Source organism: Nomascus leucogenys, chromosome 23, assembly GCF_006542625.1.
Source record: "Nomascus leucogenys isolate Asia chromosome 23, Asia_NLE_v1, whole genome shotgun sequence".
NCBI lineage: Eukaryota > Metazoa > Chordata > Mammalia > Primates > Hylobatidae > Nomascus > Nomascus leucogenys.
This window is the reverse complement of record NC_044403.1, coordinates 26,086,005-26,220,464: the sequence shown is the minus strand read 5'-3', so window position 1 is coordinate 26,220,464 and position 134,460 is coordinate 26,086,005. Positions and strand designations below refer to the sequence as shown.

The 134,460-nt window shown below is 49.4% G+C and overlaps 8 protein-coding genes and 1 non-coding gene across 27 annotated transcripts; 5 read left to right on the top strand and 4 right to left on the bottom strand.

The window, feature by feature from the left end:
- The first annotated feature begins 21,493 nt into the window (after positions 1-21,493).
- CD27 (CD27 molecule) lies at positions 21,494-28,732 on the top strand. The gene is made up of 6 exons (XM_003273724.4): positions 21,494-22,255; positions 22,448-22,579; positions 27,188-27,367; positions 27,556-27,645; positions 27,910-28,029; positions 28,283-28,732. The coding sequence occupies exons 1-6, from the start codon at positions 22,120-22,122 to the stop codon at positions 28,405-28,407; spliced, it is 783 nt and encodes a 260-aa protein (XP_003273772.2). The 5' UTR covers positions 21,494-22,119; the 3' UTR covers positions 28,408-28,732.
- A 172-nt stretch (positions 28,733-28,904) lies between these two features.
- On the top strand, positions 28,905-39,867 carry TAPBPL (TAP binding protein like). Of its 3 annotated transcripts, none has more exons than XM_030804455.1 (7): positions 28,905-29,325; positions 30,081-30,311; positions 30,461-30,730; positions 34,656-34,994; positions 36,176-36,478; positions 38,362-38,445; positions 38,677-39,867. In XM_030804455.1, the coding sequence occupies exons 1-7, from the start codon at positions 29,262-29,264 to the stop codon at positions 38,727-38,729; spliced, it is 1,344 nt and encodes a 447-aa protein (XP_030660315.1). In that variant the 5' UTR covers positions 28,905-29,261; the 3' UTR covers positions 38,730-39,867. The 3 variants fall into 3 exon arrangements, with proteins under 3 accessions (XP_030660315.1, XP_030660316.1, XP_030660314.1); XM_030804456.1 differs by having other exon boundaries at positions 39,588-39,862; XM_030804454.1 differs by lacking the exons at positions 38,362-38,445; positions 38,677-39,867 and having other exon boundaries at positions 36,176-37,276.
- VAMP1 (vesicle associated membrane protein 1) lies at positions 39,798-48,659 on the bottom strand. Its single transcript, XM_003273725.4, has 5 exons — positions 48,206-48,659; positions 43,887-44,013; positions 43,504-43,662; positions 42,438-42,489; positions 39,798-42,034 (listed from the first exon to the last, which is right to left on the bottom strand). Coding segments are annotated over exons 1-5 (357 nt in total). The 5' UTR covers positions 48,208-48,659; the 3' UTR covers positions 39,798-42,017.
- Positions 48,660-56,259: 7,600 nt separating this feature from the next.
- MRPL51 (mitochondrial ribosomal protein L51) lies at positions 56,260-57,431 on the bottom strand. The gene is made up of 3 exons (XM_003273729.4): positions 57,170-57,431; positions 56,974-57,084; positions 56,260-56,582 (listed from the first exon to the last, which is right to left on the bottom strand). Exons 1-3 carry the CDS (start codon positions 57,246-57,248, stop codon positions 56,386-56,388), a joined length of 387 nt encoding a protein of 128 aa, XP_003273777.1. The 5' UTR covers positions 57,249-57,431; the 3' UTR covers positions 56,260-56,385.
- A 75-nt stretch (positions 57,432-57,506) lies between these two features.
- NCAPD2 (non-SMC condensin I complex subunit D2) lies at positions 57,507-96,568 on the top strand. Of its 5 annotated transcripts, none has more exons than XR_004028344.1 (32): positions 57,507-58,295; positions 59,069-59,218; positions 74,173-74,248; positions 74,531-74,589; positions 75,081-75,262; positions 75,562-75,704; positions 78,970-79,097; positions 79,169-79,292; positions 79,478-79,625; positions 81,824-82,021; positions 82,361-82,495; positions 82,592-82,679; positions 82,775-82,955; positions 85,608-85,732; positions 86,420-86,659; positions 87,445-87,619; positions 87,879-87,963; positions 90,192-90,325; positions 90,677-90,809; positions 90,899-90,983; positions 91,060-91,227; positions 91,503-91,675; positions 92,383-92,494; positions 92,574-92,697; positions 92,776-92,931; positions 93,281-93,458; positions 93,571-93,637; positions 94,103-94,183; positions 94,366-94,549; positions 95,284-95,410; positions 95,513-95,668; positions 95,919-96,102. XR_004028344.1 is itself a non-coding variant. In XM_030804919.1 (32 exons), the coding sequence occupies exons 2-32, from the start codon at positions 59,092-59,094 to the stop codon at positions 96,002-96,004; spliced, it is 4,206 nt and encodes a 1,401-aa protein (XP_030660779.1). In that variant the 5' UTR covers positions 57,517-58,295; positions 59,069-59,091; the 3' UTR covers positions 96,005-96,562. The 5 variants fall into 5 exon arrangements, 4 of the variants coding, with proteins under 4 accessions (XP_030660782.1, XP_030660779.1, XP_030660780.1 ...); XM_030804919.1 differs by having other exon boundaries at positions 57,517-58,295; positions 93,543-93,637; positions 95,919-96,562; XM_030804920.1 differs by having other exon boundaries at positions 57,518-58,295; positions 75,101-75,262; positions 93,543-93,637; positions 95,919-96,568.
- LOC115832978 lies at positions 74,674-75,003 on the top strand. Its single transcript, XR_004028387.1, has one exon. It is a non-coding gene; the product is annotated as a small nucleolar RNA U85 (small nucleolar RNA).
- A 2,524-nt stretch (positions 96,569-99,092) lies between the features above and the next one.
- On the top strand, positions 99,093-102,968 carry GAPDH (glyceraldehyde-3-phosphate dehydrogenase). The gene is made up of 9 exons (XM_003273723.4): positions 99,093-99,188; positions 99,428-99,479; positions 101,119-101,218; positions 101,300-101,406; positions 101,535-101,625; positions 101,716-101,831; positions 101,924-102,005; positions 102,181-102,593; positions 102,698-102,968. The coding sequence occupies exons 2-9, from the start codon at positions 99,451-99,453 to the stop codon at positions 102,765-102,767; spliced, it is 1,008 nt and encodes a 335-aa protein (XP_003273771.1). The 5' UTR covers positions 99,093-99,188; positions 99,428-99,450; the 3' UTR covers positions 102,768-102,968.
- A 1,213-nt stretch (positions 102,969-104,181) lies between these two features.
- On the bottom strand, positions 104,182-121,421 carry IFFO1 (intermediate filament family orphan 1). 13 transcript variants are annotated; one of them, XM_030804918.1, is made up of 10 exons: positions 120,582-121,421; positions 116,268-116,328; positions 116,022-116,117; positions 115,085-115,225; positions 114,805-114,813; positions 113,988-114,169; positions 113,745-113,865; positions 113,385-113,480; positions 106,156-106,286; positions 104,182-105,240 (listed from the first exon to the last, which is right to left on the bottom strand). In XM_030804918.1, exons 1-10 carry the CDS (start codon positions 121,352-121,354, stop codon positions 105,135-105,137), a joined length of 1,716 nt encoding a protein of 571 aa, XP_030660778.1. In that variant the 5' UTR covers positions 121,355-121,421; the 3' UTR covers positions 104,182-105,134. The 13 variants fall into 13 exon arrangements, with proteins under 13 accessions (XP_030660778.1, XP_030660770.1, XP_030660772.1 ...); XM_030804910.1 differs by having other exon boundaries at positions 113,988-114,145; XM_030804912.1 differs by having other exon boundaries at positions 113,385-113,477; positions 113,988-114,145.
- A 774-nt stretch (positions 121,422-122,195) lies between these two features.
- On the bottom strand, positions 122,196-133,502 carry NOP2 (NOP2 nucleolar protein). Its single transcript, XM_012502356.2, has 16 exons — positions 133,358-133,502; positions 132,966-133,075; positions 131,938-131,983; positions 131,690-131,778; positions 131,263-131,486; positions 129,028-129,083; positions 128,751-128,908; positions 128,452-128,651; positions 128,219-128,308; positions 127,034-127,121; positions 126,814-126,954; positions 126,108-126,247; positions 125,875-125,964; positions 125,624-125,746; positions 125,275-125,503; positions 122,196-122,970 (listed from the first exon to the last, which is right to left on the bottom strand). Exons 2-16 carry the CDS (start codon positions 133,069-133,071, stop codon positions 122,321-122,323), a joined length of 2,430 nt encoding a protein of 809 aa, XP_012357810.1. The 5' UTR covers positions 133,072-133,075; positions 133,358-133,502; the 3' UTR covers positions 122,196-122,320.
- Between the last annotated feature and the right edge of the window lie 958 nt (positions 133,503-134,460).

Below are 134,460 nucleotides of genomic sequence, written 5' to 3'. Positions count from 1 at the left end.
GTCAGAGTGTGAGCACTTTTAAAGCCTTTGAAACCTATGAGAACATTGGCTTTGAGGCTAGACAGACCTGACCTTGAATTCCTGGCTTATGGCCTGTGGCCTTGAGCCCATCACTTCTGGGTACTGTGCGTGTGCCCAGTACTCCTCCTTGTCCCTCTATTTGGCTACTTATCACATTCTACTCTATTATCACTATTAATCCATGGGTCTTGCATATTCTAAACCCTAGTTATAAACCCCTGAGGGCCAGGCCTGTGCATATTCCTCCCCGCATCCTGCCCAGCACCCAGCACAGAGCTCAGTGTCCAGGCCAGGGCAGTTGGTGCTGCAGGAAGAGTAACGGCCAGGAAGGAAGGCATCCAGGTTCCATTCCCAACCTTCCCACTACACACGGTCATAGAAAAGCCTCTCATGACCTGGCCCCATTACCTGGGCAAACTCATCACCTCTCACTCTGTTCTTTAGCAATTCTGAACTCGTGCTTCTCAAGAACTAGTAGATCCCAGAACACACCTTACTTTTTCACATTTCCATGCCCTCACCCACTTCTCAAGACTGGTAGCCCATATTGTGCCTTTGTGGAAATTAGGAAAAGGTGCCACTTCCCCCTCACGAGGCTAGATTCCAGACCCCACTCATCCCTTGGCCTGGCACCATACTGCCCTGACCAACCTGCATACTATTTCAACATAGCCTGGAACAAACACGCTGGTCCACCCAGCAAACCCCTCCTCATCCATCAAGCCACAGCTCAGATGCTACCTCCTCCGTGAAATCATCTTCAGATACCCCCGCAGGTTTCGCTGGTTTCTCTGCTAAGCTTCCACTGCTTTTTAAACAGCCTCCATTGAAACAATTATCTTTTTTGAATCGTGGCTTTTGGCCAGGTGCCGTGGCTTATGCTTGTAATCCCAGCACTTTGGGAGGCTGGGACGGGCAGATCACTTGAGCCCAGGAGTTCAAGACCAGCCTGGGCAACATGGCAGAACCCTGTCTCTACCAAAAATACAAAAAATTAGCCAGGCGTGGTGGTGCGCTTGGTCCCAGCCACTCAGAAGGCTCAAGTGGGAGGATCGCTTGAGCCCAGGAGGCAGAGGATGCAGTGAGCCAAGATCTTGCCACTGCACTCCAGCCTGGGTGACAAAATGAGATCCCCCATCTCAAAAAAAAAAAGGAATTGTGGTTCCCCCCTATATATCTCCTTACCTCATGAGATTATCCTCAATGTATTTTCATCTTTTATTTCTTTTCCTTTTTTTTTTTTTTTTTTTTTTTTAGACAGTCTCACTCCGTTGCCCAGGCTGGAGTGCAGTGGCGTGATCTCGGCTCACTGCAACCTCTGTCTCCCGGGTTCAAGGGATTCTCCTGCCTCGGTCTCCTGAGTAGCTGGGATTACAGGCATGCACCACCACGCCTGGCTAATTTTTGTATTTTTAGTAGATACGGGGTTTCACCGTGTTGGTCAGGCTGGTCTCCAACTCCTGACCTTGTGATCCGCCTGCCTCGGCCTCCCAAAGTGCTGGGATTACAGGCATGGGCCACTGCGCCCGGCCCTCTTTTATTTCTTATACAAAGCCCAGTTCCTAACACATAGGAAGCGATTGATAAACTTGTTGAAAGAATGAGGGACAGTTTTCCTCTTGGCTCTCATGTTGCTTGTCTGAGAATAAAAAAATCAGAATAAAAGATGCCTGAAGTTCCTGCCAACTCTAAAATACTCTTTTCCAGTATGCATTAAGTAAATATTAGTTAAGTAAATAAGCAATACCCTCCAAAAGAAAATCCCTTTAAAGGTGTGTCTTGAAAGAACATGAATCAATTTGTTTGAGTTTTCTTCTAGAAGCAGTTTGGTATAATTTTTGGAACCTCTTAAATGTTTTGCCTTGCCTCTGGAAACTTTCAGAGACCATCTGAGATCCACCAAAAATAGAGTTTAAGAAGAATTGCTTTAGGAAATCCTTCCAAAGAGTGTCTTGTCTTTCATCTCATTCAGATTCTTCAAATTAGGCAATTTGGAGACAATCTCTGTCTTGAAATTATGTAAATTACCCATCTCTGTTATTTGTCTTTCTCGGATATTTTCAAAAAAGAAACGTCTGTTTCTTGACACAAGGCAACTCTTTACGCATCTTTGAGGCTAACGCTCACGTTACTTCTCTGATGAGAAGAAATTTTACCCTGTGTCCTTTCTTCCTCTCCAGAAAGGCTGTCCTTAAGTGGACGCTGTCAACCTCCTCAGAGAGCAGCAATTCTATTTGAGGGCTTCAAGCTCCTGAGAAACTAATAGGACCAGAGATCTAGAAGTGGAGCTTTTACAAACCATATGGGCTCCTGCATCCCCAAGATTCACAAACTCCTTAAAATTCTAGTCACAATATTGTATGCATGCATGTACTATTTTTTTTTTTTTTTTTTTTTTTTGAGATGGAGTCTCGCTCTGTCGCCCAGGCTGGAGTGCAGTGGTGTGATCTCTGCTCACTGCAACCTCTGCCTCCTGGGTTCAAGCGATTCACCTGCCTCAGCCTCCCCAGTATCTGGGATTACAGGTGCTTGCCACCATGCCCGGCTTATTTTTGTACTTTTAGTAGAGATGGGTTTTTGCCATGTTGGCCGGGCTGGTCTCGAACTCCTGGCCTCAAGTGATCCGCCTGCCTCAGCCTCCCAAAGTGCTGGGATTACAGGTGTGAGCCACCACACCCAGCCTGCAAGTGCATTTTCCTTCCTTCCTTCCTTCCTTCCTTCCTTCCTTCCTTCCTTCCTTCCTTCCTTCTTTTCTTCTCTCTCTCTCTTTCTTTCTTTCTTTCGAGACTGAGTCTTACTCTGTCACCCAGGCTAGAGTGCAGTGGCGCGATCTTGGCTCACTGCAACCTCTGCCTCCCAGGTTCAAGCGATTCTCCTGTCTCAGCCTCCTGAGTAGCTGGAATTACAGGTGCCCGCCACTACACCTGGCTAATTTTTTTTTTTTTTTTTTTGATACGGAGTCTCACTCTGTCGCTCAGGCTGGAGTGCAGTGGCGTGATCTCGGCTCACTGCAATCTCCGCCTCCCGGGTTCACACCATTCTCCTGCCTCAGCCTCCCAAGTAGCTGGGACTACAGGTGCCCGCCACCACGCCTGGCTAATTTTTTTGTATTTTTAGTAGAGACAAGGTTTCACCGTGTTAGCCAGGATTGTCTCGATCTCCTGACCTCGTGATCCACCCGCCTCGGCCTCCCAAAGTGCTGGGAGTAAAGGCGTGAGCCACTGAGCCTGGCCCCGCCTTTTTTTTTTTTGTATTTTTAGTAGAGACGGGGTTTCACCATAATGGCCAGGCTTGTCTCAAACTCCTGACCTCAGGTGATCCGCCTGCCTCGGCCTCCCAAACTGCTGGGATTACAAGCGTGAGCCACTGCACCTCGCCAGCATGTGCATTTTTCTAATGGAAGGTCAACATCATTCCTAAGATTCTCAAAGGAGCCCCTCAATCCCCAAAAAGCGAAATAAAAGCCACTAGTCTAGAGCCTGGGCTAAAATAGGCTAGAAAGTACTGAAGGTTTTTTGGGTTTTTTTTTCTTTTTTTTTTTTTTTGTGAGAAGGAGTTTCACCCTGTCGCCCAGGCTGAAGTGCAGTGCAGTGGCATGATCTTGGCTAACCACAACCTCTGCCTCCCGAATTCAAGCGATTCTCCTCTCAGCCTACCGAGTAGCTGGGACTACAGGCGCCCGCCACCACGCCCAGCTAATTTTTAGTAGAGACAAGTTTTCACCATGTTGGCCAGACTGGTCTTGAACTTCTGACCTCAGATAATCCACCCACCTCAGCCTCCCAAAGTGCTGGGATTACAGGCGTGAGCCACCGCGCCCAGCCACAGGAGCTTTTATGTTCAGATCATAACCAGGCATGGTGGCTCACTCATGTAACCCTAGAACTTTGGGAGGCTGAAGTGGGAAGATTGTTTAGGCCAGGGGAGTTTGAGACCAGCATGGGCAACAGAGCAAGACTCTGTCCCTATTTTAATTTTTTTATCTTATTTATTTATTTATTTTGAGACAGATTCTTGCTCTGTTGCCCAGGCTGGAGTGCAATGCCATGATCTCAGCTCACTGCAACCTCCACCTCCCAGGTTTAAGTGATTCTCCTGCCTCAGCCTCCCAAGTAGCTGGGATTACAGGCATGTGCCATCACACCCAGCTAATTTTTGTATTTTTAGTAGAGACAGGTTTCACCATGTTGGCCAGGATGGTCTCGATCTCCTGACCTCGTGATTCACATGCCTCGGCCTCCCAAAGTGCTGGGATTATAGGCGTGAGCCACTGCACCCGGCCCCTATTTTAATTTTAAAAAGAAAACAAGATCAGGTCATACTTTGGCGCATTCTTTTTTCTTTCTTTCTTTTTTTTTTTTTTTTGAGACGGAGTCTCGCTCTATCACCCAAGCTGGAGTGCAGTGCTGCAATCTCGGCTCACTGCAACCTCTGCCTCCTGGGTTCAAGCGATTCTCCTGCCTCAGCCTCCCGAGTAGCTGGGACTACAGGCGCTCACCACCATGCCCAGTTAATTTTTGTATTTTTAGTAAAGACGGGGTTTCACCATTTTGGCCAGGATGGTCTCGATCTCTTGACCTCATGATCTGCCAGCCTCAGCCTCCCAAAGTATTGGGATTACAGGCGTGAGCCACCACGCCCAGCCTTTGATATATTCTTTCAGGTTATGTTAAAGATAAATTCTTCAAGTCACAGATAGGAGTACTTGGGATCACTCCTCTGCCCCCACCAGTGGCCCTCCCTTAGGGTGTTCCTCAAATTCTTTGAACTTGCTGAAACCCAGCCTGCTGTGCAGACACAAGAGAAGCCCTGGGAGGATACCAGACGCCTGGCACCTCTGCCCTTATGTCCTTTTTTTTCTGTTAGAATCCCATTTTGTTTTATTTTTATAGATGTAGGGGGTACAGTGCAGTTTTGTTACGTGGATATATTGAGTAGTGGTGGAGTCTGGGCTTTTAGTATAACCACGATCTGAATAGTGTACATTGTACCCATTGGGTAATTTCTCATCCCTCACCCACCTCCCACCCTCCCACCTTTCCAAATCTCCAGTGTCTCCTATTGCACTCTCTGTGTCCATGCGCACACATTATTTAGCTCCCACTTATAAATGAGAATATGCAGTATTTGACTCTGTCTCTGAATTATTTCACTTAAGGTAATGGCCTCTAGTTCCATCCATATTGCTGCAAAAGATATAATTTCATTCTTTTTAATGGCTGAGTAGTATTCCATGGTATAAATATGCCACATTTTCTTTATGCAATCATCCATTGATGGGCCGCTAGGCTGATTCCATATCCCTGCTCTTGTAAACAGTGCTGCGACAAACGTATCTTCAAACTAACAGCCTTGAAGCCCGAATTGGGCTCCTGAGAGGGTGGCGTGAGACAGTGTGAAAAGCGAAATCACTATTCTGCCACAAGAGGGCACCCAAAGCCCAGACAGATGGGACGACGCGCTTCCTGCCTCCATTCGAATCAAGCACGTGACTGGATAGCAGAGGCTCCTTGGGCAGGGAGCCACAGCTTGAAGGTCCCAGTTACGCAACTGGCCCACAAGGCCCTTCTACCCCTTCCCCAGGGGGCTTCAACAGCTCCTTTTAGGACAGAGTTTGTGTATGGTTCTTGCTGGCTTCAGTCCTTCCCCTAGACGTGACCCTGAGTAGCTGGGATTACAGGTGCCTGCATGTGCACCTGTAATCCCTCCTCCCCGGGGAAGATCTCTGCCCTGGATGGGTAAGATCCTGCCCCTGCGTGAACACGGCATGCGTTTCTGTTCTGCACTCCCTGGAGTTCCTCCTGAGGCCGTGCAGGGTCCTGTCCAGTGCTCACGGGCATGAGCGTGACTTCAGGGTTGTGCGCAGAGCCCTGCAGAGGTATGCATGTGGCTATGGAGTGGTGACCCACTGGGACAGAAAGAATAAGGAAAGGATCCAGTAGCCAGGCCAAAGGGAAGAGGCACCCAGAAGGGCTGCAGCTTGAGGGTGGAGATTCCAGACTTCCAGATACTCTAGTGGGGGTACAATTTGGACCCAGGAGGCAGGCTGCAAATCTAAACCCATCAAAAGCATATGGACTCTTCTTTTGATTAGTTGTCAATTCGAAAAAAAAATTTTAATTTTTAAAAAGAGTATAGACTTAGACAAACTCAGAACTATTAAATTTATAAATGTAGTTTGAAACATTTAAGGGAACATTGTACTAAACTGAGAACTATATAGATGTACTCAGGCCCGAGTCTGGCTTCCTAGCCTCAAATCTGGCAAATAAATAAGGTTAGCCTTCCTGAGACGGTAATCACAGACCACGGTCACACACTGCCCACTTGAGTAAAACCATTCCCCTCGTGGACGAGTGTGCTTTTAACCCCAAGAAGATTTGGAATCAATCTTTATGATGGCTTTTACCCTCTCAACTTAGCTAAGATGAAACGATATTTCTTGGAAATTAATCCCTGTATGGTTCTGGGTGAGGGTTGGCCACAAGAGGAATGTGAGATTTGAGAGGTAGGAAAACAGAATGGGAGCAGCCGTCGTGCTCTGAGGCCAGCATGGGGTGCCAGTCATCTGCTGGCTCACCTTGTCTGCACGGATGGCAGCCAGACTGGCAGCTCTTCCAGCTCCTGTCAGATCGCCTCCTTCAGCTTCTCTAATTCTTGGCCACACATAAGTGGAACTCCGTGGCAAGGAGTGCTAGGTCCTTCTGCAGACACCCATACCATCGGGGCGGGTGGTGGTGAGGCACAGACACAGGTTCCAGATGGCCTTTGCCCTTCCACCACTTCACATCCTGTGCTTCTCCCAACTGACCCGTAGTGACCTCAGGCCCACCACAGATACAGAGGCCTCCAAAGACTCCTTCACCAGCTGCCATGATTGATTAAGGTCTAATCTCTAAAATAAGTTCCTTATTCCATAACACTCATAGTGGTTTTGACTCTCTGATCAAACCTTAACTGATAAAAATCAAAAGTGATGAAGCAAGTCAAACTCATGCTAAGTTTCAAACAGGTTTTAACCACTGCATGCATTTGGTACTTAAAGTTTTTGTAATGCTTAAAAGAATCTGACATATATTAATACTTAAACAGGAAATGAATGAAACTAATGAAAAAATTTTTTAAAGAATTTGACATAGAAGCATTATAGATTAGCCTCATTATTATATTAATATTTAAAATGTATTATTGCCGGGCATGGTGGCTCATGCCTGTAATCCCAGCACTTCGGGAGACTGAGGCGGGTAGATTGCTTTGAGCCCAGGAGTTCAAGACCAGCCTGGACAACCTGGTGAAACCCTGCCCCTAGTAAAAATGCAAAAACTAGCTGGGCATCATGGCATGTGCCTGTAGTTCCAGCTACTCGGGAGGCTGAGGTGGGAGGACTGCTGGAGGCGAGGAGTTCGAGGCTACAATGAGCCGTGATCACACCACTACACTCTAGCCTGGGCAACAGAGCCAGACCCTGTCTCACAAAACAAAACAAAACAAAACAAACAAAACCACACGAACCTGCAACATCCTGCTTCTTGCAGCTCTCCCCATCCGGCCCACCCCATTCCTTTGGAGCAAAAATATGATGGAGTCTCCTCAGCCCTAGAAGCACCCACACCATTCATCCTAAAGCTCCCATTGACTAGCTGAGCTCTCATAAAGGTGAGATTTGTCGCATACGCCCCCCATACACCTCTTCCTAGTAGATTTCTTCACTCTTTCCCTTCCATTCTGAGCACGGCCCCACTTAAGGAACTCTGAGCTCTCATGTTGCCCTATCCCAGTCAAGAAGGAAGTTGCTGGTGATCAAGTCATACTCCAGTGAACACTGACTGGCACCTCTTCTGCATCAAGTCCCAGCAGGGCATTCACCCGAGTTACCAAACATGGCTGCTCACACCCGCCCTACGAGGCCAGCATCGGCATCCCCATGTGACGGTGGAAACAAACCCACAGAGCTTGAGCAACTGGGCAGCTAGCAAGTGACTGAGCAGAGAGACGGCCTTGGACACAGGCCAGGCAGCACAGATTTACTCGAATCATCCTTCACTCCTTCAGATTTTCACCAGCTGATTGATCCTTGGACTCCCTCCCCAGGCTTCTCTGACATCACCAGCCACCAGGACCCTGCCTGTACCTGTTGCCTGCAACATTCCTCTATGCACATCAAAGTAGGGAGCATCAGGCCGGATGCAGTGGCTCACATCTGTAATCCTAGCACAATGAAAGGCCGAGGTGGGCAGATCACTTGAGGCCAGGAGTTCAAGACCAGCCTGGCCAACACGGTGAAACCCCATCTCTACTAAAAATGCAAAACAATTAAGCAGGGACGGTGGTGCGTGCCTGGGGTCCCAGCTACTTGAGAGGCTGAGGCATGAGAATTGCTTGAACCCGAACCCAAGGCTGAGGCAGAGGTTGCAGTGAGCTAAGATCGCACCACTGCACTCCAGCCTGGGTGACAGAACTCCAGCCTAGGTGACAGAGGGAGGCTCCATCTCCCAAAAAACAAAACAAAACAAACAAGCAAACAAAAAAAACAAGCAGACAGCATCAATTCTGGCCAACTTATGGATAAAAGAGAAGGCTGCCACAGCCCTTGCCCTTTGGGAGTGCCTGTCCCTTCAGTAGCTGCCCCAAAAACCCTGCAGAAGAGAAGGGTCAGAGGAAGCACCTGTAAGAAAGGGTGAGGCCCCACCAAACCACTCTCTTCCTCTCCTCCTCTCCTAGCCGAGGGATCCATCAGAGGCAAAGGGAGTGTGGGAAAGATTAGTCAGACATGTTTCCCTTTGTGTCACAGAGTCAAACTCTCCATCTGTGACTTCAGAAAAGTCACAAGAGAGCCCCAGCAACGGCCCACAGGGTGTCATAGCAACACGCCTACACCTCAAGGCACCACCTTCCAACTCTGGAGAAAACAACTGCCTCCTTCAAATGTCAACTGCTACATGGGCAATGAGCAACTTGAAAATGAAATTCGGGGCTGGGCGCAGTGGCTGACACCTGTAATCATTTTGAGAGTCCAAGGCGGATGGATCACTTGAGCCCAGGAGTTCCAGACCAGCCTGGGCAACATGGCAAAACCCCATGTCTTCAAAAAAATACAAGAAGTAGACAGGCATGGTGGCACGCACCTGTAGTCCCAGCTACTCGGGAGGCTGAAGTGGGAGGATCACTTGAACCTGGGAAGTGCAGGCTGCAGTGAGCCAAGATTGCACCACTGCACTCCAGTCTGGGTGACAGAGCGATACACTGCCTAAATGAAAGAAAGAAAGAAAATGAAATTGAAATTAGGGGCCGGGCACAGTGGCTCATGCTTGTAATCCTAGCACTTTAGGAGGCCAAGGCAGGCGGATCACCTGAGATCAGGAGTTTGAGATCAGCCTAACCATGATGGTAATACCCCGTCTCTACTAAAAACACGAAATTAGCCGGGCATGGTGGCGCATGCCTGTAATCCCAGCTATTCAGGAGGCTGAGGCAGGAGAATCACTTGAACCCAGGAGGTGGAGGTTGCAGTGAGCCGAGACTGCGCCATTGCACTCCAGCCTGGGCAACAAGAGTGAGACTCCATCTCAGAAAAAAAAAAAAAAAAAAAGAAATTAGGAAAAACAACTCAATTTACAATAGCATCAAAAGAATAAATACTTAGGCATACATTGGCCAGGTGCAGTGGCTCACATCTGTAATTCCAACATTTTGGGAGGCCAAGGCAGGCGGATCACCTGAGGTCAGGAGTTCGAGACCAGACTGGCCAACATGATAAAACCCTGTCTCTACTAAAAATACAAACAATTAGCCAGGCATGGTGGCGGGCACCTGTAATCCCAGCTACTCAGGAGGCTGAGGCTGGAGAATCGCTTGAACCTGGGAGGCAGAGGCTGCAGTGAGCCGAGATTGGGCCGCTGCACTCCAGCCTGGGCAACAGAGTGAGACTCTGTCTCGAGAAAAAAAAAAAAAAAAAAAAACCTTGGTATATATTTAACAAAGAAAGTGCAAGACTCATACATTGAAAACTAGAAAACATTGTTGAAAGACATTAAAGAAATCCTAAATAAATGGAAGGACATCTGTGTTCATGGACTGAAGGTAGCAATATTTCCCAATTTCATCTACAGACTCTATGCAATCCCCATCGAAATTCTAACTGTCTTCTTTTTTGCATAAGTGGACAAGCTGATCTTAAAATTCATACGCAAATGCAAGGGACACAGAATAGCCAAAACACTTTTGAAAAAGAAGAACAAAGTTGAAGTCCCAATTTCGAAACTTACTATAAAGCTACAGTAATCAAAACTGTGGTATTGACCTAAAGACAGACATATAGATCAATGGAATACAATTTAGAGTCCAGAAATCAACCCATACATCTATGGTCAATTAATTTCAACAAGGGTGCCAAGACCATTCAGTGTGAAAAGAATAGTCTTTTCAAGAAGCAGTGCTAGGACAACTGCATATCCACAAGTAAAAGAATGAAGTTGGACCCCTACCTAAAACCAGATAAAAAATTTAACTCAAAATAAATCAAAGAACTAAATTTAAGAGTTAAAACTATAAAACTCTTAGAGGGAAAGATAAGTGAAAATCTGTATGAGTTTGGATTCGGCAACAGTTTCTTAAATATGACGCCAAAGAAACAGGCAACAGAAAAAACAGTAGATAAACTGGACTTCATCAAAATGTGAAACTTTTTTTTTGTTTTTTTGAGACGGAGTCTTGCTCTGTCGCCCAGGCTGGAGTGCAGTGGCGCGATCTTGGCTCACTGCAAGCTCTGCCTCCCTGGTTCATGCCATTCTCCTGCCTCAGCCTCCCAAGTAGCTGGGACTACAGGCGCCTGCCACCACGCCTGGCTAATTTTTTGTGTTTTTAAGAGATGGGGTTTCAGCATGTTGGCCAGGCTGGTCTCGATCTCCTGACTTCGTGATCCGCCTGCCTTGGCCTCCCAAAGTGCTGGGATTACAGGCATGAGCCACCACGCCCGGCCCAAAATGTGAAACTTTTACGTATCAAAGGGCACTATTAAGAAGGTAAAAAGACAACCCACAGAATGGGATAAATTTTTTTTTTTTTTTGAGACGGAGTCTCGCTCTATCGCCCAGGCTGGAGTTCAGTTGCGCGATCTCCGCTCACTGCAAACTCTTCCTCCCGGGTTCCACGCCATGCTCCAGCCTCAGCCTCCCGAGTAGCTGGGACTACAGGCGCCCGCCACAACGCCCGGCTAATTTTTTTATTATTTTTTTATATTTTTGTATTTTTAGTAGAGACGGGGTTTCACTGTGTTAGCCAGGATGGTCTCGATCTCCTGACCTCGTGATCCGCCCACCTCGGCCTCCCAAAGTGCTGGAATTACAGGCGTGAGCCACCGCGCCCAGCCAGAGAAAATATTTTCAAATCACATATCTAGTAAGGTCTAGAATTCATAATATCAAAAAGAAAAAAAAAACACTCTTGCAACTCAGCAACAAAAGACACAAATAATTTAATTTAAACACGGGCAAAGGACTTGAATAGACATTTCTCCAAAGAAAATATACAAATGGCGATGAGCACATAAAAAGATTCTCAACATCATTAGTCTTAGTGAAATACAAATCAAAACCACAATAAGATAGCACTTCACACCAACTAGGGTAGTTATAACTTCTTCAAAAATAGAAATGTATCTGTGATATTTGCACATCTTTGCGAATATAGTAAAAGCACTGAATTGCACATTTCTAAATGATTAAAATGATCCATTTTATCGCAGTAAAAGTCTAGCCACTGAATTGTACATTTTTAAATTATTTCATCTCAGTAAAAGTCAACAGGCACCAGGGATCCCTTCAGTTTGGGCTGGAGGTCAGTGCAGTTTGGGGGGTCATCAAATGCTGAAGCAGAAGGAGTCTAGGGGTCACGCAAGTCCCAGCTGACATGTGACAAGTGAGGTAAAGGACACACCCTCTGTGGAGGTCTGAGGTCCCCTGACATTAGTAAGGAAGGCACAGCAGAGATCTCCCCTGTCACCACGAGGCTTTTCTCAGCCTCCAGGGCAGATGGCAAGCGTATACCATGTTTGGCATCCCCGTGATTGGCAGAGGCAATGCAGGTTGGATCTGGAGGACAAGATTGCTGTGCGGAAGAGCCAAGGATGGACTTCAGAACACTGGTGGTGACATAAGGGTAAAAAGACCTTGGTCACAAAAGAGGAAACACAAACGGCGTGATCATGGAAAGATGCTCAGCCTCCCTGGGAATGGGAAGAGTGCACACTGAAACAATGAGACAGCATTTTCCTCCAGTAAGATGCTCAAAAACAGTTTGCTAATATGAAAGGCTGGCAGGATGTCAGGAAATATGTGCTCTCATTCCACTGCTGGTGGGAGTGTGAATTGGTAGGGCCACTCTGGAGGGCAACTCGCCAGCATCTATTAAAGTGAAAAGTGTGCATACCCTATGACTCAGCAATTCCAATGCCCTGCACTTATTCTAGAGAGACACTCCCACATGCACAGCGAAGTATGAGATGTTTATGCAACACCACTTACGATAGTGCGTTGTTGGGAACAGCCTAAGTATTCAGGAACCAGGAGAATGGCTAAAAAGCCTCTGCACATCCATTCTCTATTTAACAAAACGAGTAGTTCTAGAAGTATAAAATGAAACTATCTCCAAGACATATAACTGGATTAAAAGCACGAAAAGCAAATCATAGGATACATACTGTATATCATTTATGGAAAGAACAAAACAAACACAAAAATACAACTGTGCTGGGGCCAATGGAGAATTGTGCCTGGCAGGCTGAGTCATGAGGCCAGTTAACAAGCCTTTCTCTAGCTGCAAAAAGAAGTACTTTAAAAAAGCAATGTAAGAAGAACATGGACCAGGGGCAGTGGTTCATGTCTGTAATCTCAGCACTTTGAGGCTGGGGTGGAAGGATTTCTTGAGGCCAGGAATTTGAGACCAGCCTGAGAAACATAAAGAGACCCAGTCTCTACATAAAATTAAAAATTAGTCAGGCGTGGTAGTGTGCACCTCTAGTCCTAGATACTCTGGAGGCTGAGGTGGGAGGATCTCTTGAGCCCAGAAATTCGAGGCTACAGTGAGCCATGATTGTGCCACTGCACTCCAGCCTGGATGAGAAAGCAAGCCTGTCTCTAAAACACAAAAAGAAGAAGAAGAACATGGAACTGCCAGACTTGGGCTATTTCATTTCCCAGAGATAATTTTTTACCGAGTGGAGAGAAAATGGATGGTTTGTTCCTCAGGCTCTATTTCTTGCTCTGTGCTAGAATTATCACAGCTTTGTGTAAGATTTCCTTTAGCAAATATAGGTAGCCCGCGATGCCCCAAATAAGAAAGGAAAAGACAAAGTCAGATGTTACTGCTGTCAGTCATCTCAGGTATGAAAAACAGAGGCAGCCCCTTGCCAGGGAGAAGGAACAACCAGATGCTGTCTGTGAGGCACTCTCCTACCTCTCTTAAGACAAGGGTCGTCCTTGCTCTGAAAAATTCAAGCAGAGAATCCTCAGGAGGAGTGGGGCCAAGAAATCAGAGTGAGAAATATTTGATTATTGCTTAATAACATTTTAAGTAGAAAATAAAATAATTTTTTAAAACAGGCTGGCTGGGCGCGGTGGCTCACGCCTGTAATCCCAGCACTTTGGGAGGCCGAGGCAGGTGGATCACGAGGTCAGGAGATCGAGACCATCCTGGCCAATGTGGCAAAATCCCATCTCTACTAAAAATACAAAAATTAGCTGGGCATGGTGGCATGCACCTGTAATTCCAGCTACTCGGGAGGTTGATGCAGGAGAATCGCTTGAACCTGGGAGGCGGAGGTTGCGGTGAGGCAAGATCATGCTATTGCACTCCAACCTGGTGACAGAGCGAGACTCTGTCTCAAAACAAAAACAAAAACAAAAAACAAACAGGCCGAGCATAGTGGCTCACACCTATAATCCCAGCACTTTAGGAGGCTGAGATGGGCAGATCACCTGAGGTCAGGAGTTCAAGACCAGCCTGACCAACATGGTGAAACCCTATGTCTACTAAAATACAAAAATTAGCCAGATGTGGTGGGGGGCGCCTATAATCCCAGCTACTCGGGAGGCTGAGACAGGAGAATTGCTTGAACCCAGGAGGTGGAGGTTGCAGTGAGCCGAGATCATGCCATTGCACTCCAGCCTGGACAACAAGAGCGAGACTCCACCTCAAAAAATAAGAAGGAAAGAAAATAATTTTTAAAAACATACACATATGCCTAGCACGGTGGCTCATGCCTGTAATCCCAACACTGTGGGAGGCTGAGACTGTTGGATCAGTTGAGGTCAGGAGTTCAAGACCAGCCTGGCCAACATGGTGAAACCCCATCTCTACTAAAAATACAAAAATTAGCTGGGTGTGCACACCTGTGGCCCCAGCTGCTTGGATGGCTGAGGCAGGAGAATCACTTGAACCCAGGAGGTGGAGACTGCAGTGAGCTGAGAATGTGCCACTGCACTCCAGCCTTGGCAACAGAGGGAGACTGTCAAAAAACAAAAACAAAAACAAAAAACAAAAAACACCCACAACAACACACATAACTTTTTTGTCAGGCCTGGCGCGGTGGCTCACGCTTGTAATCCCAGCACTTTGGGAGGCCAAGGTGGGCAGATCACGATGTCAGGAGATCGAGACCACGGTGAAACCCCGTCTCTACTAAAAATACAAAAAAAATTAGCCGGGCGTGGTGGTGGGCGCCTGTAGTCCCAGCTACTCGGAGAGGCTGAGGCAGGAGAATGGCGTGAACCCGGGAGGCGGAGCTTGCAGTGAGCCGAGATTGTGCCACTGCACTCCAGCCTGGGTGAAAGAGCGAGACTCCGTCTCAAAAAAAAAAAAAACTTTTTTTGTCTAGGAAAGTTCTGGAAGAATACTCAATAATCTGAAAACAGTGCCTACACTAAGGAGGTAGGTAGAGGACCAGGGATTGGGGGAGGAGATTGATCAAAGGGAACCTGAGTCTTATCTATAATTTTCCATTTTTTTCATTTTCACCTCCAATTTTTAAAATATAATTTGTACTTTTTATTGTGAACTAAGATATGTAAAATAGTACATAAAAATAACACATTGAAAACCCACATTAAGATCAGAAGATTGGCAGAACCTTCGAAGCGCCCTGATCACACCTTCCCTCCTCACCGGGGGAAGCAGCTCTGGCTTGTGTCTATCACTTCCTCACTTTCCTTTCTAGTTCTACCATCTGTGTGCACCCTGAACAGCAAACTGTTTCATTTTGCCTGTTTTTGAACTTTATATATGGAATCGTATGTACTTTTCTATGCCTTGCTTCTGTGTGTTTGTGCAATATCACTTAACATGCTTTTCCTATTTTTTATATTGTGGTAAAATATACATAAAATTTACCATTTAAACTATTTTTAAATGTACAATTCAGGGGGCATTAAGTACATTCACGATGTACAATATTATATTTTTGAGACTCATGCAAATTAATCTACATGGCTATATGCAGGTGGTTCATATTCATTCCTCTAAAGTATTCTATTGGGTGAATATACAACAATTTATTATTCAACTACTGTTCTCTCCTTCCTTCCTTCCTTCCTTCCTTCCTCCCTCCCTCCTTCCCTCCCTTCCTCCCTCCTTCCCTCCCTTCCTCCCTCCTTCCCTCCCTTCCTCCCTCCTTCCCTCCCTTCTTTTCCTCCTTTCTTCTCTTTCTTTCTTTTTTTTCTTTCTTTCCTTCTTTCTCTTTTTTTCTTTTTTCCTTCCTTCCTTCCTTTTCTTCCTTCTTTTCTTCCTTTCTTTTGCAGTGGTGCGATCTCGGCTCACTGCAACCTCCACCTCTCAGGTTCAAGCTATTCTTATGCCTCAGCCTCCAGAGTAGCTGGGACTACAGGCATGTGCCACCACACCCAGCTAATTTTTGTATTTTTAGTAGAGATGGGGTTTTGCCATGTAGCCCAAGCTGGTCTCAAACTCCTGGGCTCAAGCCATCTGCCCGCTTCCACCTCTCAAAGTGCTGCGATTACAGGTGTGAGACACCACACCAGCTTGCTTGCTTGCTTGCTTGCTTGCTTTTTCTTTTGGAATTACAAACAGTAGTGCTTGAATCTTTTTGCATATGTCTCTTGGGGCACAGGTACAAGCACTCTTAGTGCATTTACCTGCTGATGAAAATGATGGATTTACTGGTTTAATTTTTTATAAGGAGGTGATATGAATATTGCTTTTATAATTAAATTTCAATTTTAAAAAAGAAGAGAAAGAAGTTGGGATGGGCTCACAGAGTGAAAGGGCAGGGAACGGTCTATGAGACCAGAAGAAAATAGGCAGGAAGGGCGGCTGAGCCATGCCTGCAGGCTGAGCATGTGAGGTACTATGAGGACAGTCAGATCACCACAGGAAATGAGCACCTTTGAGGTGTCCACTCTGTAAGGGCCTCGTCAGCAGTAGACTGGGGTTCAGGAGACCTGGGTTCTCTCCCAGCTCTGCCACACAGGGAAAGTCATTTCGCCTCTGCAGCCCATGGTTCTGATAGCTGTAGAGTGAGAGGGTAAAGCCGAAGGTCGGAATCATTTTCCAGCCCTGCTGGCTTGAAATCCTAAACTGGCTGGAGCAGTAAGATGGGGGCTCCCCATAGGCCCATAGGACCTTCTACCTAGAAGCCAGGAGGAGGGGACAGGAGCCCAGATAGGAAAGAACTCTGTCTCTCCAAGACCCAAACAATGACTAAAAGTAATGACTGGGCCTCACCCCAGTAAGTCAGTAGTGGTGGTGCGGTGGTAAATGTTAACAGCCAGCTCTCGGGGTGGGAAGCCCTTAATCTATGGCATTTGCTGATGTATGTGGTTGTAAGTATTCCTAATATGGCCAACTGGCCAATTTCAAGCTACCAATGAGTAATCTCACAAAATTCCTGAAAATGTAAGGATCGGGCTTTGGCTAGGCAGTACTAGCAGGCTCCAGCACAGCCCTAGGAAGCAAGCTGCCCTAAGAGCTCAGGCTCAGACACCGCACCAGACTAGCAGGGGAAACAGAGGTCTTAGGTCCCTCTCAGGACTCACAGTCATGAGGCTCAGAAACAGCTGGGGAAAGTGGGGCATGCCTCCCTTCCCCCCACAGGGAAGATCACCAGACTGGCTTCATGAGCCATTTACCTCATCTGGTGGGCAAGGGAAGTCACTCAGAAGAGCAAGAATGGCCCAGCACAGTGGCTCACACCTGTAATCCCAGGTTTGGGAGGCAAACGTGGGCAGATCACTTGAGCTCAAGAGTTCAAGACCAGCCTGGGGAACATGGTGAAACTCCATCTCTACAAAAAATACAAAAATTAGCTGGCCTTGCCAGGCACGGTGGCTCATACCTGTAATCCCAGCACTTTGGGAGGCCAAGGCTGGCAGATCACCTGACATCGGGAGTTTGAGACCAGCCTGACCAACATGGAGAAACCCCGTCTCTACTAAAAATACAAAATTAGCCGGGCGTGGTGGCGCATGCCTGTAATCCCAGCTACTCTGGAGGCTAAGGCGAGAGAGTTGCTTGAACCCAGGAGGCAGAGGCTGCAGTGAGCAGAGATCGCGCCATTGCACTCCAGCCTAGGCAGCAAGAGCGAAAGTCTATCTCAAAAAAAAAAATTAATTAATTAGCTGGGCTTGGTGGCGCATGCCTATAGTCACAGATATTTTGGGGGGCTGAAGCAGGAGGATTGCTTGAGTTCAGAAGGTCGAGGCTACAGTGAGCCAAGATGGTGCCACTGCACTCCAGCCTGGGTGACAGAGCAAGACCCTGTTTCAAAAAAAAAAAAAAAAAGCGAGTAGAAAATGCCAGGGGCAGTTGGGCACAGTGGCTCACGCATGTAATCCTAGCACTTTGGGAGGCCAAGACAGGTGGATCACCTAAGGTCAGGGGTTCGAGACCAGCCTGGCCAACATGGCGAAACCCCGTCTCTACTAAGAATACAAAAATTAGCCAGGCGTGGTAGCGCATGCCTGTGATCCCAGCTACTTGGGAGGCTGAGACAGGAGAATTGCTTGAACTTGGGAGGTGGAGGGCAATGCAGTGAGCCCAGATCTTGCCACTGCATTCCAGCCTGGAGTGAGACTCCATCTCAAAAAAAGAAAGAAAAAAAATGCCAGGGGCCCAGGAGCCTACTGTGAGAGGAAACGTCCCCTGTCGCCCTGTGAAATCATGATTCTGCGTGATGAAGAACTGTGTATGAATAATACATACAGAGCAGACATATCGCCTATGCACAGCTTGCTCAATTTAGTGAGTCGTTCTGTCTCTCTCACACTCCTTTGGTTTAGTTCCCAGGTTAACTAGCTGTTCCCTCAACCCCATTTCTTGGGACTTGCAACCTCAAATACCGAGGAAGAGAGGGGAGGAATGAATATTTATTGAGTACCCAAACAAGACAAGGCCAGACATTTCATTCATATTGTTACCCTTAATTGTCCCAACATGTTGCAAAGTGCATCACACTATCCTCAAGCAGATGAGGACTCAGTCGAGTGGTTGTGGGACATTCTGGGCATGTTGCAGGTAGTAGCCAGCAGAGAGGCATTTGGACCACCAATCTGTCTGGTTGTGAAAGTCAAGCTCTCTCCACCTATCCCAGGATCCTCCTGTCTCAGTGGGTTTGGGCCCCGGAACCACCTTTCAGTTCCAGGTCCCTTCATAGCGACATCTTTCCCTCACTGTTTCTCCCCTTGCCTGGTATCTGAGAAATTCCTTTTATAGGTCTTGTCCTTCCCTGGCTACATAGACTGAGCATCAGAAAACCTCAGTAGTCAGCACTCAAACCTTACACCTATCAATTTACATAATATCTGATTTCAGAAATTAGCTTTACCTCAGACCAAAATTAATCCTCTAAATCACAGATCACATAAAATCACAAGCGTGACAAGTCCCAAAAAAGAAAATGTGATCAGGCTCATGCCATGTAATCCCAGCACTTCGGGAGGCAAAGGTGGGAGGATTGCTTGAGCCCAGGAATTTAAGACCAGCCTGGGCAACATAGCAAGATTTTGTCTCTACAAAAAAATAACAAATAAAAAAAATTAGCCAGGTGTTGTCCCAGCTACTGGAGAGCCTGAGGCAAGAGCATTGCTTGAGCCCAGGAGATTGAGGCTGCTTTGAACTGTGTTGCCACTGCACTCCAACCTAGGCAACAGCAGCGAGAGACCCTGTCTCAAACAAACAAACAAACAAAGAGGCCGGGCGCGGTAGCCACGCCTGTAATCCCAGCACTTTGGGAGGCCAAGGAGGGCGGATCACTTGAGGCCAGGAGTTTGAGACCAGCCTGGCCGACATAGTGAAACCCCGTCTCTACTAAAAAATTAACTGGGTATGGTGGCCGGTGCCTGTAATCCCAGCTACTTGGGAGGCTGATGTATAAGAATCACTTGAACCTGGGAGGCAAAGTTGCAGTGAGCTGAGATCATGCCACTGCACTCCAGCCTGGGCAACAGTGGGAGACCCTGTCTCAAAACAAAACAAAAAAAGTCATGAGAGCCCTCAGAGTTCTCAAGAAGGACTGCTGTGGGCCTGTTTCTGGAAAGGAAAGAAAAGCAGGGAGCTGTTGAGAAAATACCATATACTTTTATGCCCCATTCAGGCATGGGGGAGAGGCTGACCCCAAAAGAGAAAGTGGTTGTGTGAGATTTCAAGGAAGATGTCAGCGGGCTGCATCCCAGGGCCTGTAGACAAAAGGAAGGGCCCGGCCAGGCGCGGTGGCTCATGCCTGTAATCCCAGCACTTTGGGAGGCCGAGGCAGGCAGATCACCTGAGGCTAGGTGTTCCAGTCCAGCCTGGCCAACATGACAAAACCCCATCTCTACTACAAGTACAAAAAATAAGCTGGGCACAGTGCCTCTCCCCTGTAATCCCAGCCGAGGTGGGCGGATCAACTTGAGGCCAGCCTGACCAACATGGCAAAACCCCATCTCTACTAAAAATACAAAAATTAGCTGAGCGTGGAGGCGTGCACCTGTCATCCCAGTTACTTGGGAGGCTGAGGCATGAGAATTGCTTGAGCCTGGGAGACGGAGGTTGCAGTGATCTGAGATTGCATCATTGCACTCCAGCCTGGGTGACAGAGCGAGATGGAGAGAGAGGAAAAAAAAAAAAAGGAAGGTCCCGTCCAGGGAGCCAGCCTAGGATGGGGAAGGCTCACCAGAAGCGGATGCAAAGAGTGCTGGAGATGAGCTCATTCTATTTGCCTAGGAAAGAAAAAGGTCCAGAAACCTGGCTTTCCTCCTCTTGGCCGAGGCCCTCCAGGAAAGCCAAGCAGACCCTGCTCCTGCTCTGACCCCCTGGAGAAGTGATATGTAGAAGAGAGGAGACGGGCTTTGGCCCAGAGGACAGCGGCCTTAGGCTAGTGAGCAGTTCCCAGTCGGTTCAAGGTTGCTAGGCTCGGCGAACTCCAAGTCCCTGTTCGACAAGTATCTTCCTAAAGGTCCCCAGTTCCTCATCATTCTTCTGAGGGTCTCGTCCATCCTCCCAGGGCCTGCTGTCAGCTAGCCACCCCACTGCCCCATGCCTGCAGTGAAGACATTCACAACCTGGAAATGGCTGGTGACAGAAAAGTCCTCAGGGCCACAGCACTCTCTGCGGTGGGAATTCAGGTGCCCTGCCTGATGGTGAAAAGGGTGGTTTTGCATAAACAGCTCTCTGAATCACACCCAGATGTGGCTTCCGACTTGAGTGGACCCCCATGAAGAGCTGCAGAGGGGGCTGGGAAAAGACAAGAGAATGGAGAAAATGAAGAGAAAGGAAACTACAGAGTGAGATAGAGAACAGATCTGACAAGTGTGACCACAGCAGTGTGACATTTATGAACAGTGTGGAAACAACGGCAAAGCCCCTGAATTAAAAACTTCCTGGGGAAATAAGCCACTCCACATATCAGTTGCTGAGGAAAGAGTGGAGGAGGCTGTTGACCCGTGTGTGTCCCCATGACTCAAAGAGGGAAAAGTCTAGCTGTTTCCAATATCCCGAAATTAGTCTTGCTGGGAGAACTGGGAAAATAAAAAAGAGATGACCCCTGTAGGAAGCTACCTTTAATCCCAAGTGCCCAAGGCTGGGAGAGAAGATGCTCCAGGTGATCCAGGACACCAGTGACTGACACAGCCAGAGTGGGGAAGGGGAGGATAAAGATGGCACAAAGGTGAGGGGTGAGCAAGGGTCTGAGAGGGAAGGCCATGTGGGCAGTAGGTGGCACCCACATCAGAGACTGACATGAGGATTAAAGGAGAGCATAGGTGATCTGTCAGAGTGTGACAGAAGACAGGCAGCTCTACGCCCCTTGCTTGCAATTCTGAGCATTCTGTAGCAAACTTGTTTGGCCATCAAACCAGACCTCAATTGAGACAAGGCTATTTAAGCTTCCTCCCAGTTGGTGTAAATATTCAATAGTTTTGCTGCAGAAATGTTGCATTTGATTATGAGGCTACCCCAAATCCCCAAGGGTGTTTTGTGGTGCTAGTTTCTGTATAAACCTGAAAAATTCTGAATTCCAAAACTTATCTGACCCCCAAAGTTTCAGATAAGAGTTTGTGGACCTGTACTCAATTCTGGTTCTCCTTCATCCTTTCAATTGTTGTCTGTGAAAGGAGGGATGCAGGTATGGGAGACGGGAGACATGCGAATTCATTTGTAAACTGTGGACGGGGGGTGGGGGGGTGGGGGGTAACGTGGGCACCTGTGTGCACAAGTGCATGAATAGGAGGGGTGAGCAACTGTGTGTCCATCACCTTTTTGTCAAAGAAGCAGGAGTCAGTGGGCTACATCCTTCATGAGCAGGAGAGGCGGAAACTAAGGAAGGCTCACGTGTTGGAGGAGGCATGCTTGAAGAGCAGCAGCTCTGACAGGGTTTGTTCTTTAATACTCTCCCCAGCACACGGAAGGGGAAGGGGGTGGAGGTTGCTGCTATGAGAGAAAGAAAAAAAAAAACAGCCACAATAGAGTTTCTGCCTTCAAAGGTTGGCTTGCCACCTGAAGCAGCCACTGCCCAGGGGGTGCAAAGAAGAGACAGCAGCGCCCAGCTTGGAGGTGCTAACTCCAGAGGCCAGCGTCAGCAACTGGGCACAGAAAGGAGCTCCCTGGGCAGGGACCATGGCACGGCCACATCCCTGGTGGCTCTGCGTTCTGGGGACCCTGGTGGGGCTCTCAGCTACTCCAGCCCCCAAGAGCTGCCCAGAGAGGCACTACTGGGCTCAGGGAAAGCTGTGCTGCCAGATGTGTGAGCCAGGTAAGAGGGGGCCTTGGCAAGGGCCAGGTGACTGGCCAAAGAGGGAGGACTGGGATTAATACAGTAAACAGGCGCAGGGTGAGACTGAGCTCAAGCAAGGAGGGAAATCCTGCAGCTGTGGGGAGGCACCACCTTGAAGAGGGCAGACAACCAGCCCTTCTCAGGCCTTGATCCCTTACCCTCTCCTCCCAGGAACATTCCTCGTGAAGGACTGTGACCAGCACAGAAAGGCTGCCCAGTGTGAGCCTTGCATACCGGGGGTCTCCTTCTCTCCCGACCACCACAGCCGGCCCCACTGTGAGAGCTGTCGGCACTGTAACTCTGGTGAGGTGGGCAAGGGTGTGTAGGTGGGGACACTGGACAAGCATTTGGGGGAGCAAGGCTGGTGATGGGTTTGGGGGTGCAAGGAGGATGAGGGGGTCAAAGCTTTAGCCTTCTTCAAGGCTCACAGCAAGCGGAGCCAATGCTGGGAAATGGGGCACCCTAGGTGGGGCATGAGTTAATGTGGCAGACATCTAGTATTCCAGGGAAAGGGATAAATAGAATTTGAGGGATTGGTGAGAATGGGTCTATGGATAGGATCAAGACAACAAAATGAGAGAAGTGGCTCTATGACCCCAGATTTCGGGCAAGCAACCCCCAACCAATAAACTGACTGTGTTCCCAGAGTGCATATGTGTAGGTTGGCCATTGGGAATTTGGAATACATCTTTCTAAGGAAATAACAAAACAACCCAATAGGTAACAACCTTTTTTTGCACAAAAGCCAATTTGAGAAAATGAGTATGTATGTAGCCTGTGTTTTTATAGTTCCAAAAAAAAAAGTTTTTTTTAAACTAAGAAGTATAATATCTGCAGTTGTGCTTCTGAATGCTATTGTTATTTCTCCATCTTCGCTACAATTTCAGAAACTACGGCCAGTATACACTAGAATAGCAGGCTTTAAAGTGGCCCCTTTGAACAAATGTTCTCTAGCAAGACACTTTTTAGAACTAGGTATCTGTAACTATTAAACTGCCTACTTGCAAAACGTGTTTGGTGTCACTGGGTCTCTTGGTATTGGGTTTTGTTTAGTTTAGTTTAGAGACAAGGTCTAGCTCTGTCACCCAGGCTGGAGTGCAGTGGTGCAATCCTAGCTCCCCACAGCCTTGAACTCCTGGGCTCAAGCAATCTTCTTGTCTCAGCCTCTGAAAGTGCCAGGATTACAGGTGTGAGCTACAGTGCCTGGTCCCATAAAAACAAAAACAAAAACCAAGACCGGATGTGGTGGCTCATGCCTATAATCCCAGCACTTGGGAGGCCAAGGCAGAAGGGTATTTGTATATTTTGTAGAGACTTGAGCCCAGGAGTTCGAGACCAGCTGGGCAACATAGTGAGACCTTGTCTCTAAAAAAATTGGCTGGTCATGGTAGTGCACCTGTAGTCCCAGCTACTTGGGAGGCTGAGGTGGGAAGATCACTTGAGCCCAGGAGGTCCAGGCAGCTCACACCACTGCACTCCAGCCTGGGTAACAGAGCAAAACCCTTTGTCACACACACACAAAAAAAGCCGGTGCAGTGGCTCACACTTGTAATCCCAGCACTTTAGGAGGCCAAGGCAGACGGATCCCCTGAGCCCAGGAGTTCAAGAACAGCCTGGGCAACATGGCAAAACCCTGTCTCTACTAAAAATACAAAAAGTTAGCCAGGTGTGGTGGCGCGAATCTGTAGTCCCAGCTACTCAGAAGGCTGAAGTGAGAAGATCACTTGAGCCCAGGAAGTGGAGGCTGCAGTGAGCCGTGACTGTACCACTGCACTCCAGCTTGGGAGACAGAGTGAGCAGAGTGAGACCCTGTTTTCAAAAAAAAAAAGAAAAAAGAAAACAAAAGCTTTTCCATTGCAAATCAACCAAAGAGGAACATCTTTAATACACAAGAAATATTCCTCAGGCTACTTAACTTAAAAATGTAACTGTAATAGATGCTTTTCTCTTGGCAGCGGCCCCTGCAGGGTTGGAATTTTTCCTAGTCAAAACCCCCCTACTCACTCTGCAGACCCTTCCCGAAGGTCTTCGCCCCCTACTGAGCCCATCTTCAGTCCCTTCACTTGTTCCAAACTAGCCCAATCCATGACCCTTCTCTGGGAGCTCAGCCAATAGATCCCAAAGTACTGCAGCAGCACCTGGCTGCAGAAGGACCCCCGGGAGTTGCGGCCAGGGGTGAGAAGATGGGCGGGCTGAATGAGCTTGGCCCTCTCTGGGCCTTAGTGCTGGCATCTGTGAGATGAGGACATGCCTGAAGTCAGCCTGGAATTTTGAGCCCAGGTTATACCTGGTAAATAGAACTCCCAGGTCTCCTGATACTCAGCACTGAAACAATAGCACCTCATTGTTTTTTTGTTTGTTTTATTTATACTTTAAGTTGTAGGGTCCATGTGCACAACGTGCAGGTTTGTTACATATGTATACATGCGCCATGTTGGTGTGCTGCACCCATTAACTCATCATTTACATTAGGTATATCTCCTAATGCTATCCCTCCCCCTCCCCCGACCCCAGTGTGTGATGTTCCCCTTCCTGTGTCCAAGTGTTCCCATTGTTCAATTCCCACCTATAAGTGAGAACACCTCATTGTTTTTAATCGTCCCCAGCTGCTTCTTTAACCCCTCCATTTCCCTGTTAGCAGAGACCCTTGTCATCACTCCTGTCTACCACCAGTGCTCTCCCCTCCTGCACTGCCCCAGGCTTCCTCATTCTTCCCTTGCACGTCCTTATCCAACATGGCTCACAATTCCTGGGAAGGCACAAGGAAACCAAATTCTAGTAGCAACTCAGAGTCAGCATTCATTAGCAGGTCACAGGGCCATAAGAATGCCAAGAAGGAATTTGTCCCTCTCCTTGTCCTGACAAAAGGTCTAAGTAGAAGAAAATTGTTAGGTTTGGTTATGACCTTTGACATTCTCCCTTTGACATCCTCCCTTTCTGCACCCCTCTTCCACCTGTCAGGGCACCTAGGACTCCCTGGGTCCCCACAAGCATCTGCCCTAAGGCCCACCAGGCTTCCTTGCAGCCTGGCCCACATCTGGGTGCCACTGCCTTCCTCTGAATCACCCTCCTCTCAAACCAGTCGCCAGCGAGCCCAGCCCAGCCCAGCTAGTGCCCTACAACCCCCGCCCCCAGGATAATTAACATACAGCCACCCAGCATTGGACCCTTACACTTGAGCAAAATGTGTATTTTAAAGGCAAATTCTCACGCCTATAATCCCAGCACTTTGGGAGGCCAAGGTGGGCGGATCACGAGGTCAGGAGATTGAGACTATCCTGGCTAACACAGTGAAACCCCATCTCTACTAAAAATACAAAAAATTAGCCAGGCGTGGTGGCACACACCTGTAATCCCAGATACTAGGGAGGCTGAGGCAGGAGAATCACTTGAACTCAGGAGGCGGAGGTTGCAGTGAGCCGAGATCGTGCCACTGCACTCCAGCCTGGGTGACAAAGCAAGAAAGACTTCGTCAAAAAAAAAAAAAAAAAAAAAAAAAGGCTAAGTAATTGTAATCAAGTAACTATTTATTATTTATTTATTTATTTATTTATTTATTTTAGTGTATTCACAGGTTGTGCAGCCATCAAACTATCTAATTCTATAACATTTTCGTCACCCCAAAGAAACCTGTACCCCTTAGCAATGACTCCCCATTTCTTCCCTCAACTACCCCCAGCCCCAGCCCCAGCCCCTGGGAATCCCTAATGTACTTTGTTTCGTTTTTTGTTGGTGGTGTTTGAGACAGGATCTCACTCTGTCACCCAGGCTGGAGCGCAGTATCATGATCTCAGCTCACTGTAACCTCTGCCTCCTGGGCTCAAGCGATCCTCCCACCTCAGCCTCCCCAGTAGCTGGGCCTACAGATGTGCACCACCACGCCCAGCTAATTTTTGTATTTTTTTTGTAGAGATGGGGTTTCACCATGTTGGCCAGGCTGGTCTCAAACTCCTGAGCTCAAGCAATCCACCCACCTCAACCTCCCAAAGTACTGGGATTACAGGCATAAGCCACTGCACCTGGCTATTTTCTTTCTTTCTTTTCTTTCTTTTTTTTTTTTTTTTTTTTGAGACGGAGTTTCACTCTGTTGCCCAGGCTAGAGATCACTGGTGTTGATCTTGGCTCACTGCAACTTCCACCTCCCAGGTTCAAGCAATTCCCTGCCTCACCCGGCTATTTTCTATTTATTGATCTGGTGCTGGTTACGCCTGTGAGCCAAATTTGTACAAATTCTTAAGCTTTACACTCATGCTTGCCTCTCTGTACGTATATTATACTTTAATTAAAAGTTATTAAAGTATTGGGGCCTAGCACAGTGACTCACGCCTGTAATCCCAACACTTTGGGAGGCTGAGGCTGCTGCATTACCTGAGGTCAGGAGTTTAATACCAGCCTGGCCAATACGGTGAAACCCCGTTGCTACTAAAAATACAAAAAATTAGCCGGGTATGGTGATGGGCACCTGTAATCCCCAGCTACTTGGGAGGCTGAGGCAGGAGAATCGCTTGAACCCGGGAGGCAGAGGTTGCAATGAGCCAAGGTCACGCCATTGCACTCCAGCCTCGGCAACAAGAGCGAGACTCCATCTCAAAAAAATAAATAAAAATTAAAAAAAGTATCAGGGAGTACAAGAGAAAGTTATATAAGCTCTTTCTACTTTTCATGGTTTCTATGTCTGAATCCGTGAATCTTTCTTCTGAAAGGTGCAACTTTCTTCTTTAATAACAATAATAATGGCAAAGGCATTGGGGGACCGTGAGCAAAGGGCAGGCCTTTGCAGGGGTGGGAATGGAAAGGGAAGCATGTCCCTAGAGGCGGGCCTGGGATGGGGGTTGGGGGATGAAGCAAGTGGACCTTGAAGGTCTCCACAGGTCTGAGCGTCCTATGCTCCCTGGTCCTCTCTTCCCCCAGGTATTCTCGTTCGCAACTGCACCATCACTGCCAATGCTGAGTGTGCCTGTCGCAATGGCTGGCAGTGCAGGGACAAGGAGTGCACCGAGTGCGATCCTCTCCCAAACCCTTCGCTGACCACTCAGCCGTCTCAGGCCCTGAGCCCACACCCTCAGCCCACCCACTTACCTTATGTCAGTGGTAAGTTCCAGGCAACTCTCTGTGCCACCACGTGGGGTAGGGGTGATACCCCAGCCAGCACTCCCCACTCCTACCCCTAGATAAGGTCAGCCTGTTTCTGCCTTCCCATCCCATCCAGCGCCTCTCAGGCTTTCACATGTGCCCTATGGGGTTCCCTGCTGCTACTCATTCTGTCTCTGCTTTTCCAGAGATGCTGGAGGCCAGGACAGCTGGGCACATGCAGACTCTGGCTGACTTCAGGCAGCTGCCTGCCCGGACTCTCTCTACCCACTGGCCACGTGAGTTTTCTCCTTAATCCCTACCGCTAGAGAGAATGCATACAGGAGGGGCCAAGAGGGAAGCCAGACAGAAAGCTCCTAGGAGTAGGGATAAGAGGGGGGGATAAAGCAGAGTCCACCATTTAGGAGATGAGTTGGCCAACGGTGGCGGGTGGGATAGAAGAAGGTGGGGGAAAAGGGAGAGGCAAGGTGACAGGAGGGCTGGGCTGAGGGAGCCAAGGGCTAGACCCTCCCCTAACCCCTGTGTGTCCCCTCCTATCACAGCCCAAAGATCCCTGTGCAGCTCAGATCTTATTCGCATCCTTGTGATCTTCTCCGGAATGTTCCTTGTTTTCACCCTGGCCGGAGCCCTGTTCCTCCATCAACAAAGGAAATATAGATCAAGTAAGAGACAGAATACAGGTCTCCGGTCCTGCCCTTGCACCACACCCCACTGGCTCAACCCCACTGCCCACGCCTGGAATCTCACTGAAACCCACCAGCTCCACTTCACCAGCCTTGGTCCTACCCCTTCTCTCCCCTTAGCTGGTGTGCTCCTGAAACCCCTCCCCCAAGCGCACCTGCCTCTGCCCATCTCCTTCTCCCGTCTCCCCCTGCCCCCGCTGCTGGCCAAGACTCATCTGATCTCCTTCTGCAGACAAAGGAGAAAGTCCCGTGGAGCCTGCAGAGCCTTGTCGTTACAGCTGCCCCAGGGAGGAGGAGGGCAGCACCATCCCCATCCAGGAGGATTACCGAAAACCAGAGCCTGCCTTCTCCCCCTGAGCCAGCACCTGCGGGAGCTGCACTACATCCCTGGCCTCCACTCCACCCCGCCGACCATCCAAGGGAGAGTGAGACCTGGCAGCCACAACTGCAGTCCCATCCTCTTGTCAGGGCCCTTTCCTGTGTACACGTGACAGAGTGTCTTTTCGAGACTGGCAGGGACGAGAACAAATACGGATGAGGTGGAGAGTGGGAAGCAGGAGCCCAGCCAGCTGCGCCTGCGCTGCAGGAGGGCGGGGGCTCTGGTTGTAAAACACACTTCTCGCAGCGAAAGACCCACATGCTACAAGACGGGCAAAATAAAGTGACAGATGACCACCCTGCAGCTCTCCAGCTTCCTCTCTGAAATTCCAGTCCCAAAATCCAGGTTCCTGGCAGCCTCCTGGCTCAGCTCAGGATCTGGCAGAGGAGGTTTCTCAGCCGGTTATGTTGGGGCTTGCTCAAGGGCGGGGGTGAGAAAGGTCCCCAGGCTACTGTGGATCCTGTGTCTGACTTCAGATCCCCTTTTCCCAGTTATACCTCCACTTTTCTGGGACAGGTGGGGAGCAAAAGGGTGCAGAAGTCAGATCTTGAAATCACCTGGGGATTTCCGGGTGAGGCGGGTGGTGAGAAAGGAAACAGCAAGCAGGGCTCTGGCAGCTGCTGCAGATAGCTTCACACAGAGACCCGGGCTGCCATCTTGCTCTAAGTGAAAGTGAAAGAAAAGTCGGCAGCAGAGGGAACAGAGAAGAACCCAAAGGCCGCGGGCTGGCCAGGTGTGCTTGGAGAGCCCCCTTCTCCCGCCGGGCCTCGCAAGCAGCGTAGGACTGTGGAGAAGGGCGGTGGGCAAGGAGGGGACTCGAGAGCAGCCTCCAATGGGCACACAGGAGGGCTGGTGCCTGCTGCTCTGCCTGGCTCTATCTGGAGCAGGAGAAACCAGTGAGTCTGGGAGTTGGGGAGAGCTGGCTGGGAGAAGAGCTACTGAAGCCCCAGGGTGCCACCCTCCCCAAGATTCCAGAAGAGCAAAGGGGCCGGGGATGACCCAATCACCTTCTAAGCCCAACAGGGGAAAGGCTCAGCGGCTGGCAAAGGAAGGAACCAATAGTGTGTGTGGAGCGAGGGTGGGAACTCCACAGGGAAAATGCTAAAGAGGGGCTGCCTCTGTGGCTGTGGTCAGGAGCCACTGTCCTACAGAGAGGGCACAGGCCTGGGAGCTGACACTTCAGAAGAGGAAAGGACTCTCCAGGCAAGGAAATCACTTGGAAGGCGACCTTGAATGCGGGGTAGGGGAAGGCTACCCGAAATGGGAGAAAGCAGTGCAGGCTGTCAGTGCCCCAGCAACAGCAACCATCCAGTCTCCTCTCTCTGCGGTGGCAGTTGCTTGTTTCCTGAGAATTCCTTTGACTGAAAAGATAGTCTTTCATTCAACAGTTGGAAATACAAGTATAAATTCCTCTGAGCAAGGCAAATCCAGGACTTTAACTCTCGCCGAGAAGTATTTGCCTGGACTAGCAGGTGCTCTCCAGAAAGCTGGTTTGGGGGATGACGGGAGAATAGAGGGACACAGAAACAGCTAGGATCTTGGATGGCAACTTTTACCCTTTGATGACTCCACAGTTTGAGGGTGGGGGCAGGAAGCAAGTGTGGAGTAGCTTTCTGGGGAAGGGGGTGCTCACCCCAGCCTTTGTCTGCAGAGCCCCACCCAGCAGAGAGGCAGTGGCGGGCAGTGGACGTGGTCCTAGACTGCTTCCTGGCAAAGGACAGTGGGCACCATGGAGCTCTCGCCAGCAGTGAGGACAGGGCAAGGGCCTCCCTCGTGCTGAAGCAGGTGCCAGTGCTGGACGATGGCTCCCTGGAGGACTTCACCGATTTCCAAGGGGGCACGCTGGCCCAGGATGACCCACCTATTATCTTCGAGGCCTCAGGTAAAAGCCTTCCACCTGTGTCCTTGGTCCTCCCGGGCTCCCTCCACCAGGACAGCCCGGGTCCTGATTACAGCCACACATACTGCCTCCCGTTGGCCCTGGTGTTCTCACGCTAATTTGCCCTCCGTGTGTGCCCTGCTTCTCCCCAGTGGACCTGGTCCAGATTCCCCAGGCCGAGGCCTTGCTCCATGCTGACTGCAGTGGGAAGGAGGTGACCTGTGAGATCTCCCACTACCTTCTCCAGATGAGAGAGACCACTGTTGAGACAGCAGCTTGGTTCATGGCCAACGTGCAGGTCTCTGGAGGGGGACCTAGCATCTCCATGGTGATGAAGACTCCCAGGGATGCCAAGAATGAGGCTCTCTGGCACCCGACGCTGAACTTGCCCCTGAGCCCCCAGGGGACTGTGCGAACTGCAGGTAAGAAAATGAAAAGCAAGGCCAGGCATGGTGGCTCATGCCTGTAGTCCCAGAATTTTGGGATACCAAGGCCGGTGGATCACCTGAGGTCAGGAAATCAAGACCAGCCTGGCCAACATGGTGAAACCCCGTCTCTACTAATACCAAAATTAGCCAGGCATGGTGGCGGACGCCTGTAATCCCAGCTACGAGGGAGGCTGAGGCAGGAGAATCGCTTGAATCCAGAAGGCAGAGGTTGCGGTGAGCCGAGATCGCACCATGGCACTTCAGCCTGGGCAACAAGAGCGAAACTCCACCTCAAAAAAAAAAAAAGAAAAGAAAAGCAAGTCACAGAAAGTTTTGCTTTTCTAAAGTGGTAAGATATGGGGGACAGAAGAAGGAAGGGAACAAATCCACCTCCATCCACACTGGTCACCTCAGGGCACCCCTAGGCCTTGGTCCTTTCTTCCTAAAAACCCCTGAGTCAGGCCAGGTGCAGAGGCCCATGCCTGTAATCCTAGCATTTTGGGAGGCCAAGGCAGGTGGATCACCTGAGGTGATCCTGGCCAACATGGTGAAACCCCCTCTCTACTAATACAAAAATTAGCTGGGCATGATGGCGGGTGCCTGTAATCCCAGCTACTCAGGAGACTGAGACGGGAGAATCGCTTGAACCTGAGAGACGGTGGTTGCAGTGAGCCGAGATTGTGCCACTGCACTCCAGCCTGGGCAGCTGAGTGAGACTCCATCTCAAAAACAACAACAACAACAACAAAACCCTGAGTCCACAAGAGAATGCTTCGCGGCCCCTACCTGAAGGTCCAAGCACACAGACAACCTGTGTTATTTCCAAAATGGAGATCGTTCTCATCTCACTGGGCTGCCATGAGGAAATAAGACACATGGTGCTATTCTGTTCATGGGTGCTGTCCACTGTAGTCTTACTGAGCCAAAACTCGGTTTTCTCCCAGTGGAAGGCTAGGCTGGTGTGGTGCTTCAGGGGTAAAGCTCAGGGATGCATCGTTTGTTCATTGTCTTATTGGTAAACCCAGTACTTGCCCTCTCCAGCTCAGCACATCCTCGAGGGCACAAGAAATTGACAACATGATGACAGGGTTCCCCAGAGCCCATTAATCCAATACTCTGTGCCCCGCTTCTTTGAGTCTCCAAGAAGAGACAGCCAAGTCCAGAGAAAGGGGGCAACCGTCCTATCCTTGGAAAACCCCAGAACACTCTAACCTCTGTGTGGTCCAACCTAAATCTATCCTGACACATTAGAAAAAAAAGGTCCTCATGTCTGTCCAGTGTCTACCATAGTCCTGGCATGCATAGGTATTTCTCTCTTTTTATTCCAAACCTACAAAAAAAGGTGAAATAATAATATAATGAACACCTATATACCCTACACCTAGATCCACCAATTGTTACCAATTTGCCACATTCTCTCTCCCCGACTCCCTGTGTGTGTATATGTTTATGTGTGTATTTTCCTCTGAACTGAGAGTAAGTTGCAGAAGATAACACTTGAACCCCAAATGCTCCCATCCATAGCGTATATTAGTTTACAGTGAAGGACAAGGACGTAATCCTTCATAGTTACAAAACCATCATGTCAGAAACAAACCAAAGTGGGGGAGTAGTCTACCCATGGTGCAGGCAATAAGGGAGTGCAGACTGTAAAATATTTCAGAACAATAATAAAATCAGCTAAAAGTCAGATGGCTTTATAGTCTCACCACCTCCCAACATTGGCAATTCTGAATATTATCAGTGATAAAATACTCCTCCCTGCTAGGGCAGACTGTCCCTATCTCCCTACACCACTGCCTAGTATGCCATGGATCTTCATACTTGTAGATATTTTTTAATTGATACGGTAATAGTCTCAACTATAAAGTCCAGGGCATGGTGGTGCACACCTGTAGTCCAGCTACTCAGGAGGCTGAGGCAGGAGGATTGCTTGAGCCCAGGAGTTTGAGTCCTGTCTGGGCAATATAGTGAGACCCTGTCTCTTTTTTTTTTTTAACAGAGTCTCATTCTGTTTCCCAGGCTGGAGTGCAGTGGCACGATCTTGGCTCACTGCAACCTCTGCCTCCCAGGTTCAAGTGATTCTTGTGCCTCAGTCTCCCAAGTAGCTGGGATTATAGACGCCCACCACCACACCGACGAATTTTTGTATTTTTAGTAGAGATGGGGTTTCACCATATTGGCCAGGCTGGTCTTGAACTCCTGACCTCAGGTGATCCACCCATCTCGGCCTCCCAAAGTGTTGGGATTACAGGCCACCACCTGGGGATTTACATTCACGGTGGTGAGCCACCGTGCCCAGCCTACGACCCTTCTCTTTAAAAAATAATTAATTAAATGTCTCCAAATTCAAATTTCTCCACTTGTCCCAATATTTTTTTTTACTGCTTTCTTTTTCGAAGTACACAATTCAAACAAGAATCATGCAGTGCATTTAGTTGTGCTGTTCCTTGTTTTAATCTAGAACATCTTTCATAGAATTGACATTTTTTTTTTTTTTTTGAGACGGAGTCTCGCTCTGTCGCCCAGGCTGGAGTGCAGTGGCGCAATCTCGGCTCACTGCAAGCTCCGCCTCCCGGGTTCATGCCATTCTCCTGCCTCAGCCTCTCCGAGTACAGGCGCCCGCCACCACACCCGGCTAATTTTTTGTATTTTTAGTAGAGACAGGGTTTCACCATGGTCTCGATCTCCTGACCTTGTGATCCGCCCGCCTCGGCCTCCCAAAGTGCTGGGATTACAAGCATGAGCCACCGCGCCCGGCCAGAATTGACATGTTTGAAGGGTCCAGGCTAGTGGTTTTGTAGAGTAACCCACCATTTAGATTTGTCTGACCGTTTTCCTCATTTCCTCATGACTGGATTTAGGTTAAACATGTTTGGCACAGATACTACTACCACTTTTTTTTTTTTTTTATGTGGAATTTCGCTGTTATTGCCCAGGCTGGAGTGCAATGGCTCGATCTTGGCTCACGACAACCTCCGCCTCCTGGGTTCAAGTGATTCTCCGCCTGAGCCTCCCAAGTAGCTCGGATTACAGGCATGCGCCACCACGCCCAGCTAATTTTTGTATTTTTAGTAGAGACGGGGTTTCTCCATGTTCGTCAGGTTGGTCTCGAACTCCCAACCTCAGGTGATCCACTCGCCTGGGCTTCCCAATACCATGTGCTTTTTTGTTTTGTTTTTTACATTTTTTTTGAGATGGAGTTTCACTCTTGTCGCCCAGGCTGGAGTGCAATGGTAGGATCTTGGTTCATTGCAACATCCACCTCCCGGATTCAAGCAATTCTCCTGTCTCAGCCTCCCGAGTAGCTGGAATTACAGGCACCTGCCACCATGCCCAGCTAATTTTTGTTATTTTTAGTAGAGACAGGGTTTTACCATGTTGGCCAGGCTGGTCTCGAACTCCTGACCTCAGGTGATCCACCCACCTCGGCCTCCCAAAGTGCTGGGATTACAGGCATGAGCCAACGCACCCAGCCACCATGTACTTTTTAAACTCTTGTTTCTAGTCTTCACAGCATCCTTGTTTAAGCAGGTGAGCTTGGTAACACCAAGTGACTTGTCAAAGGTCACAGAGTAAGTGGAACAACCAGGGTTTCAGAGCTTTTTCTGCTACTCTAGTAGTTCTTACCTGAAGAGTGATGGTAACTCTTAGTTTTGCATGTGTATTTTTCCTGCTAGGAGATCCATAGCTTTCACTAAATTATCCTAGGGTAAGTGATCCCAAAATGGTGATGGCCATCATGTGTACCATGCTGCCTTTCCAGAGCCCCATTTCTTTGTGGTTCCATGTGACAGAAAATAAGCTCAACCGGCCTGTCAGGCAAGGAAGAAGAGGCAGGTGTATGCCCACAGCTTGGAGATCAGGTGACCTCAAGGAGGAAGTAGCCCACAAATCACCCCTCTTTTCCTCTTCACAGTGGAGTTCCAGGTGATGACACAGACCCAATCCCTGAGCTTCCTGCTGGGGTCCTCAGCCTCCTTGGACTGTGGCTTCTCCATGGCACCGGGCTTGGACCTCATCAGTGTGGAGTGGCGACTGCAGCACAAGGGCAGGGGTCAGCTGGTGTACAGCTGGACCGCAGGGCAGGGGCAGGCTGTGCGGAAGGGCGCTACCCTGGAGCCTGAGCAGCTGGGCATGGCCAGGGATGCCTCCCTCACCCTGCCCAGCCTCACTATACAGGACGAGGGGACCTACATTTGCCAGATCACCACCTCTCTGTACCGAGCTCAGCAGATCATCCAGCTCAACATCCAAGGTGAGTCCAGGACATGGTTATCCCAGGGAAGGCGATATAACATGTCTACTGGGAGCGTTTCCAGATTGGGACCCAAACGCAAGAATGGTTTCCTGAGAAGCAGGCTTCAATCCCACAACTTAAATGCCATCTTCATCATGGAAGCACAGATGGCATCAGATAAGAAGTCCCATTGGATTCCAGGATAATTCCACCAAGAGATTTCCAGCCCAGGATCCTGCTGCCCTGCTGTGGCTGGCTGTCTCCATCACCCCAGTCCTTTTGGACCACATCCTGAGGAGCAGCAGCAGCAAACCAAGGCAGAGCAGTGGAAGCGGTTCTGACCATTATCACTGCTATCCTTTAACATCTCTGGCTTAGAGGCTGGGCGCGGTGGCTCACGCCTATAATCCCAGCACTTTGGGAGGCTGAGGCAGGTGGATCACAAGGTCAGGAGTTCAAGACCATCCTGGCCAATACAGTGAAACTCCATCTCTACTAAAAATACAAAAAATAGCTAGGCGTGGTGGTGCACGCCTGTAGTCCCAGCTACTCAGGAGGCTGAGGCAGAAGAGTCGCTTGAACCCAGGAGGTGGAGGTTGTGGTGAGCCAAGATCATGCCACTGCACTCCAGCCTGGGCAACAGAGCAAGACACCATCTTAAAAAAAAAAAAAAAAAAAAAGCCGGGCGGTGGCTCACGCTGTAATCCAGCACTTGGGAGGCCGAGCGGCGGATCACGAGGTCAGGAGATCGAGACCACGGTGAAACCCGTCTCTACTAAAATACAAAAATAGCCGGCGTAGTGGGGCGCCTGTAGTCCAGCTACTCGGAGAGGCTGAGGCAGGAGAATGGCGTGACCGGGAGGCGGAGCTTGCAGTGAGCGAGATGCGCCACTGCACTCCAGCCTGGGTGACAGAGCGAGACTCCGTCTCAAAAAAAAAAAAGAACTGGCTTAGAATGACAATAAGAAGCCAGCCAATCTTTAGTTGGCTTTACTATCACTTTTCTGGAAAATGTAACCCCCGCCCCCTCACAGCCTGCATCCAAGTGGGCCCCTCACACACCCCCGCCTTGGTACACTGCCAAGGGACACTTTAGCCTCCATAATCTACTCTGATCTTGGCAGGAAGAAAAGGCTTCAGGCTCCTCCGCTGTCCCCAGTTAGATCCATGTGTAACTTTATTCTTCATTCTTTCTCCAGCTTCCCCTAAAGTACGACTGAACTTGGCAAACGAAGCTCTGCTGCCCACCCTCATCTGCGACATTGTTGGCTATTATCCTCTGGATGTGGTGGTGACGTGGACCCGAGAGGAGCTGAGTGGATCCCCAGCCCAAGTCTCTGGTGCCTCCTTCTCCAGCCTCAGGCAAAGCGTGGCAGGCACCTACAGCATCTCTTCCTCTCTCGTCGCAGAACCTGGCTCTGCAGGTGCCACTTACACCTGCCAGGTCACGCACATGTCTCTGGAGGAGCCCCTTAGGGCCAGCACCCAGGTTGTCCCACCAGGTACTGGGAGTGTCCTTTTCCCCACCTCCACACTAGGGCTCATGGCTCTCCTGCCCCAGCTCATCTATGGCCTTGTTCTGCTGCCCATCCACTTTGTTCATAGCCCTGGCTTCGTGCTCCTGCCTCTGCTCCTGGCTATCTTTCCCAAGGTGGCAGCTCCCACAGCTTCTACCACACATCCTCTGAGACTTCATTATACTGCAGCCTCCAGGGTGCCAGGCAATGTGCTTAAGGCTGGAGATCACAGATGAATAATTCCTGATCATGCCCTCCAGGAGCTTAGTCCAGTAATAGAGACAAGACTAAGTAGACAGAGAAGATGGCATTTGAGCCAAGTTAACTAGCTTAGAGGGAAGGGAACACTCATGATAGAAACAATAGCATATATGAAAGCCAAATCATAAAACAGCCTAAAGAGAATTTGGAGAATTGCAATTAATTCAGCACAGCTAGAGCCTAGGGCATATGGGAAAAAGGGAAAGTGGCTCTGAAGCTTCGGAGGTAATTCTATTTATTGAGCATTTACATGAATCAAGCACTGTAGAAAGCACTTAAATGTGTGATTTCATGGATCACGACTCCCATTTTACAGGTGAGTAAACTGGCACTTGCAGATGTCAATGAATTTGCCCAAAGTCACCTATCAATCAATGGTAAAGAGAGAATGTGAAAAACAGGCAACCGGATTCCCCTTACGGGCTTAATTAAATGTTGTAGATCTCACTGGGCCTTCAAGAGGGAACTTCCTGAGAGCCACTGCATGCTGTTGAAAGGTTTTATTTATTTATTTATTTTATTTTACTTATTTTTTTGATACAGAATCTTGCTCTGTTCCCCAGGCTGGAGTGCAGTGGTACGATCTCAGCTCACTGCAACCTCCACAACCTGGGTTCAAGCCATCCTCCTGCCTCAGCCTCCCAAGTAGCTGGGATTACAGGCACGCACCACCACACCTGGCTAATTTTGTGCTTTTAGTAGGGATGGGGTTTCGCCATGATGGCCAGGCTGGTCTCGAACTCCTGACCTCAGGTGATCTGTCCGCCTTGGCTTCCCAAAGTGCTGGGATTACAGACATAAGCCACCACACCCTGCCTGTTGAAAGGTTCTGAACAGGAAAGGGACAGGAAAGAACCCGCAACTCGAAATCGAAACATCCAGGAGCACTGGGCATTATTTGCTCGCTCATTAGAATGTGAACTTCCCCAAAACTGAAGTTTCACCTCAGCTCACATCATTCCCCAACTATTTACAAAATCCCAGTTAACTGGTGGTTTTTTGTTTTGCTTTGTTTTATTTTGTTTTGTTTTGTTTTGAGATAGGGTCTCACTCTGTCACCCAGGCTGGAGTGCAGTAGCACGATCTCAGCTCACTGCAACCTCTGCCTCCCAGGCTCAAGTGATCCTCCCACCTCAGCCTCCCAAGTAGGTGGGACCACAGGCATACACCAACATACCCAGCTAATTTTTTGTATTTTTGGTATACAGAGGGTTTCACCATGTTGCCCAGGCTGGTCTTGAACTCCTGAGCTCAAGCCATCCACCCACCTCAGCCTCCCAAAGTTCTGGGATTACAGGCATGAGCCACTCTGTCCAGGCAAGTTAAGTGTTAACAAATAAACCAACCTAAATCTCACTTGCAAAGCAATTTTTAAAACCTTGTCCTTAGGTGGAAAGAGGTAGAGAATTCTGTGTGGAGTAACCTACAAGTATCCAGCAACCTTAAATAAGTACAAATGCTGCTGGATGCCTTGTTCCAGGCTCCTCAATCAGGGACTCACACACACACTCCTTAGCTCCTCCTCCCTGGGATGGACACTGCGGGTGAGGGCTCAGCTTATGATTCCTACGCACGATGATCCCCGCTCGTGTTGCTGTCACCTACAGAGCGGAGAACAGCCTTGGGAGTCATCTTTGCCAGCAGCCTCTTCCTTCTTGCACTGTTGTTCCTGAGGCTTCAGAAACGGCAAGGTAAGAGCCAGAGTGCCCTTGGCTGTGGCCCTGGCCCACCTCACCCACTCTAACCAGAGTGCCCTTTGCTGTGGCCCTGGCCCACCTCACCCACTCTAACCACCTCCCCACCCAGACCAGGGTGGAAGCCCACATGCCCCAAGCTCCAGCCACCCACCCATCACAGCCTCCTGCTTTCGAGTTTGCCCTAAATGAAAATGACACCAGTCGTGTTCCCTCGTTTTCTCCTAGCTACCTCACTAAGGTCTGTCACTCTCCTGCCTCAGAGTAGAAAGAAAGATTAGTCACGTGCTCCCAGGAGGACTGTAAGTCAAGTTGCAGAGCTAAAAATGCATGAAGGTGGCACCAGCTCACGGGGCACTGGGCCTGGCTCTGCAGAGGCCTCTGCCTTCCTTCACTGTGCATCCTGGGCTCATGCACCAAGGCAGAGAACAGGAAGAAGTGAGGGGACAAGAAGAAGGAAGAATGTCCAGATGGAGGTTAAGACCAAAGAGCCAGGTTGGTGGTGTGGTGGTAGGAAAATAAAGCTGGAAGAAATGGAGAAGGAACAAGTGAGGGACAATGAGGCACGGGTTGGGGCTGGGCTACCCCTCCCAAACTCAGCTCTGTCAAAATAAAAGCCTCTTGTGTCTGCTGTGATCAAGTTTTTCCACTTTCCTGTCTTTCTCCACACTGGTCCCAAATGAGCCCTGTCCCCAAGCCTAGCGGCTACAACTTGCAAAGTGTTTAAGGTATGAAACAAAGGCCCTCAGAGGCACCCCCGGGGCTCCATCTCAGTTGCATCTCAGCTGCGATTAGGGTTCTGCTCCCTCAGATAACTGCTGGGAGTTTCAGGATACCTGCAAATGCCTCACTCCCTCAGCTGCAAGGGAGAGACTTCTCCTTTTATTCATTTCTAAAATGTGCCTGCTCAATACGGTGGAACTCAGCATACCAAAACTGTACGTGAGGATGATGGGGAAAAGGGGGTAAGGGGGTGTTCACTGACAGCCTTATCTGGGCACATCCCCTGGGACAGGACAAGCAGGCCAAGGACCTAGGAAGGAGCACAGGAGGCAGATGGAAGAGGCCTGAGGGAACCTGTGCTTGTTTGCCCGTGTGAGATGCCCACGCAACTTCCTGTCTTCACTTCCTCTCACTAGCACCTACAAGAGTTGGGCTGCTTTCAAGCTGAACGCCGGGAGACCACTTCCTGTGCTGACACACAGAACTCCCATCTCCATGAAGACCGCACAGCACGTGTAAGCCAGCCCAGCTGACCTAAAGCGACAGGAGACTACTAGAAAGAAACGACACCCTTCCCCCCAAGCCCCCCAGCTACTCCAACCCAAACAACAACCAAGCCAGTTTAGTGGTAGGAATTTGTATTTTTTGCCTTTGTTCAGAATACATGAAATTGGTAAATATGCCACATGCCTTTGGTGGAAGTACAACTGTTCTTATTACTCTATACAAGTATGAGATCAGGGTTAGGAAAAAAAGACAAAGAGGTGATGACAGACACACAGTGGAAACCCCACATCATCTCATGGCAAACCGAAGAAGTGGATGTGGGAAGCTCAGCTTCATTTGACTGCAAAGTCCCGCGGTTTAGTTGCACATTTGCTCATGCACATGGGTGGTGGGAGGGAAGGGGGATAGCAAAGACACACAGAAGAGGGTAGAGGGTGGGTGAGAAAGAAAGTAGAAGGGCTAATACCCCCAAAGAACAAAGCCAACTACACCTGGTGAGCCTCAGAGGGACAGAAACCCAGGAATGATTCCTGTGATAGGGCTGGGAGAGCCAAGAGGACGGATTTGCTCCAGGCTTGGGACACATCGAGGACAGTGGTGGTTCTTCTCCAGCGGTGACCCCCTGCATTAGGCAAGGAGGAGCCCAGAGGAGAGTGGAGACCTTCGAGGGGGGCCGTTGGGAGGGTACTGACTGCTTTCTTCCAGCTCTTCAGTCCCGCCCTTGGGCAGGACGAAGGGAATGCAGGAAACAAGGGCGAAGGGAAAGGAAGGATGGTTTTGCGCAATGAAATGCTGCTGCATGGAAAGTGGGCATCCAGACCCTGCCCAGCATGGCCTCAGCCTCTTCCTGTTCGTGGACCGAGGGAAGAAGGAATAAAGGGCCATGGGCATTCCCTGCTCTGTTCCCAGCCTGCCCTCCTCCCCTTGCACCTGGGCTTATCCCACATTAATAGCCCATCCTGAAGCTCAGCAATTGCCCCGAAGATAGGCTGAGCAGATCCCATCCTCAGGTTCCACTGTCTATACACACAAACCATGCAAAGAGGAGGAAGAGAAAGGAGGCCACGTAGAATTCAGACAGGTAAGGGTGGTTCGAAGGGGAATATACTACAGGAAGAACAGAGAGGTGGCTCTCAAGGAGAAGGCCCCATGACAGCACAGCAATACACAAGCACACCTGTCACAGGCTGGCACGCCTCCCCCCCAAGGTGGGGCTGGTGGGCCTACATGACTTCTCTGCATCCTGAGGATCGGCCGGGCCTCAGGAAGGACCTCTTGCCTCATCCCTGTCTTTGGCAAGTGCATGGGTGGTGTGAAGGAAAGGATTCCATGGGTGTCCAAAGATCTCACACTGCTAACACCCTCACACTCCTTCATCAACAAGAAGAGAGGAACAGGACCCTCTTTAACGAGAGCAACGAGTGGCTTCCTCTGAGCTTGCTACTTTCAAATTAGGCACTTGACTCACTGTTTCTCTGTAACAGGCAATCTCTCTCTTTATGCCAACAATTAACTGGGAGCTAGGTGAAATTATTTGGCTAGATAAAATTACCGGCTAGATGAATTTATTTGGTGCCCTCATACAGAATGCTGTAGAAAACGTAAAGAAGAGAAAGCTCCTTCCAGTTAGAAGCGCATGGGACTGCTTCTAGGATGGAAACAAGTCCTGCTATTTTCACAATCCATAAGTGTTCTCCAGGCCTCTAGAGAACAAAGTAAAGTTGTGAGATCCCCAAAGACAGAAAATCCTGGACCAACAGATTAGAAATAACTACAAAAAACAAGTTTTACTTTCGAAAAGGGTGCCACACTGAAACCAAGTTGGACTTTGATCCACCCCCAGGACCCTCTCCAGGCCTGGCCCAGGAGGGAAAGCTCCGCATGACCAGGCAGCACTGAGTGAGCTGCCATCTTCCCAGCGCCTCCCTAGCTCCTACCAGTGGCCAGGTTTTCTAGGAGACACCGTGGGCACCGATACTCTTCTCCTCCCAAGTCTGGGCAGCTTCATGGGTACTTTGCCTCAGCCACTCCCCTCCCTGCCCCTTCCCTTGGCCTCCAACTCTTTGGGGCTTTAGGGGAACTTGAGAGTACAGAAGAAGCAGGCGGAGAGGAGGCGCCAGCTGTTGCTCTTCAGGTAGTGACTTAGATTGTGCCACGAGCAGCATTTCTAGTGTTGAGGGACAGAGTGCAAATGAACGCAACGAAAAAGGAGGAATGGGTGATGGAGAAGCCTGGGCTGGAATGCAGGACGGTGGGTGGGGAAGTGTGTTGAGAGATCAAACAGGGAAGAGGACATGAATGTGGATGGCAATGGAGAACAGGGAAGGGGTGGTACATTCTCAAGTAAAAAAGTAGACTGGACACAGGAATCAGGAAGTCCCAGACGGAAAAGAGAAAGAGACAGGAGAAAACAAGAGGGCAAATTACACCAAGTTACCAGACATTCAGGTCTTTCCATTGTTAAGTGCCCCATCCCCATGGTCTCCCTCCAACCCAAGCCAGTGACACACAGCATAGCCCTACTTCCTCAGAACAGGAGGCGCCATCTCCCTGCAATGCCTTGCAGGGGGAAGGCTTGTCCATCAAACAAATCCCTTGTCTCTGCCCTTCCCCCCTCCCGAACCAGGTGACAATCCCATAGCAGCGGTCTCCATACCTCAGTCAGAGCAGCCCCACTCCCCAGGCAGGCAGGCAGGCAGGGAGAAGACTCCAGGACCTTCCCACCTCTTCACCCCATCAGCAACTTCAGCGATACTTACTTACAATAACTACCACGATGATGGCACAGATGGCTCCCAGCATGATCATCATCTGAGGAAACATGGACAAAAAATGAGCCCTTGGATTTCGGGAATGAGGAAAAGAGCCACATCTCTAGTGGGAAACAGAATTCCCTCCATCCTTGGGACAGTGGAAAAAACCATCCATCACCCAGGAGACCTGCAGGCCTCTTAGAGAGGCCCTACCCTTCTGCTTCCCAGGGGATCATAAACACAGTGTGTCTGTAGCTTTTCAGATTCATCACAGGACCTGCATTGAGCTCCTTTTTGCTTAGTTCCTGGTGTCTTGGGGCTTTAGAAGGCATTCCAACAGAGATACAGACTCTGGATATTTAACCAATTAGTTCAGTTTTCATTGTGAACTGTTCAGCTCATCCTCAAAAGTTGCAGTTATTTAAAAATATATATTTCAGTCTGAGAAAGCTGATTTAAAAGAAAAAGAAAAAAGTGTATATATATGTGTATATATATGTGCGTGTGTATATACATATAAAAGTGTATATATATGTATATATATAAAAATGTATATATATGTATATATGTGTATATATAGTGTGTGTGTATATATATGTATATATGTATATATATGTATGTATATGTATATATACACATATATATGTATACATATATATGTATGTATATGTATATATACACATATATATACATACATATATATGTATGTGTGTATATATATATATATATATATGCCTGAGCCACTGTGCTGATGTTGCGTGTGTCTGAGGATGAGACAGGTGAAAATTTTTGCAGGCAACTCCTTTAGGGAAAAGCTCCTTAACTAACTATCCCAAACTCCTCAGGGTATCACTTTTTCCCTGACAGCGGTTCTGAATACTCTAGCCTACCCTGGTGGCCAATTTTGGGTAATACAATCTCAAGAGCAGGCTTTCCAGATTTCCTCCCAAGCGTTATGCTGGTCAGAGAGATCCTGCACCATTAGAGGGAAGAAATGTAGAAGCTGAGCGTTTTCTTGCCTTCTACCAGTGGAAGCCCAGGAAAAGATGGAGGAGGGGACAAGAAAATTCACCTTGCAGTTTTTCCACCAATACTTCCTCTTTAGCTTTGCAGCACTGCTCTCAAATTGTGATGCTCCTGCCTGCAAGGCATCGGCTCGGTCATCCAGCTCTGACAGCTTCTGGTCCCTCTCCAGGACCTTGTCCACGTTCACACGCATGATGTCCACCACCTGAGGAGGGCACAGAAACAAAGTTGCTAAGCTTCCTGCCAGAGACAGAGGAAAGGACAACAACCAGAGAATCAGAAGTCTGGCCCTGTGCAACTCTAAAGGGTGCTTTGCCTCTCAGGGCCTTTGACTATTCTCCTATGAAAAAAGGAGAAAAGATAAGAAGTTCCCTTTTGTTTTCAAACTCCTAGATTTGGAAACTTTCAGAGAAACAGCTATCTACCTACCTCCTCCACTTGTGCCTGGGTTTGCTGTAGTCGTCTGTTACTGGTCATGTTAGGAGGAGGGCCAGGGGGACCCCCACCTGGGGCAGTCCCTTCTGTCCCTTCAGCAGGTGGCTGAGCTGGAGCAGACCTGTGGAAAGACATGTGCAGAGTACACAAAGTGACCAAGACAAGAAAGGAGCTGGGCGTGGTAGCACACACCTGTAGTCCCAGCTACTCAAGAGGCTGAAGTGGGAGAAGCCCTTGAGCCCAGGAGTTCGAGGCCAGCCTGGGCATTATAGCAAGACCCCCATCTCTAAAAAAACAGACAAAAAGAAAGGACTCACATGCATCCTCACCCCAAACCACTTAAACAATTATGATTAGGCTATACAAAACTAGAATGGATTCTTGCTCCTTGGCAATCTGAAGTAGGGAGACGCAGCATAGAGGCGAGAAGTAAAAGATTAAAGACTCTGCAACAACATTTGGATGGGGTTCAGGGACATCCAGGATGGTATCAAGACATCTTGTCTGGGACTATCCTTTGACCGAACTCAAACAAGTCCTCTGCCATGATGGCTACAGGGACATATGGCCTAGCCTTGTCCTAAATGGCATTTCCCCGCTGATATGGTTTGGCTGTGTCCCCACCCAAATCTCGAATTGTATCACCCAGAATTCCCACATGTTGTGGGAGGGACTCAGGGGAGGTAACTGAATCATGGGGCCCATCTTTCCGGTGCTACTCTCGTGATAGTGAAGAAGTCTCATGAGATCTGACGGGTTTATCAGTGGTTTCTGCTTTTGCCTCTTCCACATTTTCTCTTGCTGCCGCCATGTAAGAAGTGCCTTTCACCTGCCGCCATGATTCCAAGGCCTTCCCAGCCATGCAGAACTGTAAGTCCAATTAAACCTCTTTTTCTTCCCAGTCTTGGGTATGTCTTTATCAGCAGCATGAAAACAGACTAACACAGTAAACTGGTACCAGTAGAGTGGGGTGTTGCTGAAAAGATACCCAAAAATGTGGAAGCGACTTTGGAACTGGGTTAACAGGGAGAGGATGGAACAGTTTGGAAGGCTCAGAAGAAGACAGGAAAATGTGGGAAAGTTTGGAACCTCCTAGAGACTTGTTGAATGGCTTTGACAAAAATGCTGCTAGTGTTATGAACAATAAGGTCCAGGCTGAGGTGGTCTCAGATGGAGATGAGGAACTTGTTGGGAACTGAAGCAAAGGTGACTCTTTTTATGTTTTAGAAAAAAGACTGGCAGCATTTTGCCCCTGCCCTAGAAATGTGTGGAACTTTGAACTTGAGAGAGATAATTTAGGGTACCTGGCAGAAGAAAAGATGCAGTACTAAAGAAAAAAAAACATTTTTTTGAGGAGAAATTCAAGGCAGCTGCAGAAATTTGCATAAGTAGCAAGGAACCTAATGTTAGCCCCCAAGACCATGGGGAAAATGTCTCCAGGCCTTCACAGCAGGCCCTCCCATCACAGGCCTGGAGGCCCAGGAGGAAAAAGTTATTTTGTGGGCCAGGCCCAGGGTCCCCATGCTGTGTGTAACCTAGGGACTTAGTGCCCTGTGTCCCAGCCGCTCCCGCTGTGGCTGAGAGGGGCCAATGCAGGGCTCGGGCCGTGGCTTCAGAGGGTGGAAGCCCCAAGCCTTGGCAGCTTCCACATGGTGTTGAGCCTGCAGATGCACAGAAGGCAAGAATTGAGGTTTGGGAACCTCCGCCTAGACTTCAGAAGATGTATGGAAACGCCTGGATGTCCAAACAAAAGTCTGCTGCAAGGGCAGGGCCCTCATGGAGAACCTCTGCTAGGGCAGTACATAAGGGAAATGTGGGGTTGGAGCCCCCACACAGAGTCCCCACTGGAACACTGCCTAGCAGAGGTATGAGAAGAAGGTCACCATCCTCCAGACCCCAGAATGGTAGATCCACTGGCAGCTTGCACCATGCGCCTGGAAAAGCCACAGACACTCAATGCCAGTCCGTGAAGGGAGCCAGGAGGGAGGCTGTACCCTGCAAAGCAGCCAGGAGGGAGGCTGTACACTGTAATAACTGTCAGCTCACCCCTTTTTATATTCAAGTTATTGGTTATGGTTATTGGTTTATATGCCCAGTTATTGGTTATGTTTCACACCAGATGAGGAAATCAGGGCTGCCATAAGGGCAGCTTGGAAAATCACCAAAGGCAAAGTCTATGTAGGTGGAGTGAGTCAGGACTGTTTGCTTTGTTTTTGGCAGAGAAAATGGGGGTTACACTTAGATAGAATCTGGGGCCCAAAGCAATTACATTAGTTATGGAAACTGTTCCAAGAGCATAGACAGGAAGCAAAAATGCTAGAAATTGTCCTCAATGTGCATGCATTATAGACATTCTGTCCCTTCCTTTTCTGGATTTGACAGAGTCTCAGATGACTCCCTTGGTTACTTACATCCCAAAGAGAGATCTTGGTTTACTATACTATACACACAGAGAATGTTCTCTCATTCTGTACCACTCAAAGCTAGTGTGTGGTCTTCAAGAGAAACTCCTCTCCATGTCCCAGAACACAGAGGCTAAACTCAACCTCCTAAAGAATTCCCAGAAGTATAACCTAAGTCATGAGATCTTCTAGGCCAAGGAAGCACCCACAGGCAAGGGGGAGATCTCTCAAATTTGATGGAGGATAGAAATTACAGTAAGAACTCCTCAAACAGAAGCAGAATCTCACCAAACATACTTCACAGGAGCAGTCCAAGAGTAAATGCAACAAAAATGAAACCACAAAGTCACCAAAAAGGACATTATTTGACTAATTACAATAGAACTAATACCCAGAAGCTCCTTCTCCTCGATTAAGTGAACTTCTTTTAGTCTAAAAAGATAGAGAATAACTCCTCAGAGAGGCTATGGTAGCAGATTACACCTGACTCATTCCCCATTTAAAGAATCACTTTTCCATTTCCCTCTAAGGTGCAAAGGAGGTAAAGCAAAGATAGATACATAGTCATGGGAGCCGTAAGACTCTTGTCCTGCCACTGAGATAGCGAAGCAATCTAGCTCTTGACTTAAGGCAGAAAATTCAATGAGTAGGTAGCAGCCAGTGTTGGAAGCAGTCCAGGATGGTGGCACCAATGACAAGATTAAGGTCAGAGACCTCGTGATGCCCCGCTAGCCACCACGATTTCTCTGTTGCCTTCTATTCATCCCACGTAGATACTATCTGGAAGCCCCCTCCCCAAAATGAAAACAACTGGAATTCTACGGCTTGCCCAAAATGCATAGAACACTCATATCTGGTTAAAACCATAGAAATCAAAAAGAAAAAGTGAAATGGCTATGAAGTATTTGCAAGGCCAATTTCACTTACTACTTGTTGGGAGTTGGAAACACTCAGCAGTAAAATATCTACGGATAATTACAACCCTTATGTAACACAAGTAAATCTTTCCCTTTTTTGTCACTTAGAGAAGCAACATAAATACATCTAGGACCAGGCCAGGGTAGTAATCAGAAAGAAAAATCTGTATTAGACATATTGAGGTCTTGACAGAGAAGTACTTCATTTGTTTAGCCGTAGTTTTCCCTCAGGATCTTGTGAAGGGGGTGACGTTGAAGATTGCTGGAGACGCAACTGTGTGTGTTGGAGGAAAGGGGGAAAGCTCAGCTCTCCCTATTTCTCCTCCAACTATTTGATAAGACTCAGTGATAGAAAAACATCTCCTATACGAGTGGCCTTGGTATGAACAGCCGCTTGGGATGACAGGCCACTATCCCACTACCCCTTGAGTCTTTCTGAGCTGCTCACCTGGTGCCAGAGAACTGGCAGATAAGTTTCTGGAGCTTTGCTCACTGCCATGAGGGGGGCTAGACATCACACTTTGGGTGAGGGGTAAACAAATCCAGAGATTGTAGGGCAACCCAAGTTACCAACTGGCAGTTGCACCCATGACTGTCTTTCCTGAGGCGCCAAGTAGTGATTTAGTCAGATGACAGAAATGCCTTTCGAGTCCCCTGCCCAGTTGTCTCCATCCACCACCCCCAGCCCCCGCCCTCTCCGAGTCTCCACTATACCAAAACCAGAGTGAGGCGCCACTCAGACGAGAGGAGAGGGTGCAATGATTGTGGGACCCCTGCGCCCCTGCCCCGCCCGTGGGGTGCTAGCTGTGGCTGGTGCGAGAATGGGGTGCTGGCCCCCTCCCTGGGGGTGGCCCGGTCCGGAGGCGGCGCGCGGTGGTAGCTCCCCGCGTTGCTGCAGCTGCTGCAATGCGCCATTTTCCGTCCCGCAGAGTCGGGAGCTTGGGGTGAGAGTTGTCAAGGAGGTGCCGAGCCCCCCACACCAGAGTCAACTCACATTTTTCTGACAGAGAGAGGGTCTGTTCCTCTCCGCAGGCTGCGGCGAGACACCCGGCGAGGGACACTGCGGCTGAAGCGGACGGAACTGCCGAGCTCCGCCTCGCGTTAACCACCCCAAGGGCTAGCTGCGGTGGAACTTACTGCAGCTGCCGCGCCGGCCCCCGCCTTTATTAGTGCTGACCACGCCTCCCGGATAACGGTGACAACCCCGCGGCCCAATCCATGCCCAGGACGGTCGTCCAGCGCTACAGGCCTAGCCCGCCCCGCCCCTGCCAATTGCCAATCACAACTCTCCTCTCATCCGACTCCGGAAAGGAGCGGTTGCTGTGAGCATCCTTCAGTGATCAATGCAACCGTAGTTTGCGCTCCAGTCTGGCGGAGGGACGGGGCGGGGTAGAGATGAGGCCTGTCCCTTCGGAGGGTGCTTGAGCAGTTTGTTAGGCATTTGTGGTGCCTCCCAACCAATCGCTGGACAGTTACTGAAGACCGTGCCCGCCCCTGCCCCACCCCGCGCCGGGACTTGCGCATTCCGCTGGAGGCGGTGGCTCCCTGGTGCGCGCCCAGCCCTGGCGCCTTGCCCTGGCCCTCGCTCCGCCCCACCGCCCCGCCTCTGACTAACGCTCTGAGGGTGCAGGAGACTCGAGATACAGCCACAAGCTCCAGGTGCCAGACCCCGGATGCGGGGTTCTGTCCCACCAAAGCAAGCACGAAGCTTTCGTTTATCCGTTTCTTTCAACATAGCCTTCCTAAATTGAACTCCCTCCCAAACCTGCTCCAGTCGAGGTTACCCAGACTAGAAACGTGGAAACCATCCTAGATTTCCTCCCTTCACCTTTACCTCTCCCCTAGTAATCTGCCAAGTCGAGTTGATTTTTCCTTCTTGGTATTCCAGTAATTATCTCCCTCTGCTCACTATTATCCCTTTCCTGGACTCCATCGGTTGGAAAATTCACCATTATTTTATGTCCCGCTAAGAAAAAAGGTTACAAGGCCGGGCACAGTGGCTCACACCTGTAATCCCAGCACTTTGGGAGGCCAAAGCAGGAGGATCACTTGAGCCCAGGAGTTCAAGACCAGCCTGGACAACATGGTGAAATCCTGTCTCTTCAAGAAATAGATACAAAAAAATATAGCTGGGTATTGTGGCACACACCTGTAGTTCCAACTACTTGGGAGGCTGAGGTGGGAGGATTACCTGAGCCTGAGGAGGTCAAGAAAGCAGTGAGCCATGATCACACCATTGCACTCCAACCTGGGCAACAGAGTGAGACCCTGTCTCAAAAAAAACGGGGTGGGGGGGGTGGCATTTTTTAAACTTTTTAAACTAATTATAGATTCATATAAGGTGGCAAAAAATAATACAATACAGGGAGGTTCCCCTAAACCCCTTTACCCAGTTCCCCCAACAGTAACATCTTGTGTAACTACAGTTTAAAATTATTAAAATATTAAAACCAGGAAATTAACATTAGCAAAATCCAGAGTTTATTCAAATTTCACCAATTTTCCAAACACTTCTTTTTTGTTCGTGTGTGGTGTGTGTTTGAGTGGTTTTATGCAATTGTATCATGTGTAGATTTGTGTAACCACAACAACAGTTAGGATACAGAATTTTTACATTACTGCAAGGCTCCCATGTGCTACCCCTTTATATTCCAACCCACCGCCATCCCTAAACCTGAGCAACGCTAATTTGTTCTCCATCTCTGTAACTTTATTTCAAGAGCCTTATGTAAATCTAATCATACAGCACGTAACCTTTCAAGATTGGCTTTTTTCATTCATCCAAGTTATTGTGTGTATCATTACTTTTTCAACCATCCAAGTTATTGTGTGTATCATTAGTTTTCACCACTGATTAATATTCCATGGTACATTTAACCATTTACGTGCTGAAGGACATTTGGAGTGATTTCAGCACTGGGCTATTACAAATAAAGCTGCTGTGAACTTTCATACAGGTTTTATGTGAACATAAATTCTCATTTCTCTGGGATAAATGCCTGAGTGCAATGCTTGGGCAGTAAGGTAATTGCATCTCTAGTTTTATAAGAAACTGCCTTTGCCTGTGTTGCCTAGGCTGGTCTTAAACTCCTGAGCTCAAGCAATCCTCCCACTTCAGCTTCCCAAGTAGCTAGGACTACAGGCATCATGCCCAGCTGTATTTTTCTTATTTTAACCATTCTAATATGTGTTCAGTGCTATACCATTGTGGTTTTAATTCTTATTTCACTGATGGCTAATGATATCAAATATCTTTTAAAGTGTTTGCCTTCTATATATTATCCTATTTGATGAAATGTCGGTTCATGTCTTTTGGCCATTTTCTAACTTCATTGTTTGGATATTTTACTATCGAGTTTTGAGAATTCTTACATATTCTAGATAAAAGTACTTTGTCCAATTCGTGGTTTCTCCAAGTCTGTCATTTGTTTCTTAATCCTCTCACATAGTCTTGGCCGGGCACAGTGGCTCACGCCTGTAATCCCAGCACTTTGGGAGGCTGAGGCATGTGGATCACCTGAGGTCAGGAATTCAAGACCAGCCTGGCCAACATGGCGAAACCCTGTCTTTACTAAAAATACAAAAATTAGCTGAGTGTGGTAGTGGATGCCTGTAATCCCAGCTACTCAGGAGACTGAGCCAGGAGAATCACTTGATCCCAGGAGGCGGAGGTTGCATTGAGCTGAGATTGTACCACTGCACTCCAGCCTGGGTGACACAGAGAGACTCTGTCTCAAAAAAAAAAAAACAAAAAACAGGCTGGGCGCAGTGGCTCACGCGGTGGCTCCCAGCACTTTGGGGGGCCAAGCTGGGTGGATCACCTGAGGTCAGGAGTTCGAGACCAGTCTGACCAATATGGTGAAACCTGGTCTCTACTAAAAATACAAAAAATTAGCCGGGCGTGGTGGTGGGTGCCTGTAATCCCAGCCACTCAGGAGGCTGAGGCAGGAGAATTGCTTGAACCGGGGAGGCAGAGGTTGCAGTGAGCTGAGATTGTGCCATTGCATTTCAGCCTGGGAAACAAGAGTGAAACTCCATCTCAAAAAATAATAATAGTAATAATTTTAAAAAATAGTCTTTTATAGAGCAAAAGTTTTTAACTTTGGTAAGGTCCAATTTAATAAGGTCTTATGTTTATTTAGGTCGACGTTCTTTTTTTTTTCTTTTTTTTTTTTTTTGCCTATGGATATCCAACTGCTCCAGGACCATTCCTTGAGAAACCAATTCTTCCTCCATTGCATTGCTTTTGCGCCTTTGTCTTTTTGTTTGTTTGTTTGTTTTGTTTTGTTTTTTGTTTTCGTTTTGAGATGGAGTCTTGCTCTGTCTCCCAGGCTGGAGTGCGGTGGCCCGATCTCGGCTCACTGCAAGCTCCGCCTCCCAGGTTCAGGCCATTCTCCTGCCTCAGCCTCCTGAGTAGCTGGGACTACAAGCACCAGCCACCACGCCCGGCTAATTTTTTTTTTTTTTTTTTTTTTGTATTTTTAGTAGAGACGGGGTTTCACCGTGTTAGCCAGGATGGTCTCGATCTCCTGACCTCGTGATCCGCCCGTCTCAGCCTCCCAAAGTGCTGGGATTACAGGCTTGAGCCACCGCGCCCAGCCCCCTAAAGGCTAAATTTTAATATTCATTACAATCTTCAGGATCTGACTCTTGCTTCCCATCTCTTTCCCTGTCTTTTACCACAAGCAGTAGCTCCACCAGTAAATACCACTCATAGCTTTCTCATGTACACTATGCTGTTTCTTGACTCTGGGCCTTTATTTCTGCTTCAACTGCCTGGAAAGCCTGCTAGCCTCCACTCCCTTAAGACAACTCAGTGGTCACCTCTTCTCTAAAGCCCTTCTTGTCCCCATTCCTGCTTCCTCAGGAAAAGATAGGTGTCTCTTCCTCTTCACACCTATACACATAGCTATTAACAAACTTTAAATGTCATGACATACTGGATTTCATAACTATGCTTCATCTGCCTCTTGCACTGGGTGGAATTCTTTTTTCCTTTTTTTTTTTTTAAGGCAGGATCTCGCTATGTTGCCCAGGCTAGAATGTAGTGGCCTGATCTCAGCTCACTGCCACCTCCACCTGCTGGGCTGAAGCCATCCTCCCACCTCAGCCTCCTGAGTAGCTGGAATTACAGGCATGTGCCATCATGCCCAGCTAATTTGTTTTTTGTATTTTTTTAGTAGAGACGGGGTTTCACCATGTTGGCCAGGCTGGTCTTGAACTCCTGACCTCAAGTGATCTGCTCACCTCGGCCTCCCAAAGTGCTGGGATTACAAGCATGAGCCACTGCTCCTGGCCTCAAGACCTCATTCTAATGCCATCTTTTCAACAAATACCTTTTCTGACCATCCCCCTCAGCAAAAAAAAAAAAAAAAAAACTCCCATGGGACTCACTTCATTATCATATTTAAATTCACGTTTTGTTTACATACACATCTCTTTTTTTCTTTTTTCCAGTCTTGCCCCTGAATAAACTGGATGAAGCTGCTGCCAATTTAACCAAGTGGGAATTCCAGTGCTAATTGTCTGCTGGATGGGATATCTTTATTGGAGCAGATTAACATAGCCTCACATTTGTGGTTTGTGACCACTGATTTAGCAAATAAATTGTTTTTCTTTTTTTTTTTTTTATTTTTCTTTTGAGACAGGGTCTTGCTTTGTTGCCTAGGCTGAAGTGCAGTGTCGCAAGCTCAGCTCACTGCAGCCTCGACCCCCAAGGCTCAAAGCAATCCTTCTGCCCAGCCTCCACAGTAGCTGGGACTACAGGCACATGCCACCAACGCCTGGCCAAAATTTTTTTTTTGTTTTTGTGGAGACAGCATTTCACCATGTTGCCCAGGCTGATCTCGAATTCCTAGGCTCAACTGATCCTCTCGCTTCAACCTCCCAAAGTGTTGGGATTACAGGCGTGAGCCACTGCACCTGGCGAATATTCTTTTCTTTTTTGTTTTTTTCCTTTGAGACAGAGTTTCGCTCTTGTTGCCCAGGCTGGAGTACAATGGCACGATCTTGGCTCACTGCAACCTCCGCCTCCTGGATTCAAGCGATTCTCCTGCCTCAGCCTCCTGAGTAGCTGGGATTACAGGCCTGCGCCACCATGCCCGGCTAATTTTGTATTTTTAGTAGTCAGGGTTTCTCCATGTTGGTCAGGCTGGTCTCGAACTGCTGACCTCAGGTGATCCGCCCACCTTGGCCTCCCAAAGTGCTGGGATTACAGGCCTGAGCCAGCGTGCCCAACCAACGTTCTTTTCTAAAGCATGTTGGTCAGAAGCAGTCCACCACAGAGGGGATGAACAACAGTATACAGTCATGGTCTTTCATCAGGGCTATGTTAATTCTGTTCTCTGTCATGATGTAATCTAAAAAATGTGGACCATTTGCACATTCTGCAGAGTATCACATTGGTCCACCATCTTGTAACTTTACATCCTTCAGACATCCTTTTTCTTTTTATTTATTTATTTTTTTTGAGACAGAGTCTTTCTCTGTCCCCCAGGCTGGAGTGCAGCGGCGCGATCTCGGCTCACTGCAAGCTCCGCCTCCCGGGTTCACGCCATTCTCCTGCCTCAGCCTCCCGAGTAGCTGGGACTACAGGCGCCTGCCAACACGCCCGGCTAATTTTTTTGTATTTTTAGTAGAGACGGGGTTTCACCGTGTTAGCCAGGATGGTCTCGATCTCCAGACCTCGTGATCCGCCCACCTCGGCCTCCCAAAGTGCTGGGATTACAGGCTTGAGCCACCGCGCCCGGCCTCCTTTTTCTTTTTTTAAAGACAGAGTTTCCCTCTGTCGCCCAGGCTGAAGTGCATAGCGCAATCTCAGCTCACTGCAACCTGTCTCCCGGATTCAAGCGATTCTCCTGCCTCAGCCTCCCAAGCAGCTGGGATTACGGGCACACACCACCATACCTGGCTGATTTTTTTGTATTTTTAGTACAGACGGGGTTTCACCATGTTGGCCAGGATGGTCTCGATCTCCTGACCTCGTGATCTGCCCACCTAGGCCTTCCAAAGTGCTGAGATTACAGGTGTGAGCCACCGGACATCTTTTAAGTAGAATGAAGACTACTTAGAGGTAGGAACCAACCCTACCTTGGTGATTTTTGTTCCTCCAAATATCTTTGCACATAATAATTCAATATTTATTGAAAGAAAACGTTATATACTGTTTCATACCACAAACAAGATTGTTCTGTCCTTGAAAACAAGACCTTTTGTATCTTTGAACCAGGAAATATTCTATAAATGCCTATTGACCTATTAATTTCCTCTTCCCTAACAATCATATACTCTACCAGGATATGTAGATATCTTCTTCAGGGCACCTTGCACTTAGCAGAGTCCCAAATATTTTATTTTCTCCACTCTAGTACCACCAAATCATGTAAAGTATACAGCCACTCACATTTCACATCAACCTCTCCATTCTCATGCATAGCTCCTTCCAGCCACCCCTCTGAAAACTGACTCTCCTAAATATTTCCGTAAGACCCAGGATCATGTTTTCATATATACCCATCAATCCGTTTATCCAAAACCCACTTGTAATTTAACAAGTGCTTTTTATTTTTATTAAAGATGGGGTCTTGCTATGTTCCCAAGGCTGGCCTCCAACTCCTGGTTTCAAGGGATCCTCCCACCTCAGCCTGCAGAGTAGCTGGGATTGTAAGTGTGCTCCAACCACCATGCCCCACAACAAGTATTTATTAATCTAACTTCACTTTATAGAGTTTTTGTTTTTTAAAATATAGAGAAGGGGTCTTGCTACGTTGCCCAGGCTGGTCTTGAACTCCTGGCTTCAAGCAATCCTCATGCCTTGGCCTCCCAAAGTGTTGGGATTACAGGTGTGAGCCACTGCACCCAGCCCTAACTTCACTTTTTTTTTTTTTTTTTTGAGACAGTCTCACCCCAGTTGCTCAGGCTGGAATGCAGTGGCATGATCTCAGCTCACTGCAGCCTCAAACTCCTGGGTTCAGGTGATCCTCCCACCTCAGCATCTTGTGTAGCTGGGACTACAGGCACACAGAACCATGCCCAGCTAACTTTTTTTTTTTTGTTTTTGAGACAGTCTTGCTCTGTTGTTCAGGCTGGAGTGCAGTGGCAGGATCTCGGCTCACTGCAAGCTCCGCCTCCCAGGTTCAAGCGATGCTCCGCCTCCCAGGTTCAAGCGATTCTCCTGCCTCAGACACCTGAGTAGCTGGGACTACAGGCGCCCGCCACCACTCCTGGCTAATTTTTTTGTTTGTTTGTTTTTGTATTTTCAGTAGAGACAGGGCTGTGTTAGCCAGGATAGTCTCGATCTCCTGAGCTCATGGTCCGCCCCACTCCGCCTTCCAAAGTGCTGGGATTACAGGCAAGAGCCACCGCACCCGGCCACTTTTTTTTATTTTTAGTAGAGACAGGGTTTCACCATGTTGCCCAGACCAGTCTCAAATTCCTGGCTCCAAGCAATCCTCCCACCTCAGCCTCCCAAAATGCTGGGATTACACGTGGGCACCATTCTGCCCAGCTGTAATTTTTAAAAATTATTATTAAAAAAGAACAAAACACATAGATGCCCTAGACTCAACTCAGCTCTACTGATCAATCTTTAGGGGTTAGGACTAGGCTTTTGAAATGTTAAAACACCCAGAAAACTGATGACCAGTCAGGCTTAGTATTCCCCATCTCTACCACTCATATGGTACTTAATGTTTCATATTTAAATGGAAAGGACACCTCACACTTTGTTTTTCCTATAGTTCCTACTCAGAGAATATGCCTAATAAATATTTTATGAGTAATACAGAAGTATGACTCCATTTTTCTCTATTTCATTTCAGTGTGGAAGGCTCTTTAGAAACACTATTAACATAACAGCATTATGTCAAAAAGAGCCAATAACATTCTCATCAACTTTTCTTTTTAAAGGCATTAGGTACAGCTAGACTGTAAAAGGCAAGTGGTGTGAAGCCCAAACCTAAGATCCTAAGATCCAGGATGAGTCAAGACTTCATAGTCTACATGAGTGAGTAGAGGCAGCATCTAGAGGAAAACAAAAGTATGTGGCTATCAAATTCCAAAGAAGCCCCATTTTATTACCGAGAAAATACAAAGCCGTTTCTTCACAGGGAAAAGTACAGTTTCCCTTCTCCAGGGTGACAGATGAGCCTTTTCCGAAGTTCTCAGCTTTCTCTTCTATCGAAACTTCCCACGTCGGTTAAAGTGTTTGTAGAGATAGCGGATGCGTTTATTAAGGTTGTGCAGGTCATCAGCGAACATTCTACTTCCAACCATTTTCCTCTTTCGGATACAACGTTGCAATTCATTCCCTTTCCAACCTCGAAGCCATATGGGCCCCCTGATCAGTTCTTTGGGGTGCTTTTCAAAGTTTCCTGTGTAATGTGGGAGAATACATTAGATTCAAGACAAGAGAACCCATCCTACACCAGCTAAGCTTTCGACCCACGGTTGCATCTTGCTGAGCACCTATAGACAAGACACATCACAGTACAGAACAATAGCACAGACTCTGGAGCCAGACTGCTTGGGGTTAAAATTCTGATACTGCCATTTATTAACTTTGGAAAAATTGTTTATTTTTACTTATTAAGTAAAAATTATATGAGGGCACTCAGAACAGTGCCAAACACAATGTAAACAGCTACATAAGTGTTCGCTCTTACTACTGAGCACAGTACCACTCTCGACACAGGAGGAAAAGATAGTCGTTACAGCGTAATTGCCATTCTGAAATTGTGTACCACGTCGAAGGTCAAGTCTCACCCAGGATCCCGATGTTGTCATACACTCCGAACATGGCCCTTTTCTCGTTCCAACGATCAACCACTTTGGGGGGCGGGGGAGTGAGCCTTATACCGATCAATCTAGGCACACCTAGGGATGGGGAAGGGAGGGAATTAATCTGAGCCGCCTATTATACTACGAAGCAGTTATCGGGGTGTCGACATCAGCCACTTACCAAGAGAGAAGCTTCTGCACGCCAGAGGCACCCAGTCCCACAGGCGCCTACCTGCCCCGGATAAGAGGTTCCCTGCCATTTCTTTAGTCTCCCCGCTTCAACAGCACACCAAATAAGCCCAAGAGTGAGGGCCAGAAGTGGCCCTCAAGAAGATGACAACAGGAACCGTCCCCGCCAACTTCACACGAGTACTATGGCGAAGGCAGCCATCTTGGGCCTTACCCAGGCAGCTGTAGGCGCACCGCCCACCTACGCCCCATCCACAACAGCCACAAGCCCCGCCCCCCGGGTTCCGGCCGGAGGGGGCTCTACCACCCTTCCCGCCTCAGTGCTTCCGGTCCGCCTGCCGGAAGTTTTGGAGCGCTGGACGAGCTGAGGTCCGCGACTCGTCGCTAAGATTCCCCAAAACTGAGATTTCAAGAAAATTCACCCTTTCCGCTTTCTTTGGCGTCCTTCAACTGTGAAGGAAATGAAGGTTGAGAACCTGGAACCCGATTCCAAAGACCAAGCCCTTTCTCTGTGCCTTCCAACAGTCTTGCGCTGTAGCTGTTTTTATTACCCCTATTTTACTACTGGGAAGGAGATTTGAGGCCCTGAAAGTGAAGTGACTTGCTGGACGTCACTTAGCGGAGAAGATGGCGAAACCTGGATTAGAGGCGATGCCTTCTAACTCCCAGCGTGGACTTGCCTCCTTTCCTGGGGGTGACTGAATGCCCAGCCAGGGACGCGACATCTCTGGCCGGCAGAAATACGGCCTCCTCCCCGCCGACCGGGCAAAGGGTGACCTTGCGGCCAAGGAGGGATTCGCAGGCGGGCCGGGGGTGGGAGCGGGGGCCGGAGCCGGAGCCTTGGCCCGCCCCCGGGCGGCGCTGTGATTGGCCGGCCGCTCCGGCGAGCGTCGCGATTGGCCCCCCTGCAGCCGTTGAGATTTGAACTCGGTATTTGTGGCTTTGCCCGCGCGTTGCCAGACTCAGAGGCGGCGCTTTGCCTCTGCCTGCCGGGGATTGGCCGGATTCTCCGCCAACTTGAAAACTGCCTTGCTAATTGGTGCGTGTTGTGCACGCGTGTTTTTTCCTTTTCATTTCAGCCTGACTGCCGGACTCAGAGCCGCGGGTGAGATCCCCAGGTAAGATGTGGTGTTGCAGGTCGTAAAAGTGTAGGAAAGTCGAGTACATGGCAGTGTGACCCAGTATTGGGCAAAATACAATAGGCCTAGTAGGTATATCCTTGGAGCGCGATGTGGGAGAAACCGTAAGTCTGACAGATTCGCAACGGAAGATGTTAAGCAAATCGCTTAACGGATCCGCAACGGAAGATGTTAAGCAAATCGCTTAACAGATCCGCAACGGAAGATGTTAAGCAAATCGCTTAACTTTCTTACTTCAATTTCCGCTCTGTAAACTCATTTGTATTATTATGCACCTCATGGGGTTGAGGTTAGGAGACTTAGATCAGATATGATACATTGCAAAGAGCGAATGGAAATAACAATACTTTGCACATTAATATGCCACTTTATAGTTCTTTAAACACCTTCGTACTGCTTGATTTGTTTGATCATCAGAGCAACTTTGCGAAGTTAATCAGAGTTTAGTAACCCTGTTTTTACAGATAAAGCCCAGGGGTTTAAGTGACAAGACCAAGCGCCAAAGTCACTACTAGAATTAGTTTCTAGTCCAGGGTCAATCTCAGATCCCGTAAGATAATGTTACTAGCTTGCTATAAAACTAAAAGCCATTATATATGTTGGGGGTGGGGAAGTAACAGAACCAGATAATGTTACTAGCTTGCTATAAAACTAAAAGGCATTATATATGTTGGGGATGGGAAAGTAATAGAACCAGATACGAAGACAGGTCTTGAATATAGACCTTGACCTTTTCACTGTTTGCTTTCTAGCCCTGTGAGCCTGTAGGAGTAGAATGGCTCCCCAAATGTATGAGTTCCATCTGCCATTATCCCCAGAGGAGTTGTTGAAAAGTGGAGGGGTGAATCAGTATGTTGTGCAAGAGGTACTGTCCATCAAACATCTTCCACCACAGCTTAGAGGTAAGACTCCATAGTTGTCACTGTACCTAGCTCTTTCAAAGGACCATCTCAGATGGAATTGCTACATTGTCATTTCTGTTCCACTACACCAGGAAGCATCATAAGAGCAGGAAACATGTTTTTCCTATTTTGCTGTTTTATCCTAAAATTGCATGGGATGCATGACAAAGAGTACATTCATTAACTTCCTTTTCTGGATTAGTCAAAAACAGTCTTGGCGTATGTGATTACTCTTTGGGGAAAAGTTATTTTCCATCGTTACCCCTTACCGTGTGTCAAAATTAAGTCCTGGTGGATTCAAGAGTTACAGGAGGGGATCGCTTTTTCAGAATATCTGGGACTTAACCCGACCTGTTTTTGGTAATACCTTTCTAGAGTCTAGGTGTCTTCCTTCCAAGATGTGCAATCATGGGGAAAAATCCCATAATAGATCTGTGCCACTGCAACACTGAGCAATATATGTACAGTGCAGTCACCTACTGAAACCTGTAAATGATCAAAAGCACCTTTTGCATTACCAGAAAGACTTTATAATGTCCTTGTACTTGTTGGAAGCAGTCTTGTAGCAGTTAGGTTGCTTTGGAGAGGTACAGAGATTAAAGACTGGAGCCAGGCTTCCTGGATTTGAATCCTGGTTCTACCACTCTGACCTTGGACAAGTTACTTAATTCTCTCGGTGCCTTGGTTTCCTCATCTATAAATATAGAGATTATAACCAATTCATTTGTTATCACCTACAAGAAGAAGGGTTGGTTAGTGCAGCAGCTTGACAATATGGTCCCAGCTTGTCTCCTCTTGGCCTTTCTTTCATGGTTGCTAGATGGCAACTTCTTTTTCTTTTTCTTTTCTTTTTTTTTTTTTTTTTTTGAGATAGGGTCTCACTCTGTTGCCCAGACTGGAGTGCAGTGGTGCAATACTGGCTCACCACAACCTCCGCCTCCCCAGGCTCAAGCGATTCTCCTGCTTCAGCCTCCCAAGTAGCTAGGATTACAGGCTCATGCCACTACCGCCCGGCTAATTTTTGTATTTTTAGTAGAGATGGGATTTCACCATGTTGGCCAGGCTGGTCTTGAACTCCTGACCTCACATGATCCACCCACCTCGGCCTCCCACAGTGTTGGGATTATAGGCGTGAGCCACCGCACCAGGCTAGATGGCAGCTTCTTGCTCTAATGTCCAGAAGTGGAAAAAGGAATTTTCTATCTTGTACTTTTTATTCTTTATTTTATTTTGAAAGACAAGGTAAAGACTCTCTTGCCCAGGCTGGAGTCCAGTGGCATGATCACAGCTCACTGCAGCCTCAACTTCCCAGACTCAAGCAATCCTCCCACCTCAGCCTCCCAAGCAGCTAGGATCACAGACATACACCACCATACCTGGCTAATTTTTAAATTTTTTGTGGAAACGGTGTCTCCCTATGTTGCCCAGGCTGGTCTCGAACTTCTGGGCTCAAGTGGTCTTCCCGCCTCAGCCTCCCAAAGTGCTGGGATTGCAGGCTGGAGTGCAGTGGCCTGATCATAGCTCACTGCAGCCTCAACCTCCCAGGCTCAAGCAGTCCTCCCACCTCAGCCTCCCAAGTAGCCGGGACCACAGACATGTGCCAAAGTGCTGGGATTGTAGGCATGAGCCACCATGCCCGGCCAGACTTTTTTGTTAAAAACTAAAACACACACACACATTAGCCTAGGCCTACACAGGGTCAAGGTCACCAAGAAGTCACTAGGCGATGGGAATTTTTCAGCTGTATTATATTTTTGTGACACCACTGTCGCATATGTGGTCTATTGTTTACCAAAACGTTACAGGGCACAGGACTGTACAGGTAAGAGAAATAGAATTACCCAGACTGGTTAAACTGATCAAGATTATTACCTAGGAGCCTCCCTAAACTTGAGCATATCAACCATTTGGTAAGCAAGGAAGAAGGCAGAGTGTGGAGGTTGGCTAGTGGATGGCAAACCAACAGTGTCCACAGGTATACTTCTGTCCATGTCATGTGGATATATGTGTCACCAATTGAACATGCTGCATACTATGACAAATTACTCTTCAGTTATTATAATGATGCATCATTTTTTTAAAGGGTCACCTTTTTTTTTTTTAAGTTCCAGAGTACATGTACAGGATGTGCAAGTTTGTTACATAGGTAAACGTGCTGTTGTGGTTTGCTGCACCTATCAACGCATCACCTGGGTATCAAGCCCAGCATGTAGTAGCTATTTTTTCTTATGCTCCCACTCCCCCCATTCCACCCCCTAACAGGCTCCATTGTGTTGTTCCTCTCCCCGTGTCCATGTGATCTCATTGTTCAGCTCCCACTTATAAGTAAGAACATGCAGTGTTTGGTTTTCTGTTCTTGCGTTAGTTTGCTGAGGATAATGGATGGAGTACCAGCTCCATCCATGTCCCTGCAAAGGACATGATCTTGTTCCTGTCACTTTTTTTTTTTTTTTTTGGAGACTGAGTCTCCTTCTGTCACCCAGGCTGGAGTGCAGTGGCGCAATCTCAGCTCACTGCAGCCTCCGCCTCCTGGGTTCAAGTGATTCTCCTACCTCAGCCTCCTGAGTAGCTGGGATTACAGGCACATGCCACCACGCCCGGCTAATTTTTGTATTTTTAGTTGAGACAGGGTTTCACCATGTTGGTCAGGCTGGTCTCGAACTCCTGACCTCATGAACCACCCGCCTCGACCTCCCAAAGTGCTGAGATTACAGGCGTGAGCCACTGCGCCTGGCCACTTTTTTTTTTTTTTTTTTAAAGAGTCTTTTATTTTTTGGAGACAGGGTCTCATTTTGTTGCCCAGGCTGGAGTGCAGTGGCTCCATCCCGGCTCACTGCAACCTCTCGGGCTCAGCCTCCCAAGTAGCTGGCACTACAGGCATGTGCCACCATGCACTGCTAATTTTGTGTTATTTGTAGCAACGAGGTTTTGCCATGTTGCCCAGGCTGGTCTCAAACTCCTGAGCTCAAGTGATCTGCCCACCTCAGCCTCCCAAAGTGCTGAGATTACAGGTGTGAGCCACTGCCCCCAGCCAAGAGTCCTTTTTAAAACAATTGCATTGCTTTGATGATTTTGGTGTTTAGAACCCTGAATACAACTTCTCCTATAAATAAGATCAAATCATTTAATTCATTTAACAAGTATTTACTGATCATATGCTGTGTGCCAGGCACTGTTCTAAGCATTGGTAATACAATAGTAAACAAAACAGACAAAGGCTCTCAACAAGTAATAAACAAATAAATACGTAGGACCCCTTATCCCAGAAGGTATATTCCAAGACCCTTATTAGATGCCTGAAACTGGAGTAGTACCAAACCCTATATATACTATGGTTTTTTCCCTCTACCTGCGTACCTATGGTAATGTTTAATTTACAAATTAGATACAATAAGAGATTAACAACAATTTTTTTTTTTTTTTTTTTTTTTTTTTTTTGAGACAGTCTTGCTTGGTCACCAGGCTGGAGTGCAGTGGTGTGATCTCAGCTCACTGAAATCTCAGCCTCCCAGGTTCAAGAGATTCCCCTGCCTCAGCTTCCCGAGTAGCTGGAACTACAGGCGTGTGCCACCACCCCCAGCTAATTTTTTGTATTTTAGTAGAGATGGGTTTCACCATGTTGGCCAGGATGGTCTCGGTCTCCTGACCTTGTGATCTGCCCACCTCGGCCTCCTAGAGTGCTGGGATTACAGGTGTAAGCCACTGTGCCTGGCCTGTTTAACAATAATATTAATAAAATAGAGCAATTGTAACTATGCCAGCATCTCACTACCCTTGTGCTTTGGGGCCATTATTAAGTAAAATAAAATTTCCTTGAACAGAAGCCCTGTAACAGTTGATCTGATAACCAAGGTGGCTACTAATGGGTGAGTAGGGTTGCATATACAGTGTGGATATGTTGGACAAAGGGATGATTCACTTCCCAGGCAGGAGGCGGCAGGGCAGCACCAGATTTTATGCTACTCAGAATGGCACACAACCTACAATTTATGAATTGTTTATCTCTGGAATGTTTCTTTCTTTCTTCCTTTTTATTTTTTTAAGATAAGAGTCTTGCTTTGTTGCCCAGGCTGGAGTGCAGTGGCTCAATCTCAGCCCACTGCAACCTCCACCTCCTGGGCTCAAACAATTCTCCTGCCTCAGCTTCCCAAGTAGCTGGGACTACAGGTAAGTACCACCACGCCTGGCTAATTTTTTGGGGTTTTTTTGTTGTTGTTCTGGAGACGGAGTTTTGCTCTGTCGCCCAGGTTGGAGTGCAGTGGCAAGATACCGGCTCACTGCAACCTCCACCTCCTGGGTTCAAGCAATTCTCCTGCTTCAGCCTCCCAAGTGGCTGGAATTACAGGTGCCCACCACCACGTCCAGCTAATTTTTTTTTGTATTTTTTAGTAGAGCCGGGCTTTCACCATGTTGGCCAGGCTGGTCTCAAACTTCTGACCTCAGATGATCTGCCCGCCTCAGCCTCCCAAAGTTCTGGGATTACAGGCATGAGCTACTGTGCCCAGCCTATTTCTGGAATATTTCATTTAATATTTTCAGACTTGAGATTGACCACGGGTAACTGAAACCCCAGAAAGTGAGAACACAGATTGGTGAGGACCACCGTATGTCAGATGGTTGTAAGAGCCAAAGAGAAAAATAAAGAAGACAGTGTGGCCAGGCGCAGTGGCTCACACCTGTAATCCTAGCACTTTGGGAAGCTGAGGCGGTTGGATTGCTCAAGCTCAGGGATTTGAGACCAGCCTGGCCAACATGGTGAAACCCCATCTCTACCAAAATTACAAAAAAGTTAGCCAGGCGTGGTGGTGCACACCTGTAGTTCCAGCTACTTGGGAGGCTGGGGTAGGAGAATTGCTTGAGCCCAGGAGGCAGAGGCTACAGTGAGCCATGATCATGCCACTGCACTGCAGCCTGGGCCACAGAGCTAGACCCTGTTTCAAAAAAAAAAAAAAAGGAAGTGTACTGGGAATGGTGGCTTGTCCCTGTAATCCCAACCACTTGGGAGGCAGAGGCAGGAGGATTGTTAAGGCCAGGAGTTCAAGACCAGCCTGGGCAACATAGTCTCTAAAATTAATTATACAAAGCTTAAAAATAAATAATATAAAGAAGAAGATAGTAGGACCTGCCATTTCATGTTGGCTCATCAGAGAAGGCTTGCTGTTAATGTCACGTTTGAGCAGAGACCTTAAGAAAGTAAGGAAATAAACTATGCAGATTGTTAGGGAAGGGCATTCCAAGCAAACAGAAAAGCCTATGCAAAGGCCTTGAGGTGGGCAAATGCCAATAGAGTTGGAGTGCAGTAAGCTAGGAAAAAGAGATTAGGTAGGAAGTGGTACAGATTATTCTAGAATCTTGCTCCTCAAAATGTGGTCCTCAGATTAGCAGTGTTAATATCATGATCTCATGATCTGGGAGCTTATTAGAAATGCAGGATGTCAAGGCCCAGGATGTCAAAGCTGCTGAATCAGGAAGTCTGTATTTTAAGAAGATTCCCCCAGGCAATTTGGATGCAATTATAAGTTTGAGAAGCACTGATCTCTAGAGCCTCGTAGATCATGGCAAAAACTTGAACTTCAGTGTGAATGAACTTGAAAGCCATTGGGTTTTGAGCATGGGAGTGACATGGTCTGACATTTTAAAAGATTCACTGGCTACTGTGTTGAGCAGAGACTATAAGAGGCAAAGAGAGAAGCAGGGATACTAGTTCAGTGGCTAATACAGTAATACCAAGTAGATTGGACTGGAGGGATAGCAGGGGAAGTGGTTCAGGATATATTTTCAAAGTAGAGCTTTTACAGGAATGCTGATGGATTGGATTGTGGATTATAGGGTCAGTAAAGGAATCTGAGATGAGAATGATTACGAGGCTGTTTTTTTTTTTTTTTTTGACAGTCTTGCTCTGTTGGCTCTCTCACCCAGGTTGGCGTGCAGTGGCGTGATCTTGGCTCACTGCAACATCTGCCTCCCAGGTTCAAGCAATTCTCATGCCTCAGCCACCTGAGTGTCTAGGATTACAGGTGTGCACAACCACGCCTGGCAACTTTTTCTTTTCTTTTTTTTTTTTTTTTTTGAGGCAGAGTCTCGCTCTGTCGCCCAGGCTGGAGTGCAGTGGCGCGATCTCGGTTCACCGCAAGCTCCGCCTCCTGGGTTCACGCCATTCTCCTGCCTCAGCCTCTCCGAGTAGCTGGGACTACAGGCGCCCGCCACCATGCCCGGCTAATTTTTTTGTATTTTTAGTAGAGACGGGGTTTCACCGTGGTCTCGATCTCCTGACCTCGTGATCCGCCCGCCTCGGCCTCCCAAAGTGCTGGGATTACAAGCGTGAGCCACCGCGACACCTGGCTAATTTTTGTATTTTTAGTAGAGATGGGGTTTTGCCATGTTGTCCAGGCTGGTCTTGAACTTCTGGCCTCAAGTGATATGCCTGCCTCGGCCTCCCAAAATGCTGGGATTACAGGCATGGGCCACCACGCCCGGCCTTACAAGGCTTTTTGACTTGAGCAACTAGAAGAATGAAGTTGCCATTTACTGAGATGGGGCAGTATATGGGAGAGAGAGGTTTAGATTGTTGGTTATGTGAGTGTGGAGTTCAAGGGAGAGGTTGTCAGCTAAAGATACACATTTAGGATTTAATACTCAGCGTGTAGACAGCACTTAAAGCCATGAGATTGGAGTGAGTGTAGATGGAGAAGAGAAGCAGTTTGAAGACCAAGACCTGAGACAGTCCAGCATTTAGAGGCTAGGAGATTGAAGAAGAACCAGTAGAAGAAATTAAGAAGCAGTCAGTCATTGGGGCAGAAAGTGAATGAAGGAGCTAAATGGACGCTAAATAAAGAGAGTGTTTCAAAAACAAAGGAGAGCTCAACTGCAGATTAACTACTGGATTTATTGATGTCATAGTCACTGGTAACCTTGACAAAGCTGTTTCAGAAGATGCTGGGGGCAAAAGCCTGCTTGGAATAGGTTTTTAAGAAAATGGAATGACGGAGATTAGAGAAGAGGAATTTACATAATGTATTTCTTTTAAGATGGGCAGCATTACATGTGTCTATGTTGAGTAAGAATAATCAGAGGGAAAAGCTGATGATGCAGAAGGAAGAGGGAACAGTTGTTGGAGCAGTGCCTTTAGTAGGTAAGAGAGTACGTGATCTGGTACACGGGGAGGAGATGGCTTTATCAGAACGTGGACAGTTTATCCACAGTAGCAAACAAAAAAGGCAGAGTGTATGTATGGGCATAGATGCAACTAGTGCAGGTAAATATAGAGCTTGGGGCAGTTGAAAGTTCTCTTCTGTCTGCTTCTGTTTCCTCAATAGGAAGGGAAAGCCTTTAACTGAGAGTGAGTTTGGGAAGAAGGTCATGGTGTTATGAGCAGAGGATAGGTGTGAAATAACTGCCTAGAAGAAAATGAATAGACTTGGAAGTACGAAGGCCCACTTCAGGTTAGTAGCCATGAATTTAACATAAGAGTAGTCAGCATGTTTCTGTGTTTTTCTCAGGCTATTTTTATTTGTGTGGTTACATGAATGGAGTAACCAGAAAGTTGGTTTAACCTAGATTTGCCAGGGGAGTATGTGTTGTTGTTGTTGTTAATTAGTGGAATAAGTTAGAAGTATCACAATATCTAACAATAGGGGAATAGTAAATTAAGATAGATACAAGGCGGAGTGTGGTGGCACTACCTGTAGTCCCAGCTACTCAGAAGGCTGGAGCAGGAGGATCGCTTGAACTCAGAAGTTTGAGGCTGCAGTAAGCTGTGATCCTGCCACTGCACTTCAGCCTGCACAACACAGCAAAACCCTGTCTCAAAAAAAAGTTGTTTACAAAGGTTTTTTTTGTTTTGTTTTGTTTTGTTTTTGAGATGAAGTCTCACTGTCACCCAGGCTGGAATACAGTGGCACTATCTTGGCTCCCTGCAACCTCTGCCTCCTCGGTTCAAGTAATCCTCCTGCCTCAGCCTCCTGAGTAACTGGGATTACGGGCGCATGCCACCACGCCTGGCTTTTTTTTTTTTTTTTGTATTTTTAGTAGAGACGGGGTTTCACCATGTTGGTCAGGCTGATCTTGAACTCCTGACCTGATGATCCACCTGCCTCGGCCTCCAAAGTGTTGTGATTACAGGCGTGAGCCACCACGTCTGGCCTACAAAGGTTTCTGATACACTTACTGTAATGCTAAATTTTAAAAAGCAGGACAGAGAAGTGAATATGTGATATGAGCTCAACAATGGAAATACGATATATAGAAAATGGACTGAGAAAAAAATTATGCTGTTATAACTGAATGCCTGAGACTGGATATTTATAATGAATAGAAATTTATTGGCTCACATTTTTTTCTGGAGACTGGGAAGTCCCAAATCAACGCATCAGTAACTGGCAAGGGCCTTCTTGCTGCATTGTCACAGGGGCAGAAGGCAGAAGGGCAGAAGTGAACCCGCTCCCCAGAGCCCTTTTTATAATGGTATGAATATATTCGTGAGGGGTCGGGCGCGGTGGCTCACACCTGTAATCCCAGCACTTTGGGAGGCCGAGGCAGGCAGATCACAAGGTCAGGAGTTCGAGACCAGCCTGGCCAATATGGTGAAACCCCGTCTCTACTAAAAATACAAAAAATTAGCTGAGTGTGGTGACGCGTGCCTGTAATCCCAGCTACTCAGGAGGCTGAGGCGGGAGAATCACTTGAACCTGGAAGCTGGAGGTTGCAGTGAGCCGAGATCGTGCCACTGCACTCCAGCCTGGGCGACAGAGCGAGACTCCATCTCAAAAATATATATTTGTGGCCGGGCGCAGTGGCTCACGCCTGTAATCCCAGCACTTTGGGAGGCCGAGGCGGGCGGATCACGAGGTCAGGAGATCGAGACCATCCTGGCTAACACGGTGAAACCCCGTCTCTACTAAAAATACAAAAAATTAGCCGGGCGTGGTGGCAGGCACCTGTAATCCCATCTACTCGGGAGGCTGAGGCAGGAGAATGGCGTGAACCCAGAGGGCGGAGCTTGCAGTGAGCTGAGATCGCGCCACTGCACTCCAGTGTGGGTGACAGAGCAAGACTCCGTCTCAAAAAAAAAAAAAAAAAAAAAAAATATATATATATATATATATTTGTGAGGGTGGAGCCCTCATAACCTAAACACCTCCCATTAGACTCCACCTTCCAACACTGTCATGTTGGGGATTATATTTCCAACACATGAATTATGAGGGGCACATTCAAACCATATAACGTGCTAAGTGTTGTTCTGACTGGTTTGCGTGGACTGTCTCATTCGGTTTTGACATATATATACCATCGACCCTTGAACAATGTGGGGGTTAGGGATGACAACCCCTGTGCAGTCACAAATCTGCATATGTAAGTTATAGCCTACTGTTGACCAGAAGCCTTACAAGTAACATAACAGTTTGTTTTGTTTTGTTTTGTTTTTGATAGAGTCTTGCTCTGTGGCCCAGAATGGAGTGTGGTGGCACGATCTCAGCTCACTGCAACCTCCACCTGCTGGGTTCAAGTGATTTTCTGGCCTTAGCCTCCCAAGTAGCTGAGACTACAGGCACGTAATATTGCACCTGGCTAATTTTTGTATTTTTAGTAGAGATGGAGTTTCACCACGTTGGCCAGGCTGGTCTCAATCTCCTGAGCTCAAGTGATCTGTCCACCTCAGCCTCCCAAAGTGCTGGGATTACAGGTGTGAGCCACCGTGTCAAGCATTAATACATATATTTTTTATGTTATGTGTATTATTTACTGTATTTTTGCAGTCAAGCTAGAGGAAATGTTATTAAGAAAATCATAAGGAAAATACATGTTCAGAAATTAGCCGGGCGTGGTGGCGGGCGCCTGTAGTCCCAGCTACTCGGAGAGGCTGAGGCAGGAGAATGGCGTGAACCCCGGAGGCGGAGCTTGCAGTGAGCCGAGATTGCGCCACTGCACTCCAGCCTGGGTGACAGAGCGAGACTCCATCTCTTAAAAAAAAAAAAAAAAAAAGAAAATACATGTTCAGTATTGTGCTGTATTTATCGATACCGTAAGTTTACATGATGAATCGTGTAAAATGGCAGGCAACCACAGCTGCAGACCTCCGTCCATGGTGCATATGAAGCAATTTGACTTTTCTTGTAATGTCATGACTTTTTTCTGCTTCTTGGGAACACTTCCAGCATCACTAGTGGCACTTCATTATGGGTCCCATGGTGTTATGTAAGGTTTATGATACTGCTTTAGACACATGAAAAATACCTGAGGAACCACAAGAGATCACTTCTTGATGCCATATGTAATTTTTTTTTTTTTTTTTGAGACAGAGTTTCACTCTTGTTGCCCAGGCTAGAGTGCAGTGGAGTGATCTCGACTCACTGGAACCTCCGCCTCCCCCGGTTCAAGCGATTCTCCTGCCTAAGCCTCCCAAGTAGCTGGGATTGCAGGCATGCACCACCATGCCTGGCTAATTTTGTATCTTTAGTAGAGACGGGGTTTCCCCATGTTGGTCAGGCTGATCTCAAGCTCCTGACCTCAAGTGATTCACCCGCCTCGGTCTACAAAGCGCTGGGATTACAGGTGTGAGCCACCGCGCCCGGTCTGCCATATGCAATTTACTGGAGAGATGAACTGCTCACTGGAAGATGATTAACATCACAGAGTTTTTAAGCAGATACTTGCAACATTTGAGCTCACCATAGTATCGACAAGAGGTGGCTATGAAATTATTACAGTGGTACAGTATGTACTGAAGTGAATTTTATGCAGTTATGATTTAATACTGCATCTTTAGGCCAGGTGTGGTGGCTCACGCCTGTAATTCTAGCACTTTGGGAGGCCTAGGCAGGTGGATCACCTGAAATCAGGAGTTCAAGATCAGCCTGGCCAACATGGTAAAACCCCGTCTCTACTAAAAATATAAAAATTAGCCAGGTGTGGTAAATATAAAAATTAGCCAGGTGTGGTGGCATGTGTCTGTAGTCCAAGCTCCCAGGGCGACTGAGGTGGGAGGATTGCTGGAACCTGGGAGGCAGAAGTTGCAGTGAGCTGAGATTGTGTCACTACACTCTAGCCTGGGTGACAGAGCAAGAAACTGTCTCAAAAAAACAAAAACAAATAATATTGCATCTTTATATTTGTTTCCGTTTCTCTTGGGCTGTGAATGATGCCATGTACCATCTGTGTTTGTGTGTGAGGTTTTTTGTTTTTTTTTTAGACAGGGTCTCACTGTCACCCAGCCTGGAGTGCAGTAATATGATCACAGCTCACTGCAGCCTCAGCTTCCTAGGCTCAAGCAATCCTCCCACCTCAGCCTCCAGAACAGCTAGGACTACAGGTGCACCCCACAGTGCTCAGCTAATTTTTTATTTTTTGTGGAGATGGGGTCTTGCCATGTTGCCCAAGCTGGTCTCGAGCTCCTGACCTCAAGTGATCCTCCTGCCTCAGCCTCTCAAAGTGGTGGGGTTACAAGTGTGAACCATCACATCCAACCTGCATCAAGTTTTGATAAGTTTTAACTTTATAATAGACATATATATTTGGCCGGGTACGGTGGCTCAACGCCTGTAATCCTAGCACCTTAGGAGGCCGAGGCGGGCAGATCACAAGGTCAGGAGATCGAGACCATTCTGGCTAACACCATGAAACCCCGTCTCTACTAAAAAAGTACAAAAAATTAGCTGGGTGTGGTGGCGGGTGCCTGTAGTCCCAGCTACTCGGGAGGCTGAGGCAGGAGAATGGCGTGAACCCGGGAGGCGGAGCTTGCAGTGAGCTGAGATCACACCACTGCACTCCATCCTGGGCAACAGAGAGAGACTCTGTCTCAAAAAAAAAAAAAAAAAAAAAAGACATATATTTTATGGTAGTAAATGATAAAATAGACTAGGATCTACATAAATTTTATGCATTCATGACATACGTAGCTTAAAAAAAAAATTAGCCAGATATGGTAGAGCATACCTGTTCTAGCTACTCAGGAGGCTGAGGCAGCCGGATTGCTTCAGCCCAGGAATTTGAGGCTGCAGTAAGCTGTGATCGTGCCACTGTACTGCAGCCTGGGAGACAGAGTGGGACTTTGTCTCAAAAGAAAGAAGGAAAAAATTCCAGTATATTTACTGAAAAAAATTAGCATATAAGTGGACCTACACAATTCAAATTGTGTTGTTCGAAGATTAATTGTAGACATACATATGTGCCCTACTTTTCTCCAGTGAGAGGGCCTAAAGGCAGTAATACTGTAATAGAAATGAGTGCAAGTAGTGCCTAGAGTTTGGCTTCTACATACTGTTATTCCATAATAGCCAGGATTCCACCAAGAATGGTTGATTACAGGACTGGGCCAGGGAAAATACAAGATGAGCCCAGAACATCTTTTATTTTATTTATTTATTTTTGAGATGGAGCCTCAGCATGTTGCCCAGGCAGATCTTGAACTCCTGGGCCCAAGCGATCCTACTGCCTCCACCTCCCAAAGTGCTGGGATTACAGGCGTGAGCCCAGCCCATCTCATGATACAAGACAGTCAGGGAACAAAAGTGAAGGGAGGCTGGGTGCAGTGGCCCACCCCTTTAATCTGAGTACTTTGGGAGTGTTGGGAATAACACTCAAAATCCTAAGGAAAATGAACATTCAAACAACGGATTCTTAGCAAAGCAATTTTACTTCTCTGCAGAGGGGTGCCTCTCCTTGGCCAGTCACCGTGAAAGCACACCTGAACAAAGGGGCACGAGAGCCTTTATTCCTGACGCAAGTCCTGCCCCTGTACCCTTTTCCCATTGGCCAGGGTGGGGTTGCACAGTTAGCCCAATTGGCTAAACATCTGAACTTTCTTTAGATAAGGTGGGCCCATAAGGGAGAGAGGGGAAAAGGTGAAGGGGTGTCTGCAATGAGCTAGAGAGCTAGTCTTCTTTCCAAATAAGGGAAGGAATAGTAATAGTAAGAAATAGTAAGAAAGTAATAGTAAGAAATAGTAATAAAGAAAATAAAGAAATAGTAATAAAGGAAAGCTAGTCTTCTTTCCAAATAAGGAAAGGAATGTGAGCTGGTACTGATAAGCCTGGTACTGTGGCGTGTCCAGGCATGTAACAAAGGCAGAAAGGAAAAAAAGAGAAAAGAGAAAAAAGGTTGTGGGGGAGTACTATGAATTAAAGAATAAAGGATTGATTAGGCTATTTGAAGAGAAACCTCATCATATCCCACAGGAGACTGAGGCAGCAGATCGATTGAGCCAAGGAGTTCGAGACCAGCCTGGGCACCAAAGTGAGACCCTGTCACTACAAAGAATTAACAACAACAAAAAATTAGCTGGGCCGGGCACAGTGGCTCACACCTGTAATCCCAGAACTTTGGGAGGCCAAGGCAGGTGGATCATGAGGTCAGGAGATTAAGACCATCCTGGCTAACATGGTGCAACCCCATCTCTACTAAAAATGCAAAAAATCAGCTGGGCGTGGTGGCACACACCTGTAGTCCCAGCTACATGGGAGGCTGAGGCAGTAGGGAATAGGCAGTAGGATCTCCTGAGCCCAGGAGGTCAAGGCTACAGTGAGCTATGTTTGCACCACTGCACTCTGGCCTGGGCAACAAAGCAAGACCCTGTCTTGAAAAAAACAAAAAAATGGAGGCATGTTCAAAGGACACAGGCCCAGTTGAAGGAGATCGCAGAGACCAAGTATGGGACAATTTGAGCAGGAAAATAAATAGTAATAGTAATGGATTAAAGCACAGAATAAGAGAACTATCCCTAAGTCCATTCTGCTATAAATAAGTGAATAACTAAATAAAGGGAAAGGGACAGCTAATCGTTACAGTAGCATTCCCATTAGTAAATGCGGAAGGAATAATAGAGATAGAAAATCACCATTTAGTAAACACCACAGCAGTAATTGTGGCAGGCAAGAATCGTTCATGGATGCTTAAATTAGTGGGCAAAAATGTGATGTGAAACAGGATATTTACGTAGTCTGAAAGTATCTTCCCACAGAAATACTGGTTGCAAAGGGGAAAATAATAATGTTACAGTGGAGAAATGTGGCAGACACTACAAAGTGATCAAAGTTAACATCAGCAGTAATAAGACATTCACTTCACACACCTCTTGATACGATGTCTGAGGACCAACCCTCCCTTCTGCTGTAATCTTACGAAAATGCATAACCTCAATATAATCGTGAGAAAACAGGCCAACCCAAATTGAGGGACATTGCACAAAATAAGTGACAAGTATTCTTCAAAGAAGTGTCAAGATGATGAAAGATAAAGACTGGAGGAGAGGAAGGAGACCTGACAACTAAGTGCATTGTAAGATCCTGAAACAGAAAAAGGACACAAATAGGATAAACTTTTTTTTTTAAAGATCCTAAGTGTGTGTTCCCTCCTAACTACTATAAGTTGGACAAGTCATATAACTACTCTAAGGTGTAAAGTAGGCGTGGTACTGTCTGCTTTTGCTCAGGTGTGGTGAAGCTCAAACAAGGCTTTAATTGTAACACAAATATAAGATATCATCATCATTATTTTATTTATTTTTTTTTTTTTGAGATGAGACAGAGTTTTGCTCTTGTTGTCCAGGCTGGAGTGCAATGGTACGATCTTGGCTCATTGCAACCTCCACCTCCTGGGTTCAAGCAATTCTCCTGCCTCAGCCTCCCTAGTAGCTGGGATTACAGGCACCGGCTACCACGCCCAGCCAATTTTTTGTATTTTTAGTAGAGATGGGGTCTCACGATGTTGGCCAGGCTGGTCTCAACTTCTGACTGCAGGTAATCCACCTGCCTCTGCCTCCCAAAGTGCTGGGATTACAGGCGTGAGCCACCATGCCCGGCTCTCATCATCATCATAGGTTACATTGAAGTGAACTGTTTGTCTCTTCTTTGTGATTCTACCAATAAAAGCAATAAACTTAGTTTTCTGCCATGGATAGAATTTACTAAAAAGGTTTCTCTTCCCTCCAAATTGATTTTTTTTTTCCATCTTCATAGCATTTCAGGCTGCCTTTCGAGCTCAGGGGCCCCTGGCTATGCTGGAGCACTTTGATACTATCTACAGCATTTTGCAGTAAGTGAAACACCCAACTGGTACTTTAAAAAGAACTGGTGACTGTTTGTCCTAACTGTGCATGTTAGTCCTGAAATTCCAAGTTATAGGTTCACTGATAAATGCCTGTGGATATTGATGTCTCTACTGATGAGCATGTACCCAACTTGCCACCGTATTTATTCAGTTGAACAATTTCACATGTGTTTTTAAACATTAGATTCCACGGGTTAGATCTGATCTGTTAGAAAGGGCTCTGCAGGCTCCTTCCTATCTCACCCCCACACTTTCTTTCCCTCATAGTCACTTTCGAAGTATAGATCCTGGCCTCAAAGAAGATACTCTGGAATTCCTGATAAAAGGTGTTTATGGGTCAGGGGGTAGGGGATGGAAGGTGTTTGTTATCGTTTGTTTGTTTGTTTGTTTGTTTTTCCTACATTTTATCAGCCACATGATGATATCAAGGCTGTTGTGATTCAGTTGGTTTGGCTAAGCCCAGGGACCTTTGGCCTGTTAAAGGTCTGTAATCTTGGTGGGCGATACAGAGTTATGTGTGTTCACTGTAAGGGCAGACCAACAAGAACTTTTTCCTACTTTTGAGCTACCTCTTTTTAATAGGGGTGATTCTTCCAGTTGCTGGAGAGAAATTGTGGTAACTGGAGTGAGAGAGTAGGAACAGGGCATGTGCAGGGTATCAGGGCCAAGGGTCCCAAAGGACTTAGCTTGTGTTATGGCCACTGAGAGATGAAACACAGATCTTTGGTAATCTGATGGCTGCAAGTGCTGGGTGTTTTGAAGTTGGGGTATATGAAAGAAGTGAGTGAAACTGACTCTAAGATTCTGACCCTCACAGTGGTATCCCGCCACTCCCAGGAGCTTCCAGCTATCCTGGATGATACAACTTTGAGTGGACCAGATAGAAATGCCCATCTAAATGCCCTCAAAATGAACTGTTATGCTCTGATACGTCTCCTGGAATCCTTTGAGACCATGGCCAGCCAGACAAACCTCGTGGACCTGGACCTTGGTGGGAAGGTAATTTCGAGTTTTGGGCTCACGTTATATGGGGTCTGGGGAGATAGGGGAATAGGTGGGAAAGAAGGGAATCCAATGATCCACAAATCCTTTCTGTCCTCATTGAGAGTTTAGGAGAAAGAACTCAAAAGTGTTACACGTTTTCTTCCTGGACCAGTAGCGCTGTGGAACTTCTAATATTTCTTCCATATTACCTTCTATCTTGTCTTGATATTAGATTGTTTGGGCAGTGAGACTGACAGATCTTGACCCTCTTTTTTCCCTTATTTTTTCCTCAATGTATACATGATCCTTTTTAGGGTAAGAAAGCTCGGTCCAAGGCAGCCCATGGCTTTGACTGGGAAGAAGAGAGGCAACCAATTCTTCAGCTTTTAACACAGCTACTTCAATTGGACATCCGTCACCTGTGGAACCACTCAATAATTGAAGAAGAATTTGTCAGGTGGGTAGGGAGGATGGCTACAGATAATACTGAGCCGTGAGAGTGAGGCTCTGTTGATATGCCTTTTTTTTTTTTTTTTTTTTTTGTGGGGACAGAGCTTCACTCTTGTCGCCCAGGCTGGAGCGCAGTGGTTCAATCTCAGCTCACTGCAGCCTCCACCTCCTAGGTTCAAGCAATTTTCCTGCCTCAGCCTCCCGAGTAGCTGGGATTACAGGTGCCCGCCACCACAAGCTGATTTTTGTATTTTTAGTAGAGACGGGGTTTTGCCATGTTGGCCAGGCTGGTCTTGAACTCCTAACCTCAGGTGATCTCCCCGCCTTGGCCTCCCAAAGTGCTGGGATTACAGGCATGAGCCACCACGCCCAGCCAGAAGTCTATTTTTAAAATACGTAAAGTAAGTTTGATGGAAGAAGGTTGTGATTTTAAATCAGCTACTCTAGGCCAGGTGCAATGGTTCACGCCTGAGTTCAGGAGTGGATTGCCTGAGGTCAGGAGTTCAAGACCGGCCTGGCCAACATGGTGAAACCTTGTCTCTACTAAAAAAATATGAAAATTAGCTGTGCGTGGTGGTGGGTGCCTGTAATCCCAGCTACTTGGGAGGCTGAGGCAGGAGAATCACTTGAACCTGGGAGAGGGAGGTTGCAATGAGCCAAGATCGCACCATTGCACTCCATCCTGGGCGACAAGAGCAAAATCCTGTCTCAAAAAAAACAGATAGGGCCGGGCCGGTGGCTCACGCCTGTAATCCCAGCACTTTGGGAGGCCGAGGCGGGTGGATCACGAGGTCAGTAGATCGAGACCACGGTGAAACCTACTAAAAATACAAAATAAAATACAAAAAAAAATTAGCCGGGCGCGGTGGCGGGCGCCTGTAGTCCCAGCTACTCAGGAGGCTGAGGCAGGAGAATGGTGTGAACCCAGGAGGCGGAGCTTGCAGTGAGCTGAGATCGTGCCACTGCACTCCAGCCTGGGCAACAGAGCAAGACGCCGTCTCAAAAAAAAAAAAAAAAAAAGATAGATAGATAGACAGACAGACAGACAGACAAGCTACTCTAGTAAGACTTCTTTGAGATGGTGACATTTGAGCAAAGACCCAGAGGAGGTGACTGAGAGCTATGAGAATATGTGGAGGAATAGCAAGGGCAAGGAAAAGGAATAGCAAATGCGAAGACCTTGAGGAGGGAGTGTGTCCAGCATGTACGAGCAATAGCAAGGAGGCCAGAGAGCTGACAGCTGAGAGCAGGTATGAGGGCTAGGCTGTGAGGCCATGGGAGCAGTGGGGAGCCAGACCGCAGGTTCTTGTGGGCCATCATGGTGACTTTGGCATTTCGTCAGAGTGAAATGGAGCCACTGGGAAGCCACAGGCAGGGAGGTGAGGTGATCTGACTTGTACTTCAACAGGGCCATCCTAGCTGTTGTATTGAAATAGACTATGGAGGCAAAGGGGAAGCAAGAGACCAGTTAAGAGGCTGTTCCAATAACTCAAGCACGAGATGACGGTCTCTTAGACCAAGGCATGGCAGCGGAGATGGGGAGAAGTAGTTGGATTCTGTGCTTTTTCCTTAAGGTAGAGCTTACAGGATTTGCTAACAGACTGGGTGTGAGGGAGAGTTCAGTCAAGGATGACTCTCCCGGGTTTTGGTCTGAGCATTTGGAAGACTGGAGTTAATGGTAACTGAGATAGGGAGAAGGCTGTGAATAGGTGTTTTGGGAGGAAGAACAGATGTTCTGTTTTGGACATACAAAGTTTGAGGTGTTTATTAGACAGCCACGTAAAGTTGTCAGATTCGGCCATTGAATATATAGATCTGGAGTTCAGGAGAGAGGTCTGGGTTAGAGATAACACATTTGGGAATATAATAGTATTCAGAGCCATGAGACTGAATGAAATCACCAAATCAGTAAGTGTAGCTAAAAGAGATCAGGAATCCAAGGACTGGTACCCTAGGGCACTCCAGCATTAAGAGTGAGGATGCCAGGTGCATGGCTCACGCCTGTAATCCTAGCACTTTGGGAGGCTGAGGCAGGAAGATCGCTTGAGCCCAGGAGTTTGAGATCAGCCTGGGCAACATAGTGAAACTGTGTCTCTAGAAAAAATAGAAAAATTAGCTGGGCATGATGGAGGCTGAGGTGGGAGCATCACCTGAGTTATGAGGAGGTTAAGGATGCAGTGAGCCATGATTGCACCACTGCACTCCAGCCTGGGCAACAGAGGCAGACCCTGTCTTAAAAAAAAGAGTGTGAGGAGGAACTAGCCAAAGCAACTGAGAAAAGAGTCTTGTTCTTGTGTCCTGGAAGCAAGATAAAGCATATATTTCAAGGAGAAAGTGAGTGATTAACAGTATCACATGCAGCTGTGAAAGATCACTTGAGATGCACATTTTTTTTTTTTTTTTTTTTTTGAGACAGAGTCTCGCTCTGTCACCCAGGCTGGAGTGCAGTGGCGCGATCTCGGCTCACTGCAAGCTCCGCCTCCCAGGTTCACGCCATTCTCCTGCCTCAGCCTCTCTGAGTAGCTGGGACTACAGGCGCCCGCCACCACGCCTGGCTAATTTTTTGTATTTTTAGTAGAGACGGGGTTTCACCGTGGTCTCGATCTCCTGACCTCGTGATCCACCCACCTCGGCCTCCCAAAGTGCTGGGATTACAAGCGTGAGCCACCGCGCCCGGCCGAGATGCAGATTGAATCAGTCGTTATATTTAGGAATGAGAAGTCATTGGTGACTTTGTCTTTTTTGATGGAGTCTCACAGTGTCGCCTGGGCTGGAGAGCAGTGGCATGATATCAGCTCACTGCAACCTCCGCCTCCCAGGTTCAAGTGATTCTCCTGCCTCAGCCTCCCAAATAACTGGGATTACAGGCGCCCACCACCACACCCAACTAATTTTTTGTATTTTTAGTAGAGACAGGGTTTCACTATGTTGGCCAAGCTGGTCTTGAACGCCTGACCTCGTGATCCACCTGCCTCGGCCTCCCAGAGTGCTGGGATTACAGGCGTGAGCCACCACGCCCGGCCAACTCTGTCATATTTTTATCATATATTCAGGTTCTTTGTCAGCATCACAACTGGTTGAAAGTTGGTAATCTTGAAGGAAGGAGTACCTAACTGGGGTCAGCAAAGCAAAGCAACTTGTTATAGAAGGTAATGGCTAGAATAAAGAAAACCCTGACTTTGGGAGCAGTAGGGATAGAATGAATGAGGCAGGCTCTGATACGATTGGATCCAGACAGCTGCTTTCATCATCTCAAACTCTTCCTTTCTCAGTTTGGTTACTGGCTGTTGCTACCGCCTTCTGGAGAATCCCACCATTAATCACCAGAAGAACCGCCCCACTCGGGAAGCCATAACACACCTGCTTGGTGTAGCCTTGACCCGTTATAACCATATGTTCAGTAAGTTACCAGTCGCTTTGCCCCGCCTTTTTTGTATTGCCCATAATTTCTCATGTTTAGTGCTTCCACAGGTGCTACAGTGAAGATCATCCAGATGCTGCAGCACTTTGAACACCTGGCACCTGTACTGGTTGCAGCCGTGAGTCTATGGGCAACTGACTATGGAATGAAGAGCATAGTGGGAGAGATTGTAAGGTGACTCTTCCTTCTCGAAGTTTCTCATGCTTATTTTCCTTGGGGAGGGAATAAAGAAAGATTGGAAATACATTATCTGTGCAACAGTAGATTCCTTCAGATATTAGATACCTGTCTTAACTTCCCTTACTGGGAACTGAATAATTGATCTATGTTGCTATGGCTGTGTTTTCTTCCCTGTGTAGAGAGATTGGACAAAAGTGTCCCCAAGAGCTGAGTCGAGACCCTTCAGGGACAAAGGGCTTTGCAGCATTCCTGACAGAACTAGCAGAACGTGTCCCAGCTATCCTGATGTCCAGCATGTGCATTTTGCTAGATCACCTGGATGGAGAGGTAGGTGGTCCACTAGGGGTCGCTGAGTTTTTCTGGGGATTTTAAGTTCAGTGTTGAAAGGCTGTTTCTTAACAGAACAAGAAAGTAGCTTTGACAAGTTGTCTAGATTTATCATTGTGACATTTCCTTTCTGTAGAGAAGCAGGTCAAGTCTGTTGAATAAGGAGCTCTTTATTAATCTGTTAATCTTTCAATTCACATTGCTTTTATCCAGTTCTGGTAAGGGAGATGACATTTCTGCAGTAACAGCAACTCAGCTTTGATTTTTTTTTTTTTTCTTGGAGGCAGGATCTGGCTGTGCCACCCATGCTGGAGCACGATCATAGCTCATTGCAGCCTCCATCTCCTGGGCTCCAGCAATCCTCCCACCTCAGCCTCCCAAGTAGCTGGGACTTCAGGCACATACTACCATGCCCGGCTAATTTTTTTAGTTTTTGTAGAGATGGGGTCTTGCCATATTGCCCAGGCTAGTCTCAAACTCCTGGTCTCAAGCAACCCTCTTGCCTCAGCCTCCCAAAGTGCTGGGATTACAGGCGCTACCATGCTTAGCCTTCAGCTTTGATTCTGAGTCCCATCTATTCCTCAGGATAAAGCGTCTTCCCACCAACTGGCTTGCCTTGCTTCATCAAACAATGAACTTTCTCAAATCAACCCATGTCATCTCTCTCAATTCTCTTTTATCCCTGAATGCTAACCTGGCTGATTCCCATACTGATGTTAGGCACTCCTAGGTGAATGTCAAGGACAAAGACAGTCCACTTGTTCATCTAATTCACTTTAACTTTTTGTGCAAGACCCTATTCTCTGGTTCTTGACCTGGCAAAACCTTAACCCTGCTCTCCACTAGATTATGTATTGGACTTGCTGGCACTCTAAGGCTGATTTCCATGTTTCTGTCTCATTTTCTGTCAGTAAAGCGTGGGAAGGAGAGTGGGAGGGAAAGGAGGGGATATTTATTAGTAAGGATCAAAGACTTTGAGGCCGGGCATGGTGGCTCACGCCTGTAATCCCAGCACTTTGGGAGGCTGAGGTGGGTGGATCACTTGAGGTCAGGAGTTTAAGACTAGCCTGCCAACATGGTGAAATCCCATCTCTACTAAAAATACAAAAAAATTAGCTGGGTGTGGTGGCGGACACCTGTAATCCTAGCTACTTGGGAGGCTGAAGTGGGAGGGTTGCTTGAACCTGGGAAATGGAGGTTACAGTGAGCCAAGATCGCACCACTGCACTCCAACCTGGGTGACAAAACGAGACTCTGTCTCAAAAACAAACAAACAAAAAAACACACACAGACGGGCGCGGTGGCTCACACCTGTAATCTCAGCACTTTGGGAGGCCAAGGAGGGTGGATCACGAGGTCAGGAGTTTGAGACCAGCCTGGCCAATATGGTGAAACCCCATCTCTACTAAAAATACAAAAATTAGCTGGGTGTGGTGGCTCATGCCTGTAATCCCAGCTGCTTGGGAGGCTGAGGCAGGAGAATCACTTGAACCTGGGAGGCAGAGGTTGCAGTGAGCCGAGATTGCTCCACAGCACTCCAGCCTGGGCAACAGAGCAAGACAATGTCCCAAAAAAAAAAAAAAACAGCCGGGCGCAGTGGCTCACGCATGTAATCCCAGCACTTTGGGAGGCTGAGGCAGGCGGAACATGAGGTCAGGAGATTGAGACCACCCTGGCCAACTTGGTGAAACCCCATCTCTACTAAAAATACAAAAATGAGCTGGGTGTGGTGGCTCATGCCTGTAATCCCAGCTACTTGGGAGGCTGAGGTAGGAGAATTACTTGAACCAGGGAGTCAGAGGTTGCAGTGAGCCAAGATGGCGCCACAGCTCTCCAGCCTGGCGACAGGGCGAGACTGCATCTCAAAAACAAACAAACGAACAAACCACCACAATAACAAAGGCTTTGAGACCTCAGCTGAAGGGCAGTTAATAAATGCTTTTCAAATGTGTGTTGGTGAGTGGGTGTGATTTTTTTATTCAGCTACCACCATGCTTTCCTGTGTGAGCCCTATGAGGAAAAATTGGTTTTGGCCCTTGTTCTAGCATTCTCGGAGCAACAAGTCCTCTTTGGGATTCAGCTTTTTCCTGTGACCTTGGGAGTGAATACCTAGGCAGTTAATGGAAAAAGTTATGGCCAAGCACAAGCAAGCTTCGCCTTGACTAAAGGTTTTACCCCTCTATGCTTCTCTCTCTTAGAATTACATGATGCGTAATGCTGTGCTAGCAGCCATGGCGGAGATGGTGCTGCAGGTTCTCAGTGGCGATCAGCTGGATGCAGCAGCCCGAGACACCAGAGACCAGTTCTTGGATACTTTACAAGCCCATGGCCATGATGTCAACTCCTTTGTGCGGAGCCGTGTTTTGCAGCTCTTCACCCGAATCGTCCAGCAGAAGGTAAGCAACTTCTATGTGGCAAAGACATACGGTACCTCTCCATATACCAGTGTAAAGAGGAATCCAGTGTTGAAGATAAATATCTGCCCCAAAGAGGTCTAGAATTCCCATTTTTATTATCAGTAGTAAAAGTCTTCCTCTACCAGGAACAAGGATATCTGGCTCCCTTTAAGGACTCTAATGTGTCTTACCACTACAAGGAGTACTCCTAATCTATATTCTGTAGGAAGGGTTTTTAGAGTGAGTGGGTAGCTCAGTTTAGAGTATACTTAAAGATCATCTTGAACAAAATGGATGATGTGGGACTTGAGCAGATTCTTCTCTTCCTACCCTACACAGGCTCTCCCCCTGACACGTTTCCAGGCAGTGGTGGCTTTAGCTGTGGGACGTCTGGCAGACAAGTCAGTGCTAGTATGTAAAAATGCCATCCAGCTGCTGGCCAGTTTTCTAGCCAATAATCCTTTTTCCTGCAAGGTAAGTAGACTTGGTCCACCAAAAGAGAAGGAATTAAATGGAAACAGGGATGAAATTATGTCATTTACTGACCCTGCTATTCATTTTACCTGATAGCTTAGTGATACTGACCTTGCTGGACCACTGCAGAAGGAGACCCAGAAATTACAAGAGATGAGGGCCCAGAGGCGAACTGCAGCAGCTTGTAAGTAGTTACCGCCTTGGAGTCCTAACGCCAGACAGGCTTCTCCTTGGAGTCAGAAACTCTAGTGAAAGAGAATAAGTGACACTCTCATTTAGCTGCAGTGCTGGACCCAGAGGAGGAGTGGGAAGCCATGCTGCCAGAGTTGAAGTCTACCCTGCAGCAGCTTCTACAGCTTCCCCAGGGAGAGGAGGAGATTCCTGAGCAAATTGCCAGTACAGAGACGACTGAAGATGTGAAAGGACGCATCTATCAACTGCTTGCCAAAGCTAGTTACAAGTAGGCAAAAGAATGGGATATTCTTCATGATCTGTTTATGTTTAGAGTTAACCTTTGAGAAACTTACATAATGTGCCTTTTAAATGAACTGCACTCAGATATGCTGCCACCAGGTGATGGTAGATGTTTTCATGTAGTAATGGTCTGACCATAGGCCTAGTCCACAATTAAGCATGTGTTTCTACTTTATAAATGTTTAAAGAAACTACTGAAACAATTAAATGTTAACAATATTATAATCAAACATTAGTCCTCCTTCAATTGAAGGAGAGCACCTATAAATAAGTTCTAGTTGTATGATCTTGAATAAGTTGCTTAACTTTCTAGGCCTCAGTTTCATTATCTATAAAATAAGAAATTGATTAGATCTTATGATCTCTAAGGACTTTCTAATCCTAAATTTCATGAGCTAATAATATCAAACATGCTTAATACTACTTTAATCTTCAAACCTAGGATGAATCCTGATCTTAGAGAAAAGATTTCTCCTAGTGTTTTTATGACTTTAGAACTTAACAACAAAAGCCCTTACAGCCGTCAACAAGTTTTTTTTTTGTTTTTTTGTTTTGTTTTGTTTTTGTTTTTGTTTTTTGAGATGGAGTCTCACTCACTCTGTTGCCCAGGCTGCAGTACAGTGACACGATCTTGGCTCACTGCAACCTCTGCCTCCCAGGTTCAAGCAATTCTTGTGCCTCAGTCTCCCAAGTAGCTGGGACTACAGGTGCACGCCACCACACCGGGCTAATTTTTTTATTTTTAGTAGAGACGGGGTTTCACCATGTTTGCCAGGCTGGTCTTGAACTCCTGACCTCAGGTGATCCACCCGTCTCAGCCTCCCAAAGTGCCGTGATTACAGGCGTGAGCCACCGCACTCGGCTGCCAACAAGTATTCTTAAACCTCAGCCACAAGTTATTTGTTATTTATTTACTTCTTACCTAATTGGGCTGTTTTTAAAAGGCTAGAGAGTGGCTTGTTTGCCCTATGACTCCCTTATGTTACTTTAGTGTCTCTCTTTTTATTTTGCTAAAGCAAAAATAGAGACTATAGTTTTATAAGTGCATGTTCCACCAAGCATTCTAGTATTTTCTCCTGTCAATTAGAAAAGGATTGTTTGTTTGTTTTTGAGACAGAATCTCACTGTTGCCCAGGCTGGAGTACAGTAGCACAGTCACAGCTCACTGCAGCCTCTCACTGTAGCCTCAACCTGAGTGTAATCGCTCAAGCGATCTCCCACATTAGCCTCCTGAGTAGCCTGGTTAATTTATTTATAATTTGTAGCTGGGATTACAGGTACATACCACCATGCCTGGCTTTTGCCAGCCTGGGCAACGTGGCAAGAAGATAACATGTAGACAAGCAGTCAAACATGTATTCTTTTTTCCCTCTTTTATATGACTGATAGAATTCTCTGCCCACGGATCTACCATCTTGTTTTTTTCACTTAACTATGTGTCTCAGTGGTTTTTAAAAACATTTATGTCTGGGCGCAATGGCTCATGCCTGTAATCCCAGCTACTTGGGAGGCTGAGGCAGAAGAATTGCTTGAACCCAGGAAGCAGAGGTTGCAGTGAGCTGAGATTGCTCCGCTACACTCTACCCTGGGTGACAGAGGAAGACCATCTCAAAAAAAAAAAAAAATTTATAGATGGCCAGGTGCAGTGGCTCACACCTGTAATCCCAGCACTTTGGGAGCCCAAGGCTGGTGGATCTCTTGAGGCCAGGAGTTTGAGGCCAGCCTGGCCAACATGGCGAAACCCCATCTCTGCTAAAATTACAAAAATTGGCCAGGTGTGGTGGCACATACCTGTAATCCTAGCTATTTGGGGAGCTGAGGCATGAGAATCACTGGAACCTAAGAAGCAGAGGTTATAGTGAGCCAAGATCATGCCACTACACTTCAGCCTGGGTGACAGAACAAGACTCTGTCTCTAAAAAATATATATATATATTTATACATAAATAGTTTCCCACTCTCCTCTTTTTTTGAGAGAGAGAGTGTCTCACTCTGTTGCCCATGCTGGAGTACAGTGGTATGATCACAACTCACTGCAGCTTTGATCTCCCAGGCTCAAGTGATCCTCCCACCTCAGCTCCCTCAAGTAGCTGAGACCACAGGCACACACCATCACACCCACAGGCACACACCATCACACCCGGCTAACTTTTTTTACTTTTTGTATAGTTGGATCTCCCTGTGTTGCCCAGACTGATCTCGAATTCCTGGGCTCACGTGTCCCCATTATTTTTTATGACTACATAGAATCTTATTGTCTGGATGTGCCTGAATTAACTAATTATTGAAAGTTTATTGTTTCTAAACTTAGGAAAGTTTTTAAACAGGTTTATGGAGTAGGTTTATGATTTTAAAACTTTAAAAAGCCTTATTGGAGTTTTTTTGAAGACTGTAGTAATGCCTTGTAGCTTCAAAAATAGGAAAAGTGTTTGCAGATGAGCAGTCAGGGAAAAAAAAAATAGGCAAAGTGTTTTGAGCCCTACCCCTTAGTAGATGCTGTAACAACTTTTTAAGCATGTTAAGTGCTCCTTTTCTCTGGGCAGTAGGTCCAGGGACTTGACAGAATCATGAGGTAAGCTCCCTTACAAACGGCTGAAGTGACATTCTTCTGGGTGCTGACAGGCGGGTGTTTTTTCAGACAGGCCATCATTCTCACTCGAGAAGCCACAGGCCACTTCCAGGAGTCCGAACCCTTCAGTCATATAGACCCAGAGGAGTCAGAGGAGACCAGGCTCTTGAATATCTTAGGACTTATCTTCAAAGGTAATCATTTTCCTTCTTCAGTCAATAAACAACACATGTCAACTGGTATTTACTGAGCATTAACTTTATGCCATCATTGGCCTGGTTAACAGAACCTGGTGCCGAAGAGCCCAGAGATGAATTGGCATTACTTTTGCTCTGGAATGGAAGCAGCCCACGGGCCTAAGATTGATAGTCACAGGGTGACTGTCCAGACCATAGAGGTCTTTAGGTATGGTTTCTGAGAAATTAAGATATTTTAGAGTAAGTTCTAATTTCATATCTTCACATTGTGAAAAGAGATATCCAGGGCCAGATGTAGTGGCTTACGCCTGTAATCCTAGCACTTTGGGAAGCCAAGGCAGGAGGATTGCTTGAGCCCAGGAGTTCAAAATCAGCCTGAGCAACATGACAAAACCCCCGTCTCTACAAGGAATACCAAAAAAAATTAGCCAGGTGTGGTGGCACGCGCCTGTCGTCCCAACTGCTCAGGAGGCTGAAGTGAGAGACTCACCTGAGCCCAGGGAAGTTGAGGCTGCAGGGAGCGGTGATCATTGCCACTGCACAGCCTAGGCAACAGAGTGAGACTCCATCTCAAAAGAAAAAAAGAAGGAAAATAAATAAGTAAATATCCAGGAATGTTGACAGCTGTTGGATTCCCCTGTATCCCCTTGAACGAAACCATCCTGTACTTCTCTAACTCCTTAGGCCCAGCAGCTTCCACACAAGAAAAGAATCCCCGGGAGTCTACAGGAAACATGGCCACAGGACGGACTGTCTGTAAAAATAAACCCAGTATGTCGGAGCCTGAGGAATCCAGGGGAAATGATGAACTGGTGAAGCAGGAGATGCTGGTACAGTATCTGCAGGATGCCTACAGCTTCTCCCGGAAGATTACAGAGGCCATTGGCATCATCAGCAAGATGATGTACGAAAACACAACTACAGGTATGCCAGAGTCCCCTTCTGTAAGGACAGCCTTGGGGTTCTTTTTAATTTTTTTAATTTTTATTAATAATAGAGATGGGGCCTTCCTTTGTTGCTCAGGCTGGTCTCCAACTGCTGGGCTCAGGCAATTCTTCTGCATCAGCCTCCCAAAATGCTGGTATTACAGGTGTGAGCCACTGCACCCAGCCATGGATCTTGGAGTTCTTTTCCATATTTTGTTGATATATCTATCTGCTCCTTTAAAAGGCAGGGGTTCTCGGCTGGGCGCGATGGCTCATGCCGGTAATCCCAACACATTGGGAGGCCAAAGCGGGAGGACAGGTTGAGGCCAGGAGTTCGAAAGCAGCCTGGGCAACATAGCAAGACCCTATCTCTACAAAGTAACAAAAATTAGCTGGGCGTGATGGCACACACCTGTAGTTCCAGCTACTCGGAAGCCTGGGCAGGAGGATTGCTGGAGCCCGGGAGTTTGAGGCTACAGTGAGCTGTGGTCATGCCACTGCACTCTAGCCGGAGCAACAGAGTAAGAACCTGTGTCTTAAGAAAAGAAAAAAAAAAAAAGCAGGGGTTCTTTATTTCTATTTGCTTCCTCTAGCCACTTATACAGCTTATACATTTTAATGCATATAGTATTTCATGATAAGGCATTATAGGAGGAGTTGACATTGTCAGGGAAAATGAGGAAGGCCTCTATTTGCATCTTGCTACATTCAGAAAGGTTCTGTCGTTAGGTATTGGGGGAGTTTTGCGAAGTAGATAGGTGACATTTGCACATGTTCTCTCAGTGGTGCAGGAGGTGATTGAATTCTTTGTGATGGTCTTCCAATTTGGGGTACCCCAGGCCCTGTTTGGGGTGCGCCGTATGCTGCCTCTCATCTGGTCTAAGGAGCCTGGTGTCCGAGAAGCTGTGCTTAATGCCTACCGCCAACTCTACCTCAACCCCAAAGGGGACTCTGCCAGGTATATGCAGTGCTTTTGCCTTTGCTGACTTTTCCAAGGTCAGCTTCTCACAGGACTTCCCTTGTCTCCTAAAGGAAGAGGTGCATTTCTCCAGAGGAGTTCCAGATCCATAGGCAGTCCATCATAATGGGGCTTAGGGTGGGGCTCGGTTTCCAGGGAGAGCAGTTTTGTAACACTGTGGTGGGATAGCCCTAATCACTGTTTGCCAAGTTCAGTTTCCCAATCTTATAGTGACCGCTGATCTCTGCTGTTCCCACAGAGCCAAGGCCCAGGCTTTGATTCACAATCTCTCTCTGCTGCTAGTGGATGCCTCGGTTGGGACCATTCAGTGTCTTGAGGAAATTGTAAGGCTTCCTGCTCTTTCTTTCTTCATTCAACAAGTATTTTGGGTGTTGTTGTTGGTGGTGTTGTTGTTGTTTTGAGACGGAGTCTCGCCCCGTTGCCCAGGCTGGAGTGCCATGGCGCAATCTTGGCTCACTGCAACCTCCGCCTCCCAGGTTCAAGCGATTCTCCTGCCTCAGTCTCCCGAGTAGCTGGGATTGCAGGCATGTGCCACCATGCCCGGCTAATTTTTTGTATCTTTAGTAGAGACGAGGTTTCACCATGTTGGCCGGGCTGATTTTGAACACTTGACCTCGTGATCCACCCACCTCAACCTCCTAGAGTGCTGGGATTACACGTGTGAGCCAAAGCACCCGGCAACAAGTATTATTGAGTTATTACTAAGTACTTAGCAATTTACTTAGCTCCAGAAAGAAGTATAAGACTATTTGCTTTCATGTTCCCAACTTTAAAGGAACCAACAGTCTAGCTGGTAGTCAAAAACCACAGAACATTTTTAGAACAATGCAGCAGGTAGATAATAAAGTGCCAGAATAAGTTGTATGGGTGATGGTTGTCATAGCAATAATAACATCACTTATATGGTATTGAATATATGACAGGCACTCACACGTTACTCACAGTAACTTGTTTAATCCTCATGACAGCCCTGTGAGGTAGCATTATCTGCATTTTACAATGAGAAATCTGAGGCACAGAGAAGTTACTGAACTTGGCTGGTTACAGCTAGTTAGTGGCAAAGTTTGAGATTCAAACTCGGGTAATAAGAGCTCTAGAAAACATACTCTTAACTTCTGTGTTCTACTGAGGGGTACAGAGTAGGAAACAGAGCGGTTTGGGGTAGAATGGTCAAGGAAGCTTCCTGAAGGTGGCAGGACTTAAGATGGGTCTCGAAAGATGAGTAGGATTTAGAGAATCAGAGCAAGGAGGGAGGGCATTTCAAACAGAACCCAAGAAACAGCACAGTTCACATTGTAGAACAAAGAAGATTGTGTTCTGGTTCAAATTATCTGGAAAAGACCGGGCATGATGGCTCACGTCTGTAATCCCAGCACTTTGGGAGGCCAAGGCAGCAGATTACCTGAGGTCTGAGGTCAGGAGTTCGAGACCAGCCTGGCCAACATGGCGAAACCCCGTCTCTACTAAAAATACAAAAAAATTAGCCAGGTGTGGTGGTGGGCACCTGTAGTCCCAGCTACTCGGGAGGCTGAGGCAGGACAGTCGCTTGAACCCAGGAGGTGGAGGTAGCAGTGAGCCGAGATCACGCCACTGCACTCTAGCCTGGGCGACAGAGGGAGACTCTGTCTCAAAAAAAAAAAAAAAAAAAATCTGGAAAAGATAAAGTTGTGAATGTAGGTTGGAACTAAACTGTGGAAGTCCCTGAATGACTTCAGGAGTCTAGGACTTTAGCTGTGTTAGCCAGGCACTCAGCATTTTAGTGAGACAATTCTGCTTTGTAGCATTTGCATTGTGGGCACAGAGAGGGGAGGTGGCGCTGGGAAGAGCACTCCTGCCAGCCACATTTTTCTCACTGGGGAAAAGAAAAGAGCCTGGTGCTGGTGATTGGCCACAATGTCATAGGCCAGTTACCGGCAAAAGCCCTACAAGAGGCAGGGGAGAGCAGCTGCAACCTGGGGTGCAACAGAAGTGACCTGGGGAAGCAGAGGCTGAGGAGACCAACCCATGGGAAGGAAGGCCAGTGGAGGCTGCTGCAGTGGGCAGTAACGAGGGGCTGGACTTGGGGTTTGGAGAAATCACTGCAGAATGGGCTTAATGGAAGACAAATTTTTAAAGGAAAAATAGTGACTGATTTGTAAAAAAATGAGGTGACTGAAATTTTAAGCACATATAACTGATGAAGTGTTGATACCACTGGCAAAATGAAAAGGCAAGGAAGGATGATGGCTTCTATGTTAGACATGCTGAGTTTGTGGTAACGGCAAGAAAACCTCTTAGAAACCTCCAGACTTAGAACTATGGACCCACATGGAACTCAGAAGGTCAGTTTCGATATGTCACTTGAATAAAATCGTTTTGAAGTCATGAGAGTAGAAAAGTGGAGCTGGAAAGCCTCTCAAGCCCCTGCGTTACGTTTGCGCCTCCTCTGTTTTTCCCACTCCTAAGTATCACTTTTGTCCGCTTCAGGTTCTCCATATCATCTTCAGAAAAGCAGACCAAAGATCAAGGAACTGTTCATTTTTGGCTTGAGCCCTTTTTCTTTTCTCCTTAGCTCTGTGAGTTTGTGCAGAAGGATGAGTTGAAACCAGCAGTGACCCAGCTGCTGTGGGAGCGGGCCACCGAGAAGGTCGCCTGCTGTCCTCTGGAGCGCTGTTCCTCTGTCATGCTTCTTGGCATGATGGCACGGTGAGGCTCAAGTCCAGCAGGCAATGGGGTGGGAGAGCAAAGGAAGGTTCTGAGAAGGCTCCTTTTCCTTCAGTGACATTGTCACAGTGAGGCCCAACCGAGCTCTGCTGTGAGTTATAACGCCACCTAAATGGAAAAGAAAATAGGGAGAGTACCAGCCCTCCTGCCTGGTAGTAATGGGATTCAGTAAAGCAACAGGACCCAAGAGGCTGGCCCTGTGTCAGAGCCTCGCTATAGTGTTCCAAGGCTCCAGACACCACATGAGGTGCTGGGACCTACCCCTATTGGCCCTTTCTCCCCCGTTGAGTCCAGTCCATGACCTCCTTTAACTCTGTGGCTTCCTTCCCCTAGAGGAAAGCCAGAAATTGTGGGAAGCAATTTAGACACACTGGTGAGCATAGGGCTGGATGAGAAGTTTCCACAGGACTACAGGCTGGCCCAGCAGGTGTGCCATGCCATTGCCAACATCTCGGACAGGAGAAAGGTATGTAGGGGTGGTTCCAAACTAAGGAGAGTAGTGGAGATCCTCGTGTCCACCCTGTACATACAGCCGCGTTGTCTTGTTCTCCACAGCCTTCTCTGGGCAAACGTCACCCCCCCTTCCGGCTGCCTCAGGAACACAGGTTGTTTGAGCGACTGCGGGAGACGGTCACAAAAGGTGAGCTCTCAGGAAAGGCCCTGGGCAGATTTGGGCCCTTTGTTGCAGTGAACAACTTCTCCCTCCTCCTCCGCAGGCTTTGTCCACCCAGACCCACTCTGGATCCCATTCAAAGAGGTGGCAGTGACCCTCATTTACCAACTGGCAGAGCGCCCCGAAGTGATCTGTGCCCACATATTGCAGGGCTGTGCAAAACAGGCCCTGGAGAAGCTAGAAGAGAAGAGAACCAGTCAGGAGGACCCGAGTAAGTGGGCAGGGGTTGACCCACTGCGGCAGCCAGCTTCTGTTTTCCCTGCAGGGCCGGGAGCCACTGCCACCACCACTTTCTGCAACAACCCTTAGTGTACACTGTGTCGTTTTTGTCTAAGTTGAAGTTGGGCCAGTTCCCACCCCCAACTCTTACTACTTCGCTAGTTTGAATAGCACGTGAGCAAGGGGAAGATCAGTAAAAATCGGATTCAGGTTTGATGGGACTTAAAAATGTCTCTCTGCCCCGCCTTCCCTCTCCCTCTCCTCCAGAGGAGTCCCCCGCAATGCTCCCCACTTTCCTGTTGATGAACCTGCTCTCCCTGGCTGGGGATGTGGCTCTGCAGCAGCTGGTCCACTTGGAGCAGGCAGTGAGTGGAGAGCTCTGTCGGCGCCGAGTTCTCCGGGAAGAACAGGAGCACAAGACCAAAGATCCCAAGGAGAAGGTGTGTCAATGTCCTTAGCACTTCCAGATTTATTTCAGACCTCAGCTCAGAACTGAGCTGATCCCCTTCCGGCAATCTCTGCTCCTCTGCTATTACATGAAGCGAAGAATTTCTGCCTCTCTGTGGCTACTACCCTAGGACAGGTTCATGTGAACAATGATGAAACTGTCAGTGATCACCCAGGAAGGAAAGATTTAGGTAAATGCAGAGTGTGGAGTTAGAGACCTCAGCATAAAATTAGAGGCGTTTTGTCTGAGGCGGGGTTTGTTAGAACAGGCACATACCCGCCCGCTTTTCCGTCAGCTTTCATTGCTGGCCTGGCCCGGGTGGGGCCTTGTGTTCTCTCCACTAGAGGCAGTGATGTCTTGCAGACAAATAAGACACAGAGCCTTGCAGCGCTGGAGAAGTCTGACCTCTGTGACTTTGAACCATTGTCTGGCATGATCCATCTGTTTACCATATACAGGAAACGACGTCTTCCATGAGGAAGAGGTGTAGAAACACGCTTTGGCAACTTAAAACAAATGGGGACCTCGTTGTTTCCCTGCTTAATTCAGGAATCCTTTCTCTTTACAGACACATTTGACAATTCTCTAAATGGTTTTGTAGAATTTGCCCTTCCTTACTTTGTTCATGCAAAACAAAGTATGGGCTGGAATCAAAAATGTTGTCTGCTTATCCATGATCCCTGGTTTCATTCCCTTTAGAATACAAGCTCTGAGACCACCATGGAGGAGGAGCTGGGGCTGGTTGGGGCAACAGCAGATGACACAGAGGCAGAACTAATCCGTGGCATCTGCGAGATGGAACTGTTGGATGGTAAGAAAAATTGCTGCACTCAGCAGTTTCTTCCCAATTGAGATAACCTGTCCCAAACCTGCAGTTACTCTTCCAACAGGCAAACAGACACTGGCTGCCTTTGTTCCACTCTTGCTTAAAGTCTGTAACAACCCAGGCCTCTATAGCAACCCAGACCTCTCTGCAGCTGCTTCACTTGCCCTTGGCAAGTTCTGCATGATCAGGTAGGCCGTGGGGTTGGTACCACCTCAAGGAAGATGGAGATGAAATGGCTTCCCTGATGATCCTCTTCTTGCTCCTAGTGCCACTTTCTGCGACTCCCAGCTTCGTCTTCTGTTCACCATGCTGGAAAAGTCTCCAATTCCCATTGTCCGGTCTAACCTCATGGTTGCCACTGGGGATCTGGCCATCCGCTTTCCCAATCTGGTGGACCCCTGGACTCCCCATCTGTATGCTCGGTAAGAGACCCCTCACAGCGTGATGGCTGTTCCAGGAGCTCCGCGGTCTGTTGAGAGTCAGTGTGAGAATCACCAGGGCTCTTCCCCTAGGCTTTGGCATCACTGCGAACATCTGCTTGATACTTGACCCGTACAGGCCCCTGGCTAAGAGTCACCCCAGTGGGACTGACACTTCTGGTTAGAGGCTTCACCTCTTTCCCCCACTCCAGCTTTCAACTCTAGACAGCTTTCCGACTGCTTCTGGAGTGGCAGAGCATGGGGTCATCGATTCCCGCCGAGGGCCTTTTCTACCAGTGTTAGGGTGTAGTCCGGAGGTCTCCGTCCCCATGACCCGCAATTCCATTCCTAGCCTCCGGGACCCTGCTCAGCAAGTGCGGAAAACAGCGGGGCTGGTGATGACCCACCTGATCCTCAAGGACATGGTGAAGGTGAAGGGGCAGGTCAGCGAGATGGCGGTGCTGCTCATCGACCCCGAGCCTCAGATTGCTGCCCTGGCCAAGAATTTCTTCAACGAGCTCTCCCACAAGGTGAGAGGCAGAGAGGCACTGAGGGCTCGCTGCAGAGGGAATATGTAGGTCACCTCATCTCCTTAACGTGGCTCTCTCTTACAGGGCAACGCAATCTATAACCTCCTTCCAGATATCGTCAGCCGCCTGTCAGACCCCGAGCTGGGCGTGGAGGAAGAGCCTTTCCACACCATCATGAAGTATTGCTCCCCGGGCCCTGGGGCACATTTTCCACATAGCAGGGGCTTAGGAGTGAGACACACCTGTATTTAAATTCCACCTCGGCTACTCTTCAGCTGTACAGCCTTCAGCAATACCTTAGCCTCTTTGTGCCTATTTCCTCTTCTTTTGAGGCTGATGATACTTAACCCTTAGTTCTTGAAAATATTAAATAAGATAAAGTTCCCAACATGGTGGCAGTCATACAGTAGCACTCACTCCCTAGTAGCTGCTCCTGTTAATTTCCATTCACAGGGAAAATTCCTGAGGTGGGGGTTCCTTCTCTGCTGAATGGGACAGGGCAAGGGGAGTAGTGAGGCAGACAGGGGCCATGGCAGAGAACATCAGAGAAGACGGGTGCTGGGGGAGGGTCCAGGGTTGGTCTTAGTGGATGGCAGAGCTGGCCCTGGGCCATCATCGCACATCCTCATCTCCCTGTCCTGCAGACAGCTCCTCTCCTACATCACCAAGGACAAGCAGACAGAGAGCCTGGTGGAAAAGCTGTGTCAGCGGTTCCGCACAGCCCGGTATGCTGCCCTCCCTGAGGGTTCTTTGTGCTGAGCAGGGCCCTGCAGGGGAGAAAGGCCCATCCCTCACCCCTTCCCTGCCCCCACTGTGGCATCCCTGGGACTGGGGAGGCTGATGGGGAAGGTTGAGCCTTTACTAGCTGGATCTCCAGGTTCTTCAACAAAGCCCTTCCTGTCTGCAGAACTGAGCGGCAGCAGCGAGACCTGGCCTACTGTGTGTCACAGCTGCCCCTCACAGAGCGAGGCCTCCACAAGATGCTTGACAATTTTGACTGTTTTGGAGACAAACTGTCAGATGAGTCCATCTTCAGTGCTTTTTTGTCAGTTGTGAGCAAGCTGCGACGTGGGGCCAAGCCTGAGGGCAAGGTGAGCAGCACAGGACACTTCAATGCCTGTCGGGTTCTGGGCTGGCTAAGACATCTGCCAACCCTGGACAGCATCCGGCTCTTGCAGTCACGTTCCCGTCCTACTTATCCCCAGCTTGGTTACAACCAAATTGCCAGAGTGACCCAAGACCAGATCTTTCTGTCTCCAATTCTTTTTTTATTACTCCAGAAACAACCAAAGCAGCATCTCATTCAATTCTTGTTTGTTTTTAATAGTTTTTCTTTATTTTTCGGAGCAGTTTTAGGTTCAAAGCAAAATTGAGCAGAAAGTACAGGGAGTTCCCTTCTAGCCCTTGCTGCTACACATCCCAGCCTTCCCCACCTTCAACATCCTGGAGCAGGGGGCACATTTGTTACAGCCGAACCTACACTTACACATCATCTCCCAAAGTCATGCTTTACCTTGGAGTTCACTGCACGTAATGACATGTACCCACCACTGCAATATCATACAGAAGAGTTTCACTGCCCTACAAATCCCCTGCACTCCACCTGTTTATCCCTCCCTCCCCACAACCCCTGATCTTTTTACTGTTGCCATTACTTTGCCTTTTCCGCAGTGTATATCATTGGAATGATCCAGTATGGAGCCTTCTCACCTTGGCTTCTTAGTAATGTGCGTTTAAGGCCCTCCATGTCTTCCATGGCCTTGTTTCTTTTTAATGAGAAGTAACTGTTTTCAGGCCTGCTCTGAATCTCCTTTTCTCCCTCCAGGCTATAATAGACGAATTTGAGCAGAAGCTTCGGGCCTGTCATACCAGAGGTTTGGATGGAATTGAGGAGCTTGAGATTGGCCAAGCAGGTAGCCAGAGAGCGCCGTCAGCCAAGAAACCATCCACTGGTACTAAGGCAGCCTGTGCGGGCGAGACCAGACTGGGCCCTCCCCTCCTGCAGTGATTTGTTTCTTCTTCTTTTTTAAATCACGTTTTCTTGCCTTTTCTAGGTTCTAGGCACCAGCCTCTGGCTTCTACAGCCTCAGACAATGACTTTGTCACACCAGAGCCCCGCCGTACTACCCGTCGGCATCCAAACACCCAGCGGCGAGCTTCCAAAAAGAAACCCAAGGTTGTCTTCTCAAGTGATGAGTCCAGTGAGGAAGGTATGATGCTCCCGCCTGTTCCCCGCCCGGAAGGCACACAGCTAGGGTGCGGAGGGCTGGTTTCCACAGGACCTGCTGCGGGGGCCTGAGTGTAGATGCTGTGCCCCACTGCCCCAGAAGGGCCTCTCCTGTACAGCTTGGATTTTATTTCTGCAGTGTGGTGTGGGATTGTCTCACTTGTTCTCTGATACCTATTTTTCACCATCTTTGTGACTCAGCTGTTTCTTACTCCTTTTAATTCTTTGCATAGATCTTTCAGCAGAGATGACAGAAGAGGAGACACCCAAGAAAACAACCCCCATTCTCAGGGCATCGGCTTGCAGGCACAGACCCTAGGAAGTCTGCTCCTGCCCTCCCTGTGCAGGGCGTCTTGTAGGGGTGACCTGGAATTCGAATTCTGTTTCCCTTGTAAAATATTTGTATGTCTCCTTTTTTAAAAAAAAAAACAAAAAAAACAAACAAAAAAAACGGCCGGGCACTGTGGCTCACGCCTGTAATCCCAGCACTTTGTGATACCAAGGCGGGTGGATCACCTGAGGTCGGGAGTTCGAGACCAGCCTGACCAACATGGAGAAACCCCATCTCTACTAAAAATAAAAAATTAGCCGGGTGTAGTGGCGTGCGCCTGTAATCCCAGCTACTCAGGAGGCTGAGGCAGGAGAATCGCTTGAACCCGGAGGCGGAGGTTGCAGTGAGCCGAAATCACACCATTGCACTCCAGCCTGGGCAACAATAGCGAAACTCCGTCTCAAATTAAACAAAAAAATGCATACATGATCTTTAAAATGCAAGGCTTTCTCTTAAATTAGCCTAACTGAACTGCATTGAGCTGCTTCAACTTTGGAATATATGTTTGCCAGTCTCCTTGTTTTCTAATGAATAAATGTTTTTATACTTTTAGACATTTTTTCCTAAGCTTGTTTTTGTTTCATCTTTCACATTAGCCCAGATTCATGCAGCAGAGAGAGGGTTATCAGTGCAGAGAGAGATGAGTGAGCCCGGAGTCCTAGGGCCTGTCCTGGGATGGCAGATGAGCTTCCTGCCCCGTCACTGCCACCTTTCCCCTCTCAACCTCTGGACCCTGCACAGTGACCAGACAGCCTCTCTGGGGAGAATTATGCAGTGCCTAGGCTCCAGATCAGTGCTTCTGAACCGTGGGCAATTTTGCCTGCCAGAGGACATTTGACAACACCTGGGGCCTTTTTTGTTGTCATAGCCTGTGGGGGAAGAATGCTACCAGCATTAGTGGGAGGCCAGGGATGTTGCTAAACATCCTACAGTGAGTGCACAAGACAGCCCCTCAACAAAGAATTACACAGCCCAGAATGTCAATAGTGTCACAGTTGAGAAAACCTGCTCTAGACCAAGGGTTGCTTTCTGCCATGTGCCTCACCCCACCCCCACTCGTGTTCCCTAATCCCATCACCAAAGGTTGGCAGCAGACCGGCCCAGGCTCGTGGAAGGTCAGATCATGATCCCCCTCCAGCTCTGCAGGAGACAAGACCTGTCTCCCAGCGTTCCACATTGTTCCCAGGTCTGCAGGGGGCGTGGGCTATGCTGCAGGCGGGCTGCCCCCTGAAGCCTGCCCACCCCTCTCCAGCTCCTCAAGTCTTCTCTGCTGAGTCACCTTAGAACCGGAGGCTGTGAGCTGGCTGTCGTGACCACACTGGTGCCTCTGCTGTCATGACAACAGCACACTACGTCAGTAGTGCTCCCTGGGCACTGAGCTCCCTCTTTGCGGGGAGAAGACAGTAATGAAAAATGACAAGCCTGAGGCAGAGGGGAAGATGGCGCCTCCGAATCAGGCTTGGGTGGTGCAGGAGCATGGAGGTGCTCTTAAGGCTCTCGATGGGAAAGGGTTAATGGTCCTGGTTGCAGAAGTAGCAAGGTCAGAGGTGGGGCTTCCTCCACTCCCCCACCCCACCCCTTCCACCATTAGGGACCCTCTTGCCTTGCTCTTGCTACTCTGCTCTGGGTGGTCATTGTGAAAAGCCCGCACCAACCATGGCAATGGCAGCCAGAGGAGGACACAGCCCGGCTCTGGGTCCCAGGAGGAAAGGCAATCCAGAAAGGCAGGGTCAGGGACTGGAGTCCTGTGGGGTGCCTTTTAAGCAAAGATTATCACCAGGCAGGCTAAACTTAGCAACTGGCTTTTAGCTAGAAGGGCAGGGGGCTGGTGTCAGGTTATGCTGGGCCAGCAAAGAGGCCCGGGATCCCCCTCCCATGCACCTGCTGATGGGCCAAGGCCACCCCACCCCACCCCCTTCCTTACAAGTGTTCAGCACCCTCCCATCCCACACAAACCTGGCCCTCTGCCCTCCTACCAGAAGAATGGATCCCCTGTGGGAAGGGGCAGGGGGCCTGTTCCCACCGTGTGCCCAAGACCTCTTTTCCCACTTTTTCCCTCTTCTTTACTCACCCTGCCCTCAATATCCCCCGGCGCAGCCAGTGAAAGGGAGTCCCTGGCTCCGGGCTCGCCTGCACGTCCCAGGGCGGGGAGGGACTTCCGCCCTCACGTTCCGCTCTTCGCCCCGGGCTGGATGGAATGAAAGGCACACTGTCTCTCACCCTAGGCAGCACAGCCCACAGGTTTCCAGGAGTGCCTTTGCGGGAGGCCTCTGGGCCCCCACCAGCCATCCTGTCCTCCGCCTGGGGCCCCAGCCCGGAGAGAGCCGCTGGTGCACACAGGGCCTGGATTGTCTGCCCTAATTATCAGGTCCAGGCTACAGGGCTGCAGGACATCGTGACCTTCCGTGCAGAAACCTCCCCCTGAAGCCGCCTCCCGAGCCTCCTTCCTCTCCAGGCCCCCACTGCCCAGTGCCCAGCCTAGGCCTTGGTCCCAGAGAGGCCAGGAGCCAGGAGATGGGGAGGGGGAAGTGGGGGCTGGGAAGGGACCACGGGCCCCGGCCCGAGGCCCATGGGCCCCTCCTAGGCCTTTGCCTGAGCAGTCCCGTGTCACTACCGCAGAGCCTCGAGGAGAAGTTCCCCAACTTTCCCGCCTCTCAGCCTTTGAAAGAAAGAAAGGGGAGGGGGCAGGCCGCGTGCAGCCGCGAGCCGTGCTTGGCTCCGGCTCCAATTCCCCATCTCAGTCGCTCCCAAAGTCCTCCTGTTTCATCCGTGCGTGTAAGGGCCCCCGTCATTGACTCCCTAGTCTCCTGCTGCCTACAGTCCAGTCCTGGGAACCAGCACCGATCACCTCCCATCGAGCCAATCTCAGTCCCTTCCCCCCTCCGTCGAGGCCCACACGCTCGGTGCGTGCCCAGTTGAACGACGCGGCTGCGGAAAAAAAAAAAAAAAAAAGCGGGGAGAAAGTGGGGCCCGGCTACTAGCGGTTTTACGGGCGCACGTAGCTCAGGCCTCAAGGCCTTGGGCTGGGACTGGCTGAGCCCGGCGGGAGGCGGGGTTCGAGTCACCGCCTGCCGCCGCGCCCCCGGTTTCTATAAATTGAGCCCGCAGCCTCCGCCTTCGCTCTCTGCTCCTCCTGTTCGACAGTCAGCCGCATCTTCTTTTGCATCGCCAGGTGAAGACGGGCGGCGAGGAACCCGGGAGGCTAGGGACGGCCTGAAGGCGGCAGGGGCCGGCGCGGGTCGGACGTGTTCGCGCCTCTGCGGGGTGGGCCCGGGCGGCCTCCGCATTGCAGGGGCGGGCGGAGGACGTGATGCGGCGCGGGCTGGGCATGGAGGCCTGGTGGGGGGGGAGGGGGAGGCGTGGGTGGCGGCCGGGGCCACTAGGCGCTCACTGTTCTGTCCCTCCGCGCAGCCGAGCCACATCGCTGAGACACCATGGGGAAGGTGAAGGTCGGAGTCAACGGGTGAGTTCGCGGGTGGCTGGGGGGCCCTGGGCTGCGACCGCCCCCGAACTGCGTCTACGAGCCTTGCGGGCTCCGGGTCTTTGCAGTCGTATGGGGGCAGGGTAGCTGTGCCCTGCAAGGAGAGCTCAAGGTCAGCGCTCGGACCTGGCGGAGCCCCGCACCCAGGCTGTGGCGCCCTGTGCACCTCCGCCCTCGCGGCGCCATCTGCCCGGAGCCTCCTTCCCCTAGTCCCCAGGAACAGGAGGTCCCTACTCCCGCCCGAGATCCCGACCCGGACCCCTAGCTGGGGACGCTTTCTTTCCTTTCGCGCTCTGCGGGGTCACGTGTCGCAGAGAAGCCCCTCCCCCATGGCCTCCGGCACCGCAGGCCCCGGGATGCTAGTGCGCAGCGGGTGCATCCCTGTCCGGATGCTGCGCCTGCGGTAGAGCGGCCGCCATGTTGCAACCGGGAAGGAAATGAATGGGCCGCCGTTAGGAAACCCTGCCGGTGACTAACCCTGCGCTCCGGCCTCGATGGGTGGAGTCGCGTGTGGCGGGGAAGTCAGGTGGAGCGAGGCTAGCTGGCCCCTGAGCCGCAAGCCCGATTTCTCCTCCGGGTGATGCTTTTCCTAGATTATTCACTGGTAAATCAAAGAAGTGGGTTTATGGAGGTCCTCCTGTGTCCCCTCCCCCCAGAGGTGTGGTGGCTGTGGCTTGGTGCCAAGCTGGGGGAAGCTGAGTCATGGGTAGTTGGAAAAGGACATTTCCACGGCAAAATGGCCCCTCTGGCGGTGGCCCCTGACTGCAGCGCCGGCTCACCTCATGGCCCCGCTCTTCCCCTGCCAGCCTAGCGTTGACCCGACCCCAAAGGCCAGGCTGTAAATGTCACCGGGAGGATTGGGTGTCTGGGAGCCTCGGGAAACCTGCCCTTATCCCCATTCCGTCTTCCAGAAACCAGATCTCCCACCGCACTCTGGTCTGAGGTTAAATATAGCTGCTGACCTTTCTGTAGCTGGGGGGCCTGGGCTTGAGCTCTCTCCCATTCCTTCTCCCCACACACATGCACATACCTGTGCTCCCACTTCTGATTTCTGGAAAAGAGCTAGGAAGGACAGGAAATTTGGCAAATCAAAGCCCTGGGACTAGGGGGTTAAAATACCCCGCCCCAATCTCTGTCCCTTTTGTAGGAGGGACTTAGAAGAAGGGGTGGGCTTGCCCTGTCCAATTAATTTCTGACCTTTACTCCTGCCCTTTGAGTTTGATGATGCTGAGTGTTACAAGTCTTTTCTCCCTAAAGGGTGCAGCTTGAAGCTGAGCTAGGCAGCAGCAAGCATTCCTGGGGTGGCAAAGTGGGGTGGTGAATACCATGTGCAAAGCTTGTGCCCAGACTGTGGGTGGCAGTGCCCCACATGGCCGCTTCTCCTGGAAGGGCTTCCTATGACGGGGTGTTGGGCAGCAGTGGAGCCTTCAGTTGCAGCCATGCCCGTAAAGCCAGGCCAGCCTGGCAGGGAAGCTCAAGGGAGATAAAATTCAACCTCTTGGGCCCTCCTGGGGGTAAGGAGATGCTGCATTCGCCCTCTTAATGGGGAGGTGGCCTAGGGCTGCTCACATATTCTGGAGAAGCCTTCCCTCCTCATGCCTTCTTGCCTCTTGTCTCTTAGATTTGGTCGTATTGGGCGCCTGGTCACCAGGGCTGCTTTTAACTCTGGTAAAGTGGATATTGTTGCCATCAATGATCCCTTCATTGACCTCAACTACATGGTGAGTGCTGCCCCAAAGCTGGTGTAGGAGGAGCCACCTGGCTGATGGGCAGCCCCTTCATACCCTCGCGTATTCCCCCAGGTTTACATGTTCCAATATGATTCCACCCATGGCAAATTCCATGGCACCGTCAAGGCTGAGAACGGGAAGCTTGTCATCAATGGAAATCCCATCACCATCTTCCAGGAGTGAGTGGAAGACAGAATGGAAGAAATGTGCTTTGGGGAGGCAACTAGGATGGTGTGGCCCCCTTGGGTATATGGTAACCTAGCATCCCTCAATATGGTCCTGTCCCCGTCTCCCCCCACCCCCATAGGCGAGATCCCTCCAAAATCAAGTGGGGCGATGCTGGCGCTGAGTACGTTGTGGAGTCCACTGGCGTCTTCACCACCATGGAGAAGGCTGGGGTGAGTGCAGAAGGGCCCACGGTAGGGGAAGCTGACTCAGCCCTGCAAAGGCAGAACCCGGGTTTATAACTGTCTACTTCTCTGCTGTAGGCTCATTTGCAGGGGGGAGCCAAAAGGGTCATCATCTCTGCGCCCTCTGCTGACGCCCCCATGTTCGTCATGGGTGTGAACCACGAGAAGTACGACAACAGCCTGAAGATCGTCAGGTGAGGAAGGCGGGGCCGGTGGAGCAGCAGCCAGCCTGGCACCCTATGGACGTGCTCCCCTGACTTGGTCCCCGCTCCCTCTTTGTTTGCAGCAATGCCTCCTGCACCACCAACTGCTTAGCACCCCTGGCCAAGGTCATCCATGACAACTTTGGTATCGTGGAAGGACTCATGGTATGAGAGCTGGGGAATGGGACTGAGGCTCCTCCTCCCCGCCGGGGCTGCATGCAACCCTGGGGGTTGGGGGTTCTGGAGACTGGCTTTCCCATAATTTCCTTTCAAGGTGGGGAGGGAGGTAGAGGGGTGATGTGGGGAGCACTCTGCAGGGCCTCACTCCCTCCTTTTGCAGACCACGGTCCACGCCATCACTGCCACCCAGAAGACAGTGGATGGCCCCTCCGGGAAACTGTGGCGTGATGGCCGCGGGGCTCTCCAGAACATCATCCCTGCCTCTACTGGCGCTGCCAAGGCTGTGGGCAAGGTCATCCCTGAGCTGAACGGGAAGCTCACTGGCATGGCCTTCCGTGTCCCCACTGCCAACGTGTCAGTGGTGGACCTGACCTGTCGTCTAGAAAAACCTGCCAAATATGATGACATCAAGAAGGTGGTGAAGCAGGCGTCAGAGGGCCCCCTCAAGGGCATCTTGGGCTACACTGAGCACCAGGTGGTCTCTTCTGACTTCAACAGCGACACCCACTCCTCCACCTTCGACGCTGGGGCTGGCATTGCCCTCAACGACCACTTTGTCAAGCTCATTTCCTGGTATGTGGCTGGGGCCAGAGACGGGCTCTTAAAAAGTGGTGCAGGGTCTGGCGCCCTCTGGTGGCTGGCTCAGAAAAAGGGCCTAACAACTCTTCATCTTCTAGGTATGACAACGAATTTGGCTATAGCAACAGGGTGGTGGACCTCATGTCCCACATGGCCTCCAAGGAGTAAGACCCCTGGACCACCAGCCCCAGCAAGAGCACAAGACGAAGAGAGAGACCCTCACTGCTGGGGAGTCCCTGCTGCACTCAGTCCCCCACCACACTGAATTTCCCCTCCTCACAGTTTCCATGTAGACCCCTTGAAGAGGGGAGGGGCCTAGGGAGCCCCACCTTGTCATGTACCATCAATAAAGTACCCTGTGCCCAGCCAGTTACTTGTCCTGTCGAATCCTAGGGTCTGGGGCAGAGGGGAGGGAAGCTGGGCTTGTGTCAAGGTGAGACATTCTTGGTGGGAGGGACCTGGTATGTTCTCAGATTTTTGAGGGTAGGGCCTCCAAACAGCCTTGCTTACTTTGAGAACCATTTGCTTCCTGCTCAGACGTCTGAGTGCTACAGGAAGCTGGCACCACCACTTCAGAGAAGGCCTTTTCCTCTCCTTGCTCCTAGTCCTAGACTATCTGCTGTTGGCCAAACATGGAAGAAGCTATTCTGTGGGCAGCCCCAGGGAGGCTGACAGGTGGAGCAAGTCAGTTCGCACGGGGCTCTGATGATGACGGGTTAGTGGAGCTCAGCTGCAGTGGGCAATTCCGGCTCCACAGCTGTGAGGTCTTGAGCAAATGCTCTATTGCTCTATTGCTTTCTGTGCCCTCGTGTCTTATCTGAGGACGTCATTGTGGCCAGCCCCTAAGGTCTTCAGCAGGATTCATCTAGGTAAACCAAGAACCTAAAACCATGCGCAAGGCAGTAAAGACTATATAATTTTTAAAAATTGGTAAAAGTTAATGCCCACCTCACATAGTTTTGAGGAAGATGAACTCAGATGTGTCAGGGTGACTTATTCCATCATCGTCCTTAGGGGAGCTTAGGTAGGGGCGAGGCGTGTGGCTGGGACTTAGGTCCAGACCCATCATCATCCTTAGGGGAGCTTGGGTCGGGGCAAGGCGTGTGGCTGGGACCTAGGTCCGGACCCCTGGCTCTGCCACTGAAAGGCTCACCTGCTTTGGGCAGTTGGTCCTGGGCCTCACTTTGCACGTGCACTTAACTAGTGGAGACAAGTACATACCTCGGTAGAGCATGCACACCTGTAACCTCAGCACTTTGGGAAGCCAAGGTGGGTGGATCACCTGAGGTCAGGAGTTTGAGACCAGCCTGGCCAACATGGTGAAACCCCATCTCTACTAAAAATACAAAAATTAGCCGGGTGTGATGGCACACGCCTATAGTCCCAGCTACAGGCGTGCTGAAGCAGGAGAATCGCTTTAACCCCAGAGGCAGAGGCTGCAGTGAGCTGAGACCACGCCACTGCACTCCAGCCTGGGCAACAGAGTATGAGACTCCATCTCAAAAAAAAAAAAAAAAAGTACCTACCTCAGAGTTCAAACTAGTGAATATTAGGAAGTGCTTGAGACAGTGACACCAACATGCACAATAAATACTCGCCAGTTTCATTATTATTAAAGAATCCATTTGAACGTCAGCTCAACACAGCCTCCTATACCGAGGCATCGTGAATCGCATCTCCCCAGTTTCTCCAGGCTTTTCCAAGAATCAGGGACGCTGTAGCCTGTTGGTCTCAGTGTATGACAGACACGGAGGAGGCACATCTTTAGCTGATACTTAAACAGAGACCCTGAGCGCACGTACACCCGCGCACACATGCACGGAGCTTCACCTTCTCGGTCATTCTGCAGTGACCAGGAGAGCAAGCGTTCCCACCTCCCTTCAAAACACTGTGCCCATCCCGGGCACTAAGGCCTCTTTAAAGCACGGCACCCCCACGAGGGAGGGCCACAGCCACATAACACTCCACCTGGCAGGTGGACAGCGTGAGCATGTGGACCACAGCAGGGACAAGGTGCCCCGGCCAGCCCCAACGCCCTCCGCCACTTACAGGGACGGAAGCCCTCTCCAACTGCGTGTGCTGCAGAGGCCATGCATAGCCTCCAGCTGCATTCTATTCCACTCCAGTGCCTGGGCCAGTTAGCACCAGTGTGGAAGACAGTGAGCTGGCTCCGGACAACAGGGCTGGAGGAAAGGCCCCACATTCACATTCCTGATATGTGGACAAGGTGAGGGCCGCTATCGCTCTGGCAGCATTTTAAAGATGGGGAAGTAGCAGACACCCACGCATGAAGGCAGGACAGCCCCAACTGTGGTGGAAATGGCCTCAGAATGGTAGGGCCAAGCCTAGCTCCAGACACCCCAGAGCCCTGGAGAAGCCAAGACCGAGGGAGAAAGCCCGAGGGAGGAGCACCCCAGTCCCCAGGGGGCTAGCCTGGTGCAGAGCTGCAGCTGATGTTCCCCTCTGTGCAGCCCCACCCTCTGCCTCGCTGAGTTCCAGCTTCGAGGGCCTCGGGTGCAAGGGGGAGGCAGGTCTCTATCTCATGGAGCTATCAGATGCGACATCGCGATCGGAGTCCTCAGCCTCGCTTGGCGGCGGCGGCGGGTCGCTAAGCGGGACCGCAGTGAAAGCAGGAGACTTTCTAGAAAAAAACACCAGTTGTCAACCTTGGGGCGGGCAGGAATCCTGAAGACGGCACTCCTCTTCCTGTTGCCTCATCCTCTGGCAGCAGGTGAGATCTATCGGAAGGGAGGGCGGGGCCGCGGGATGGCGAGGGAGCGAGCCGCAGGGACTGAACTCTCTCCAACCCCACCCTGACAGGGAAATGGGCCCCGCCTGTGTCTTGGGAACTCAGAGGCTGAGGTCAGGCACGATGGCTCACGCCTGTAATTCCAGCACTTTGGGAGGCCGAGGCGGGTGGATCACGACGTCAGGAGTTCAAGGCAAGCCTGGCCAACATGGTGAAACCCCATCTCTACTAAAAATGCAAAAATTAGCCAGGTGTAGTGGCAGGCGCCTGTAATCCCAGCTACTCGGGAGGCTGAGGCAAGATAATTGCTTGAACCCAGGAGGCGGAGGTTGTAGTGAGCCAAAAAAAAAAAAAGAAATAGCTGAAGTCACAGTAGGAGAGAAGCTGCTGAGCCTCCAGCACCCTGGCTCTCGGGCCTTGACTTTATGTCTATCTGCAGTATTTTTGTGATTTTTAAAAATTCACTTTCTTGTTGCGGTGTAACTTACACAGAGTCAAATGCACAAATCATGGCCCTGACTTTAGATAAAAATCTGCCCCCACAACCCTTCTGTTCCTTGCCAGTTTTTAAACTGCCTCTAACCAGGGGAACCACCAGAGCTGGTGGCCTTGGGAGGTTTTAGCCCTCCCACCATGAATGGACATAGCGTCATCCAACTGCCAAGGGAGAGAGCTGTGGGTCTGGGCCAGCCACACCAGGTAACTCCCAAAGGGCAGCCCCACAGCAAGATGTGACCCAGTCATTTCCTGAGGGTCTTTGGGGCTGTGTCCCCCCCGGAAGGCCCCATGCCCAGGGGAGGCGCCTACCGGTCTCCAGACTGGGTGATGAGCCGGCGGCAGGTCTCCATCTGCACGTCCAGGCCGCGCTTCATGCTGCACATCTCCATGTACTCGTGCAGGTGCCGGTTCATGTCGTTCTTGGCCGTGGCCAACTCCAGCTGTGGTGGGGCAGGCAGGGCCATCGGGGTTAACAGGTGGGGTTCACAGCGCCTCTGTTGCCCCCGCCAGGAGGCTAACACGCCAAGAGCAGTGGCTGGGCCGGGGGCCCAGGCAGCCATTACTGAAGGCTCAGATCTTAAAATAAATCAGACCAAGGCAGAAGGCACCGAATACACTATCATTTCCTCTGGTTTTCCTGGAAATCTTTGCCTATGGAGGAATGCAAACGTACTGCTGCAGGCTGTGTTCTTTTAAGACTGGTAAGAGTGGTGAGGAAAGTCAGTGTGGGTGGGATGGATCAGATCCACAGGCTCCCAGGGCCACACAGGTTCCCGTGGGGCCCGGCTCACCCCTCATCCCCTGTACTGCGCTGGTCCTGGGCTGTCCCCTCACTGCACTGTGAGCTCCTGTAAGGGTTAGCGACAGGTCTTCCTCATCCTGGCAGACCCAGACCTCGAAGGGAATTAACTCTCTCTGTGACGTGCCGATGAGACCCGTGGCACACAAGCCTGGCTCACTGCTGAAAGGGGCCCGATCCTCTTACCATTCTCTCCTTATCACTTTATTTTCTCACCTAAAAGCCATTTTCAGACACTAAAAGGAAGACTCCCATACTGGAGGTGCCATTGATTCTGAGACGTGTCCTGACTTCAGAAATGTCACACGTGGAAAATATGAGGCTCAGAATCAAAGAAATCCGGTCTCCCTCCCAGGGCCCATTCTGCAGCCCACACTCTGAGGCAGGCAGAGAGGCAGGACCCAGGCAGCACAAACTCAGTGCCAAGGACAGTCGACTGCCTCTCTTTGTTTTGGGTACAAAGGGCAGGGGCCACACAAGGGGAGGCAAAATGAAACTGCCTGGAGATGACGTTCGTGACTGCCTGAGTGAAGAGAACAGGGAGGATACCAGCTGTGATAATGTGGATTGGACAGAGAGGGTGGGAACTTAGAGAAAGAAGAAAACAGATTACAGGGCCAGACAGAGATGGTCAGGACAGTGACATTTGGGGTGAGATGGTGGCTGGCTGGGTGAGAAGCCCTAGTGGGGACAGCTTCACTGGCAGGCTTGGCTCCACAGCTGGGGCCCCACAGTAGTGGGAGGAGCAGGACACGGTGACTGTTCAGGGGGAAAATACAGTGCCACCAGCCCTTGTTCAGATCAGCTGCCTACATCCCAATTTCTCCACCTTGGAAGAACTGGAGTGCAGGGAGCTGGGTTCTGGAACCATCACTCAGGGAGACTGGGAAGAAGGAAATGAACCAAATATATTCTACTGAAATACAAGGCTAGTACTGCCACCAGTAGTCTCTGCATATGTCTATGTCCCCACTTAATTCACAAATTTGCAGCAGGAACAAGGTCAGGAAGTGAACGTGCATGTCAGGAGATGTCCTTGACAAGCTACCTTGGAAACTGCAGGCTCGCTGTGTGAACAGACTTGGGGGTGAGACAGGAGGACACGGAGAGAGGTGAGGAGCAGTGGGGAAGAACTGCCTCCCGCCCACCACTCTGGGCCTTGCTCCATCTTAGTGACCCTGAGAGATCAAAGGTCACAAAGATAAAGGCACCTTGAGTACTCCTGAGGTCAGCAAGTCCTCCTAACGGTTCCCCTAATGCAGAAGTCCCCAAACCCCAGGAGACGGAGCAGTACCTGTCTGTGGCCTGTCAGGAACCAGGCCGAATAGCAGGAGGTGAGCAGTGGGCCAGTGAGTGAAGCTTCACCTGTATTTACAGCTGCTCCCCATCACTGGCTTTATGGCCTGAGCTCCGCCTCCTGTCAGATCCGCGGCGGCATTAGATTCTCATAGGAGCGTGAACCCTATGTGAACTGCGCATGCGAGGGATCTAGGCTGCGTGCTCCTTATGAGATTCTAATGTCTGATGATCTGTCACTGTCTCCCATCACCCCCGTCTAGTTGAGGAAAACAAGTTCAGGGCTCCCACTGATTCTACTTTATGGTGAGTTGTATAATTATTTCATTATATATTACAATGTAATAATAATAGAAATAAAGTGCACAGGCCAGGCGCGGTGGCTCATGCCTGTAATCCCAGCACTTCGGGAGGCCGAGGCGGTGGATCACCTGAGGTCGGGAGTTCGAGACCAGCTTGACCAACATGGAGAAACCCCGTCTCTACTAAAAATACAAAATTAGCCAGGAGTGGTGGCGCATGCCTGTAATCCCAGCTACTTGGGAGGCTGAGGCAGGAGAATTGCTTGAGCCCAGGAGGCAGAGGGTGCAGTGAGCCAAGATTGCGCCATTGCACTCCAGCCTGGGCAGCAAGAGCGAAACTCTGTCTCAAAAAAAAAATAATAATTTTTAAAAATAGTAATAAAGTGCACAATAAATGCAACGTGCTTGAATCATCCCAAAATCATTCCCCCTGGGTCAGTGGAAAAACTGTCTTCCACAAAACCAGTCCCTGGTACCACAAAGGTTGGGGACTGCTGCCTAAAGTCATTGTACTGGGAGAGAGGAGGAGTCAGATGATTTGAAAATATCTCTATTTTTCTTTGAGATGGAGTCTCGCTCTGTCGCCCAGGCTGTGGTGCAGTGGCATGATCTCAGCTTACTGCAGCCTCCACCTCCCAGATTCCAGCAATTCTCCTGCCTCAGCCTCCCAAGTAGCTGGGGTTACAGGTGCCCACCACAATGCCTGGCTACATTTTGTATTTTTAGTAGAGATGGGGTTTCACATGTTGGTGGCCAGGCTGGTCTCAAACTCCTGATCTCAAGTGATCTGTCCACGTTGGCCTCCCAAAGTGCTGGGATTACAGGCGAGAGCCACCACGCCCGGCCAAAAATAGCTTAAAAGGCATGATTCCATTTAAGATATTATTTTCGTTCTTTCAGATCATGTTTTACACTGGGCACTTGAGGTCCAGGGAAGGCTAGGGAGAGATGGCAGCCCGAGGTCTCTTCTTCACAAAGATGGCCGCACAAAGGCCCCTACTTGGTTAAAGGCACGGTGAAAACACAGACCTTAAATCTACCATCCAAAAGAGGGAGGCATAGGCCGGGCGCGGTGGCTCACGCTTGTAATCCCAGCACTTTGGGAGGCCGAGGCGGGCGGATCACGAGGTCAGGAGATCGAGACCACGGTGAAACCCCGTCTCTACTAAAAATACAAAAAATTAGCCGGGCGTGGTGGTGGGCGCCTGTAGTCCCAGCTACTCGGAGAGGCTGAGGCAGGAGAATGGCGTGAACCCGGGAGGCGGAGCTTGCAGTGAGCCGAGATTGCGCCACTGCACTCCAGCCTAGGTGACAGAGCAAGACTCCGTCTCAAAAAAAAAAAAAAAAAAAAAAAAAAAAAAAAAAAAAACAAAAGAGGGAGGCAAGAATCAGGTCAGGCAGGAGGAGGAAAGAGCGAGCCGCAGTAGACAGGAGGGTGGGGAGGACTGGTTTCCCTTGCCATGTCTTTAGCTAGCAGCACAAATCCAGAAAACCTCATCTACCTGGCCAAGAAAACCAGGTTTGACGCAGGAGCAGGCAGGACAATTTGATGTGTGTTGGGAGAATGAGTATATAGGAAAATAATTTCTCGACTTCCTTCTCAAATACCTCCAATGTGAGAGCAATAAGAATAAAGTCAAGGCCGGGCGCGGTGGCTCACGCCTGTAATCCCAGCACTTTGGGAGGCCGAGGCAGGTGGATCACGAGGTCAGGAGATCGAGGCCATCCTGGCTAACATGGTGAAACCCTGTCTCTACTAAAAAATACAAAAAATCAGCCGGGTGTGGTGGCGGTCGCCTGTAGCCCCAGCTAGTTGGGAGGCTGAGGCAGGAGAATGGCGTGAACCCGGGAGGCGGAGCTTGCAGTGAGCCAAGATCGCGCCACTGCACTCCCACCTAGGCAACAGAGCAAGACTCCGTCTCAAAAAAAAAAAAAAAGAATAAAGTCACTCTCTCCTTATCCACTGGTTTCACTTTCCACAGCTTCAGGTACCCAAGGTGAACCTTGATCTGAAAATATTAAATGGAAGATTCCAGAAACAAACACAAACAATTCCTAAGTTTTAAATTGCACGCTGTTCTGAGTGGCCTGATAAAATCTCACTCTATCGGCCGGGCGTGGTGCCTCACGCCTGTAATCCCAGCACTTTGGGAAGCCGAGGTGGGTGGATCATGAGGTCAGGAGATCAAGATCATCCTGGCTAACACGGTGAAACCCCGTCTCTACTAAAAAATACAAAAAAAATTAGCCGGGCGTGATGGCCGGTGCCTGTAGTCCCAGCTACTCAGGAGACTGAGGCAGGAGAATGGTGTGAACCCGGGAGGTGGAGCTTGCAGTGAGCCGAGTTCAAGCCACTGCACTCCAGCCTGGGCGACAGAGCAAGACTCCATCTTGGAAAAAAAAAAAAAAAAAATCTCACTCTATCCAGACCAGGACATGAACCCTCCCTCTGTCCCAAGGATCCACACTGTCTACACTGCCTGCCCATTAGTTACTTGGTAGCCATCTCAGTGATCAGATTGACTGTCGTGGTATCGCAGTGCCTGTGTTCAAGGAACCCTTATTTTTTTTTTTTTTTTTTTTTTTTTTGAGACGGAGTCTCGCTCTGTCGCCCAGGCTGGAGTGCAGTGGCGCAATCTCAGCTCACTGCAAGCTCCGCCTCCTGGGTTCACGCCATTCTCCTGCCTCAGCCTCTCCGAGTAGCTGGGACTACAGGCGCCCGCCACCACGCCCGGCTAATTTTTTGTATTTTTTAGTAGAGACGGGGTTTCAGCGTGGTCTTGATCTCCTGACCTTGTGATCCGCCCGCCTCGGCCTCCCAAAGTGCTGGGATTACAGGCGTGAGCCACCGCGCCCAGCCAGAACCCTTATTTTTACTTCATAATGGCCCCAAAGCACAAGAGTAGTGATGTTGGCAATTTGGATATGTGAAAGAGAAGCCAAAATATGCTCCCTTTAAGTGAAAAGGTAAAAGTTTTCAACTTAATAAGAAAAAGAATCCGATGCTGAGGTTGCTAAGCTCTACAGTAAGAATGAATCTTCTATCCGTGAAATTGTAAAGAAGGAAAAAGAAATTTGTGCCAGTTTTGCTTTCACACCTCGAATTGCAAAAGGTACTGCCACAGCGCATGCTAAGTGCTTAGTTAAGATAGAAAAAGCATTGAATGTATGGGTGGAAGACATGAACAGAAACACATTCCAGTTGACAGCAGCTGGACCCAAGCTATCAGGAGGTCAGTGCTATCTTTGGTTTCAGGCATCCACTGTGGGTCTTGGAACACATGCCCTGCAGATAAGGTGGGGACTACTGTATGAATCTCCCATGTGGGCTTGAAGAGAAGCTGAGAGTCAGAGAAGGCTCCATGCCTCTCCCCAAGTCAGAGCCATCTCACCAGGCCAGGAGAGCTCATGGGGGTCCCGTCCATCCCTCCTCCCACAGCAACAGCAACCTCCATTCTGTGGTTCCACAAATTCTTCTTTTTTTTGTTTGTTTTTTTGAGATGGAGTCTCGCTCTGTCGGCCAGCTGGAGTGCAGTGGCACGATCTCGGCTCACTGCAAGCTCCGCCTCCTGGGTTCATACCATTCTCCTGCCTCAGCCTCCCGAGTAGCTGGGGCTACAGGCGCCCGCCACCATATCCAGCTAATTTTTTTTGTATTTTTCGTAGAGATGGGGTTTCACCGTGTTAGCCAGGATGGTCTCGATCTCCTGACCTCGTGATCTTCCCGCCTCGGCCTCCCAAAGTGCTGGGATTACAGGCATGAGCCACCGTGCCCGGCCTCCACAAATCCTTCTTGCAGCTCCTAAAGCCTAGAGTTTGAGTTAAAGCACCAGCTCCACTTGCCTCTAGGTACCTCTAGAAGGTACTTCAAGGCTTGGGAAAAAGCATGGAGATTTCTCTGTTATCTCAAAGGCTGAGTGGAAGAAACAGGAAAGTCCCAGCCCATCTCTGAGTGCTATGGCACTGACAGTGTTAATAATAATAAAACAGTTCCCACTATGCTACACTTGCTATGAGCCAGACACTGCCCTAAGCTCTATATGTGCATTATTTCATCTGGTCTTCTAAACAACCCTATAGGTGAGGTATTATTAAATTCCTCATTTTACAAATAAAAAGGCCCGGCACAGTGGCTCATGCCTGTAATCCCAACACTTTGTGAGGCCGAGTTAGGAGGACTGCTTGAACCCAGAAGTTTGAGGCCAGCCTGGAAAACATAGTGACACTCTGTCTCTGTAAGAAATCAAAAAATTAGCCGGGCGTGGTAGCACACGCCTGTGGTCCCAGCTACTTGGGAGGCTGAGGTAGGAGGATTGCTTGGATCCAGAAGATCAAGGCTGCAGTGAGCCTGGAGTGACAGAGCAAGACCCTGTCTCAAAAAAAGAAAGAAGGAAAAAGAAACAGGTATAGGGCTGGACACATGGCTCATGTCTCTAATTCTAGTACTTTGGGAGGCCGAGGCAGGAGGATCACTTAAGCCCAAGAATTTAAGACCTGCCTGGGAAACACAGGGAGACCCCATATCTACAAAAAAATAAACATAAAAATTAGCTGGGTGTGGTGGCGCACACCTGTGGGCCCAGCTACTCAGAAGGCTGGGGTGGGAGGATCACTCCAGCCCAGGCAACAGAGTGAAACAGAGTGAGACCTTGTCTCAAAAAAGAAAGGACAGAAAGACAAGGGAGAGAGGGAGGGAGAGATAGAGGGGGAGAGAGAGAGAGAGGGGGAGAGAGAGAGAGGGAGAGAGAGAGAGAGAAAAAGGAAGGAAGGGAGGAAGAAAGGGAGGGAGGGAGGGAGGAAGAGAAGGAGGGAGAGAGGGGGAGAGGGAGAGAGGGGGAGAGAGAGAGAGAGAAAAAGGAAGGAAGAAAGGGAGGGAGGGAGGGGGGGCTCAGAGGGAACAAGTAACTTATTACAAGTTCAAGGTGGTTGTAAGTAACAGAGCTGAGATTTGAACCGACATCTGTCTGTTTCCAGAGCCTGAGGTCTTCAGAGCCCACCAGAAGGACTATAGCTGAGAGACCACTCCTCCTCCCAAGACCTTGGTCTCTGGGGTCCTGCAGGAGGGATGAGGCCACTGAGCCTGCAGCCCCACTCAAAACCCCCTGGGACACTGCGCCCCTGGCTTCCGCTCCTGCCCTTACCTCTATCTGGTCAATGGTCTCCTGATACTCCTTCTCCCGGGTTTTGAACAGGGATTCCGTATCTTTAATCACCTTCTCCAGGCTATCTTCCTGCTGCTGGAGTAGAAAGGGAAGCGGGGGAGGCCAGCCAAGGAGGGATGGGATGGGACGCATTCCAAAGGGCCAAGTCAGGGAGAGAGAGAGAGAGGAAGTTTGGTTAAAGAAACTGGAGAAAGAAAAGCAACAGGATAAAGGAAGAGGGGAGACGCAGGTAGAGGATGACAGCCACATGGGGGGACAGAGCGAGGAGAGGAGTGGGGGAGCGGGCATCAGGCTGGAGAGGCAGAGCCAGAGGGCCCTGAGGCCGGGAGCAGAGGTTACCTCTCCCTGGGCCTCTGCAGCTGCCATGGCATAGCCTGAGAAATCCTCCCAAAGCAGCAGGGTCTCCTCAGTCTCCTCCCAAGTCAGGCTGTCACAGTCGTCCTCAAAATCATACTCCCTCCTAGAGACAGGGAACCCGGGTGTCAGGGCGGGCGGGGCCTCGTCCTGGCGGGGGACTGGGGAGCTCCGGCCTCCTGGGCTGCTGTGGCGTCGGTGCTGCGGGAGCACGGCCTGCGGACTCACAGCTGGTTGAGCATGCGCTGCATCTCCTCGTTGATGCTGAGGGCTGTGCTCTCCTCCTCATCCCCATCGGGCTGGCGGGGCCCCTCACTCTCCGACAGGGAGGTGTCCTCCTCGACGGCAGCCTTGCGCTCCCGCTTCCGCCCCCCCATGGATGGGACCTTAATGGGAGACAAGTGCAGAGACTACAGAGACGAGGCCGGGTGCATGAGGAGAAAGGGCGGGAGCGGGAGGCCGGGCAGAGAGGGTGGGAATGGGGGAGAAGCATGAACCAGCAGGAAGGGTGGGGCAGACAGAGAGAAAAGTCACAGTTACAATGACAGGAACAGAAACATAGACAGTCACCAAGGGCCAGACACACAGACACACAGCGGGGGCCAGGGCTGCAGACTGAGAAGGCAGAACAAGAAGAAATGGAGAAAGAGAGCGGTCAGACAAGGGAGGAAGGGCTCGTTGGGGCCGCAGTCAGATGTGCATGATGGCTCAAGAGGAAATTGTTTTTCTAAAAAAGGTCTTTTTGATTAAATGACTCAACTAAAGAAAAAAAGCTTTAGGCTGCAAGGAGGATGAGGGTGCAATGTGTACAAAGGAGAACCTGAATCACATCCAGATCTGGAAAGCCGGGGGAGAAGGGAGAGAAAGAAATGCAGTCAAGAGAACAAGAGATAGAGAGAAAAAGGGGGAAGAGCAAGGAAAAGAGAAAGGGCAGAAAAAAATCCGTGCTCAAGAGCCCAGCGGACCCAAACTGAGGGCCAGGAGGCCTAGGCAGCTTAGAAACTGGGACTGGGACATTAATAAGCTTGCGTGAGATCAGACTAACCAGCTTCTTCTGTGGAGGAAGCAAGAGAGAAGATGAGAGGAAGAGAGGAGAGGAAGCAGACAGAGGAGAGAGAGGGGGAAGGGAGAGACGGCGTTAGAGACAGCTTCCACAATGCCCCTCCTGACGCTGCTCCTTACCCCCCAGCCTAGCCCCGTGAGGGCCCCAGGTGCCAGGTAAGGCTCCCCAAGCAGGAGGCAGGGCCTGCGTTCCAGGCCAGCCGCCAAGGAAGCATCCACCTGCCCCACCCACCCCTGAGAGCAGAGGGCAGCTCCGTCCTCACCTGGAACATCTGGATCATGTCCTCGCAGTTGCGCTGCTGAGCCACGTCGCAGAGCTTGGCGGTGATGTCGATGCGGCGGCAGATGTCCATATCCACCTTCATGGCTTTCTCCTGGATCTTGGTGTCCAGCTCCGACAGGTTCTGTCCAGGGAGCCCAGGGAATAGTGAGGAGGCGCCCAGTTCTCCAGACAAGGACGAATTAGGCCTGGCAAGGTCCTCATCCTTCCCACCACATTGCACCGGTGCCTCTTCTGTGGAGTCTCCCTGAGCTGAGTGCACCCCTCTTCCTGGGTAGTGGTGGCCTCCCCACAGCACTGTGTGAATATGCTGGGCATGGGGTGGCTCGGGCCACTGCTCCCTGGCCAAACGGAAGCCCTGGAGGGCATGGCCAGTGCCCGGGACATGCAGGGGCTCACTGGAACCATGAGTGGTCCTCATCCTCCTGGAACTTACATTCCCAGAGAGAAAGAGACTCCTGGGAGTCATAAGAGTGGAGAAAGGACTATAATAATCGCAACAGCTAACACTCTTCAGCTAACACTGCATGCCGGGCACTGTCCTGAGTACATGACCCCCTTCACAATCCTCCTGCTGAGTGCACGCATTTATTTCCCCACGCCAAAGGGGAGGCCTCAGAGGCTGAGGAATCGGCCCAGGGCCCCGGCGCCAGCTGCAGAGCCTCCACCCCAGAAGCTGCTCACTAACTGCTCTGCAACCCCAGGCCCTCAGAAGCTGCACCACCTCTGTGACGTAACACCAAGACTTTTGTTCCTTCTCTTTCTCTGGAGTTAGGGGTGGCTAGGGGAGAAAGGGAAGGAGAGCAAAGAGAAGGGGAAGAGCCGTGGACGGGAGGCCAACAGGCCAAAACTACAAGGGCCTGCTCTTCTGGCCTCAGAAGCCTCCCTTCAACCCTCGGGAAGCCTGGGGCTGCACTCACGTTACTCATGAGCCCCTTGAAGACCACCAGCTCAGCCTTCAGCTGTTCCACCTTCAGTGCCAGCTCCTCCTGGCAGGCATCAGCCTCCTGGGCTTCCTGCAGTTGGGAGAAACCCTGATGTTGGTGGCACTGCCAAGGTAGGAGGAAGATAAAGATGACAAGGAGGGACAGGGAGACGGCAGCAGGGTCATGGGCAGACAGGGGTACCCAGGGAAGCACCAGCAGCGAGTGGGGCGCCACCCTCACCTCCTGGAGCTCATTTACACGGTCTTGCAGCTGGATCCGCACCGTGTACTCCTCTTCCCACCTGACAGACATGGGAAGGGCGGACAGAGCTTAGGTACAGAGTCCTTCCCTGCCCCCATGGCTCCCTGTCCCCACCTCTCTGGCTCAGGCCTCAGACCCCAGTTCTGGTTCCCTGGATGGGGAGGAGCAGGGCACAGGAATGCCTGGCCAGCCAGCTGGTGACCAACTGCAGCTGTCACGTGGCTCTGTGCTTCCTGATGGGCGTCGAGCTCGCCAGCTGCCTTCCCGGAACCTCCGGGCTGCGCACCAGGAGGTCTGTTTGGGCAAGTGCTGAGGCTCCGGTCCTCCGTGGCGCCCATCCCCGCTCAGGCCCCAGCTCAGCCAGCTGTCTGGCTGGCCTCATTGCCCACCTCCTGCCCACACCAGACCACCAGGTCCACCCGGCCCAGTCTCCCACCTTCAGTCGCACAGATCCGGGCTCCCGCCTCCTGCCCGCACCAGAACAGAGCTCGTCGAGCCCGCTGCCCTGCCTCTTGTGGTATCATTTAACCCTGTAAAAGCATCTGCAGGACACATACTGTATCAACAGAGTGGGTCAAGAGCCTGGTAGGAGACACTCAAAGTCCTTCCCCACAAGCTCCAGAAACTGCCCACCCAGAGCCTCCTCTAAGTGAGTCACAGAGAGGTGACCAGACTGGCTCAGAGGCTGGAAGTCCCACAGCAGCATGACAGCAGTGGACACACGAGCCTGGGGTTACTAGCACTCAAACCCAGAGGGAAAGAGAAAGTAGAGTCTGTAAAGGGGCCCGGTGAGTACGGCAGATGAGAACTAGACACAGCCTCTTCCGGGACCCAGAATTCAGAGATTAAGACTGCAAGTGGGCCGGACGACACCCTGGGACACAGGGCAGGGTCCTAGGTAGGGCATGCTTCCCAGAACCAGCTTTGTCATGTCTCATCAGCCGTGGCAGGCGGTGCATATTCTATTCCATCACAGAGATGGAAGCCAGGGCAATGCGCTGCTTAGGATCCGCCCGGCGTTCCAGGGCCCTGCAGTCTAGCTGGCGTAGCAGCACATCTCAAATCCTGTTCCTGTGAGCTCATCACTTCTGTCAGCCTGAGAAGGGAGGGGAACTGCACCAAGAGAGAAACTTCAACATAAGAAAGTGGTTAGGAAGGGGCCAAGAAGACAGCAAGAAAATTAAAATCTGAGTGGGCAGCTTCTGAAGCCTTGGGTTAAGCCCTTTCTTCCCCTTCCCTCCATCTTCCTTCCTATGTCAGCCTCTGGGTCACAGCCATCTCCTCACTCACAGCCGCACTGCAGTATTCCTAATAATAACTCCTCCACATCACCTCGGCTGCCCCTCCCTGCTGGGCAGAGCAGGAGGAGGCAGCCAGCCCAGCCACCACCCTGCTGGCTCCCCACACAGTCCAGCTCCCAGCCTTCCTGGCTCCCAGCCCCCTTCCCTGTGTGTCCTATAGGTGCTTCTCCCCTCCCCCCTGACATTCTCATGCATACAGTCAGGCCACTAAGGGCCCTAGTTGCATCAGGTTATGTTTTCTTAGCTAAGACCCTTATCTTTTCTGGGTCTTGGTTTCTTCATCTACGATGTGAAGGCATGAACTGTGGTGCCCTCATGCCCCTGGAGCCCACGAGTCCCTGGAGGAAGACAGTAAGCCTGTCAAGGGCATGCTAACCCTGGACAAGATGTGTGAAAGAGGGCAGGAGGGGCTATCTGACAGTGAGCTCAACACAGCCTGGAAGAAAGTAAGGCAGTTATAGCTAAAGGTTAAGCTTAAGGAACTCTTACAGGGTAAAAAAATCTGCAAATGAATCATCTGGAAGCCCACTACAGTTCTATTTGTTCTTTAGCCAGACTTCACACAGACAGGTTCATTTTCACCTCCATTTCCATCTGGTCTCACTTACAAGGTTCCCTTAACATGGGCAGAATTTGAGAGCGATTTCCATGTGTTCTGCATGGACCAAACACCTCTCTTCCAAAAAACTGTATCCCTGGGTTGAAGAGAGAAAGCAGGGACCATTCCTATGTTGGGAAAACGGGGGCTCAAAAGAAGGTCACACACAAGGCAGGGGAGCTGAAAATAGACCCCAGGAGGCCTTTAGCTACCTCCCAGTTTAGCGCTCAAGCCATCCCAGGCCTTCCAGGCAGAAGACAGGAGTTGCTGTGTTGCTATAAAGAGACCAGAATGAGGGCAGGGGATCTGGGATGGAAGAAGAGTCACTGCCAGTATCACGTACCATCCAAGTCTAGCTACGGCTCTCTATACAGCAGCGTGCTGCAGAGCGATGAGCTAATCAGTCCCCAAGGAATAACTCTTTCCTGCCCTGGACAGCTGGACCAAGGACAAACGCTCCTTCAGTTTAAAAAAAAATGCTCCTGAGAACAGCAGTTGTTCCTGTGGTTATGGATGTATTCCAGAACTGTGCCTGTTCCACTGCTGAGCGTGTTAGTTAACTCCTGCAGGGGCAGAGCAGGCTGGTTCTGGGTGGCAGAATGATGACTTCAGGACAACTGAAACTCCCAAGGACATATAACATGGACCACAACTAAGGAAGCCAGCACGAGGACAGGACTCAAGCTCAGAAAGCCTGCTGATCAGGTCAGGAGTTTGAGACTGGCCTGGGCAACGCAAAAAAATAAAAAAATAGCCAGGCATGGACATGGTAGTGCATACCTGTAGTCCCAGCTACTCAAGAGGCTGAGGCAGGATGATTGCTTGAGCCCAGGAGGATGAGGCTGCAGTGAGCCATGATGACGCTACTGCACTCCAGCCTGGATGACAGAGCAAGGCCCTGTCTCAACATTTTAATTCAAGGGTTTGTAGTAAGGTATTCAATGCCACTTCTTGCCATCACTTTGCAATCATTGAAATGGGCATACTGAGCTCAGAAAGCAAATCTGATGCTTTCATGGGAGATGGAGCCACATTTGTGTTCTGGATGGGATCACTAGTGCAGGAGAACATTACATTTTCCTCTGAAGGCAAAATGCTTGTAGGTTTTGCCTCTTTACTTTGTATTTACTTCTAAAATTGCACTTGTTCACCTACCAGTGTTTACGAAATCCTGTATTTGGGATGCTTTTTCTATAATAAAATATTATCATTTGTGGAAAAAAAAAAAAAAAAGAAAGCCTGCTGATCTGTGATCTGGTAAAACTCCAGCAGGGTGGAGATCCCTGAAGGTCGCCCCCAGAGCCAGCCGTCATTTCCTAGAACATTCGGCCAATCCTCACCCAGTGCTGAATCTCCGCTACACTGGGCTGCATAGGTAGTTCCCAGGCCCGCCCACAAGGGGTCATAATAGCTGAGATGAGAGGGGAGGCCGCCAAACCAAAGCCTGTCAGTCACCCCCTTCCTCCTCAAGGCATGGGTTGGAGTCTGCAAGACACTACCTCTGCTCTCACTCCTGTCCTATCGGCTTGGTTATCAGCCATCTAAGGAATCCACTTGGTATACAGCCAGCACTCCTGGCATCACATTCCTTCCCCTTGCCCCTTGGGGCCGGGCTCCTCTCAGACAACCAAATCTTCATCCACAGAATGCACTGGGCCCGCCCCGCGGCCTCGCAGTCCTAGGGAGCGCCCATATCCCAGCTTCTCCCTGCTCAGTCCCCTGCTGGCTCTCCACTCTCCCTCCACCACTGGCGCTTTATACTGCCAAGATTCCCCTATCAGCCCTGCTCTCCACCCTCACCCTAGGGAACTCCCTTCACTCTTTCTTTTCCCGGTTTGTTGACCTACTCAAGCAATGGCTTGAGGTCCCGGAGCTTCTCCTATGAAACCACAGCAGGTACCTGGTTTCCATCAATATTCTTTGGGAAACCTTGGGCTGTGAAAGAATCACTCGTTGCAAGGTACAGCCCCTCCCTCACCACCGCCTTCCAATTTCATTCAATTTAGTCTCCCAAATTTACGCTATATCCTTGCCTCCTACTTTTGAAATTTATATCCCTAAACTGCCCCAGGGCTGAGACCGGTAGGGCTCAGACCCAGTCCCTTTCACACCACACAAAACCCGCAGTTATGCCTGGATGGCAGAGACAAGCTGGAAAAGTAGGAATCCCTCCGTGTTCTGCTCCCAGCTTCCTTCTTCCTGTCACGAGCGGGGCTTCTGCATTCTCTGCGGATTCTAGTCTCCCTGCATCCAATTCCTTCCAAGCTCCTCATTATACAGCACAAACTTTACTCTCATTCTTTTCACCCCTGAGTCTTCGGAACCCACACCGACTCCTGGCCCGTTGTGAGTGGCATGACACAGAGAGCCCTGTCCCTCTTTCCCAGTCCCTACCTCCGCTTGTACTCGTCCCGCTCCCGCTTCACTTTGGCCAGCACGTTGTAGAGAGCGCGGATCTCGGGCGTGATGGTGTCGATCTGGACGCCCACCCCATCCGGGTGCACCCACGACAAGCCAGGCCCTTGCACCAGAGTGGGCTCCAGTCCCGGCCCGAGCCGGCGGGCGTGCGAGAACGACCAGATGGTGCCGGGCATGAAGCGGGCCGACGAGGAATAGGCGGTGGAGGTGGAGGTGGAGGACGACGAGAGGCTGGGCGCGGAGGGCGCGAGGGGGCCGGCCGGGGAGCGCGCGGGCGAGCCAAGCACCCGCGCGGAAGGGCTGCAGACAGCGGCCGGCCGGGCGCCCAGCTGCAGCCCCAGGGGCCGGATGGGGCTGACGAAGCCGGTCTGCACTGCCTGGTCGCGACGACCCAGGCCCCGCCGGCCCTGCTTACCCTCCTCCAGCGCTTGCTGCAGCTGCTTCTCCAACAGCCGGTTCCGGCGCTCCAGCTCATGCACCTTGGCCAGGAAGCAGCGGAACCGGAGGTTCAGGGTCTTGAGCACGTTGATGTTGGAGCCCAGGTCATTGCGGAGGGCCATGGCGGCAGGCGGGGCCGGGCCCGGCCCGGGCGGTGAGTAGGCAGCAGGGCCGGCCGGCGAGAGAGGCGCCGGGGGCAAGTCTCCTCCCCCGGCGAAGTGGTCGCCTCCCAGTGAGTCCCCCAGCGGCCCGGCCAGGCCCTGCTGCTCCTGCTGTAAGAGGAAGAGGTTGGGGCCGAATAACGGATTCATGGCTGCGCCTTCTGCTGGGAGATGCAGACCGGTGCAGGAGTAGGGATGGAGGGCGAGCGAGAAGAGCCAATGCGGCGCCGGCGGGACAGGGCCGACCAATCAGGCGGCTCGGCAGCGGCAGAGGTCAGGGGGCGGGCCGAGAAGAAGCCAATGACAGGCTCCAATTGGAGGCCGGACCCTGGACCTTTCCGGGTCTGAGGCCGAGCCCGGGAATGAGGGGAGCCACCGCCTGGAATCCAGCCGGGGTGGCGTAAACCCCAGGACCTCCAGTACCCCGTGGGTTCTGGTGGCAAGCCCATCTCCCCTACACTACTTTTTTTTTTTTTTGAGGCCGAGTCTCACTGTCGCCCAGGCTGGAGTGCAGTGGCGCAACCTTGGCTCACTGCAACCTTAGCCTCCCAGGTTCAAGCGATTCTCCTGCTTCAGTCTCCCGAGTAGCTGGGATTACAGGCGCCCGCCACCACGCCCGGCTGATTTTTTGTATTTTTAGTACAGACGAGGTTTCACCATGTTAGCCAGGTTGGTCTCGAACCCCTGACCTCAGGTGATCCACCCGCCTTGGCCTCCCAGAAAGTGCTGGGATTACAGGCATGAGCCAGCGTGCCCGGCCTTCCCCTACACTTCTATTGCCCTCCTCTCCCCGGAGTTCAATCACCTCTAGCTCTGACTCTAGGGCTTTCCCTTCCTGGGAAGACCCAAGGATGCAGGAGCCTAAAACTGACCTTATTTCTCAGTAGCACCCAACCATTCCCTCTTCTCAGAAGATCCCAGTCCCACCTTCCCACCTTTACCCTTAAAGCGGCAAAGGCAGTACCCAGTTCCCTCAAAAATACTCAGTGGCCAGAGGTTGTAAAATGTGTATTAAATTTCATGGGTTTGCACAGTGGAGAAGGCATCCTCACAGAGGCAAGAGTTCCAACCCGGTGACAATGGCACTGAGCCACCCCAGTCTAGTTTTCCACCATCCTAAGACAGCAGCAGCTGGCTGTTGCTCCTGGACTGAGATTTCTTCCTCTTTGCTGGTGGGGGGCGGCTGGAACTGATGGGAGACACAGTGGGAGGCTGAGGCCCCTTGGGGGTATCATTCTGTTTCTGGAAGGCAGCTTTCTTGAAAGGCTGCTCTGGCAACTGCTGCTTCTCAACCCCCTTGGCCCTTCCAAGGGGCTGATGATGGTCCTTAGGTTTCAGGGTGGCCTGAGTCTTGGACAGGGATAACACAGCTGGTGTTTCTGTGTCTGTGCCCTTGGGAGGGGCATTCTGCTTGAGGAAAGCAACTTTCTTGGAGGACTGTAATTTAGGTGATCGTTGCTTTAGCTTCCCAGTCACCTTTGACTCCCTGATCCCTTCAGCTTTTCCAGCTGGCTGACTGCTACCCTGGAACCTGGAGGAAGCTTGGGTCTTTGTGACAGAAGGTACAGTGGACAGTTCTGAGTCTGCCCCTTTGGAGATGCCATTCGGCTTCTGGAAAGAGGCCTTCTTGGGATGTTGCTGTTTCTGCAGCTGCTGCTTTGTCTTTGCAGCCCCCTTGGCCTTCTTGGCTGGCTGGCTGCTGTTCTCAGACTTGGGGATGACCTGAGGCAAGTCTGCATTTGTAGGTGTGGCTGTTTCAGAATTTCCTGGGGTTAAAATTAAACAGATGGTATCAGAAAATGGGCCTTATCACCATATTTTAATATTCTCATATTAAAATATGAGAATTGCCATTTCTTGGGCAGGAGCTCCACACAATTAGGTCAGTGCCTAAGAGCAGATTACCTAAATTCCCATTACTTAATATAACTTGGCCTTTACTCAAGTCCTAGTTGAACCTTGTATTAAGAGATCACTACCTATAGGCCAGGCGTGGTGGCTCACACCTGCAATTCCAGCACTTTGGGAGGCCGAGGCAAGTGGATTGCTTGAGGCCAGGAGTTCAAGACCAGCCTAGCCAACATGGTGAAACCGTCTCTACTAAAAATACAAAAATTAGCCAGGGATGGTGGTACACACCTGTAATCCTAGCTACTTGGGAGTCTGAGGCACAAGAATCGCTTGAACCTGGAAGGTGGAGGTTGCAATGAGCTGAGATTGCACCACTGCAGTCCAGCCTGAGCGACAAAGCAAGACACCGTCTCAAAAAACAAAACAAAACAAAAAAATCACTGCCTATCCTTGGACCAAAAGGTTTCTACAAGAAGCTGCGCCCTCTTGAGGACAGGAAGTAACAAGACGCTATAAGGAGAGATGAATCTCAGGGTTTTGGGGTTTTTTTTTTGTTTGTTTTGTTTTTTTGAGACGGAATCTCACTCTGTCACCCAGGCTGGAGTGCAGTGGTGTGATCTTGGCTCACTGCAACCTCTGTCTCCTGGGTTCAAGCGATTCTCCTGCCTCAGCCTCCTGACAATCACAAGCGTGCGCCACCATGTCCGACTAATTTTTGTATTTTTAGTAGAGATGGGGTTTCACCATGTTGACCAGCTGGTCTTGAACTCCTGACCTCAGGTGATCCACCCACCTCAGCCTCCCAAAGTGCTGGGGTTACAGGCGCAAGCCACCACGCCCGGCCTCGCGGAGTCTTCTAAATGAATTTGAAGCACTAGGCTTTATTTTATTTATCTTTTTTTTTTTTTTTTTTTTTTTTTGAGGTAGAGTCTCACTGTGTTGCCCAGGCTGGAATACAGTGGTGCCATCATAGCTCACTGCAACCTCAAACTCCTGGGGCTCAAGGGATCCTCCTACCTCAGTCTCCAGAGTAGCTGGAACTACAAAGTCTCCCTTTGTTGCCCAGACAGGTCTCAAACTCATGGTCTTTAGTGATCTTCCCGCCTCAGCCTCCCAAAGTACTGGGATTTACAGGCATAAGCCATCACCACACCTGGCCTATTTATTTTTTAAATCAGAGAGGTTTTTTTCCACGTGGATTGTGATGAAGTGCAGGATAATTGAAATACGTACTTTTTAAGTTATAGCAAATTTTACTATTCCTTTGAGATGGAGTTTCGCTCTTGTTGCCCAGGCTGAAATGCAATAGCATGACCTCGGCTTACTGCAACCTCCACCTCCCAGGTTCAAGTGATTCTCCTGCCTCAGCCTCCCGAGTAGCTGGGACTACAGGCGCCCGCCACCACGCTTGGCTAATTTTTTGTATTTTTAGTACAGACAGGGGGTTTCACTGTGTTAGCCAGGATGGTCTCGATCTCCCGACCTCATGATCTGCCCGTCTTGCCCTCCCAAAGTTCTGAGATTACAGGCGTGAGCCACTGCGCCTGGCCACACCCAGCTAATTCTTATATTTTTAGTAGAGACGGGGTTTCACCATGTTGAATTCCTGACCTCAGGTGAGTGCTGGGATTACAGGCATGAGCCACCATGCCCAGACAAATTCTACTATTTCTAAAGTAGCACTTCTCTCCCTCTTCCAACTAAACCCAGGGTTATATCCCAGTAAGCAGCGCTCTCAAGGCTGTTTCAGAAAACCCCACCCTTCCCTTGAGATCCAGGCCAGACTCCTCAAGATGGCTGAGAAAACAATTTGCAATGAGTGTGAAGGGCTCAGAGAACTGCTTACAAAGCTCTGTGGAGCTCTGTTCCAACCCAGTGCTGAGAATGCTGGACCAGCAGAGGTACAGTACCAGTAAGTCCACCCTGTGCCAAGAAGGAAAAGAAACCACAACCTGCATTTGGAATGCATTTAGTGCTGAACAACTGCAGCCACTTGGCAGAATAAAGGAAAAGGCCTCCATCCATATGAACACTTTAGCCTATTCACATGGCTAAAGCAATTCTAGCTGGAATGAGAGGGTTCTCTCATCCAAGCATGCAAAGGCTGGAGTAAGGGATGCATGAATCTTTCCTTTCCCTTCCCTCCTGTCACACCATAAAGCCTCCTAAAAGGTGGAAAGAGCAAAGGTGGTGATGAAGGGTAGAGAAAGATCACTTACCTGTCTGGGACTGAGGGATAGAATTGGAGAATTTCTTGAACTTGGCAATGAAGAACCCATCCATATTGTGGGTATGAGGGTAGAAGCGTCGGGTAGAACGCAGAGTGGGGTGGAAGCGCCTTTCTCGAAAGCGGGTAAAACCTTCCTGGCCAAAGTCTAGGCCTGTGGGCACCAGTCGCACATTCCTCTTTTTCAGAGCATAGTCTACCACCCACTCATTCTCTTCTACCTGGATGTGGGGGGAAGACAAAGAAGGGAGGAAAAAGCAGAGCTGGAGCTAAAGGGAGCTCTAAGGGGCAAAGAGTCCCCCAGCCCAGCCTCCCCTGCTCTGCCATGGCGGAGGTCTCACCATGATAGAACAGGTGCAGTAAACCAGGTAGCCTCCTGTCTTGGAGGTCGCATTGACAGAGTCAATAGCACTCAGGAGCAACTCCTTCTGGAGGTGAGCACAGCGCAGGATGTCCTTCTCATCCTGTCCCAAAAAGAGACCCAAAGGCAGCCTCAGGAGGAGAGGGGAGCCCAGAGGGTGTCCCCATCTCACTTTCCAGCTCTACAGGACCCAGCCAAGGCCTCTCAGAGGCCCACCACCTGACTCCTCACCTTGTTAGTCTTCACGGCTGGGTCCTTGGAGATGACCCCAGTGCCACTGCAGGGAGCATCCAGCAGTACTCGGTCAAAGCCCCCCACCACCTGGGGAAAAGATACAGATGAATCATATGTCTCTTCTGCAGCCAGCAGGGCACTATTTACTAGGGTCAAGTCTAAACATTGAGGTCAGGAAGGGAGAAGGTCAACTGGAAGAAGCCTCAGGAGACACACAGCTCGAGTCTCACCTTGGGGAACTGGCGCCCATCATAGTGGCTGATAACGGTGTTGGTGACTCCCAGCCGGTGCAAGTTGCCCACAACACTCTTGAGCCGCTCAGCATTGGCGTCATTGGCAAGGATCACACCCGTGTTCTTCATCAGCTGGGCTAAAGGGAGGGCAGTAACAGTGCTCATCAGCCAGTTCCACTGCCTCCACACCACCCTCCTGCCCAGGAATCCACATGAGAAGTGTCATCACCTCAAGGCAACTTCACTCCCAACAAGCCTGCCTACTGTATAGGCTGATCCACTCTGCACTAGTGATCAGCAAGTCTACCGATGTGGTTTTCCCATTTTTACCAAACACCTATCTGGTCCTACATACTAAATTACTTCTTTTAAGTGACAGCAGCTTAATAAAAGTTATGGCTGCTGATTATGTGCTGAACACTGCCAAGGACTTCTAAATGCATCATTTTAACCCTCACAATCCAAGCATAATACAAGGGCCAACCCAAGCACAATTACCATCCCATTTTAAGGATGACAAAAGAGAATCCATAGTCAGATGGGTAGTAAGTGGCACACTGGAACCCAGGCCGACTCCAGAAACTGGTCCTCACCACTCTGCTAGCTACCTGCACATTGTGTTCCGTGAGCACTAGTGAGTCAGCAACCCCATCTACTTTCAAAAGACAGCCCGATGAATCCCACCTGCCTGCCCCTCTCATACCCATGTAGCTGGTCTTTCCTCCAGGGGCACAACACATGTCCAGGATCCGCTCATGTTCCTGGGGTGCCAAGGCCATGACGGGCAACATGCTGGAGGCTCCCTGCAGCATGTAGTGCCCAGCCAGGTACTCGGGGGTAGCACCTGTGGAGGAGGACCACCCTGTGACATGCGGTAGGGACGGGGACAGAGGTAGAAGGGCTCTTGGGTGGGGGAGACTTACCAATGGGCACAGAAGAATCATACACCACTAGTCCAGTCTTTGACCACTTGCCCAAGGGATCCAGGTTAACCCCACGATTGATTAGAGCCTGAAGAGGGATGAAGATTTTTTTTTTTGAGACGGAGTCTTATGCTGTTGCCCAGGCTAGAGTGAGGTGGCGCGATCTCAGCTCACAGCAACCTCCACCTCCTGGATTCAAGCAATTCTTTCTCGTGCCTCAGCCTCCTGAGTAGCTGAGACAACGGGCACGTACCACCATGCCTGGCTAATTTTTGTATTTTTCATAGAGATGGGGTTTCACCATGTTGGCCAGGCTGGTCTCTAACTCCTGACCTCAGGAGATCTGCCCGCCTCGGCCTCCCAAAGTGCTAGGATTACAGGCGTGAGCCACCGCGCCCGGTAGGGATGAAGATTTTAATAACCTCATAGGCTACTCTACCCAGAAAACAGATGAAGACATTAAAAACATGGTTCATAAAAACATGGCCCATGGCCCCACAACTCCTAGAGTGCTTACTCCGAACACAGTCATCATGGACTCACTGAGCAGTTTCTCTCTCCCACTCCATCCTAGGATGCCCTTTTTTCTTAACCTCAGGCTCCTAACTCAAGGTCTGAACTTCATCCCAATGGAGCAGGATGCCACCTCCTGTTACTTTATTTCCTAGAAGTGGCATCTGATTTTCTAAGAGGCTGAGCCCCTCCACTATACTAAAAATTTAATGATATTGGTTATAGCACATTACATTATTAGGTTTTCTTCACACCAGGAAATATACAACACGTATAACCCAACAACTGACTTTAGAACAGGGGTCTTTAACCTGGGGCCCCTGAACCCTTGGAAATGAGTTTAAAATATTGACTGTGCATATGTGTCTTTTTTGTGCAGTCAGGAATCATATTTCCCCAGCTCCTCAATGATCTCCCTCCAGTTTCCTTAGGGGCAGCACGCTCATCTTGAAGTCTCATCATCCTAGTCACAGAGAGCACAGTATGAACTTTCCATTCCACAGAGGTCCGAGGCCCCCAGCCTGCCAGAGACATCAGGCCTCTGGGTTTGCCCCCCAGGATCATGCTTAGGTTCTAAGGCCCCACCCAGTCAGGGTAGCACAGGGGAATCTCTGGAGTTAGCAGAAGTCACTTCCCTTCTGAGATGAGCGAGCCTCAAAGGCCACCCCTCACCTGCGCAAGGTCTCGGCGTCGGGTTTTCAAGGTATTGGTCCGGAGGGTGACGGGCCGAGGCACCTCATTAGCTTCTAAGAACTCCACTAGCTGTGGGGCAAGACAGCAGGGAATAAGTGAGGCTGGCTAAGGAGCTCAGTCAGAGGAGGGGGGCAAGGGGGCTGAACATCCTCCTTACACAGGGTAAGGAGGTGAGAAAAGCAAAGCAGAAGAGGCATTCGGCAATCCAGTACCTCAGACAGAGGGAAGAGGTCCATGAGCTTGCCAAGCAGGAAGTCTCCATAGGAGTAGTAAGTGGCCAGATCCTTCTTGAGCCGGTTCAGGTATTCAGAACGAGATCGCCCTTCCTCCCGCTGAGCCCCAAAATCACGCAGAATTCCCACAATATCCTGGATCCGCTTGTGAACTCGTTGCAGGTCTGGAGCCTGGGCATGTGGGCCTGTTAAGGAACTGTGTCATTATGTCCTAGGGCCTGGAAATCCCTCTCCCCAGCACCTTCCTCCCAACTCTTCACTCTGCCCTGCAAGGATATCCTGCTCCGTCTCCCCAGCAGGGGGCAGCACAAATGGTTCCTCATCCACATTGATCTGCAGGCCCCCATCTGCCGCCTCCTCCTTTGGGGGGCCTGACTCAGGGGTCACTTCTTTCTCTTCCTCCTCGTCCTCCGTCTCCTCTTCACTCCACTGGATCCTAGAAACAGGTCCAGGAACAGAGTGATTCACAGACCAAAACAGACACCTCCTCCTTCCTCACAGCTTCCCCACCCCAGTGGCTTCCTATGCTCCATCCCAATAGCTTCCAAAACTCACCCAGCAGCAGCTTCCCGGGCCTTCTGCTTCCGAGCAGCTCTTTCAATGGGCAGCAACTGAAGAGAGACAAGGGCTGTTAATACAGGCCTGCCCTTCCATCAGCCCTTGTAGCACTTCTATCTCTGTATCTTATTTTTTCACTAAATAAAAATCCAACACTTGCTCTCAGAAGGAAATAGAGGAGCAAAGAAATGAAGACAAGATTGGCACAATATTGATCACTGTTGAAACTAAGTAATGAGGGCATGGCGGTGCATGCCTGTAAATCCCAGCTACTCGGGAAGCTGAGGCAGGAGAATTGCTTGAACCCGGGAGATGGAGGTTGCAGTGAGCCAAGATCAAGCCACTGCACTTCAGCCTGGGCAACAGAGAAAGACTTCATCTCAAAAAACAAAACAAAACAAAACAAAACAAAAAAAACCTAAGTAATAAATTAAAGGGTTCATTACATTTTTCTTTCTACTATTATGTTTTTCACTTTTCCATTAAGAAAAAAAAAAAAAAACTGGAAAAATACCTGTATGTATAAAGTAGGACAAAAATTGCCCTTGACTACCATTTTGCCATATTTTTGTTGAGAGAAGTCTCGCTCTTGTGCCCCAGGCTGGAGTGCAACAGTGCGATCTTGGCTCACTGCAACCTCCGCCTCCCAGGTTCAAACGATTCTCCTGCCTCAGCCTCCCAAGTAGCTGGGATTATAGGCGCGCACCACCATGCCCAGCTAATTTTTTGTATTTTTAGCAGAGATGGGGTTTCACCGTGATGGCCAAGCTGGTTTTGAACTCCTGACCTCAGGTGATCCGCCCGCCTCGGCCTCCCAAAGTGCTGGGACTACAGGTGTGAGCCACCGCACCTGGCCCATTTTGCCATATTTTTTTTGACTTCTTCTGTATTTTTCACATAATCCATTTTCAAGTTTCTTGCTTTTTAGACTTCAGTTACATCACAGGCATTTTCATAGACATAATGACCAGTGTTACCTGCATCATATGCATGAACCATAACTTACTTAAGCATATTGTATATTTTGGAAGTTTCCAGAGTTTTTGGCATTATGATCCACATGGTACCTGCAAACCTAATAATGACCCTGTAGATACAAGAGGATGTAGGAAAGGGGTGCACATGGGGACCTTCTCTTTTTATTCTATACGATTCTAACAATACATCCACACACTAATTGTATAATAACTTCCTGCACCTCAGTAAAGAACTATTTGCTGACATTTTGGATCATCTTCCTTAATAGGGAATTACTATGTCAAAAGGAAGAAGTTTTTGGTTTTTGTTTGAGACAGTCTCACTCTGTCACCCAGGCTGGAGTGCAGTGGTAAGATGACAGCTCACTGCAGCCTCAACCTCCCAAGCTCCAGTCATCTTCCCACTTCAGCATCCTGATAGCTGGGACTACAGGTGTACGCCACCACACCCAGCTAATTTTTAAACAATTTTTTAACTTTTTTTTTTTTTTTTTTTTTTTGAGACAGAGTCTCACTTTGTTGCCCAGGCTGGAGTGCAATAGCGCGATCTCGGCTCACTGCAACCTCCACCTCACAGGTTCCAGCAATTTTTCTGCCTCAGCCTCCCGTGTAGCTGGGAGTAGCTGGGATCACAGGCATATACCACCACACCAGCTAATTTTCGTATTTTTAGTAGGGATGGGGTTTCGCCACATTGTCCAGGCTGGTCTCGAACTCTGGAGCTCAGGTGATCCGCCCACCTTGGCCTCCCAAAGTGCTAGGATTACAGGTGTGAACCACTGCACCCGGCCAATTTTTTAATTTTTTGTAGATACGGGATCTCCCTCTGTTGCCCAAGCTGGTCTCCAACTCCTGGGCTCAAGCAATCCTCCTGCCTCAGCCTCCCAAAGTGCTGGGATTACAGATGTGAGACACCATACCCAGCCAAAAGGAACAAATTTTTCAAAGTTCTGAGATAACTTCTTTATAAAAAGTGCATTTCTGTGCCCATCAGTGGAGCACACCATTGTCCACCTTCCCATATCTACACCAAGAGAGCCTTCTAGATTTTTTTAAATGCTCTATCCTACAGCTCTTTCGAACTTGTAGGTGCACTGGGAGAGGATATAAGGCAGTAGGGAAACAGTGATGGGGCACAAAAACCCCTTTCCTCTAGTCAGGCTTATCCTTGCCACTAAGAAACAGTCTCAAGAATCTGGGAAAGAAACTAAATAGCAAGGATCCTTCTCTGAATGCCCAAAGAGATGAATCTCACCTCTTCACCTTCCTCCTCCTCCTCAGAGTTGGAGTCAGCTCCATAGTCATCTATCATATCAGCGTCGTCCTCGGAGCCCCAGAGGTCCCCGTGGTTCACCATACCATCTTCTTCAGAGTCTTCCTCCTCCTCTTCCTCATCACTGCTAGGTGCTGGGCGCTTCTTGCCTCGAGCAGCATTAAATAGGGACTGGGACCCCTTCTTACCAGCTGTCTGGACAGCTCCTGCAGAAATCGCTAAGGGTTTGAAGAGTCCTGGACTAATGGCAGCCACACATTCCCTGGCCCCACACCCTGGGAGCCTGTACTTTCTACCCCTCAGAATGTCCTTTGGCTGTTCCTTTCACTCCGGAAATGTTTAGCGAGTCCTTCCCTACCCAGGACCCAAAGGACTCCTCATGTAGCATCCAGCTCTTAGTTTCACCGACCTTTTGGTAGCTTTCCAGGCAATGGTTTGGCCTCAGGAGACTTATTTGTCTTAGGGGCTTCAGCAGAGCCCAACCTCCTCTTGGCTGCCCTGAAAAGACACAAGAGATTCAAGGAGTGAAGAAATTGGAAGATACTTCCAGGCTCTGCCATTTCCACCATAGAGAAATGTGAGAGTCTAGAATTAACTCTGTGGTCAAAGATGAGCAGTACCAATTTAACCTACTTAAGTTTTGACACCCACACTTACCTCTTTCGAGCACGACTAGACAGCCTCTTGGAATTTTCGTCACTTACTGTTTAAAAAAGAAAAACGAGGCAGAACAAGTTACAGGGGACATTAAAAATAAATGGGAACGGAAATAAACATGGTAAGAGAATTAGTACACTAATTAAAAGGAGTTCATTTAAATCTCAGCCCTGTCATTATTTAATAACTGTATACGAGTTTCTTTTTTTTTTTTGAAATGGAGTTTCACTCTTGTCTTCCAGGCTGGAGTGCAATGGCGTGATCTCAACTCACTGCAACCTCCGTCTCCCAGATTCAAGTGATTCTATTGCCTCAGCCTTCCACCACCACGCCCAGCTAATTGTTGTATTTTTAGTAGAGACAGGGTTTCACCATGTTGGCCAGGCTGGTCTCGAACACCAGACCTCAGGTGATCCACCTGCCTCGGCCTCCCAAAGTGTTTCCTTAGTAGTGCCTCTCTCACAGGACTCTAAGATGATGAAGTGATATAACGTGACCAACAAGTTTAATACAGTGCCCAGGACTTGCTACTATCTCAATAAACTGCATCCTTTATCCAATGCCCAACACAAACTCCCAGTCCAGTGTTACCTCCCAGCGATCTTCCACACATTAGACTACCACTCGGCATGAAGAAGCCAGATTCGTGCTTTTCCATTTCCATCCCTTCCAAAACGCAAATCAGTGACTGACCCCTCCCCTTCACTACTTCCTCTTGCTACAATGTTACCCATTTTTCAAAACCCATCTTAACAAAAACTTTTACAGTTTTGCATGGGATCCCCCTTCCTCTCACAATGTTTTAAATCACACCTTCCCTTGCATGAATAGTTGTGTCCCTGTCTTCACATCTCTACGACCTAAACAGTTCCCTACAATCTAAACGACTGTTTCATTCATACCGCCTAGTAACTCATACAGAGAAGATTCCACTTAAATAGAAAATGAACAGAAACTAAAAAAGAGAAGAGGTTATGATACAGAATACTGCAAAAGCTGAGGATCAGGAGGCCACAACTAATCCTTACCTGCAGGCAAGAATCTGACGAGTTCTGTCTCGGCGCCCTTCTGCTTCCGGGCCTTTCGGCCTGGCCCCCGCTTCTCCTTCTTCGTAGGGTCCAATTTGCGCCCCATGGTACTGTGGCAGACAGAAATGGGAGAAGGTGGCGTCGCGCGTGTCGGAGGGAACGGCAGAACGCACGCTTGGCGTATTATAGTGGGAAAGGGCACAACCTCAACTCAGCACCCGCAATTCACTCAGCACCCACGACTCAGCACCCGTGACTAAGAACCCCCGCTATCCCCCTGGAGGCCCGACCGAACGCCCTCCCCCTGAAACCCAGGTAGCGCGCTCCTCTCCCCACGTCCCAGACCAGGTCAGTGCTGCCACCCTTCGTCCCCCAATTTCCTCCAGACCCACCAGAATGAGGCTTAGTTAAGGCCCGAGAGTGCCCTTCGGGCGGCCCTCCACGTGCAATCCGGACCTAGCTTTCGGCCGGCACTCGCCACAGAATCGTTCCACGCAGGCGCACGGGTAGCGCTAGCCTCGCGGCCCCGCCTCTTCCTGTTGCGTTCCAGTCGGCAGCCGCATCCGGAACTTACGCTCGCCCTGGGAAAGCCCGCGGAGCTGGCGGCGGCGAGTAGGAGGAAATTCGAAGGAGACGCGCAGCTTACACCCGTGGCGGGTGGAGGGAACAATGTGACGAAGCAGCTGGGCTGACCGCCCTTCCCGCATGGAGTTGGCTTTTAGCCTCACGGCCGGTTTCTGTTGGAAAAGCTAGTGCGTGAAAGCCGCACCTTCTTCTCGAACCAGGGCCCGACAGCGGGGCCCTCTCCCTGGCATCCACCTCTCTAGTCCAGCGTCAAGATCACGGAATTCCAGGCTGGGCGCGGTGACTCACGCCTGTAATCCCAGCACTTTGGGAGCCTGAGATGGGTGGATCACCTGAGGTCAGGAGTTCGAGACCAGCCTGGCCAACATGGTGAAACCCCGTCTCTACTAAAAATACAAAATTAGCCGGACGTGGTGGCGGGCACCTATAATCCCAGCTACTCGGGAGGCTGAGGCAGAATTGCTTGAGCCCGGGAGGCGGAGGTTGCAGTGAGTCGAGATCGTGCCACTTCAGCCAGAGCAAGAGCGAAACTCCACTTCAAAAAAAAAAAAAAAAAAAAAAAAAGCCGGGCGCAGTGGCTCACGCCTGTAGTCCCAGCACTTTGGGAGGCCGAGGCGGGCGGATCACGAGGTCAAGAGATCTGAGACCATCCTGGCCAACCTTGTCTCTATTAAAAATACAAAAATTAGTTGGGCATGGTGGCGCACGCCTGTAGTAGTCCCAGCTACTCTGGAGGCTGAAGGCAGGAGAATCGCTTGAACCCCGGAGGGGGAGGTTGCAGTGAGCTGAGATCGCGCCACTGTACTCCAGCCTGGCGACAAAGCGAGACTCCGTCTCAAAAAAAAAAAAAAAAATGGAATTCCATGCCACTTACCTCCTCCTCCCCGCCCCCTTTTTAAAAATCTTTTTA

Bases quoted from the DNA above. Each gene is read 5' to 3' on its own strand.
- CD27 (XM_003273724.4), top strand. From the start codon at position 22,120: ATGGCACGGCCACATCCCTGGTGGCTCTGCGTTCTGGGGACCCTGGTG. The intron at 22,580-27,187 runs GTGAGGTGGGCA...CTCTTCCCCCAG, and splicing joins CTGTCGGCACTGTAACTCTG to GTATTCTCGTTCGCAACTGC. The intron at 27,368-27,555 runs GTAAGTTCCAGG...CTGCTTTTCCAG, and splicing joins CCACTTACCTTATGTCAGTG to AGATGCTGGAGGCCAGGACA.
- TAPBPL (XM_030804454.1), top strand. From the start codon at position 29,262: ATGGGCACACAGGAGGGCTGGTGCCTGCTGCTCTGCCTGGCTCTATCT. The intron at 30,731-34,655 runs GTAAGAAAATGA...TCCTCTTCACAG, and splicing joins GGGGACTGTGCGAACTGCAG to TGGAGTTCCAGGTGATGACA. The intron at 34,995-36,175 runs GTGAGTCCAGGA...TTCTTTCTCCAG, and splicing joins CATCCAGCTCAACATCCAAG to CTTCCCCTAAAGTACGACTG.
- VAMP1 (XM_003273725.4), bottom strand. The intron at 43,663-43,886 runs GTAGGTAGATAG...TGCCCTCCTCAG, and splicing joins CCCAGGCACAAGTGGAGGAG to GTGGTGGACATCATGCGTGT. The intron at 42,490-43,503 runs GTGAATTTTCTT...ATGTTTCCTCAG, and splicing joins ATTGGTGGAAAAACTGCAAG to ATGATGATCATGCTGGGAGC.
- MRPL51 (XM_003273729.4), bottom strand. From the start codon at position 57,248: ATGGCAGGGAACCTCTTATCCGGGGCAGGTAGGCGCCTGTGGGACTGG. The intron at 57,085-57,169 runs GTAAGTGGCTGA...CCCCATCCCTAG, and splicing joins GTGCAGAAGCTTCTCTCTTG to GTGTGCCTAGATTGATCGGT. The intron at 56,583-56,973 runs GTGAGACTTGAC...CACATTACACAG, and splicing joins TGACAACATCGGGATCCTGG to GAAACTTTGAAAAGCACCCC.
- NCAPD2 (XM_030804919.1), top strand. From the start codon at position 59,092: ATGGCTCCCCAAATGTATGAGTTCCATCTGCCATTATCCCCAGAGGAG. The intron at 87,964-90,191 runs GTAAGGCTTCCT...TTTTCTCCTTAG, and splicing joins TTCAGTGTCTTGAGGAAATT to CTCTGTGAGTTTGTGCAGAA. The intron at 92,698-92,775 runs GTAGGCCGTGGG...TCTTGCTCCTAG, and splicing joins GGCAAGTTCTGCATGATCAG to TGCCACTTTCTGCGACTCCC.
- GAPDH (XM_003273723.4), top strand. From the start codon at position 99,451: ATGGGGAAGGTGAAGGTCGGAGTCAACGG. The intron at 101,832-101,923 runs GTGAGGAAGGCG...CTTTGTTTGCAG, and splicing joins AACAGCCTGAAGATCGTCAG to CAATGCCTCCTGCACCACCA. The intron at 102,594-102,697 runs GTATGTGGCTGG...TTCATCTTCTAG, and splicing joins TTTGTCAAGCTCATTTCCTG to GTATGACAACGAATTTGGCT.
- IFFO1 (XM_030804905.1), bottom strand. From the start codon at position 121,354: ATGAATCCGTTATTCGGCCCCAACCTCTTCCTCTTACAGCAGGAGCAG. The intron at 115,226-116,021 runs GTGAGTGCAGCC...CTCCCTGGACAG, and splicing joins TCAAGGGGCTCATGAGTAAC to AACCTGTCGGAGCTGGACAC. The intron at 106,287-113,384 runs GTAAGGGCAGGA...GCCCCACCACAG, and splicing joins AGACCATTGACCAGATAGAG to CTGGAGTTGGCCACGGCCAA.
- NOP2 (XM_012502356.2), bottom strand. From the start codon at position 133,071: ATGGGGCGCAAATTGGACCCTACGAAGAAGGAGAAGCGGGGGCCAGGC. The intron at 131,984-132,965 runs GTAAGGATTAGT...TTTTTTAAACAG, and splicing joins CGTCAGATTCTTGCCTGCAG to TAAGTGACGAAAATTCCAAG. The intron at 125,747-125,874 runs GTGAGGAGTCAG...TTTTTGGGACAG, and splicing joins CAGCCGTGAAGACTAACAAG to GATGAGAAGGACATCCTGCG.